At 39.8% G+C, this 144,179-nt stretch overlaps 3 protein-coding genes across 3 annotated transcripts; all 3 read left to right on the top strand.

The window, feature by feature from the left end:
* Window positions 1-62,197: 62,197 nt before the first annotated feature.
* Window positions 62,198-81,609, top strand: snw1 (SNW domain containing 1). The gene is made up of 14 exons (XM_084090611.1): window positions 62,198-62,447; window positions 63,163-63,316; window positions 69,542-69,703; window positions 69,790-69,885; window positions 75,034-75,140; window positions 76,584-76,688; window positions 76,780-76,849; window positions 77,007-77,072; window positions 77,155-77,271; window positions 77,629-77,770; window positions 78,513-78,615; window positions 79,013-79,130; window positions 80,385-80,548; window positions 81,205-81,609. The coding sequence occupies exons 1-14, from the start codon at window positions 62,434-62,436 to the stop codon at window positions 81,395-81,397; spliced, it is 1,611 nt and encodes a 536-aa protein (XP_083946737.1). The 5' UTR covers window positions 62,198-62,433; the 3' UTR covers window positions 81,398-81,609.
* Window positions 81,610-89,719: 8,110 nt separating this feature from the next.
* sptlc2b (serine palmitoyltransferase, long chain base subunit 2b) lies at window positions 89,720-129,966 on the top strand. The gene is made up of 12 exons (XM_084091109.1): window positions 89,720-89,961; window positions 97,528-97,722; window positions 98,279-98,433; window positions 99,772-99,920; window positions 100,802-100,926; window positions 102,467-102,560; window positions 102,886-102,991; window positions 105,814-106,033; window positions 106,127-106,253; window positions 125,212-125,347; window positions 125,828-125,957; window positions 127,645-129,966. Exons 1-12 carry the CDS (start codon window positions 89,815-89,817, stop codon window positions 127,759-127,761), a joined length of 1,701 nt encoding a protein of 566 aa, XP_083947235.1. The 5' UTR covers window positions 89,720-89,814; the 3' UTR covers window positions 127,762-129,966.
* A 2,633-nt stretch (window positions 129,967-132,599) lies between these two features.
* Window positions 132,600-142,738, top strand: ism2b (isthmin 2b). Its single transcript, XM_084090950.1, has 6 exons — window positions 132,600-133,199; window positions 136,754-136,996; window positions 137,519-137,819; window positions 140,062-140,199; window positions 140,294-140,362; window positions 140,773-142,738. Exons 1-6 carry the CDS (start codon window positions 133,080-133,082, stop codon window positions 141,288-141,290), a joined length of 1,389 nt encoding a protein of 462 aa, XP_083947076.1. The 5' UTR covers window positions 132,600-133,079; the 3' UTR covers window positions 141,291-142,738.
* The last annotated feature ends 1,441 nt before the right edge of the window (window positions 142,739-144,179 follow it).

Raw genomic sequence — 144,179 nt, 5'->3', positions numbered from 1 at the left:
CATTTAGTGCAAACATGAATGTCCAATGAGTATTTTGTGCATTAGCAGCAAACATGAGAAAACATGAGAAAGGGAAAAACAGAGGAAGGGTTAACTATTTATGTGTTGGGGGGGGGGGGGGGGGGGGGTGGCACAGGCTACAGCCCTGGGGAAAAAACTGTTCTTAAGTCTGTTTGTACGGGTTCTGATTATTCTATATCTTTTCCCTGATGGGAGGAGTACAAAAAGTCTATGTCCTGGATGAGTTGAATCCTTGATGATGTTGCTTGCACGCTTTCGTAGGCGGCTATCATAGATCATATCAAGGTTCGGGAGTTTAGTTCCTATGATCCTCTGAGCAGTTTTAACGGTCCGGGTCAAAGCTCGGCGGTTTTCTGCAGTGCAGCTGGAATACCACACTGTGATGCAGTAACAGAGGATGCTCTCTATTGTGCTCCTGTAAAAATTTACTAAGAGCTGAGTTGGCACTTTTGTTTTTTTGAGCTTTCTTAGGAAAAAAAGTCTCTGCTGCGCTTTCTTCACTAAGTGGGATGTGTTAATGGTCCATGTGAGATCTTTTGTTATGTGTAGACCTAGGAATTTGATGTCATTCACCCTCTCAACTTCCTCACCATTTATGTAGAGAGGGGATGGTGTTGTTTTCTTGACTCTCCTGTAGTCCACAACAATCTCCTTTGTTTTGGCAGTGTTCAGAACCAGGTCGTTGTTCACACACCATTTGATTAGATGTTGGACGTCCTCTCTGTAGTGAGACTCGTTGTTTTCTGATATCCTTCCCACTATAGTGGTGTCATCAGCAAACTTCACTATGGTGTTAGAAGAGGAGTGGATGGGTTTACAGTCATGAGTGAATAGGGTGAAAAGAGCTGGACTAAGAACGCATCCCTGCGGTGCTCCTGTGTTAATGGTGATAACAGATGATATATGATTGCCCACCCTGACATTCTGTGGTCTGTTAGTGAGGAAATCCAAAATCCACGAGCAGAGTGTGGTACTTAGTCCCAGGTCATTCAGCTTATTTACAAGTTTGTATGGCACAATGGTGTTAAACGCCGAGCTGAAATCTAAAAATAGCATCCTAACATATGTATTAGGATGCTCCAAATGAGTAAGACTGGTGTGAAGTGCGATTGAGATTGCATCCTCTGTAGATCTATTCCTACAGTAAGCAAACTGTAGGCTGTCCAGGTCAGCAGGGATGTTGGCTTTGATGTGTGAAAGAACCAGTCTCTCAAAGCACTTCATGATAATTGGTGTCAAAGCGACTGGGCGATAGTCATTCAGACATTTTACTGACCGTTTTTTGGGCACTGGAATAATAGTAGTTGATTTTAGGCATGTTGGGACTACAGCCTGCTGCAGAGACAGATTGAAGATGCTGGTGAACACCCCCGCCAGTTGGTCAGCACATGACTTCAGCGTGCGACCTGGAACTTTGTCTGGTCCTGCTGCTTTATTGACATTGATCCTCCTTAGCGTGGATCTCACTTGATGGCGTTCGAAGACAGGTACCGACTCCTCTATGAGTGACGGTGCTGTCTGGATTTCCAGGCTGTTGGAGTGACCGTCAAAGCGCGCAAAGAACTGGTTCAGGGTGTCAGGAAGCGTGGCATCATGGCAGAACAACGAGGGGCTGTTCTTATAGTCCGTTAAAGCTTTAATGCCTGTCCACATACTACGGGGGTTGTTATCTTTAAAATGACCCTCGATGCGTTGCCGATACCTGTGTTTTGCTGCTTTAATGCCCTTCTTGAGATCTCTCCGAGCATTACTGTAAGCCAGCCTGTCCCCTGACCTGTAAGCAGCATTCCTCACTTTCAATAATGAGTGTACATTACCATCAAGCCATGGTTTTTGATTTGGGTACACCTTGCTGGTCTTGGTCGTCAACACAGTGTCAGTGCAGAAGGCTATGTATGCTAAAACAGATGAGCTATACTCTTCCAGATCCGTGCTCGCAAACAAATCCCAGTCTGTATTTCCAAAACAGTCCTGCAGGCGTGCAGTAGATTCCTCATTCCAGACCTGGACTGTTTTGACAGTTGGTCTTGTTCTGCAGATCAAAGGTCTATAGGATGGCATCAGGTCTATAGAGATGTGGTCTGACAAGCCCAGGTGTGGAGATGGGGCTGCTTTATAAGCTCTTGGGATGTTGGTGTATACTTGATCCAATATATTATTATTTCTGGTCGGAAAGTGTATACTGGTGTATAGTTTGGGCATCACCGTTTTTAAATCCACATGATTGAAGTCCCCCGCTACAATTACAGCTCCCTCCGGGTATGCATCCAGCTGGCTGTTGATAGCTTCATGCAACTCTTCTAGCACTAGCTTAGCATTGGCCCGTGGTGGTATATAAACAGCTGTGATAACAATAGCAGTAAACTCTCTCGGGGTGTAAAAAGGTCTGCATTTTAATGACAAATATTCAATGTCCAAAGAGCAATGTGACCTAATAATGTCCACCGATGTACACCAGTCATTATTAATGTATATACACACTCCGCCGCCTTTGTTCTTACCAGAGTCTGCCGTTCTGTCTGCTCGGTATACAGAGCGGCCCGCTAGCTCGATAGCCGCGTCGGGAACAGCGTTATCCAGCCAAGTCTCTGTGATTACCATAACACAGGTGTTAAGGCGATGTGAAATAATCCTAAGTCTCATTTCATCCATCTTGTTCACAAGTGACCGAGCGTTTGTAAGAAAGAGACTCGGAAGCGCTGGTCTGTGTGGGTTAGCTTGTAGCCTAGCCCGTACTCCGGCTCTCTTTCCCCGCTTTTGCTTCCGGTCTCTTCGCCGTCTTCGACGCCTCACAGGCGGTATGATAAGTATTCCGCTAAGCTCCTCAGAGCATAGAATCTCTGGTGAAATGAAATTTAGGTTTCCAGGTGAGTAATCCTGATACTGATTCCCGATTTTAAGCAGTTCAGCTCGTCCATAATGTAATTGTTGAGTTAGTGCCTGATAAAATAAACTGAATATACTTAAAAAACAAAAAACAAAAACGCTGCTGTATGTCTGGGAGCTCCGAGCCGCTGCGTCTGCACGCGCCGCCATTGCATTGGGACAACAGGTTTACATGTATCAAAGGTCAAAAAACACTTTCATTTTCTCATAATAAACATTGCACATCACCACATTGTTCAATGATTCTCAAACGACTCAGTCTCTCTAAATACCTCCTTTCCGTGAGCTTACACTGCTGATTGGCCAGATGGCCCAGTCTGTTGTAATTGGTCTACCACTTACAGCGCGTGTCTGAAGCCATTATTTACAACTTAGCAAACTATATATTATTTTTGTGTATAATTGTACTTAGTTATATTTCAGTGATTCACCATAGATTAAAGTAACTGAACAATATGAAGCTAGTAACTATGTTTAATTAGTGCTGGTTTTACAGTTATAAATTTCTAAAATAGTGTAATAAAGACAATTTGACACCCTGTTCTTAAGTGAAAGTTGATTATGGCACTTATTGAGTGTCGGTAAAAGATCTATTTGAACTATTTTCAAGTGACACTAAAATATACACACATTCACTCTTTATCTTATGCCTTTATTTCAAGATGGCCACCTCAGTGAGGAGCTCCACAGTGGTTTTACTGTTTTTGTTAGTTTGTCCTGTCTGATTCCTCTACAATCAGTTTCACCAGGTATGAACCAGTTTTTGATTATTCTGACGTTTTGCTGGAAATTGTAGTTGGAGAGGCAGCGCCGCTGCTCAAGCACTCCAAGATGTGCAAATGTAAGAAGTGAGCTGGAAATCAGCGGGAAAATCGCGAGGCAAAGGGACATGTTTTCGGTAACACTTTATAATAACTGCACGCTATTAATCATTAGTTAAGCATTAGTAAAGAAATTTACTAATATAAATTTACTAAATGTACTTAGTAAAGTAAAGTATTAATAGACATTAATAAGCAGTTTATAAATACAGTTTTAAATGCTTTGTTCTTGATTCATAAGCATATCTATAATGTGTTTAATAATTGTATTTTCATACTTTATTAATGATCAATTTATCATTTCTAAATTAAGTATTGCATTATTTACAAACCGGTTATTTAGGTTTTGTCATAAGATCACTTAGAAAGTGTAAGTAAATGATTAATAAACTGTTTAAATACATATTATTATTCAGACAGTAATAGTTAGTGTGTTAATAAATGCTTTATTAACATGTATTTCTACCGTAATTCATGGTTAATTCAGGTAGTTATAAAGCATTTAGTAGTGGTCAGTTAACTATTTTTGTGAGCTCATCTAAAGTGAGGACTATTTATGCCTTGTAAAGCATTTACAAAGGAGATTTAAAGGCTGTTAAATATTTTTATGTTCTGTATCACTGTGTTGTGTTTGTTTCCTTTTTCTCTTTAGAAGATCAGTGAGCCTTTAAATCTCCTTTGTAAATGCTTTACAAAGCATAAATGGTCCTCACTTTAGATGAGCTCACAAAATAGTTAACTGAACACTACTAAATGCTTTATAACTACCTGAATTTACCACATTTACTTACACTTTCTAAGGGATCTTATTAATCAATGACAACACCTAGTTTGTAAGTAATGGTAAATAATGTAACTGGTCTGTAAATAATGCTATACTTAATTTAGAAATGATAAATTGATCATTAATAAAGTATGAAAATACAATTATTAAACACATTATAGATTATCAAGAATAAAGCATTTGTAGCTGTATTTATAAACTGCTTATTAATGTCTATTAATGCTTTATAAATGATGAATTAACTGTTTAGTAATGCTTAACTAATTAGCATGCAGTTATTATAAAGTGTTACCCATGTTTCTACATCGATGAAAGGTGGTGTACAGATGTAACAGCTTTGAAAAAGATGTGCTGTCCCGATCATAGGGGAACAGTCAGTGCCCTCTAAACTATGTAAAAATAATATAATATTTACAAACTTTTAAATAATAGATTAAAATGTTCTAATGTTATTTTAGGAATAATAGGTGTTGATGTCATCCTTTCACTGTTTTCCCTGCTGGAAAAATAAAAATAAAAAATCACCACAAACCAGCATGAATTCCATGTTGGTCAGGCTGGTTTATACTGGTTAGTGCTGGTATAGTACAAACCAGCATCCAGCATCTTATGCTGGTCCCAGCATGCAAAACATACCTTATGCATGCTTATGGCATACCTTCAGCAGTTTTGCACTTTTCTAACCTGTGTCTCAATCAGAGTTCTGAATCCAACTGTACTGTTTAAATTTGACCTGAATATGAACCTGACAATCACTGACCAAATATCTCATGCATAATGCTAATTAATTTGGAAGTCTTTTAATACAAAACTAGCTTGAGGGGTTTTGTGTGTGCGTGCGCTCATTTTGGCTGGCCAGCAACATCATCAACAACCTTCAAAGAAATGCACAATATTATGTATGAAATTGTACCCCAGTGTTTATTAGGAGGAAAACACATACAAATGAATACATCAGCGAGTAACGACACAATGTGTGGGGGAAGATGAGCGGCGAGAGAGCTGCGGTTAATTTCACGCCCCTGTATTTTCCTTTCACGCCTGGCTAATTTCTGTCATGTTCTGCCGACGTGTTGAAATACTCCGTCTGCGAGCCTCTGGTGGTGTTTCTCAGAGAGTCTGGTCTGACTAGCACATCAGCAGGGAAGCTTCAATTTAAAACAGCCGGCATTTAAACACACGGCCACGAGGAAGAGAGGCCAGCTGGCCCCAAACGATTGGGTTGCTGTTGACTGACACTTCAATGTGAGTTTGATAGCACAGCCAAGCGTAAATGCATATATAAATGTACCAATCTGCACTTTTCTTGAATTAATTAACACCTTACTGGGCTTTTTTTCCATTAACGGAATAAGAGATGAGGTTTGCTGCTTCTGTCAATACCTAGCACCCTGCCACGATCTGCATAACTAAAATGCATTCTGATTAGAAAATGCATATTTCATTAGTAAAATCAAAGACTTGATTGACTGGACCTTGTTTTTTTTTTGTTTTTTTTTACTACAAACAGCTGATCTCAAATAAATACATCCCTGAGAAATACCTTTAATTGTTTTCTGACCTTCACAGTTAGTAAATGACAGCCACCTGCATCAGAAACCGTATTTTCCAGGCTGGTCCAGCTCAGTGACTGACGACTGTCTAAATGCCGGGACACACCAAGCCCACAGTCGGCCATCAGCAAACATCTGTCTGATCATCTGTCGGGCTAGTTTTTGCGGTGTATTCTACACGCCGGCTCTCGTCGGGCTTACGTTGGGCTTACATCAGGCCAGTTTGCCCGATTCAGCATGTTGAATCGCAGTCGGGGCAGTCGTTGAGAGTGGGAACTCTCATTGGATGTTCAGTTTAGCAAACGAATCAGTGATGAAAGAGAGCAAGTCAAGACGACACAGACAGAAGGCTGATCTAATGTTATGCTACCCAAGCAATCAACAAGTTATCAACATAACTGATATTCAAAATAGTAAGCAAGCGCTGCTTTGTTTACGTTTCGTAGATCTGCGTATATCTCGTATATTTCGGTTTCTTCTTTTGAATGGCAAATATAGTATTGGTACCTGCTGATATAGACAGTTAATTCCTTACACTCAGGCGCAGACTAGTTAGACATGCTAGTTTGCATTTGGATCAAATGCAATGATTAGGTGAACATTTCATATTCCTATGCCTTCCACAGACAAAACATATAAATACATCTAGACCACTTAAAGGATAATTCCGGTATTTAGTACTTTGAGTCTCTTTTCTGGTTTGTTTTGGATTAACTAGAGTGGTGGACACAGAAATCTCTTCCTGCCTCGACGCTCTAGCTCTGCTGCACGCCGTCCGCGCGACCAGCCTGCGCAAAGTTCCACCCAGCGTCCAGCTCGACCTCCGTCATCGCAGCGACGACAGGGCGGCCGCCCTAGATCGCGCTCTTCCAGCCGAAACAGACCGCCTCCTCCCCGGGGACCCCGGCAGAGGATTACGGTGAAACCGGAGCCCGCTAAGACCTCCTAGCCCGAGGAAAGAAGCGACGGCTGTGTCCCGCTGCGGCCGGACCACCGTCAAAGCTTCATGTCCTGTCAGTCCCCGGTTACCACGGTTACTGCGGACACTCATTTCGCAGCCAACGAGCCGGTAATCTCACCCTCTCGCCTGCATACATCCGCCGTTTTCACGGCGACCCAGAGAAATCTCAAAGAGAGCATTATGTCTGGTTGCACGGCTCGCGCCGCATGTGTTTCAAATGCAGTGAATGTGCCCACGTTTCTGTGTTCACCCCTGCACACAAGCACTATAAATCCCGTGTCTCTCACAGAGCCCACTCTCATAAAGCGAGTAGAATCCGCTCGAGTAGGTCACGTGTCCACTTCACGGTGCCCCCGTCTACTCACTGCCCGCTCTGTCACACGGCCATTCACAACCGGTCATGTTCTAAATATAGATGCTGTGCCCGCTCCCCTGCGCTCACACATACTAACGAACATTTCGCCCCCGACGCCGCCCTCGCGCGTTGCGCGTCGCGCCTCACGCTGTGTGTTCCCCGTCCAAAGCCACCGGGACACCACGTGTAAAACGGCCAGTTATCGCTGCGTTCGATCCGCCGTGTCTAAGCACAGAGAGCGCGCGCGCTGCACCCGCCCCTCCGTTTCGAGCTCTCGAGCCCGCGATACGTGGCGATCAGAGCCCGGAGGCCATCCTGCCCCTGGCTGCACACGCAGAAGCGTGGGAGGCTATCCCAGGTGCATCAGAATGGGTGCTAAACACAATAAAACAGGGCTATACTCTGCAGTTCGCTCGCCGCCCCCCGCGCTTTCAGGCGCGTACCGAGACGTGAGTGAATGGGGAAGTAGCACATCTGCTTCGAGCAGAAATAGCGACACTTCTGTGCAAAGGGGCTATAGAACCGGTTCCCCCTTCTATGAGCGAGTCGGGCTTTTACAGCCGTTATTTCCTCGTTCCCAAGAAGGACGGAGCTCTCAGACCGATTTTGGATCTGAGATATTTGAACAAAGCTCTCATGCGAAGACCGTTCAAAATGCTCACAACCAGGCAGATCCTCGCGCAAATTCGCCCGAGGGACTGGTTTATCTCTCTCGATCTGAAAGATGCATACTTTCAGATCAAGATAATACCCCGTCACAGGCCATTCTTGAGATTCGCCTTCGACGGTCAGGTATATCAATACACCGTCCTACCATTCGGCCTGTCTCTAGCACCCCGTACATTCATGAAGTGCATGGACACGGCTCTCGCTCCCCTGAGAGGTCAGGGAATGCGGATTTTGAATTATTTGGACGATTGGCTGATTCTAGCACAGTCAGAGGCCGAGCTCATCGCTCACAGAACAGTGCTCCTCAGCCACCTGGAAAGCCTGGGGCTTACGGTCAACTGGACCAAGAGCTCATTGGTGCCCAGTCGTTCAACCTCCTTTCTGGGTTTGGAACTGGACTCTGTGGCAATGACGGCCCGTCTGTCGACACAGCGTGCGCGCTGCATTCGACGCCTGGCCGCTTCCTTTCGGTCGGGCAGCACCGCTCCTCTAAAGACATTTCAGAGGATGCTGGGTTGCATGGCCTCAGCTGCAGCAGTGCTTCAGCTGGGTCTACTGTGTATGCGCCCGCTTCAACGCTGGTTGAACGCCCGAGTGCCTCACAGAGCCTGGGCTTCTGGCGGCATTCGAATCAGAGTGACTCAGAGCTGCGTTTCAGCACTGAAGCCCTGGTTAGTGGCCGACTGGTACCAGCGGGGAGTGACAATGGGAGCCGTCTCGCACCGCAAAGTTATCTCGACGGACGCTTCCACCTCAGGCTGGGGCGCTCTTTTCGAGGGCAAACCGGCATTTGGCCTGTGGTCGGACCAGGAGAAATGCCTCCACATAAATTGTTTGGAGATGATAGCGGTCGAGAACGCTCTCAAGCGCTTCCTCCCATTCATACGGGATCACCATGTGTTAGTCCGCTCGGACAACATGTCAGTGGTATCCTATGTGAACCGACAGGGCGGTGTCAGATCCAAGAGCCTGTGCAAACTGACAGAACGCCTTCTCGTGTGGGCTCACCGCTCGTTGCGCTCGCTGAGAGCCGCGCACGTGCCGGGCCACTTGAATGTGGGACCAGACAGACTGTCCAGGGACATCATTCCCCCGGGAGATTGGTCCCTGCATCCTCAGACAGTCCAGCTCCTCTGGCGCCTATTCGGCAGGGCGGAGGTTGACCTTTTTGCGTCGAAAGACAACGCTCACTGCCTGATATTTTTCTCGAAAAGCGAGGACGCGCTGTCCCAGACTTGGCCCAGCCTCCCGCTGTACGCTTTTCCCCCGATCTCCCTGTTACCTCAGGTTTTAACAAGGATCAGGGAAACACAGCACCCAGTGCTCCTTATAGCCCCGCGCTGGGAGAACCAGATTTGGTACCCAGAGCTGGTGAGGCTGTCGCACTCACCCCCATGGCCGATCCCGGTGAGGAAGGATCTCCTCTCTCAAGCCGGCGGGTCAATCTGGCATCCCCACCCGGAGCGGTGGTCTCTGCATGCATGGGTAATCAACGGATATCCGTTGACCTGCCAGAAGGGGTTGTGAACACGATCACGCAGTCTAGAGCTCCCTCCACGAGGCGGCTCTATGCGTCTAAGTGGTCTGTGTTCTCTAAATGGTGCGCTGCTAAGAGCTTTGATCCACGCACATGTGGGGTTTCGCAAGTGCTCTCCTTCCTACAGGAGCTGTTGGAAAAGGGTAGGTCCCCTTCCACGCTCAAAGTGTATGTGGCGGCTATTGCAGCGTTCGCTGAGACGACGCGCAGCCGGGCAATCGGTAGGAATGAGCTTATTATCCGTTTCCTCAGAGGAGCCAGGCGGATGAATCCCCCGCGGCCCCCCTCGGTTCCTATTTGGGATCTGTCCTTGGTCCTGGAGGCCCTGAAGGCTTTTCCTTTTGAACCGCTTGAATCTTTGGATCTTAAGTACCTTTCGCTCAAAACCGTTTTTCTGATAGCTCTGTCTTCAGTAAAACGCGTGGGGGACCTGCACGCGCTATCTACTAGCCCTGCATGTCTCGAGTTCGGACCGAATGACTCTAAAGTCATTCTCAGACCGAGACACGGTTATGTTCCCAAAGCGATTGGTACCCCCTTTAGGGCACAAATCATCTCCCTCTCGGCTCTGCCATTATCCGATAACGGGGACAGTGATAACCTCCTATGCCCTGTTAGGGCGCTGAGAATTTACATCACGCGCTCCGCCGCTTTCAGGCGGTCCGAGCAGCTCTTTGTTTCTTTTGGCGGACACACCAAGGGTCTCGCCACCTCGAAACAGAGCCTGTCCAGGTGGATAGTGGACGCGATTGCAGCAGCTTACGCCTCCAAACACCTGCAGTGTCCTTTGGGTGTCAGAGCCCACTCCACTAGAGGCATGGCCTCTTCGTGGGCCTGGTCCAGCGGAATTTCGATTCACGATATTTGTATGGCGGCGGGCTGGGCCTCCCCATCTACATTCGTGAGGTTTTATAACCTGGAAGTTCCCGCCCTGCAGGCTACACTGTTATCAGTATAAGTGCAGACTATGTCCACTTACTGGTTAATTTTCTGGTTGGCACCAGGGGAAGGATTCTTTCCATAAATAGACCAGTGTTTCTGCTCTATTTTCTTTCCCTATACGTGTTTATGCACTGTGTGGGCCCGCGCTGCCGGCCACACCATTTACACTGATGTATACAGACCGGCTATGCTGCTCTGTCATTTATGTGAAGTGAAGTGCTTGGTACAGGCGTTGGCCACCGGCCACCTGTTTCAACGCTATGTTTTTCCCCGGTCTCCCTGGGATTCATGTGTTGGATGCTCGGCGCGCACGGCGTTGACAATGGGTTCCCGAAGCGTAAGCTACTTACGCAATACGAGAGAACCTCTCGTAAGAGAACGTACTCGGTTACCTAATGTAACCTCGGTTCTCTCTAGAAGAGGGAACGAGTATTGCGTAACCTGCCGTGACGCGCCACGAGCTTTTGCGCTTCAGACTATGAAAACCAGAGTTCAGCCTGTGAGCCCGCAATATATACACACTGGCCACACCCTTCTTGACGGTTAGAAGGGTGTGGAGGGCGCGAAGCGCCCTCATTGGGTGTGACGTCACACCGGGCTCACTGATAGGCTTAAGCAGTTGCCGCCTGGCAGTCAATGAGCACGCTTATACAGCTTGCTTTGGTCTGCCTGCTGCTGCACTGCGTTGACAATAAATGCAAAATTAAGGATAATTTTTTGGCTTCAGATCTCGAAGAAAGAGAACTTTCCCGAAGCGTAAGCTACTTACGCAATACTCGTTCCCTCTTCTAGAGAGAACCGAGGTTACATTAGGTAACCGAGTACGTTAGAGGACATGCTACAACAGATCTGTCAGGCTGTTGTCAAGAGTTTGGCCATGTTTCAGGTTTAGCAGCAAAAACTGTATTGCAAGTACAGGGCAGCCTTAGGGTAGCATGCTTAGGCACCATGAGTACCTGTTTGCATAAGGTTAAGGGCAAAGTCCATTGAAATTACATAAAATAGCAAAGACAGCAGTATGATGCGATGACAGACTAGTCAACATCAATTTTGACGTAAAAAGATAGAAAAAAAACAAACGTTATTTTGTATTTCCCTACTGAACAAACATGTATTGTGTGTAAAAACATAATTAGTAGTGTATTCTGTTGAAAACAGTCACCTGAGCTCCAATTAGAGCCCAAATACTGTTTAAAAACGTGTCAAATTCACTGGAGTAGGAAATGGGAGTTAATGGCATTTGCTTGAGAGATCCTGTTTTCCTCTAAAACATTTTGGTTAGTTTGAGAACTGAACAAATTATTTTTTTAGGATTTCACTGTGAGTGTAACAAAGTGTATCAAAATATTGTCAGTTAACTTTAACTATCCAATACATAACTATATTAAATATTAGTTTAAAATATTCAGTGAACACCAGTTTCTGGTGCTGTTACAGTGCTGTAACTATGGAAACAGGCTCTTGCTTGCTAATGACTACATCCATTGTAGTTATGATTTCTGTAATTGTACTAAACTAATTGTGCTTTGAATGATTATTCATGCTCAAACTGTAGCTTTTCAAAAGTTGTACAATGTATAGTTTCTTTGATCCGAAGCGCATGCTATTCCTTCATAAGTCCTTTTAAGCTACACTAGAATAACTTTGATGGAATTCCAGGGTAGTGGGCTTCCAGAAACACAATGGGTATCTACTGAAGGGGGAAACCTTACAGGAATTCTGCTAAATGAGGGTGGGGTGAAGGTTCCAGGCAATGCTTGATAAAGAGATAAAAGCGTGAGTCACTTTTTGAAGATGCAAGAAATGCTTAGTGCTTAGCTTTGCTAAGTTGAAGAAAAAAAAGTCCTCTAACAACCGCATTAACCTGCTAAAAATGTCCAGTAATTATGAGTATAATAGGGCTGTGAATCAATCAAAAACTAACAGCTCAACCAGGTCAATCCTCAACATACTGTTTTTTTTTTTTACTACAGTGTCCTCTAAAAAACATATTATTGTCTTGCACTGCAACTTTTATTTATTCGTAAACAGTATGTCATAATGATGCATCTCATTTTAACAAGTCATTTAGCTGGATTCCTTTTTTAAGGAGAGAAAACATGAAATGTATTTCTCCATTGTAATGAGACATCAGGGTCCAGGCACTCGGGAACTGCTGACTGCTTGCTTTGCCAACTGCTGCGTCTTTTCTAACCTATTCAACTCAATGCACTGAAAGAACATGAGCTGCAGATACTGTCATCTGGCATTCAGGTGGTTCACCACTCACAATATTTCGCTTTTTTCAAGATCCATTACTTGATCACATTTGCAGTGAGAGTGCTGTCTGCTTCCCTGGAGTATCGCATAGCAAGACATTTGACAAGCGTAGCTGAAGCTAGTTCTGGACAAGAACTATAAACTTTTAAAGAGGAAGAAACCATCTGACTCTCATGTAAACCACGCCATAGTTTATTTTTCACATTACATATAGGGGTGGGTGGGATCCACTATACACTATGCACTTATACTTATGCACTATGTACTCAATCGTGCAGGTAATTTTGTCATTCAACATCAGAGTCTGATAGCCCCTCCCCCTCCTCTATGTGATTAAAGGTGTGACAGTTTCGGTTAAATAAATGCATCATCAGATGTTTAAAGTGTACTTTTTTATTTGGAATTTTCAGTGAGAAAACATCTTAGGTTACGTATGTAACCATGGTTCCCTGAGAAGGGAACAAGATGCTGCATTGTATGACGACACTTTGGGGAATGCACGCCTTCAGCGTGACAGTGCCTGAAGTATGTGTACAAGTCTAATCCTGATTGGTGCTGCGTCGCTTCGTGACATGTGACATCATAACGTGGAAGCTACAAAGGGAGCTGGCAACACAGTTTTTTTGGCGAAAAAGTATTCTCGCCGCTTGATAAACTTAAGGTTGAGCCACTGTAGTCACTTGGACTATTTTAACAATGTCTTTACTAACTTTTCTGGGCCGGCAGATGAAATTACATAGCAGCCTATGAAGGAGTCAGCCAGCTCTCAGATTTCATCAAAAATATTTTAATTTGTGCTCCGAAGATGAATGAAAGTCTTACAGGGTTGGAACAACATGAGGGTGAGTAATTAATGACAGATTTTTCATTTTTGGGTGAACTAACCCTTTATGTGTGGATTCCAGCACTGAAGCCACTGGGCAGTTAACTGGGTCCAGCAGATGTCACCTGCACCATAAAGTAAAGACTCTCCACTTCAAGGCATAACGTTTCCCCGTGGACAACCTTCAAGACAACCTCAGCTGAGAGACCTGCATTTAGGAGCTGATCTCCCTCAGGGGCAAGACCCACAGCTTCCATATCTTCAGCCGGGGGTGATATATCGTGCATACAGCCTGTGTGAGCAGGTCCCTCCTGCCTGGGATCTCCCACGGGATATCGTCTAGGAGGCCTACCATGTCCGAAAACCATACTTGGGCTGGCCAGAATGGGGGTGCAAGTAGAAGATGGACCTCGTCCTGGCAAACTCTTTCTAGAGCTCCCGGGAGCAGAGACCGTGGGGCTCGATAGTGGAAAAGAGCATGGCTTTTTCCAGGATCTCCACACCTCCACTCCTCTGGTTCCATCTGTGATCCCCACGGGACCCGAGGCAGCCCAGTGGCTTCACAGATGGAGTGCAAACCTGACCGCTCGTATCAAACAAAGCCAGGCGGGAGTGGAGCGTCCTCAAAGGAGGCTGTTCACAGTGCGCACAGTCAGCCCTCTCGAAAGCACCGCTCCCAAGCAGCTTTCACAAAACTTATGTGTATCCCCGCCCGTGATGTAACGTGGACAGGGAGGAACACACTTTTTAAACTGCTGCTACTCACTTGCCATTTTTTGTTATTTTGTATGACCTATGGGACAAACAAACACCATAGGACTCACACACATAGAGTGCATGCTGAAATCAGAAAGCTGATGCTGTTGTCTCCCTTTGTAGCTTCCGTATTACACCGTCACACGGAGCGACGCAGCACCAATCAGGATTTGACCCTCAAAAGGGAACACTACCCGCGCTATTTATACTACAAAACAACATAGAGTAGTGCATAAGTATGCACATTGGGACTCACCTTAAGGTGTCCTCAAGGATGTCTAATTCAATTGCTAATAATTATCTTAAAAAAAAAAAACAGACTCCTCATTTATAAAATGCGCATGCAATTGGATTTGATCCTAAATTCCGAAAAATTAGGGTAAAATCTGGATTTTTAAAGGTAAAAATTTACATAAAAAATGTACTTATGTGTACGTCAACTGAAGAACGTACATACAAACTTTTTCTGCCCATACCAATTAAAATAATCCAACATTGTTTATTAAAATGTAAAGATAAATAGAGAATCATGTCCAGAATGAGATGATAATATTACATGTGCAAATGAGTAATACTTAGTAGCTTAGTAGCTTTGTGATAATTTATGTCACATTATGTTTATGAATTCCTGGAAAAAGTGTGCATGTGTGTGTGTGTGTGTGGTGTGTGTGGTAGTCTAGGTCATGTACACAGGCTGGCGATCCGTGGACTTTGCATTGGGGGGATTTCTAAAACAAGGGCCAAACAGTTGGCAAAGTACTGTTCAATCTCAGCAATTATAGGAAGCATGATTGTTTGGAAGAGGCGATGTTTCCTGTACCCTTAGAACAGGTTTAATCTATAACAATGTGCTGATCTGTTTTAATCTGTTGGATTATTTAAAAAATTTGATTCCTAATGAAATTTGACTTGTAATGTGGGATCAAATAAAGTATATAAAATGTGTGTGTGTGTGTGTGTGTGTGTGTGTGTGTGTGTGTGTGTGCATTTGTATTCAGGTATTCCCTACATTATCGGGACAAAATGTCCGTGTTTGTTTTATAAATCGTTTATAGGAACATTTCGGAAACTTCAACACACATCTTTATAAATGATGCCGCAGATTTTTTTTAAACATTTGATGCCATGAAATCCCCTTCTTGGAGCGCTCATTGTAGCAACTTGTAAACACAAGTTTGTTCAGCTGAAAACCTGTACTGCCTGAAAATTGCCAGACATTCAGATTATTTATTGCTGTTTTGAGATAGCAAAAGCCATTTTTGTGTGCAATATGCATCGGATGGTCTGTGGGCAGTTTGTGACCATGAGGCGGAGATTAGCTTTAGCGGGTGCTTCGAGCACATTAAATGAGGGTCATGCAAGAACCCCCAAGGTCAAGATGCCCTTCTCAGCTCACAGCTCAGTTCTAATTCAGAGACATGAACCAAATGGACTTTCATTGGCAGCAGCTGTACACTTGTTTATTTGAGTGTGATCTGCCTCCAAGTAATTGAAGGAAAAGCCTGTCGATGTTTGCTGAGAGCATTTTAATTAGCCGTCTCACTGCATCCAAATGAGCACTCGTGGAGTGATGAAGCAATTTTGAGTCAATTAGGAAATGAGTAATTTCTCCCTACAAGGGGTAAGCATTCGTCTCATTGGTAGCAGGTTCTTGGAGGGCTTGTTTTGTGAAGTGCTTGCTTTGTGTAGGAGTTTAGAGATTAGTGAAAAAAAGGAAATGGTCTCCGAGTAAAACACTTACAGCCCTCTGCATTATTTTTATTCCTCGATGTCTCTACCACTCTGGCGCTCCTCCATCCTGCTGCCTGTAATTCCATTTTTGTCTTTGATAAGATTGGGATTCTTGGGCTTCCTTCCTTTAAGAAATTGCTGTGTGATGTGATACCTGCAAAATGCCTCCCAGATGTTTACTGCTGACAGAGAGACAATGGGAGGGAATGGAAGCTGTCATTTGACCCAAGTAGGGCATCAGACTTCAGTCAGTGCTGCCATCTGCTGGTGTGTAAACATTGTCATAAGATTGATGAAAACATTTGCTAGTCTATATGCTAATCATTGTTGCAAATTAATTTCTCCATAGCATAATAGGTGACTGGCAAATAAAGATATTTATCATGTATTGTAAGCAGTTATTCATATGTTGAGCGCTTTAGTAAGTCAGGAATTGCTTCAAGCTTTTTAGTTGTTTTTACATTTTTTCAAGGTCATAGCACATATGAAACATCTGGTAACACTTTATTTCCATAGTCCACTTTAGACCTTCTACACTAACAATAAGTAGCTTTAAAACTACATGTCAACTAGCAGTCATTAGAGTATTAGTAGACTGTCTGCTTAATATCTGCTAACTCTTTATCGTGATGCTCCCAACAGACATTTTACTATAAGTAACTTTGCAAGTACATGTCAACTTATTCTAACCCTAACCCTACCAGTCTATAATACTCAACTAACACTCTAATGAGAGTTAGTAGACATGTATGTGCAACGTTTCTTATAGTCAACAGAATGTGTTAAAGGGACCATCTAAATAAAGTCTTTTACTTTTTTGTTTTACAAAACAGAAATTATTTTGCATTTGTTTTGAAGGTAAAAATAATTAATTGAATCTCATGATTTTATTTTTATATTGAACACTTTAACACATTCAGTTTCTTTCTAAGTGTGGCAGCACAGACGGAGGGACTTGGAGGTGATCAGCTAGCGACGACGCCACCCTGGAATCTTGCCAGGGACAATACAATGGAATTTCTGATTAAAGGCAACACAGGTTCATTCACAGTAAAGTGGCAGGAGACGTGGATACAAAAATATATAAATTTTATTAAAGATAAATACTTTATATAAAAAAAGCACAAAACACAATCAACAACAATTAATATAGACACAACAATGTCACTATTCAACAAGACACACCCAGAGCGACCTGAGAAGTCAGCAAAAAAGGAGCCAAAGCAGAGCAGGGGATAAAGGGCACATAAGGCCTCCACGGCAAGTCACCTTTCCCGTACACCTGTGCACACACTCTCACACACAAGTACACACGCCACTCATGACACAGCACTCGTGAGAAAGACCACCCCCAGCAATCCGCCCCTGCTTTACGCACTTAGCTCCTGTAACAACAGAATGAAGTTACACTCAGAATTGTCACAGTTGAAACACACTCAGAATTGTCACAGTTGAAACACACTCAGAATTGTCAGTTGAAACACACTCAGAATTGTCACAGTTGAAAAACACTCAGAATTGTCAGTTGAAACACACTCAGAATTGTCAGTTGAAACACACTCAGAATTGTCACAGTTGAAACACACTCAGAATTGTCACTTCACGGAGGCAACAAATGGAATCGAGGTGTTCGCACTTTTCAATTTAAACCTTACAAATTCTAAATCAAAATACAAAAATAACTAATACAAAAGAAAAAGATATAAACCACAAACACACACGCGCATACACACACACACACACACACGTAATACACAAACACGAAAGACAACGATGTCAGTCCAATTGTTAACAGCAAAGCAACAGCGCCTTCGGACAGTAGTTCCAAGCAGTCCAACCGCAAGAAAGCTAATCGGCCATGCAGACGCCACCAATCCGTACTTGATACATCTATAAAATTACAAGTTAACAATCAGACGAATTCATCATTTAACTACGAACAATTACTAAAATCTGTTTCTCTCAACAGAAGATCGCCACGCGACCCAGGTGATAATGACTTAAAAATCACATACCTTATGGGTGCGATCCCTGGGAACCAAAACAGTCAGGCAGATAAACGCATACATGCAGACTGAGGGCTCGTCCAGTCGATCGGGAGGACAGCGTGTGCCAGCGGAAACTAAGCACTTCCGTATTGAAGTGTAAACACTCATACTGGCCGTACTTCTCACTCAAACCTTTGACTGTACACAACAAGAATGTCGCTACAATACAAGTGGATACAAAGTGTAAAACCAATCACGACTTCACCTACCAGAGGAGGGACAACCTCAATCAACTGCCAGCCGCAGGAAACTCGCACGCCACTCTGAAAATAGGCTAACGTTAGCTACATTATACCATAGACAACCCAGCTAACATCACACAACATACCTGGATGGCGACCGACTCGTGACACCATAGCCAGCCCGTTTATATATGCTGCTACAGCCCACTGATAGGACGAAACTCAACGAGTGGACTAACCAACCACATGCAGGCAGGAAGAATTTCATTGGACCTGCCACAATCTACCCCTCACTTCTGTATCGTCGCCCCGACGATAAGCAAACCCTTGCCACTCAATTCCAGGGCCTACACAACGCCGAAACTGCCCTAGGTATCACTGCATATGACTGAGAAACACGAGAGACACTTGTTACAAGTGCTCTGCCATAATGGCTACACACCGAGAAACGAGTGATACACAAGTTCTCTGCCTAGACGGCTACACAACGAGAAACACGAATGAGACACTTGTTACAAGTTCTCTGCCATGATGGCTACACACCGAGAAACGAGTGATACACAAGTTCTCTGCCTTGATGGCTACACAACGAGAAACACGAATGAGATACTTGTTACAAGTTCTCTGCCATAACGGCTATACAACGAGAAAAGAGTGATACACAAGATCTCTACCTTGACGGCTACACAACGAGAAACACAAATGAGATACTTATTACAAGTTCTCTGCCATGACGGCTATACAACGAGAAACAAGTGATACACAAGTTCTCTGCCTTGACGGCTACACAATGAGAAACACTGGTTACAAGTGCTCTTGCCATGACGGTTATACAACGAGAAACAAGTGATACACAAGTTCTCTGCCTTGACGGCTACACAATGAGAAACACTGGTTACAAGTGCTCTTGCCATGACGGTTATACAACGAGAAACAAGTGATACACAAGTTCTCTGCCTTGACGACTACACAATGAGAAACACTGGTTACAAGTGCTCCTGCCATGATGGCTATACAACGAGAAACAAGTGATACACAAGTTCTCTGCCTTGACGGCTACACAATGAGAAACACTGGTTACAAGTGCTCTTGCCATGACAGCTATACAACAAGAAACAAGTGATACACAAGTTCTCTGCCTTGACGGCTACACAATGAGAAACACTGGTTACAAGTGCTCTTGCCATGACGGCTATACAACGAGAAACAATTGATAAACAAGTCCTCGAAGTTCCTGGAGTTGTTCCTCCATTCTAAATCAACACTTACCACCACAGACAGGAGATCCCAGATAAACGAGAGAGAGAAAAAGACAAACTACTCTTCCACAATCCCGACAGACGCTGCTGCTTTGCCTTGACACAAAAAAACAAACACACAAAAGAACACAAAACGCCAAATATAAACCAATATAACAACCCACGTCTCCGCCGGGCAACTGTGAAATCCTGCCGACTACGCCACAATGTGGTAGCACAGACTGAGGGACTTGGAGGTGATCAGCTAGCGCCTACGCCACCTCCAAGTCCCTCCGTCTGTGCATGCCACATAAGGAAATACATTTAAGATCATATAAGACAATTACGAAAAGGACATAAATAATACAGATGCATATATTACAAAAGAAATGCCAGTAAATTTACAAATCCAATCATTAATGTTTAGGGATAAAGATAACCGAAAGATAATTGCTAACTGTTAGCTCACTTCAAGCCAAAGCACTTTGGGCCATTTTAAGGACTACCTCCATCACAAAATCCTACCAGTGCACTGAAATGTTCACTCTCTAAAAAGTCCCACAATGCACCATGAAATGCACCATCATGTTCCCTACACATAATGACACTCAATATACAGTACAGGCCAAAAGTTTGGAAACATTACTATTTTTAATGTTTTTGAAAGAAGTTTCTTCTGCTCATCAAGCCTGCATTTATTTGATCAAAAATACAGAAAAAAAAAGTAATATTGTGATATATTATTACAATTTAAAATAATTGGTTTTCAATGTATTATACTTTAAATGATCATTTATGTCTGTGATGCAAAGCTGAATTTTCAGGATCATTACTCCAGTCTATCACATGATCCTTTAGAAATCATTCTAATATGATGATTCATTATCAAAGTTGGAAACAGTTCTGCTGCTTAATATTTTTTCATAACCTGTGATACTTTTTTAGGATACTTTGATGAATAAAAAGTAAAAAAATAAAAATAAAAAAAAGAAGCAAATGTTTTAAAAATAAAAATCTTTTGTAACAACAATATACACTACTGGTGTAACATCAGCGGGTTGAAGAAGAAGACGAAGGTCAAGCGAAGATACAAAATACTCAATATTTATTTCCATAGGCAAAATCCAAACAAACACGAAACAGTGTGCAAGTGCACAAACAATAACCGACAAAAGACAAGTGAAGACCAGGAACTTAAATACACACACAGATGAACACAAGACAGGTGATGCAGATGATGATAACAGGAACACAGGTGAAGGAGGTTAAGATAATGATGATGAACAGCAGGTGCAGGTGATGATGGAGGATTCTGGGAACTGTAGTGCAGACACAGACAAGGAAGAAGGCGGTGAATGTGACAACTGGTCAGTAATTTGGGGTCAGTAATTTTTTTCTTTCTTTTTTTGAAATAAATCAATACTTTTATTCAGCAAGGATGTGTTAAATTGATAAAAAGTGATAGTAAAGAAGATTTATATTATTAGAAAATATATATTTTTTTTTAATAAATACAGTTCTTTTTAACCTTTTATTCATCAAATATATTAGTGTCAGGAATCAATCAGGCTCATTCACATCCACAACACAAAGATCACACTCACCCGAATACTAATCACCTGCACCTGTCATCAATCCCAGCAATCACTGAACACTACAAAGGAACACACCTCACCTCCAGTCCCTGTCGAACCTTGAACTAGGAAAGACCCACTAACCTGCTCTCTGTGCATTCCAGACTTATGTTCCTGAACAGTTCCAGTCTGTTTCCACAGTGATACTTACCTACTTCCTCGTCTTGAGATCCCGCATTCTCCTCGGTGTGTTCCTCGGATTGTGTTTCATGCCATACTCAAGCCTGCCGCTATCTGCAAGAGAAAAGACGATCATTCATGTTATTCTCACAGTACCTGTTAATGCATCTACATTTACCTGCTGTCCAACGAGAGCTTCAATAAATGTTATACTGAATCCTTCTTGGTATCCGAGTATACATCCTGACAGAAGGTTCGACCACAAACCGCTATGGATTCAGCACAACCCGATCCAGGGATCAATCCAGCTGGAATTCCTCCACTCGAGCCTGCCGAGCGCGGAGCGGCAGCGATCCCCACTTCCGCATCTGTCGCTTCTTCCCCGCTGTGCATTTCCAGTCCGATGGTGAAACCAGTGCCCTTCTCTGGTCGGGAAGAAGATTGCAATGGATTTCTTCTTCAATGCTCACTTGCTCTAGAGGTACAACCTTACCATTTTCCTACTGAACGTTCAAAGATCTCCTTCATCATTTCACTTCTATCTGGCCGAGCACTTCAATGGGCAGAAACCATGTGGAATCAGACAGGACCGGTTACCGATTCTCTTCAGAATTTCATAGCGCACTTCAAAGAAGTTTTTGGTTGTCCAATAGGTGATTCATCAATTTGTGAACAGTTATATCACCTCCAACAAGGCCGAATGTCTATTACAGAATATGCGTTGAAGTTTAGAATCCTTGCCGCTGCGAGTGGGTGGAACGAGAGAGCACTCATCACTACTTACCGTCAAGGTTTGAACCCAGCCCTCAGATCGCAATTTATGATGACGTCATGGGCCTTGAAAAGTTTATTCAACAATCTATCCGAGTCTCCCGTCGAGTTCAAAATTATTCTGCTGATCATCACCAATCATCATATGCTTTCTCATCCAGACCTACTGAGAACCCAGATCCCCGTGGATTTGAGCCTGTGGTTGAGCCTATGCAAATTGACCATACCCGTCTCTCTCCATCAGAAAGAACCAGACGCATGACCAATAATCTCTGTCTGTATTGTGGAGACAATACCCATTACATCGGTGTCTGTCCTGTTCGTCCACCTCGTCTCTTGGTGAGTTCGATGGCAATCAGTCCCCTCAGTGTTGCTCCACTATCCACCACAGTATCATTGATTTCTGCTGATGTTATCATTTCCGTTAAAGCCCTCATCGATTCAGGATCAGCGGGCAATTTCATTTCGGGCGACCTCTGCCGGAAACTTCAACTCCCGAAGACTCTCTCCCCAACCCTGTTCACAGCCAAAACAGTGACCGGAAAAGTTTTGAATCCTGGGTATGTGAAACACAGAATCAGACCAATCACGTTAAGAGTAGGCTGTTTGCACGAAGAATCATTCACTCCTTTGGTGTTAGAAAATTCCACTTCTGCGATCATTCTTGGCAGACCCTGGCTCATCCAGCATAATCCCGAGGTTTCATGGAATAACAGAGATATTCTGCGCTGGGGTTCTACCTGTTTCTCTACTTGCTTCCCAAAACTTCCAAGACCTGTCCCTCCTTCGCCAAAGACCATCTCCATTGCAGTGACCTCTATCGAGAGCCCTCGAGAAAAACAGTCCACAGAAATTCCCCCCTGTTATGCTTCCTTTGCAGAAGTGTTTAATCCTGAGAAAGCCTCTCATCTTCCTCCACACAGACCTTGGGATTGCGCGATTGACTTGGAACCTGGAAAATCGGTGCCCCGCGGTCACATCTATTCGCCCTCCATTCCAGAACAACGAGCCATGGAAGAATATATTCAAGAAGCCTTAAATCAGGGGTACATCCGTCCATCAACTTCTCCAGCAGCATCTAGTTTCTTCTTCGTGGCAAAGAAAGACGAGGGTCTAAGACCTTGCATCGATTACCGAGCTCTTAACAAGATCACCACAAAGTTTCGGTACCCACTTCCTCTCGTACCCACATCACTCGAACAACTACGAGGTGCTAGTATCTTCACCAAACTAGACCTCAGGAGTGCGTATAATCTCATTCGGATACGAGAGGGGGATGAGTGGAAAACGGCATTCATCACCCCCTCAGGTCACTATGAGTACCTCGTTATGCCTTATGGACTGGTCAACGCCCCTTCTGTGTTTCAAGATTTCATGAACGAGGTACTCCGTGATTTCCTCAACAAATTTGTGATTGTGTATATAGATGACATTCTAATATTCTCCCAAGATGAATCTGCACATCAACGACATGTCTCCAGAGTTCTCCAACGATTACGAGATCATTCTCTCTTCCTGAAAGCAGAGAAGTGCACTTTCCATCAAGAATCAGTTACCTTCCTTTTGTATATCGTGAGTAAGCAAGGTGTACAGATGGACGATGGAAAGGTTGCCGCAGTCACTTCATGGCCCACTCCACAAACAGTAAAAGAACTCCAACGATTCCTTGGCTTCGCAAATTTCTATCGCAGATTTATTAACAACTACAGTACCATAACTTCTTCACTTACTTCTCTTCTGAAAGGGAAACCGAAGTCCTTGACCTGGAATCCTGAAGCAGATCACGCCTTCCAAACTTTGAAGAACAAATTCATCACCGCTCCTCTTCTACGTCACCCTAACCCAGATCTCGCCTTCATTGTTGATGTCGATGCCTCCACGACTGGAGTAGGTGCCATACTATCTCAGCACCAGGAGAATGTCCATAAACCTCTTCCCTGTGCCTTCTTTTCAAAGAAGTTGTCACCAGCTGAACAGAACTATGATGTGGGTAATCGGGAACTCCTCACCATTAAGCTGGCTCTGGAGGAGTGGAGACATTGGCTCGAAGGGGCACAACATCCATTCATGGTACTTACTGATCATAAGAATCTACAATATCTCAAAGAAGCCAAAACCCACGTCAAGCCCGTTGGGCCTTATTCTTCACTCGGTTCCATTTCCACATTTCCTATCGGCCAGGAACCAAGAACATTCGTGCAGATGCCTTGTCCAGACTCCATGCCTTTCCAGACACCATTGATGAACCTGAACCAGTCCTGCCCGCTACAGTTTTTGTTAACCCTATTATATGGGACATTGATGATCAGATCCAAGAAGCTACGGGACAAGAACCTATACCACCGGAATGCCCTGACACTCTCACGTACGTTCCAAACGAATATCGCCTACCTCTCATCGGATCTGCTCATTCGTCAGTTGGTACAGGTCATCCCGGAGCAACACAAACTTACACCCTTCTACAACAACGATATTGGTGGCCGGGCATGAGAGAGGATGTACAGCGTTTCATCCAGGGATGTCAAGTTTGCGCTGTATCGAAGACTCCCCGTCACTTACCTTCAGGAAAACTATTACCTCTACCCATTCCCCAACGGCCATGGTCACATCTTGGCATCGATTTTATTACTGACTTACCACCATCAGGAGGCAACACCTGCATTCTTATTATAGTCAGCAGATTCTCCAAAGCCTGTAAACTGATCCCCTTACCGGGTCTTCCTACAGCTCTTGAGCCTCTTCAACCAGGTTTTTCGTCACTTTGGCATTCCTGAGGACATTGTGTCGGATCGAGGACCCCAATTTATCTCACGGGTATGGAAAGCTTTCTTTTCTCTTCTCGGAGTAATGATAAGCTTGACATCGGGGTACCATCCTCAGGCCAATGGACAGACTGAAAGAAAGGTTCAAGAGATAAGTCGTTTCCTCCGCACGTTCTGTCAAAATCGTCAAGACACATGGCATCAATTCGCCTGGGCAGAATATGCCCAAAACTCATTGTATCAGACCACCACAGGATTAACTCCCTTCCAATGCTTCCTTGGTTTCCAGCCACCACTGTTTCCGTGGTCCGGTGAGCCTTCCGAGGTCCCTTCTGTTAATTACTGGTTTCGAGAAAGTGAAAGAGTGTGGAATGATGCCCACCATCATCTCCAGCAGGCCATACGCAGACAAAAAAGATTTGCGGATGCACGACGAAATGACACGCCCACGTTTGAACCTGGTCAGCTTGTCTGGCTCTCAACACGAGACATCTGTTTACGCCAGCCCTGCCGTAAATTAAGCCCACGATATATAGGACCCTTGAAAATTCTCCATCAAGTCAATCCAGTCACATACAGGCTCCACCTCCCTCCTCAATTCAAGATTCACCCAGTGTTCCATGTGTCACTCCTGAAACCTCACTACCCTTCTGTTCTTCCTCCCTCCACAGAGCCTGATCCTGACTACACACCTCCCATACCTACCATCGAAGAAGATCCCATCTACTCCGTCCAAGAAATCCTGGACTCCCGACGTCGGGGTGGTCGTTTAGAATACCTTGTCGATTGGGAAGGTTATGGGCCAGAAGAAAGATCTTGGGTTCCTCGAGACGATATCCTAGACCCGGCTCTTCTCACTGAATTCCACCAACAGCATCCACATCGACCAGCTCCACGACCTCGAGGCAGACCACCACAACGTCGAGGTCCTCGGTCCGCTGGCGCGGACCCTGGAGAGGGGGGTAATGTCAGGAATCAATCAGGCTCATTCACATCCACAACACAAAGATCACACTCACCCGAATACTAATCACCTGCACCTGTCATCAATCCCAGTGAACTGAACACTACAAAGGAACACACCTCACCTCCAGTCCCTGTCGAACCTTGAACTAGGAAAGACCCACTAACCTGCTCTCTGTGCATTCCAGACTTATGTTCCTGAACAGTTCCAGTCTGTTTCCACAGTGATACTTTACCTACTTCCTCGTCTTGAGATCCCGCGTTCTCCTCGGTGTGTTCCTCGGATTGTGTTTCGTGCCATACTCAAGCCTGCCGCTATCTGCAAGAGAAAAGACGATCATTCATGTTATTCTCACAGTACCTGTTAATGCATCTACATTTACCTGCTGTCCAACGAGAGCTTCAATAAATGTTATACTGAATCCTTCTTGGTATCCGAGTATACATCCTGACAATTAGGCAGCAGAACTGTTTCCAACACTCATAATAAATCAGAATATTAGAATGATTTCTAAAGGATCATGTGATAGACTGGATGTCACATGTGACACTGAAGACTGGAGTAATGATCCTGAAAATTCAGCTTTGCATCACAGAAATAAATGATAATTTAAAGTATAATAAATTGAAAACCAATTATTTTAAATTGTAATAATATATCACAATATTACATTTTTTTTCTGTATTTTTTTCAAATAAATGCAGGCTTGATGAGCAGAAGAAACTTCTTTCAAAAACATTAAAAATAGTAATGTTTCCAAACTTTTGGCCTGTACTGTATGTTTTCAAAAATTCAAACCATTATTTAATTATATTTCAGCATAAACATACATCGGCAGACAGGTAATGAACATAATCTAGCTCTTATTTTTATTTTATTTTTTTTATGGCTGAAATGTTGCACGTATATGTAACAAGCAAAGTACTTATCATAATGTACTTTAAATAACATTAAAAAATTATATAATAAAGATATCAGTTCTGTTGTTGTTCATAAATGCATTAAATATGTTGCACAATGAGGACATTTTCATGTCACCAGAAATAGAGTCATCATTGTCCCAATGTCTGAGCCCGGGTCCTCACTGTCCTTACCAGTGCCCGAATTAGTGTACGTGAAATAGGGTCTGATTCACATACTGATTCAAATACTGATTCACAACCTAGGAAGCTAAGGAGTTGATTGAGACGCACCCTTAAACTAGACAACCAAAAATGAAAACTAAAATCCTGAAACTTGTAACTGAGACTCTTAATACAAAAGAGACAAACAACAAGGACTGGCCAACACGGCCCTAATCATCTGTGTGTAACATTTTTTAGACCTATTCCTGCTGCGTTTCTCTGCATGGCTCTAAAGGCCAGCTCTGGCCAGTTTATATACCCTTGTAAGCTTACAAGTCTCTCCTGACCTTGCTTTCCTCTCTTACAAGCCTAGCAGTTATTTGGATAAGGTGGGTGTTCACAGGATTGACTGAATTGACCTCCTTCCTTTCATGGTGGAAAACACATGGGCAGATCTTTAGTTGATTTTATTTTATTATTTTTTTTTTTTTTTTTAGCCTGGAGGTCCCTTCAGAGCCAGGTACACTCTCACTGGCCAGGTTAGTCTCCTTGTTTACTCCATTTATCAGCATTCTCAGCAGCGACCATTTGAATAGTTTGAACTGATGCCAGATACAGTCTTAATCACAGAGCACAAATTAATGGTTTTCATTTAATTAGCTGAAATTTACATTTTAATGTCGAAACAGATTAATTAAGAGGGTTAAATACAAAACAAAATCAATAATATAAATGACACATTCAAAAATGCATTCAATCATTTGAACTGTTTCTCTGGGATGTAACAAGGAATTCAAAGTAGTAATAAGATTTAGCAAATATGCACATTTAAAATGCCTATCTAAGAAAACAGTTCTACCAGAAAGACTCGGAGGCAAAATGACGTATCATAGCATAAATTTATTAACAGCCCAGCAAGTACTGTGTTATAAAGTTCTTTGGCGTAGGCCCAGTCCGTAGCTCGCAATGCGAGGGTAACGGAATCTGCATTTCCTGCCTGAAGACGAAGGCAGGGGCGCAGCCGACCCCTGGGGATGTATGAGAAGGGACCATCCTGGTGGTGGGGAGGATGGAGGTGAATGTTGGTATCAGCATCTGCGAACTCAGACGTGTGTAAGTACCGATCTTTTATACTACGAGTATTAGAAAACGATTGGTTAGATGAGAAGGTAATAAATGACGTACCAATTGAGTCTTCCTGGCAGAACTTACGCTAAAGCTTTCATACCTAAAACACAGATGAATGATCTTGCACTCAGAGGTACATCCAAATTGCCAAATCCATTGATTGTGCATCCAAAAAAATAATGAATTCCAATCGAATCAATTCCAATCATAATAAGAGACATTGCAACAGTTTAACTTGATTAAAATGCACAAGCATGATTTTGAGGATTTTGAGCGCAACATGCTAACCAAAAAACATATACCCGCCTACTCACCTTCCTATGCCTACCTTTATCGTCCTCTTCCAGAGACTCGTTTCATCTGACCTGTTATCTTCATCGTGCTTGTCTTCAACCCTGCAAGTAGAAAGACTCGTCAGTTAAGTGTGACTGTCATTTGAACTGCTTATGCTATTTACTCACCTGTGTGAAGATCTTCCAGATCACCACCAAACCTTTAATAAAGATGTTTACCTCTGTGTATTCTCTACTGTTGCATGACAGAAGACCAGACCACTACAAAAAACAGCACTATGAGCCTTTTCCTCACCCTTAGCAATCCTGCGAATCAGTCCATTTTTCAGGATGGTCGTTCAATTGAGGATTACGTAAAAAATTATTTTTTGAGCTCTCTAGCCTGGTTCCATGGAATGATGGTACCATGAATATCAGGTTTTGGAGCTGATTAGACAACCATTTTTATCACCAGATACCAGCGTCAGCTACCACTTGTTCTCTTGAGAGTTATATTGATCATGTGCTGTGGCTAAGTGGTTCTTCCCTCACTGTTGGTGAGGTTGAAGAAGATGCCAGTTCCACTCAGTCACTTTCTCTCCAGTCCACTTCAACCATCCTGGCACCAGAGGTTTTTTCCCAATTGCGCCAATACACACCACAGAACTCTCCCAAGTCCTTAGCCATCTTCACTCCTCACGCGAACACGAGAGTCGAGAGTCCCTTCCTGCAATGAAGTCTGCACCAAAATGTCCTTTCCCAAGTCTAGGAAAGCTGTTTCAAACAGCACAGACCTGGCAACAAAGTTAGCGAACCCCTCCATCATTTCTGTTAGAGCAGCTCTTAGGAAGTTCTCCATTCCTCAGTCCTCACATCCAGAGTCCGCATCAGCCCCTGAGCACAGTCCAGAGTCTGTTCCTGTAAGATTTATCAAACACAGTCCAAACACATACAAGACTTTGCAAAGAGTGACTGGCAGGGACTGACAATGTAATGAGAAACAGTTGAGAACAATCAGGGATGATGTGACCAGGCAGTGAGTTCTGGGAAGTGTAGTCCATGAAGTGGTGGCAATGGACTTGGTAGGAGTGCCCTCTGGTGGAGATCAAGGGCACTCCAGCTGGTGGATGTGACATAACCAACGAATGAATGAATAATGAATGTATCTGCACGCAAAACAAATGACCAATACATTTGAAAGAAAATATTTAGGCTTTCTATGGCTATTCAACATAAACAGTTATAAATCAATTATTTATTCATAAAATAATTATTTCAGACAATAATTCATAACCGCCAATTTGACAGAAATAGTGTTTAAAGATTAACATATAAGTGCAAAACTATTGGCAATTCTCACCTAACACTTTTGACTAGAATACATCACATCCGGTCAGGTAGTCAGTAGTCTTAAGAGTTAATGCTGGTGTTTGTGTGCTGGTGCTTGTGCAAATATTTCAATGCACCCATATGGTCGGCACTCCATGCAGCTTGCATACTATTCTCTATTGGAAATAGAATAGTTTTGGTCTGTCGATTGTCAGAGATAATGAAGAGTGCCTTTAGTAATACCACCTGCAACCAACTAGTACATAGAAAACTATGATTTGCACCTCTGGCATAATTATTATTATTATTATTATTTTATCCCTTTAATATGTCCCACATCAACTTCTTGTTTCAACAGTCAAGCCATTTCATGGTGTCTTATATTTCATAGGCTAATCAGTTTTCTTGGATATTTCTAGTCTTTTTCATCAGCCTGAAGCTAAAACAATAGAGGCTGTTAGCTTTGACCCAGTACCTTCTCCTCCTTCAGAAAAAAAGTTTTTTTTCTCTTTTCTTATGGGACTTTACCTTAGCAGACCCACACCAAGCAGACATCTGACAGCTCTGATCCAGAATGAGAGCGAAACACCAAAGCTCCGCCCCTGGCTCAGGGAGAGAGTGTTTCTGCTGTATTACTGTGTGTATAGTTCTCCTCCTCATCTGTCCTTTAGATTTATGAAGTGCAAGGGCTGTGCTGTTAGCTCTCGGCAGACTCCCCGACGTGTGTTTAAACTAGATCATATCGGAGAAGCAGACACCACTAGAATACCAATGGATGTGGATGTAAAAGCAAAGACAAGGCATCAAAGGCACACTTGAATGTAGGCAGAGCTAAACATAAAACAGTACCAAAAAAAGAACACTTTTTAGTTTTGTGGACTATCATTCACTGATATCTAAAAAAAAACCGTCAGAATATGTGCAAGACTTCTGATTCATTAGCTGCTATGCAGGGCCGTCCCAAGAATGGTTTGCTATAAAGCAGCATAACAGCCTGTTTTTGTACAGTTAAAATAACTTGCACATTCGAGTTACAAATGGCTGTGGCCGCACTTACGTAAAATAAAAAGATACAGTACAGGTCAAAAGTTTGGAAACATTAAGATTTTTTTATATTTTTGAAAGAAGTCTCTAATGCTTATCAAGGCTGCGTTTATTTGATCAAAAATACAGGGAAAAAAACAGTAATATTATGAAATATTATTACAACTTAAAATAATAGTTTTCTATTTGAATATACTTAAAAATAAATATAAAAAACAATTTATTCCTGTGATACAAAGCTGAATTTTCAGCATCATTACTCCAGTCTTCAGTGTCACATGTGACATCCAGTCTATCACATGATCCTTTAGAAATCATTCTAATATTCTGATTTATTATGAGTGTTGGAAACAGTTCTGTTGCCTAATACTGTATATTTGATGAATAAAAGGTTAAAAAGAACTGCATTTATTCAAAAAAAAATAAAAAATATTTTCTAATAATATAAATCTTCTTTACTATCACTTTTTATCAATTTAACACATCCTTGCTGAATAAAAGTATTGATTTATTTCAAAAAAAGAAAGAAAAAAATTACTGACCCCAAATTACTTTTTTGGGGCAGCAGAACTGTTTCCAACTTTGATAATGAATCATCATATTAAAATGATTTCTAAAGGATCATGTGATAGACTGGAGTAATGATCCTGAAAATTCAGCTTTGCATCACAGAAATAAATGATAATTTAAAGTATAATAAATTGAAAACCAATTATTTTAAATTGTAATAATATATCACAATATATTATTATAACTTTTTTTCTGTATTTTTGATCAAATAAATGCAGGCTTGATGAGCAGAAGAAACTTCTTTCAAAAACATTAAAAATAGTAATGTTTCCAAACTTTTGACCTGTACTGTACATCAATATGAATGTTTACATATGTCAAGAAACCATGAGTAGTACTCGCAGCAATGGTGCTAGTGTGCTGTTGGTGGTTGTGAAGGCATTATAGGTTCTAAGGTGTTCCTGGGTGGTTGCTTACTTGTTAAAGTTAAACGACCCCATTTTTAGTCTTTATGATATTCTGGTCAGACCATATAGATTGGGTCCCTCCTTCAATGTAAGTATATATGATTTTTAGCCTGTTTTATCCTCTGCCAGTTGAAAATCATCAAGTCTAAGTTAAATTACTTATGCATAATAGCACATCTCTCCTTAACAAGCCACATTACTTGATGTACTGTATCACTCATGTCCCTAGTCGATGTACCCAAAGCCGAATACGGAACCTTATACGGAAAGGCACAAACGTTGACTTTCAAATAAATAAATAAATAATGAATAAATAAGAAGAAAATAAGAAAAAAATATTGATTAGACCATTAGACAAGCACAAGGATAAAATTATATTTTAGTCAATGATCAAATTTACAGAGCAATTGGACAATTTGACCAAACTTCATTAATTGATGGTGTGATCTGAAGTTCAAATCCCACGTTGTTTCATTTTCTTGTCCGCATCTTAGAAATCTTAAGAAGTGTTAGAATAGCATTAAACTAATATACTCAGGGAGGGACAGAGGAGAACAAGCGGATCAGGAGAATGAGGCGGAGCCAGAAAACTGGGTTGATCCAGGGAACTGGACAGAGTCAGTGGTGGAGGCAGAGTCAGGAAGCCGTGTGGAACTGGCGGAAGAGGTGGATTCAGGGAACTGGGTGGAACCAGTGGAGATGAAGGAGCTTGGAGGCTGGACAGAACCAGTGGAGGAAGAAGGGCAACAGGTGGAAGCCAGCGAGTCCAATAATACCGGTGGGAAGTCATGCCAGGATGGGAAAGACATGGTGACAGGCTTGGATTCTGGAATGAATATGGCTGCCGGTTCTAGCTCCAGGATGAACATCTCCACTGCCGACTCTGGCTCTTAGTCCGTGGTGGGCGAGTGGTAGTCAAAGTCCTTCTCCGCCTCACCCATGGTAAAAGAGGAACCACTCATAACGAGCACAAGCTCGACAAAATTAATAAATCTCCCACGAGGATCATCAGCTGAAAACAGAATCTGACTCATTAAATGTTCATTCAGTCCTGTATAAAAAAAATCAACTTTATTTCGATTGTCCACTTTAGACATTCTACTAACTATAAGTACCTTTACATGCCTACTACCAGTCAGAGTTAGTAGACTGTCTTCTTAATCTGCTTACACTTTATTTTGATTCTCCCCAACAGACATTCTATAAACTAATTCTGTAATTCTGCAACTACATGTCAACAAACTCATTCTACTAAACCAAACCTTAACACCTAACATTCTAGTACAGTCTACTAATACTCTTATGAGAGTTAGATGGCATGTACTGTAGTTGCAAAGTTAATTATAGTTAGTAGAATGTCTAAAGTGGACAATTGAAATAAAGTGTAACCAAAAATGTAATAATAATAATAATAATTTAACAAATAGTCTTGTGTCTGATGAGCGAGGTCCAAAAACTCACTGATGTGGTCCTCAAGGTGATCATCCTGGGTGAGGTAGAGACAGGCTGCTAGATCCATTTTTGGTCCAGTATGGCAGAGTCAGGCAAGGAAAAAGGAGATGCAGATCTAATTGCAGCTTAACTTTTGCTTACAAAAATAACAGTGATGGTAACAACAACAAAAAAAGGAACACAGGAGAAGGAGAATGCAACTGCTTTACACGCCAACATAAAGGCAATAGTGGAAACTAAACTGAGGGCAATAAATACACAAGATAATGAGGAACTAAACAAGACACAAGTGATAATGATGTGAAATCATGGTAACAAACTAGCAATGGGAACATAAGTAACAGGAAAACAAGAACATACAAACTAAGAGTCCAAGGAACAGAAACTGAAACCAAAACCAAATGTGAATTATACAACATCATAGATGTTTTGTTGTTTTTGCTGTTGTTTTTATAATATTTTTAGCGCAATTTTCCCCCGGAAATTGCGCTGGTTAACTCATGATTTCTGTTCTGTGCGTCTGTGCGCACCAATCTTGCACTTATATCTACTCCTCAACCAGACCACCTAGAGACTTCGGGTTTTCGGCATTATGTTAAGGAAGGTCTAATCTCGGGAACGCACAAAAAAAATCCAGGAAAAGATTTACTATCTCTTAGTGTTGTGATCCCATGAGGTGAGAAAATTGCGCTAAAACACTCACCGAGTTTTTATTACTTGTTTAAGAATTATGCAAGGCTTATCTGTTAAATTGAAACCTTGAAGGGGAAAAAATGCTTTTTAAATAGGCTTTTCATGTGGTTTTGAAATGAAGATGTTAGCTGTATAGGTTTATCATGTTGATAATGAGGCAACATTATTGGCTAAGGAGCCTTACCTGTCTCTTCAGTTTAAGTAGTCTTCCCATTGGGTGCAGCTTTGCTGGAAAACTCTGAGCACAGGACTGAGTAAAATTGTCCCTAGACAGCAGGTATGACCCACTTTTGTCCTAAGGCTCCGTTCTTTATTCATCTCTTTGCAATCTAAAGCCTGGGAGCATTTACCTGTGAATCAATGAGAAATTAATCAGAGCTGACATACAAGCAGCCTGTACAAAATGTGCTCACAAACTTTTAGACTAAAGGCAAAAAAAATAAAGAAAACCGGGAAGACACATGTGCACTGAAGTTGAGTTAAAGAACATCAGTAAAGATGTGAAAAGTTTTTTAAAATCAAAACTATAGCATAGTATTTTTTCCTTTACTCATAAAGTAATTTTTTCCTTTACTCTACTTTGATTGCTATAAATAAAACACATAATGTTTTTTCTGACATAGGAAACCAACAGGAAAGCAATGAGTAGCCAAAAAATGAAAATTATATTATTAACTTTAGGACTTTCTTAATTCTGTGTCAGTTACGGTTATAACAAAGATTTTTTTAAAAATCAAGATCGAATCGTAGAAGTTAGTTTTTATTAACAAGGAACTAAAAATAAAATGGCCTACTCAGACAGCTTATGATAGCCATATAATAGATATGTGATGAACAGACCAAAATTTGAAATTGTCATGAGCTGTGATTGGTCCGTCCTTCAGAAAGACATGGGGTATTTGTAAGTGGACGTTACTTTGCTTGTGTCGTTAGTATGAGTTAGTCACGTCCGGGTAACAGACGCACCCCGGAACTGATATAAGCAAGCTCAGTGGCTCCGCTCGTTAGAGATACATCCACATCGGAGCAGGAAGCGTTTGGCGCATGTAGTACGCTGTCTAAAGGAATAGCGCGGATTAAATGGATTTTCCCAACCCTCTGTTAGATGTTTTGTACCCTTGGTAAGCAGAGCGAGGTAGGTGTTTGATTTTATTGTTGTTGATGTCGTGGAAAAATTGATTGTGTAATGCTAATTTAATGGAAGATGTGTTTTGATGCGTGTATTGTAAGATTTATTGTGGCTTTGTTTGTTTTAGTTTCACGGTGCGTGAAGAACGAATAAAGATATTTGCACCGGTCGAACTCTACGCGGGTTTATTGATGCCAAGGGCTGCTACAGTGAAACTCGACGCTACGTAAGCCATCCGTCGCGTGTCACGGCGTTAAAGGTATACTGAAGTTCAGCACACACACGCGGGGATGCAGCTGTAGAAAGAGACTTTGGCTCGCAGGAGGGTGAAATCCGCCACAGTTATATGAACTGTCTAATAAGTTGATCTGGTGTGACGACCTAGAAGCTACCTGCTCATTTGGACAGTTGATTTAAAGGTTTTAATATTATTAAATGTGAAATGTGTGTCTGTAATAATGTGAGGTTTGAAAATAGTTTAAAGTTTTAAAGGTATTTAAGGTAATTGTAAACGGGTATTTTCAATTCTGACCTAGTAATGTCTGTTGGGAATTTATAATTATTTTTTGTTTATGAAATACTTTTAGTATTTGGTGGTTATTTGTACTGTATTGGTTACTAACTTTGATGTGCATTTTCTAAGTGTCCGATGTTTGATATGATTGGTGGCACAGTTTAATTGTTGCATTAAGGTTGAAACTTGGACATAACTCTTAAGGGTTTAGAGTAAAATAGGACGTCAATACAGTACAATGTTAAATGAAAATATGGATAGCCTCCCCAAGGTACAACAAGTAAGGTCTAACTCTCGCGAGCGAACCTTAACAGAAAAAGGCCAAGAGTTGCATAAGCTAGAAGCCAAGAAAAATGAAAAGGCCTTTTATAAAGCATATGAATCCTGGAAGGGGACAGCAAAGGAGACTAGAGCCAAGTTAAAGACTTTCTGTTCACCTGGGGATCTAGAGGAAACTGAAAAGGATGTTAAATTCAAACATGCCAAAGTGTGTCAACATTATGAGCCTATTCGCCGCAATCAAACCACCAATCCAGAGATTGTTAAGAAGATGGATGCCTGCAACACGTTAACCACCGAGGTTGGTGATCTTGTTCGTAAGAGGATAAAGGATATGGAGCAGCCTTTCAATGACCAACTTGAGAAGGAAAGACTGAGGATGGTGCTAAATAAGGATGATTATGGATCTGTCTTTGGAAATACAGAAACAGTAACCTTACAGTCGTCACAAGGACATGATGATCAGTCAAGCGCCATCTCCAGGTCCTCCAGCAAACGCGCTGACGCGGAAGCAGAGCTTGCAGCAAAGATGGAACAGGCCAAAGGTATTCAAAGTATACATGCTCAACAAGCAAGGCTTGACAGATTGGAGACCGAATGGAGACTTAAGGAAAGGCAAATGCTAGCAGACATCAAGCAAAGGGAGGCTGAAATGAAGGTAAAATTAGAGGAGGAAAAAATAAAGCTAGAACAGCTTCAAGTAGACAACGAGGTAAAGGTGGCTGCAGCTCGTGTAAAAGCCTATAATAATTTTGATGGTTCAGAAAGTCGCGTTGAAGAAACTGACCCTAAAATTCTTTCCGACAGCCCATACGCGGAGTACAAACCTCGTCTGAATCCACGAGCCGCACCCTTTGAGTCTTCTTATAACCCACCGGAAAGGCAAAAGACGCAAGAGGAAATCACTTTGACACAGGCAATTGCAAGCTCATTTACTTTAAGTCGCCTACCTGTCCCAGAGCCAACAATATTCACGGGGGACCCTTTAAAGTTTGTGGATTGGAAGGTATCCTTTATGGCCCTCATTGGCCAAAAAACACTCCCAGATGGGGAAAAAATGCTATACTTGAAAAACTACCTAGCAGGTGAGGCGCGTAAAGCTGTGGAGGGTTTTTTCTACCGCAACTCAGAGGATGCATACCAGGGTGTATGGACAGTCTTACAAGACCGATATGGCAGTCCATTCATTGTCCAAAGGGCTTTTAGAGAGCGACTCATGAAATGGCCTAAGATAGCAGCGAATGATCCCAAAGCTGTTAGAGAGTTTGCAGATTTTCTGCAAAGCTGTTTGGAAGCCATTCCTCATGTTAAGGGCTTGTCAATTCTCAACGATTGTGAGGAAAATCATAAGCTTCTCAAAAAACTGCCTGAATGGATGGTACGTAGATGGAGTCGTATTGTTGTGGAAGAACTCGATAGATCTGGTGATTATCCAAGTTTTACCCATTTTACAGGGTTTATGCAAAGAGAAGCTAGAATAGCTTGTAATCCTATTGCCTCCCCCCTTTTGATGAACTCGAAACCTTCGGAAGAGAGGTTTCCAAGGAGAGCTAAAGCATTGAACACAAGCACCCAAATGAAAACTTCTAGATCGGTGACTGAGGAATGCTTAAGGCCAAAGCCATCTTGCTTGGTTTGTAAAAGGGAAACACATGGTGTTGCTAAGTGTCCAACCTTTGCTACAAAGACGATGGAAGAGAAAAGGGCCATTATTTATGAAAATCGTCTGTGCTTTGGCTGCCTTGGGAAGGGACACGTTACCAAAGACTGTAAAAGGCGGCACACGTGTGGTGAATGTAACCGGCGGCATCCAACCTGTCTGCACATTGAAAGAAATTCGGAACCGGCAAGTAAAGATTCAGCTGAAGGAGAACATTCAAGTATGGGGATCCAAAAGGTTATGTCCCATGCATTGACCCAACGTGCTTCTGCGACCTCTAGTATTGTTCCAGTTCTCGTGTCTTCAACAACGGAACCCCAGAAAGAAATTCTTACTTATGCGCTCCTTGACACCCAGAGTGACTCCACCTTTGTCTTGGAAGATCTGGCCTTAGAATTGAATGTCAATACGCAGCCGGTACAGCTTAAGTTAAGCACGATGACAGCTGTTAACACCGTGATAGCAAGTAAAACTGCCAGTGGCCTTCAAGTCCGAGGCTTCAACCTTGAAACCCTTGTCCAGCTTAAGCAGGCATATACACGTGACTTTATTCCGGTTGATAAGTCTCACATACTTACCAAAGGTACAGCGCTTCAATGGCCTCATCTTAAACACCTGAGTAACAAGTTATCTTCCCTTCAAGATTGCGAGGTGGGATTGTTAATTGGCTATGACTGCCCCTCCGCATTGGCTCCCTTGGAGGTCATTATAGGTGCCGAAAATTAACCTTTCGCTCAAAAAACTGCGCTTGGTTGGAGTATTATAGGGCTAGCCAACCCTCACTTGGATAGACATGGAAATGGCAGTTATGTTCATCGAATCACAGTAAAGGAGTCACCAGCACCATCAGTTACAGATGTGTTGAAAGTACTGGAGGCAGACTTCAATGAGAAGAGCTACGAAGATAAATATGTTTCGCAGGATGATGTTCGTTTTATACATTTTCTTGGAGAAAATATAATGCAAAAGGAAGACGGACACTATCAAATGCCCCTCCCCTTTAAGAGTAGTAGTCTACCATCATTGGCCAACAATAAAAGGGTTGCCACTATTCGGTTGCAGCATCTGGAAAGAAAGTTAAAGGCAAATAAAAAATACCACAAAGAGTATACTGCTTTCATGGAAGAAACAATATCTAAAGGTGAAGCAGAACTAGCACCTCCAGCTGGGGAGGGTGAGACCATCTGGTACATCCCTCATCATGGGGTGTATCATCCCAAGAAGCCCGATAAACTTAGAGTTGTGTTTGATTGTTCTGCAAAATTTCATGGCATTTCGTTAAACGATAACCTATTGACTGGTCCTGATTTAATTAATTCGCTCGTAGGAGTTCTGTGTCGCTTTAGAAAGCAAGAGGTTGCGGTGACTTGCGACATCGAAAGGATGTTTCACCAATTCCACGTTTCCCCTGAAAGTCGCAATTATCTTAGATTCCTTTGGTGGGAGGGCGGAAAATTAACAACCGAACCAAAAGAGTACAGAATGACAGTCCATCTCTTTGGTGCTGCTTCCTCCCCTGGATGCGCTAACTTTGGGTTAAAGTATCTGGCACGGCAATATCAAGTGGATTATCCCGCAGCATCGGATTTTGTGGAAAACAATTTCTATGTGGACGATGGATTGATCAGTGTTTCAGCAGTTGAAGAGGCTAAGGAGCTGATTGTTGAGGCACAGGAACTTTGTCGACGTGCAGGTCTAAGGCTGCACAAGTTCAATTCGAATCACAAAGAAGTTCTTACCTGTGTGGCCCCCTCAGAAAGAGCGGTAAACATCGCCCCACTTGACCTTAATCCGGTATTAACATCAGAAGGACATGTACTTGGTATTCAATGGTCCATGGATACAGATACCTTCAGCTTCAATATCGATGTAAAAGACCACCCTCCAACACGACGAGGTCTTCTGTCAGTTGTGGCCTCTTTATATGACCCACTTGGGTTGATGGCTCCCTTTACTTTGAATGGAAAGCGTATTCTGCAGGAGTTATGCCACAAAGGGATTGGATGGGATGATCCACTGCCTGAAGGCTTGAATATACGGTGGGAGGAGTGGGAAACCGGCCTCCAAGTGTTGAAGAAAATTATCATACCCCGATGTTATCACCCTCGGAACTTTGGGGACGTTTTGAGAGTGGAATTGCATCACTTCTCGGACGCCAGTGTGTCCGGTTATGGTTCTTGCTCCTACCTTAGATATGAGAACGAGAGAAATGAGATCCACTGTTGTCTTGTTATGGCTAAAGCAAGAGTCTCACCTATAAAGGTCACAAGTATTCCAAGACTGGAACTTTCAGCAGCAGTAACAGCAGCTAGGATGAGTGTTTTGTTAAAGGCAGAACTTCAGATGGAAATTGACCAGGAATATTTCTGGACAGACTCTCAGGTCGTTTTGGCTTACATAAATAATGAAGCAAGAAGGTTCCACGTGTTTGTGGCAAACAGAGTTCAGTTGATAAGAGAAATCACCAATCCAAATAATTGGCACTATGTTGATACAGCACAGAACCCTGCTGACCATGCTTCCAGAGGCCTTCGTGCAGTGGACATTACATCAGCTAGTTGGTTACTGGGCCCAAAGTTTCTGTGGGAACGAGAAGTGCTTCCAACACTTAAATACTCTGTGGAGTTGTGTGTTGGAGATCCAGAGGTAAAATTGGCTCAAGTATGTGTAGTACAGGCCAGTGAGCAGATGAATGTCTTACATCGACTGGACCAGTTTTCCACCTGGACCATACTTCTTAAGGTGGTTGCTAGAATTAAGAGGTTGGGGTCGAAGGTAAAACCTAGCAATACCGTGACTGCTGAAGAACGCAGGAAAGCTGCGGCCGTGGTAATAAAGCTTGTTCAGCAGGACGCATTCTCCAAAGAGTTGAAAGCGCTTCAAAGTGGAGGGCAAGCAGACAGTTTTCCGAAGACTAGTCCTCTTTTTCATCTCAATCCCATGCTGGTTGATGGACTGCTTTGTGTCGGTGGGAGGCTTAAGGGGTCAACCCTTAGCCCAGAACAACGGCATCCAATTATTCTCCCTAAAGACAGCCATATTACTAACTTGATTTTGTTGTACTATCATGATCAGGTCTGCCATCAAGGCCGAAACCAAACCCTGATGGAAATTCGGGCTAATGGATTTTGGGTCATTGGTGGAAGCAAGTCAATTGCTAAGTTGATACATAGATGTGTGCAGTGCCGTAGACAGAGAAGACCAGCCGAGGAGCAACAAATGTCTGCATTACCTGAAGAACGGTGTGAAGTTTCAGACCCCTTTTCATTTTGTGGAATGGACTGTTTCGGCCCATTTCATGTTAAACAGGGTCGTAAAGAATGTAAGCGATATGGTCTTATCTTCACATGCCTGTCTTCTCGAGCAGTTCATATGGAAATGCTGGAAGAGTTATCCACCGATGCATTTATTAATGCTTTACGTTGCTTATCAGTCTTAGAGGCGCAGTTAGTCAACTTCGCTGTGATCAGGGAACAAATTTCATGGGAGCTGCCAATGCGTTTAAAGAAGCCCTCAAACAATGTGATATGAATGTACTTGAAGCCTTTCTAGCTGAGAAACAGTGTGAGTTCATTTTCAATGCCCCTTCAGCTAGTCATGCCGGGGGTATCTGGGAGCGGCAGATACACACCATTCGTAATGTTTTGAACGTTACTATCAATCAGTGTCATGGAAGACTTGACGATGCCTCTCTAAGAACTCTTCTTTATGAAGCAATGGCTATTGTGAATAGTCGTCCTTTAAACGTTGATGGCATTAATGATCCAAAATCATTGGATCCGTTGACTCCGAATCATCTCATCTTAATGAAGTCTAAGATTGCTCTACCACCTCCTGGAAAGTTTGTTAAAGCGGATATATATGCTGCAAAAAGGTGGCGTAGAGTGCAGTATTTAACGGAGCAGTTCTGGAGTCATTGGAAGAAGGAATATTTGTTGAACATTTCCTTAAGACAAAAGTGGCATGTTGCTCGTCGCAATTTCAAGGTGAATGACATTGTCATAATCAAGGAGGATACAGTTCCAAGAAACGAGTGGCATTTGGGACGAGTTGTGGAAACCACAGAAGGGTCTGATGGGTTAGTTCGTCGGGTCAAGGTTCAAGTAGGGGAGCGGAGGTCCACAATTAAAAGAGATGGTCCTTCTAAACCCTCAATTATTGAACGGCCTATTCAAAAATTAGTACTTTTGGTAGAAAGAGATTAAGAATTATTGTTGTGCTTTGGGAGAGAAAAGAAAAAACAGGAGAAGAAAATGGGGAAATGGAAAGTTTATTTAAATTAACTATACTCGCCTAACCGTTTACCAAGGAGTTTTAGAGGGTTGCAGTGTATTTATTGTAAACTACTATTGTAAACTCCAACATTGTTGGATACCCTGAAAAGTTTGTTAAATCATAAATATGATTTGGTGGGAGTGTAAGTGGATGTTACTTTGCTTGTGTCGTTAGTATGAGTTAGTCACGTCCGGGTAACAGACGCACCCCGGAACTGATATAAGCAAGCTCAGTGGCTCCGCTCGTTAGAGATACATCCACATCGGAGCAGGAAGCGTTTGGCGCATGTAGTACGCTGTCTAAAGGAATAGCGCGGATTAAATGGATTTTCCCAACCCTCTGTTAGATGTTTTGTACCCTTGGTAAGCGGAGCGAGGTAGGTGTTTGATTTTATTGTTGTTGATGTCGTGGAAAAATTGATTGTGTAATGCTAATTTAATGGAAGATGTGTTTTGATGCGTGTATTGTAAGATTTATTGTGGCTTTGTTTGTTTTAGTTTCACGGTGCGTGAAGAACGAATAAAGATATTTGCACCGGTCGAACTCTACGCGGGTTTATTGATGCCAAGGGCTGCTACAGTATTGGTGCTTCCAAAATCATGCCTGGAGACATTCCCATAGTGAGATACCTGTTCTTAGAGAACCGGGGTTACGCAAGTAACCTAACGTTTGTGTGTTATTTCTTCGTCTCAGCTACCTCCAGGTATTATCTCCTGTCTCCAGTTTCTCCAGTGGTAATCTCCAAAGACTTGTAAAGGAAAGTGTAAGACTGTCATTTAAACTATTCAACGACATTCATCTCAAAGTGTGTGTGTGTGGTGCAACTTACCTAGACTGTTTGCAATATCCTCCTCTGCTCTGTTGTCTGCAAAAGCCTTTAACCACCATATGCACGTTTGTTCATCAATAAACCACATTTGTGTTTACTGTATATATATATAAGTCTGTTTCCTGACAAATAGTAGGTAGGCTTATATGTATGTAAAGTGTTCCCTTTCAGTCGCTCACGTTCGACGTAACGTCGACGTGACGACGTAATTGGGATCACTTCAGGGAGCCCTATCAACTTCGAGTGTCTACAGAACGAGCCAATGAACGTTGGCGTGCGTGAACGTGTCACGCGCCCCCGCCCCGCCGCGCGGGTATAAACAGGAAGCGGGCGCACGCACACATTGTCTTTCACTTCGGAGCCGAGCTTCTGTGAGACTTCCGTCTATGAGAATTCAGCTCTTTGAAGACTGCAAATGAGATCTCTCTCTACTGGTAGTGTTGGTGTGACGGCGCGATCAGCGGTGGCCGCGAGCATTGCAGCTCACAACTGCTGTTTTCACAGCACTATTGTTTGTGTGTGTGTGTGTGTGTCGGTTCGGTGGGCGTTTTCCCTGTGTGTGTTCATTCACACTGCGGCTACCCCTGGGTGCCTCAGCACTAAGAGAGTATTTCTAAAACCTTTTTTTTTATTTTACTAAAAGAGCAACACAAGCGTGACCCTGCGTCTTTTTCAAGATGTCATTCCGCTTATGCGTTTCTGGATGCCGTCGTTCCCTGGCGCCAGCAGATGGCCACAGTAGTTGCCTCTCGTGTTTGGGCATTCAACACGCTGAGGCAGCTTTTGTGGATAGTTCATGTTCCCATTGCGGGAATATGACTATCGCAGCACTTAGATCGAGACTCGCTTACCTCAAGGGAGGTGCAGTCCCCTCGCCTATGCCCCGATCTAGTGTCTATTCTGCCCCGCAGAATAGACCTACTTCGGTGCATGACCAGGGTGATCTGAGGATTACCGTGAGGGCTTCCCCGTCGAGTCATCCTCCGCGGGCCCCTCACGCCTCACAAGCGCTGTCGCCATTGGGGCTCCTTAGTGAACGTCTTGGTCCTTCTCCGGAACGACCAACCGTTTCCTTTGGGGCTCCAGCTGACGATCAGATGTCGATCGCAGCATCGGAGGGGGAGCTTCAGTCCTCTGGAGATGAAGACTCGGCTGCGTTGCCCCCCTCGGGGCGTGTAGCGTTGTCCGAGACGGATCCAGAATGGGCGGCTATGCTTTCCCGGGCCGCCGAGAAGGTTGGGCTTGCGTGGAACCTTCCACCACGTCCCGAACCTTCTCGGTTGGACGATTGGTTTCTCGGGGCGGGCCGTGCTGGTTCTCAGTGCGCCGCCCCGGTACCTTTCTTTCCGGAGGTGCATGAGGAGCTTTCTAGGACGTGGAAGGCACCGTATAGTGCCCAAAGCCGTTCTAGTGGCTCCTCCCCCCTCGCCACCCTCGACGGCGGGGCAGCTAAGGGGTATGTGGATATCCCCCCAGTGGAGCGGGCCGTCGCGATGCAGCTGTGTCCGGCGTCCGCTTCCTCTTGGTGGGGTAATCTGCGCCTCCCGTCCAAGGCCTGTAAGTTTTCGTCCGGTCTAACGGCGAAGGCTTACAAGGCCTGTGGACAGGCTGCTTCCGCCCTCCATGCCATGGCGCTCTTGCAGGTCCACCAGGCCCAGGCGCTCATGGACATGAACAAGGGTGGTTCTGACCCAGAGCTCCTCCGGGAGCTCCGTGTGGCAACCGACCTCGCCCTCCGGGCGACGAATGAAACCGCACGTTCAGTCGGTCAGGCGATGTCCACCTTGGTGGTCCAGGAGCGCCACCTCTGGCTCAACCTGGCGGATATGAGGGACACCGATAAATATCGGTTCCTGGATGCCCCTCTTTCCCAGGTTGGGTTGTTCGGCAACGCGGTCGAGAGCTTTGCCCAACAGTTCTCGGCCGCACAGAAGCAGACGGAGGCCATCCGACACATCCTGCCCCGGCGGACCGCTGCTGCTCCCACCCGTCCGCCGGCCGCAGACCCTCCGTCTACCCACGGGTCAGTGGTACCCACATTTTCAAAAAAAGAGCAATTTCTGAAACCTCTGGGCCCCAAGAGGGCGCGCTTGGCAGTCTACGACGCCGCCATGCCTTGTCACTCCCGAGCCCCTCTTTCATCGCCAGCGAGCAGCAGTGGCTGTGTTCCGGACGCACTGACGCCTCCGCACACTCACTCTGCCCTTCAACATTCTAAGATGGCGCCGGTGTGTGTGGCAGGCCGTCTACTCTCTGTGTTACATGTCTTGTTTTTATCGTTTTTATTGTCTCCCTTGACATTTTATTGCCACTCTCTAATTGTCTATGAACGTCAACAATTGATTGACATTTACCAACACATGCCCAAGCCGTACATGACCCATGAGACTCTATCTGAACTTGATAGTTCTGGTTTCAACTTACCACCGGAGTCCTCTGGTCTCCCTGAATATCTGTGCTGGCAAATCTTCAACATCTCAGGCAGACGACGCAGAAGACGACGCGGCAAACGAGCAGGTATTGCCGCGAGGATTAAGTTGGCTCTGGCAGCGGGCTGTTCCACCCATACTGTGCTGGAGGGGGGTCTACGGGTGGTACAGCGATCCAGGGTTTCCACTGTGTATATCCAGCCCAACTCGATGGATTCAACTGCCTGCTCTCCACAACGCAACTCCCCTCGGGTTCGGCGAAGGAAGGCCGACCATTGCTATCTGCGCTCGTTTCGCAGATCGACTCAAGTTCAACGTGAATCTCCGCAGCTCAAGATGGCGCTAGTCAATGCTCGTTCCCTAGTAAATAAAACTTTTATCTGCAACGACTTCATCACTTCAAATGATTTGGAATTCTTTTTTGTGACTGAGTCATGGGTAAAATCAGGTGACCTAAGCCCTTTCTCTGATCTTGTGCCTCCTAACTTTGAATTTTTTAATACCCCTCGTCCTACAGGGCGAGGAGGAGGTCTTGTGACGGTTTTAAAAAATAACTTGCAATGCAGATTACTGACTACTGTCAGCCCCAATAGCTTTGAGGTTCAGTTGATTCTTCTGAATTCCTCTAATTCTGTACCGATTATTTTAATCTACCGACCACCGGCATCAAACAACAATAATTTTATTGAAGAATTTGCTGACTTTCTGGGGGAAATTCTTACTAAATACGACTGCATTCTACTTTTGGGCGATTTCAATATTCATGTCTGCTGTGCAGATAATGCCTTAGCAAAGGATTTTTTAAACCTTATATCTTCACTAAACTTTGTACAATGGGTTAATGGCCCCACTCACTGTCTTGGTCATACATTAGATTTGATACTGACTTATGGTTTATCTGTTGCTGATGTTGTCACTAGTGACATTTCCTTTTCCGATCATAAACAGTGCTGTTCTCTACTATTCTCCCTTTTTTACCCAGTACCAAACCAGCTCAAGCATGCTGGTCTCGTACTCTGACTGCACAATCCTGTAATGCATTTTCTAAAATGTATCTGGAAGAACATCAATCTCTCACCTCGGACTCTGTTCCGTCTCACTTGAGTGTTGATGATCAAGTGCAACGGTTCAATAATAGATGTCATAATATCTTAGATGTTATCGCACCTCAAAAGCTCATTAATCGGAAATGCAAATCCCAACCATGGATAAATAATGTAATTTGGGAACTCAGACAGCAATGTCGTCAGTGTGAACGAAAGTGGAAGAAAGATAGGCTACAGGTATCATATGAAATACTGAAGGCCTCGTTACACAATTTTCAAAAGGCTGCCAAAATTGCAAAAACGAAATATTTATCAGACATCATAGCCCAAAATTCATACTGTTCTAGAATTTTATTTTCAACGATAGATTCAGTCTTAAACCCCCCGATGCAGATATTTCCAGAGGTTTCATTTTCATTATGTGAAAACTTTCTTAAGTATTTCCTAGATAAAGTTAAAGACGCACGGGTTCAATTATCTACAATGCCAAATTCCATTCCAGACCCCATATTATTCACTACTCAATGGAGCAATTTTGAACTAGTCTCTTTACAGACATGCAAAGAAATCGCTCTAAAATTAAAAAACACCTTTTCTCCCCATGATGTTTTGCCCTCACGATTCGTAAAACAAATTTTTGACACCATTGGATCTGATCTAGTAATAATAATAAACAACTGTCTTTTGAATGGGACAGTTCCCGACTGCTTTAAATTAGCTTCAGTATCACCGATCCCTAAGAAGCCTTCGCCTGATCCTTCAGTTTACTCAAATTTTCGACCAATCTCCAACCTGCCATTTTTATCCAAAATTTTAGAAAAAATTGTATTTACGCAGCTACAAAACTACTTGAATAGCAACGGTATTTCAGATATCTTTCAGTCTGGTTTTAAAACCTTACATAGCACAGAGACTGCCCTTTTGAAAGTTTTTAATGACATCTTAATGTCCACTGATGCTGGTAACACCATGGCTCTAATAATGTTAGATCTCAGCTCTGCGTTTGATTTTGTTGATCATGGTATTCTCCTGTATCGCTTGGAGCATTACATCGGTTTAAGAGGCACTGTACTCGACTGGTTTCGGTCCTTCTTGTCTAACAGAAGATTCTCTGTTAATATAGGGAAGCATTCTTCAACTGTAGCACATGTTATATGTGGTGTCCCCCAGGGTTCAACCTTAGCACCGTTGCTGTTTTCATTGTACATGTTACCCATAGGTTCTATATTTAGAAGATTTGGAGTTTCTTATCATTGCTATGCTGATGACACGCAGCTTTACATACCATTTAAGCGCAATGACAGGTCTGCCATAAATCAATTGATGGAATGCCTTCAAGAACTGAAAGCATGGCTCAATAATAACTTTCTCCACTTGAATGACAACAAAACTCAAATAGTCCTGTTTGGGCCAACTAAGAACAATGATTTGAGCAATGTTGACTTGGGTTCTCTCACTCCATATCGTTCGTTTACTACAAAGAATCTGGGTTTTATATTGGATAGTGGACTAAAATTTAACAAACAAATTAATACAGTTGTCAGTTCCAGTTTTTACCACCTCAGGAGATTAGCGAAAGTTAAACCATTCCTAAGCAGGAACAGTTTTGAGATCGTAATTCATGCTTTTATTTCATCACGGATTGATTACTGTAATTCACTATATCAAGGGCTGCCAGCTTCATCTATCCACCGGCTTCAACTGGTCCAAAATGCAGCTGCCCGTCTGCTTACAGGCATTCGCAAACGGGATCACATCACGCCTACACTACGCTCTCTGCACTGGCTACCTGTTCAGTATCGTATTGAATTTAAAGTTTTGCTGTTTGTGTATAAATCATTAAACAATCTCGCTCCTCAGTACCTTACTGAGTTGGTTACGGAACACAAACCAGCCAGACTGCTCAGATCACAGACCAATTATCTGCTACGAGTACCCAGATCCAGATTGAAATGCAGGGGCGACAGAGCTTTTGCAATAGCTGGCCCCAGGTTATGGAACAATCCATTACACATCAAAACAGCGTCCACAGTGTTGGAGTTTAAAAGTCTTTTAAAAACCTATTTGTACTCTTGTGCGTTTAATGTCTTGTGAAAGTGATTGTGATTTCTTGTGATTTTAATTCTATGGGATGGACCTAGATATATCTTGTACAGCACTTTGGTCAACCAAGGTTGTTTTAAATGTGCTTTATAAATAAATTAAACTTGAAACTTGAAACTTCGACGGAAGCAGGTATGTGCTGCACCACACACTCAGACCCCACACTGTCGCCAAACTCTCAGCTTGTGGTCGGACCCTTCATTCCTGCGGGCAGGTGTTCCCCTGGAACAAGTGTCCAGGCACTCTGTGGTCTCCACGGATGCCTCTACCACCGGCTGGGGGGCCACGTACAACGGGCATGCAGCTTCAGGTCTGTGGACGGGGCCTCAACTGCATTGGCACATCAACTGCCTCGAGTTGTTAGCAGTACGTCTTGCACTGAGCCGTTTCAAAACGCTGCTACTGCACTGCGACCGTTGCGTACATCAACCGCCAAGGTGGTCTACGTTCCCACCGCATGTCACAACTCGCCCGCCATCTCCTCCTCTGGAGTCAGAAGCATCTGAGGTCGCTTCGTGCCGTTTACATTCCGGGCCTGCTCAACCGTGCAGCCGACGAGCTCTCACGACAGCAGGTGCTACCGGGAGAATGGCGACTCCATCCCCAGGTGGTCCAGCTGATATTCAGGCGCTTCGGGACCGCACAGGTAGATCTGTTTGCTGCCCCGGACACGTCTCACTGCCAGTTGTTCTATTCCCTGACCGAGGGGACCCTCGGCATGGATGCTCTGGCACACAGCTCACCCCGGGGCCTTCGCAAGTATGCGTTTCCCCCAGTGAGCCTTCTTGCACAAACCTTGTGCAAAGTCAGGGAGGACGAGGAGCAGGTCTTGTTAGTTGCGCCGTATTGGCCCAACCGGACCTGGTTCCTGGAACTAGTGCTCCTCGCGACAGCCCCTCCCTGGCCCATCCCTCTGAGAGAAGACCTGCTCTCTCAGAGACGGGGCACCTTATGGCACCCGCGTCCAGACCTCTGGAAACTCCATGTCTGGTCCCTGGACGGGACGCGGAGGTTCTAGGTGACCTACCCCCTGCGGTAGTTGACACCATCACTTCCGGTAGAGCCCCCTCTACGAGGCGCCTCTATGCGTTGAAGTGGAACCTGTTCGTTGACTGGTGCTCCTCTCACGAGGACCCCGTGCTTTCCTTTCTGCAAGAAGGGCTGGAGCGAAGGCTGTCTCCCTCCACCCTTAAAGTGTATGTTGCCGCTATTGCTGCACATCACGATGCTGTTGATGGTAAGTCTTTGGGAAAGCATGGCCTGATCGTCAGGTTCCTGAGGGGAGCGAGGAGACTGAATCCTCCTCACCCACTCTCTATACCCTCTTGGGATTTGTCTCTGGTCCTTTCGGCACTTCAGAGACCTCCCTTTGAGCCTCTGCAATCAGCTGAGTTAAAAATCCTGTCCTGTAAGACAGTACTCCTGGTTGCATTGGCCTCTATTAAGAGGGTAGGGGACCTGCATGCATTTTCGGTCGACGAATCGTGCCCGGATAATTCGGCCCGGATAATTCTCACGTCATCCTGAGACCCCGGCCCGGATACGTGCCCAAGGTTCCTACCACTCCCTTCCGGGACCAGGTAGTGAACCTGCAAGCGCTGCCTTCGGAGGAGGCAGACCCAGCCCTGGCTTTTCTCTGTCCCGTTCGCGCTCTGCGTCTGTACGTGGACAGAACGCAAAGCCTCAGGACCTCAGATCAGCTCTTCGTCTGTTACGGAGGCCAGCAGAAAGGGAAGGCTGTCTCCAAGCAGAGGATGGCCCACTGGATAGTGGATGCCATCGCCTTGGCTTACGAAGCCCAAGGCGTGCCCTGCCCGCCTGGGTTGAAAGCCCACTCCACTAGGAGTGTCGCTTCTTCCTGGGCGCTGGCACACGGCGCCTCGCTGACAGACATCTGTAGAGCTGCGGGCTGGGCGACACCTAACACGTTCGCTAGGTTTTATAGCTTACGTGTTGAGCCGGTTTCTTCCTGTGTGCTCGCTTCTACTAGCCGGTAACACCGAAGTTCCCGCTCTAGTGTCGGCTTGCTGCGCCACTCCCTTCCTAGGAATGGATATGTGCGCTTTTACTCCAGTCGAGTTCCCCACTTGGCGAACCCTGTGAGTTCCTCCGCACCCCTTCGGCAGTCGGACGTTGCGGAGCGTCCGACGCCAGGCCTAGTGCTTGTATGCTTGTGTAACTTGTGCTAGGCTAGGGTCCATATGGGCGATCCCTGCGGTGATCCCATATGTGTATTCTTCCACGACCAGCTCCCTGCGGTGAGCCTGTGTCTTCCCTTGGCAGAGTCTGCTCTGCCGTCACTGTCCGGTGTGTCTTCCCCTTCGGGTGGAGCCACCCCAGTGACATTCCATATGTCGCACTGCCCCTTCGGCCAGTCCATATGTGTATTCTCCACATGTTACCTCCCTTCGGGCAGGATGTGGCTCCGCAGCGTTCTTTCCCCTGGAAAGTACTCTTTCCCAGTGTTATCCAAGAGTTCCACTGTGTGGGGTATAATGGAACAGCAGTTGAACTCCCTCTACGCAGGTCTTCCGCCCCAGCAGTTGGGGGTCTGAGAGTCTTGCGTAGGGCGCTGGATGTGGCAGCAACCGTGGCGTTTTCCATGGGATCCCAATTACGTTGTCACGTCGACGTTACGTCGAACGTGAGCGACTGAAAGGGAACGTCTCGGTTCCTAATGTAACCCTCGTTCCCTGAAGGAGGGAACGGGAGACGTAACGTCCCGTCGACCACCGTTGCTGACCATCGCTGCATGGCCGTCACAAATCTCGGCTCCTCAGCAAAAAACAATGTGTGCGTGCGCCCGCTTCCTGTTTATACCCGCGCGGCGGGGCGGGGGCGCGTGACGCGTTCACGCACGCCAACGTTCATTGGCTCGTTCTGTAGACACTCGAAGTTGATAGGGCTCCCTGAAGTGATCCCAATTACGTCGTCACGTCGACGTTACGTCTCCCGTTCCCTCCTTCAGGGAACGAGGGTTACAGTAGTAACCGAGACGTTTTCTAGAACCACACTTTACATATAAATTAGGGCTGTCAATATAACGCATTAATTCAATTATTTATGGGTAAATAATGTTTTGGTTTCACTTTATTTTGATGGTCCCTTTAACACATTCTGTTGTCTAGAAGTAACATTGCACCTACATGTCTACTAACTCTCATTAGAGTATTAGTAGAATATTAGTAGACTGGTAGGGTTAGGGTTAAAATAAGTTGACATGTAGTTGCAAAGTTACTTATAGTCAGTAGAGTGTCTGTTGGAGGACCATCACAATAAAGAGTTATCAGATATTAAGCAGACAGTCTACTAATACTCTAATGAGAGTGAGTTGACATGTAGTTGCAATGTTACTTATAGTCAACAGAATGTTCAAAAGGGACCATCAAAATAAAGTGTTACCAATGTGTTAAAATGATTTAACGCACCCGCCCCTCCTCAGAATTACACAGGTCGTCTTACATTTCATAGTTCATTGGTGACGAACATAATGCAGGGCAACAGCTCACTGCGTGATAGAGCCTATAGAATGCAGTTAGAATGCCCTCATATCCTGAGTTAAAATTCAAGATATGAGGGCAAAAATGCACTTGTATGAGTTTGTCTCATATTTCAGGCTGAAACTAGCAAAAAACACTTGCGTCACGCCTGGTGCCGCATTGCGCCCTGGTGTATGATAGGGCCCAATGACTTACTCATTTAGACATTTACTGCCACCTACTGGCAGTTTTAGTTTCTTATTTAGAGTATCATTTCATTAAAAAAATAAAATAAAAATAGGTTGGAAAGGTCAGATTTAACCAAAACATTTTTAGTAAATGTTCCTTACTTTATGTTCCTTAAAATGTCCTCGTTGCAAACTTGAATCACCCACATTGCTACTGTGCAGCATGTTGTATTACATTTACTACCAGCCCAGGTTCATCTTTAAACTTTTGCATTTTGTTTTGATCATGACATTTCATACATTCCATAAAGATTCAATTACCTAAATCCAATAAGCACCAGGTAGTCTTGTAAACTCTGAAAGACCATTCCCATTGAGGAGAAACTCTGTGAGTGTGGCCTTGCTGCTGAGGATGTGGTCTGGAGATGATTGGGTCTATTAAAAGTGTGCTTATCCCTGCCGAGGCTGTGTGATTGATCTCAGCTGACACGTCCTTTTACCCACTGTCACATTAATAACTTGGTGTCTCTCATGAGAATGACAGACTGCTCAGTCCTGGGAGAACACGCTGCAGGATGCTCAAGGTTAGAGCACTCGCTCATCACAAATCAAGACCCCAAGTGTTGTTAAACACAGCAGAGCATGCAATTTTCCTTCCTCATTCAACAGAAACACTATGGTGGGTGATCTATTGAACGCTGAGCAGTAAGCATTCATATTTTATTCATGTTGTTGGCTAAACTGCACCAGATAACTTTAAATAGATGTGTTTTTACTCCTGTTGATTGGTTTAGGCTCATGTATAATGCTCCCTTAGGGTGGCGTTTTGCTGACTTGTCTGCTATAGGACACCCTGATAATTGATTTGTCTAGTTCTTGTCTTTGAGGACTGTTTCACGCCGCATACATAAGGAGAACAAAAATGGTGCATATTTATTTTGCACCCATTTTAACAGTTTTCAGTTTAACAGCATTCATACTGCATGCGTAAATGTGGTTTCACACAGCAGTAGCCTAGCACACACTGAAAATGTGCTATAAACTGATTTATCAACACAGTCTATTGCAATAGGCTTTAATACAGACACATAAAATAGTGAAGTGAGCTATTCACCCATTGTTTGAAAAGTGGGGCTTGATGCAAGTTCCACATGCAGTGACAGGCACAAAGACAGCATTATCTATAGGTCTGAGTGAATCTCAAGAATTAAGCAGTTGATGGGCACTGCATTCCATTTTCTAAATTAATCTACATTAATCTACATTTAAATGTAAATGTGGTCCCCTCCTTGTGTACATTCAATTTCTTGACAATCAGATTTGTAATAGTTTTCAATGGCCCACTCCCGGTAAATCAATCCATCCATTTTCCAAACCGTATGTCCTATGTAGGGACCCTGGGGGATGCTGGAGCCTATACCTGCGTATTGGTCCTAGACATGGAAACACCCTGGACAAATAGCCAATGCATCACAGGGATGCCATGGTAGCTTTTTCTTGCATTTCGTCCGTACGTCTTTCCTAAGCTGTCCTTTCTCGGTCAGGTCTGAAATAGAGCAGGCTATAGAGGGAAACTTATATATACAGTGTCTATAATATCTGGGAAACCCAAAACTTTTCAGTTTGGTTTATTTAAAGCTGCAGTCTGTAACTTTTGGCGCTCTAGCGGTTAATAAACAGAATGGCACGCATCTTGCGGAAGAACATTGCAGCCAGAGCAACTTCTCTCTGTTTATGTCTTTGACGAGTCATGCAGGTATTGGGCTACTCCACAGCAGTACGACCCGTACCAGGCTAAAATGATCAGAATTTAAAAACTTATTACACGTGTCTCGTGGTGATTCAGAATAAGACAAAAACACGGTTTGGAAAATGGATTCATGATGTACTCGCTTATATACATTTTGTTAATTATGAGCCTAAAAAAAACACAATAGTTGGCACTTAGTGTACACTACATCTACAGGATTGACTTAATCCTTCCTCAGGAAGGAAAATATGGATCCCACTTTTTTATCAGTGAGCTGCCCCTACCAGGAAGACAAAAACCCACAAGCCTACTTAGCAGAGTGAACATGGTGTTCTGGGCTTTTAGCAGGTTGATCTGTGTCTCATCCTGCCTTATCAATGATTAGAAGAGATTCCAGAGTGAATGCAAAGAGATCCCAGTGTTGCCTCCTACACAAATAAATGCCTCTGATCAGACAGAAAAACGGCAGCAGCTTTTACTTTCATCATGCCTGGTTGCCACAAGATTCCCATCTCTGATCTTGAAATATTGAGATGGGAGATGACCTGACTGACAGAACTTCCTATTTCTAATGCAGAATTGTCCCAAGCAGTTATGTAGCTTGTCCAAAACTGATACTTGTTAAAAAAAAGAAGAAAAAAAAGAAGATGTTTGATCATTGTCTCTGTGGCAAGAGGTCTTTCTTCTCACCTTGAGGAACTTTTTGATGCCACCTTCCTCCAGTCCACTTAGAAACAAAGTTATGTTTACAAAGCACTTTTGATGAGGAACTAATAACTGGATCTTGATGAAGTGTACCAGCTATTGACATCATATCTTTATAGTAGCAAAACTTTCTTTTTGCTGTAAATGAAAGCATCTTACATAAATGTTATGTGCTCCACAAACACCATTAAAGCAAAGAAAGGCAAAATGATCCACCTGAATTTTGGTATAAGAAGCCATTAAGGGCCGTTCACACCAAGGATGATAACTATAACAATAAAGATAAGGTTCTAAAAATCAGTCTAAAATTAAAAGAATAGCAGGGACCACACAATAACTGTCATTATGATGGCACAGAGAAAAAATAACCTATTGTTGGAATCACTTTCAGATATTTTCAGCTGATGAACAATAAAACAATGACAGCCAATCAGAATCCACCAGACTTTAAAGAGCTCAAGTATTTAAATAGGCAGACGACATAACTGCCATGTGCTTGTAATAAACAGAATATTATCGTCCGCTGGTTTGGGCGCTAATATAGTTATCGATTTATAGTTATCTTATGTTCTTGGTGTGAATGGGCCTTTATTCAGTCAGACAGAAATTTTTGTCTCAGTGGCTGGTTCTTTGGCCAGAATAAACTGCAAAGTGGACCAGACTCTATGTGGATAATCAAAAGCATACTGGACATGCACCATAACTCCTAACAGTGTTAGGACATGTGCCAGTATGCAGGTCCCTCAATATCTCTTACAATAGGTTTACATGCATTTCAAGGTTAAAAAAAAAAAAAACTTTTATTTTCTCATAATATACATTGCAACATCACCTCTTTTAATAAACAGTCTGAAACTGTTCGATCAAGGATTCAGTCTCTCTAAACCTGCTCTGCACTGATTGGTCAGATGACCCAGTCTGTTGTAATTGGTCTACAGCGTGTCCGAAACAAAATGGCCATTGCCATATCTGAACTTCAGCTCCGGATGCTTCCTCAGCACATGAAAAGTAACAACGGCATCCTCATAATTTGGAAGTGCATGAAAAGTTGATTTCCTTTGCGGTTCAGAAAACAGCGTCTTCTCAGCATGTTGACAACACAAACCAAACTCTTCCAGGCCTCAGCTACAACAATAGTGTTTGAGGGTCAAAGACATTGTTCGCTGGCAGCCAGTGAAGACCATAGGCTGGCATTATGCAAATTTGTTAACCTACTTAGGTTTGCGGAGGAAGTTAGACTGGAATTACTGATGACTCATTTCAGTTTAGTGGGTTCTGAAATAAGGGACAGGGTAAGAAGCATTAGCAATTAGTACATTAAAAAAAAAAGTATTTACTCTCTCTCAATGACCATACTTATCAGGTTCAGGCTAGTTTAATTTTGTCTGCCCACCTGTCAGGCTTTACTGTTGGATCTATGTATATCCATGGAACTGGGACAATGCTGAATGATGAACAGAGGGATTGAATTCTGTTAAGTACAGTTGCGGTCTGTTCCAATTGTTTGGTGTGCAATAAAGGCAACATTTTCAAATGAGGCAAATTGTTGGAAGAAGGAAGCTATCTATCTAACTGAAGAACAGGGCTTTGTACTGAGGGCAGAATATGTGGATAGTTTTAAATGGAAACTGACATTTGGCATGGCTGGAGGAATCCCTTGTGGCCATTTTGCTGAGATTATGGTAACTGTCTTTTTTGGTTAAACTGCCCCATTGCTCAATGCTAACGCAGGGTGTAGGAGTCCAACACATCAGTATGCTAAGGCTTCACACAGCTCGGCAGCCCTGTGAATTAACGCTCAATCTGTCATCTGCAACCAGTGGAATATCCAGGAAGACTAATGCAGATGGATGGGAAAGAGATATTAGCTGAGGAAGTGATGTATTACCACAACACTGCTTATGTCTCTAAACTGCTTTATATTCGTAGCTTTTCCTATAGGTGAAACAAAATACAACCTTTCATGAACCATAAATGCATTTAGCAATAACATGCTGCCATGTTGTCGCCAAGGCCAGATTTTAGTATAATGTAGGGTGGCGGTAGACAGCGTTTTAAGTGCTGGTCAGACACAGATAACCTGTTAGAGAGACATGGTAGGGACTTTTAACAAGACACTTTTAGCTTTTCACCCCATTTTCCTCAAATAGAGCTATCCTGCAATTAGCATACTATATGCTCCTTTGGATAAAACCTCTTCTAAACAAACCAGTTATCAGTAGGCCTACCCAGATTTTAAACTGAGAAAAACACAACAATGTGTTCAGTACATTATCAGTTATACATACAAGGCATATTTGTTAAATGAAAACTATGGAGGGAACAGAATTACATTTAAAACGGGCTTCTCGTGTAATTTGATAGACTTCTGGTTTACGCACTGTCCATTTCCAGTTTCATCCGAATACAGAAACAAATAATTTTGAGATTGCTACAGATACAAATATTGTCTCTGCTGCACAACCCTACTCTATGGTATTTTGAATCTATCCAATATTGGCGGTTACTAACATAAGCAGTTTGCATCAAATGCCTTCATCAAATACTATGAACAAAATCATGGAAGGTAAAAGACTTACACATGCAAGGCAGGTTCACATGCAAGGATAAACATGGATTAGAGTTTGATTCAATGCAGAAGTCCTATCAGGCCATGTGCCCCTCGTTTTTTTTTTTTTTTTGCAAGTATTTTTTCAATGCAACTTCTGGTATAATATAAATATCATGATCATTTCTGAACACTGTTATATCTAATTCGGTCCATTCTAGTCACATGGATCATTTTCTTCAAACTAAAAATCATTTACCCACCCTCACTTGAATGACTTTTACCTGTGTGGAATATAAGAGGGGTTATCAAAATGTCATGAATACACCTTTGACATCAGTTAAAAAAAATATGGGAGAGTTTTCTCCTTCCTTTTAAAATGGATAAATCAATATAAGCTATTCATATGGGAGAGTTTTCTCCTTCCTTTTAAAATGGATAAATCAATATATTTAGCTATTCATGATAACAGAGTTAAATTTTATTTTCACATGTACGTCGTAACCCACCAGCTGAGAACCATTACATTCAGTTAGTAGTAACAAATGAGAAATACATGCTGATGCTGTTTTAAATGGAAAGTAATCACTGCCCTGAGCTTAAGCAAATTGTTTAGACTGGATTGATCAATAGTCTTTAAATTCTTTGCCTGAATAATTGGATCACCTTGGTCTTCTTACTTGACTTTTTTTTTTTCATGAATTCTCAATGACAGTGTCCCCACCCTTAATAAGATATCACATTGATTTCACAGGCAGAAAGGGATGACTGACAGGAAGACGAACATGATGTGACAGATCTGATTGTTGAAGTTGATGGTGTGCTGATGTTATGAAAATCTGTTCTCTCAGTTGTATCTTACATCATACTCTTTGTTAGAAGATAACGTCATTTAGGAGAAACGTTGGGGTGGTGTAAAGGGCTACTGAACAAAGTTGTTTGGTATAATAAATGGCTATTATGTTCTTAATTTTGTCATTTCATCTTCATCAAACTGCTCAAGATGGCACTGCGGATGGCACAAATTTTTAGTTTGTCCGGATTTTAGTTTTTCTTCTACAATCAGTTTCACCAGGGATAAACTGCTGAACATTCATCAGTAAACGCCACCAAAATCTTCTACCGTTTTTTTTATTATTCTGACGTCTTGCTGGTCATTGTAGTTGGAAGACGTGCAAGCGTGGGAAGAGAGCCGGAATTTAGGCAGGGCAGATTCTGGGTCTCATCGCTAGTTTATGATAAAAAATGTTGTAAGATTTATATTTTAATCATTGATCACATGCAGACTGACACTTTTGGCAAAGGTCCTTGTGTTATTCAGCCTGAAGGTGGCGCTGTAATGTTGATTAGGCTGAAACTTGCTTTAAGTATACACGACACATGCATAGAAGTCTTTCTTAGCGTACACTTACACGACAACGATATGCTTAAAAAAGATACGTTTTTCCGCGTACAGACATTGTCATAACGATCCCCATTCACACGGATCTGCAAAAAACGACTAATTCTGCAGCCAGGCCATTAGATGGCGATGAAACACTAGACTGAACACGTAATACGCATGTGCATGAGGTCATCTTCTTCAGAGATTCACATTTTAGTTGTTTATACGGAGACCGGTTTCAAAAACTTGCACTTTGAAATCCGTTTTCAACGGATCAAGTTTTCAAGTTTGCATTTTCAGGCACCCAAAACGGTGTTGTAGTGTAAATGAACGGCCGAAACGCATAAAAAGTTTTATGTTTTACATTTAACAGCCCCTTAAGAATAGCCTTAAAGGCCAACTGAAGTGCCTTGAAACGTACAGCATTATTCAATGTGTTGACTTAATTTCCACTGAAACAGGAAGACAAGGCAGGACATATCGAACAGCTCCTCCCCTTTTTAAAACAGCCAATAGCGTTTTGTTTATATCACAGCTCAGTAAAGCTGCAGTTTCTCCTAATATCTAACCATTTCTCCTCCATATTGCTTTAAAATAGAATTCAAATGTGTAGAATTCACATACGTTTTCTGGTATGCGCCGACTCACACATATGATCCTCTCTGTGCTCTCGTGTCTCTGGACCGGAGCAGACTGTGTGGCTGTAGTGGTTCATGTGACACTAACGTGAAACCAGACTTCATTCGCCCTAATGTAAAGCATTTACAACTATCTGAATTGTTCCCTATCCCCTATATAGTGCGATAGCAATCAAATATAGTAAATGTGTGAACAATTTACCGGTTAGCAGCAGTTACAGCGTTCAGAGTGATGTCATCAAAATCATTGATCCATATTGACGGAAGTGAGAGACTGTAAGTTTTGAATGTTTATATCTTCTAAATGCGAATTTTGCCATTGTTTTGGAGCACACTAGCTTATAGATAACAGTAAGGCTAACATATTCATACTAAAAGCCAAAAAACTTCAAATTTTGATTTCATGGGGACTTTAATGTAGTACATGTATTTATTGCCTCCGAATGTTGTTTTAGAATGTTAGAAAGTTGTTGAGGAATTCCGGTGAGGAAAAGAAACTCATTTCTATTCTATACATTAGCACAGTCATTTAAACTAAATGATTTATACTTTCATTAATTTGATACGCTAAAAACATGCCAACTAGTTACTGACCTGATGCAGACACAAAACTGAAGCGGACTGATATCGTCTTGGTCTGGAATGAGGTTTACGTGAGGTAAAACTGTGAGTAAAACTGTGAGTAAAACCATGGGGCACTGTAGAGCTGGGGAGTAACATGCCTCCCGAAGCCATGCTTTAAATTTTATAATACCCTGCTCACTTTACGACTTAAAGTAGTCTAGAAAATATAAAAAATATTATTTGCAGAATGCTAAACACATTTACAATTTATTATTGAATCAGTTAATATAGTCTATATATATATATATGTTGTTTTTTTTTTTGATGGGGCCTTACAGGCGAACCATGGCCGGCTGTCCTATGCACTTCAACAACTGTCTGGTTTGACTCAGCTACAAATTCAAACATCAGAAGAATACAGAGGACGGTTTGGACTGCTGAGAGGATCACTGGTGCTTTCCTGCCCAACCTCCAGGAACTGTATCCATACAGAGAAGAATAAAAATCACCCTCACATCCAAGTTCACTTCTCTTTGAACTTTTGCTGTCTGGCCAGCGCTACAGAGCACAGAGCACCAGAAAAACCAGGCACAAGAAAAGTTTCTTCCCCCAGGCAATCTCCCTCTTGAACAGTTAAATGTTCTCCACTGTGCAAGGATAACTATGTGCAATATAACTTATATTTATTTAACAATACCATACCTCTTCCTATTCCATTCCCTGTTAATTCTATTCAATTCTATTTATATATAGCACACATGTACATACAAATTTGTCTATTTTTTATTTATATATACACAGGCCTATGTGTGCCTTATTCACATTTATATTTATTTTTTATTTGATTACATGTGTACTGTTGTTGTCTCTGTACTGGAAGCTTCTGTCACCAAAAATTCCTTGTGTGAGCAAACATACCTGGTAATAAAGCTCTTTCTGATTCTGATATCATATTTGTGAGATTTAGTCAGATTAAACCGTTTCGAGGTTAATTTATCTAATATTTATTGTAAATCATGGTATAAATATTCAATAATTCTATGAGTTCAACATCATTGCTATTAATTAAAAAGCTAATTTAATGAAATCATTCCATTTGAATTTATCGTGTTGCTATTACAATGTATCTTCAATTAAAATATGGGCAATTATTATTCACATAGGCCTACTTTTATATGAGTAAATATCTTTCAGATGAATCTCTTTTACTGGAAATTCGCTTTGACTGTCATCGTTATTCAATTATTAACTTATAAACTTATTATTTAGTATTTAGTATTTTATAGCCTAATAATGATACTTTAAATATATATAAATATTAACAATAATTATAGGTCTATCTATGATAACAGTCATTTATTATTCTGTAAATGTTTACCAGGGGGGCTTCTTGCCCTCTTAAGATGGCCTCCTAATACATATGTTATATCTTAATATGTTACAATGTCGTTAAGGAGCTATATATATTCCGTATATATAGGCCTACCCTTTAAATGCAGTTTTTCAATTAAGAAGCAGCCTACCCTTCTCCTTCGTCTCCAAACATCGCGAGACGTTATCTCAGTGGCGTGACGTCAGAACGTGAGCACTTCAAGTAGAGATGGGAGAAATGCCATTACAGATAAGAAGACAACAGTTAATAGTATCCTACTGGGCAAACTTAAGTGGTCAGAATGGAAATCACCCTACCAAAAAAGTGTTAAGACCTAGTTGGGAACATGAGAAGAGAGACTGTAATAGTTTTGGATGGAGAGTGAGAAAATTAGTAAGAGATATGAGACTGGAAGAGGTAGGATATGCTCCAGTAATTCCTTTATCTCCAGTGCCAATGTGGGTTATGCCCCAACCAAAAGTTGATCTTAGCTATTAGAAAGAAGACAAAAGGAAGGATCATACGAGACAGAGGTATATGACGTGAGAGAATATATGGGTTCACAGTATGGAGAATATATACACATTTATACAGATGCTTCAAAAGATCCCAAAACAGGTCATGTGGGCTCTGCTAGAGTTAAAGTTAAAAGTGAATAAGAGTAGTAGAATATCAGATTGTTTATCAGTGTTTACTGGAGAGATGTTTGCAATAATTATGGCAATAAGGTGGATTAGTGAAGTTAAAGTACCCAAGATAGTAATATGTTCAGATTCAAGTTCAGTTCTAATAAGTTTGAATGAAAAGAAGTCAAAAACAAGACAATATATGATAATAGAGATTATACAAGAATTATAGTCACTTAAGCAACTCAGTATAAAAGTTTGGTTTTTGTGGGTTCCGGCTCACATTGGGTTGAAAGGTAATGAAGAGGCAGATGGTTTAGCTAAAAAGGCCATAGAGCAAGAAACAGTTGATATTCAGATTCCTTTTAGTATATCAGAAATTAAATCAATTATCAAAAATAATATATGGAAATTGTGGCAGCAGTTATGGGACAAAGATACCAAAGGTAGGCATTTGTATCAAATTCAGTCATCAGTGAGTAAGGGAAGAGTGTCAGGATGGAGCAGAGGTGAAGAAAACATGATTACAAGGTTATGATTGGGGCATACGAGGTTGAACAATACAATGCATTTAATAGATAAACATCCAACAGGGTTATGTGAGGTATGTGAGGTTAATGAAACAGTCGAACATGTTATGATGTACTGCAGGAAGTATACAGCTGAAAGAAATGAGTTGAAAGAGGAACTAGAGAATAAGGGTGAACAGTTTGCAATTAAGAATTTATTAAATCCGGAAAGAAACATCAAATCATTATTGTTGCAATATCTAGGAACAACGGGTCTGAACAAGAGAGTGTAAATGTTGATATATTTTTTATAATGTTTTTTTTTTTTTTTTTTTTTACTTTCTCTTTTCTCCTTCTAATTCCGCTTGAGAGGATGAGGGTTGACGGAGGAGCTGAACACGCAGCGCCGAATGAAACTCTATGAAGACTCTGGGAGGGTGGAGGAGAGAGAAGAGAAAGGGAAGGTTGAAGGTGTTTTAAGTTGAGTTGTGAGGTTAATCAGGAGTTTGTAGGTAGAGTGTAAATGGTCCATTTCAAAGATAGGTGGCGGTAATGCACTTATAAGTCTGCGATCCGCCGTAAAGCAAGAAGAAGAAGAAGAACGTGAGCACAGGCACAGAAGCGGACAAGATGTCGCTGGCAAGGTAAGTAGCACTGGAGCTGTTTTTAAGGGTTTTTGTTTCCACTTTTTCATTAAAACTCAAGTTAAAGAGGTCTACGTGTTTTTTTTTAGGTGCCCACGTGTGATGTTTGTTCATAATTTGCGTTCTTTATTAACTGAATTATGTTATTTGATGCGCTGAGGCCTGCGGTGTTGTACTCTTTGTATCAGTGAGTGCTAAGAAGCTAATGCTACGACCACAGCAAAAGCAAAAAAATAACATTTCTAGCATAAATAAATAGCAAATTCGCCATTAATATGTGTTTTATATATATATATATATATATATATATATATATATATATATATATATATATATATATATATATATATATATATATATAAGGCTTTAAATGCATTCGTCACATCTCCATTTTTTAAAGTTATAATTACCTCTTGTACTTTGTGCTGTTGAACTTTAATTTGAATAATTGTAGTTTAATTTGACATACAATTTGTCTATGTTAAGGAAACATATGTTGTCGCCTTTTAAATCCAATTTATCTCTGTTTCACTTGGTGTTCACAGTTTCTACATCATACACCCACATACTATTACATCACCAGGTGATTCCTGTTAATAAGATGTAAACTTGCATCCATATACAGCTGTAATTGACATCCTATTAATAGGGATCACCTGGTGATTTTTAATAGTTTCTGTTAACCTCACTTGACATTTTTTTCTCCATCCTGTAGTTTTCTCCCTGCACCCACCCAACTGTCCCAGGACCAGCTGGAGGCGGAGGAGAGGTCTCGTATTCAGAGGTCACAATCCACTGCTTTGGTCTCCACTCGCAGAGAACCTCCTCCCTACGGATTCAGGAAATCATGGGTGCCCCGAGTACTAGAGGTACTGCAATAAAGATTATTTATGATTTGATTTTATATATATATATATATATATATATATATATATATATATATATATATATTAGGCATGGGCCGGTATAAGATTCTGACGGTATGATAACCTTGGATAAAAATTTCACGGTATTGTAATTACTGCTTTACAATGTTATATTTAAATGTCTGTGTAAAAAAGCAACTCTTTTTTTTTTTTCAACTGAACACAGTATATTTTATTTTAGGAAACATATAGAACATTTTGTAACATTGAACATCAGGCAAAATAATTAAAATAAATAATTGAATCTTCTTAATTAAATTAAATTGCAGTCACTTGTGTGAGCCTAATCCTGCAGCTCAACAATAATCAACATAAATAAACATAAATAAAATTTTCAAAAACCTCCTTCTAAATGGAAAAAATGCAATCACTAATTAAAACAAAAACATGACCATTTGTCGCAGATCCAAAAATAAATAAATATATAAATAAATGTAGTCATTTTAGCAGCTCAACAATTTTTGTAGACATGCTCACTTTTTACACATTCTTTATTCAGTTCAGTCCAAGTTAAGATGCAGGAATGTGAGCATGTTCACCTTTCCTGGATTAAGTTTGGACCGGTGAGCAGGGTTCCCACGGGTCCTTGAAATCCTTGAAAGTTTGTGAATCTGAAAAAATGTTTTCAAGGCCCTGGAAAGTTTTTGAAAATAAACATACACAGAGACAGGTGCTTGAAAGTGCTTGAATTTATTTTGTGCAAGAAGTTTTCTGGAAATAATACCATTTTCACTCCAGTCCCCTAATGTGTTATTTCGCCAACACTTCATGGCCTTTGCATACTAGCTTGCTTGATTTGCACTAGTTAAGCGCATTTACCCGTTACGTTACCAGGGTTTTTCCTGCATAGAGAATTATGAGGCGGCCGCTCTCGACAATAAAAAATAACTAGGGAATCACCGAAAACGTGAGGATGATTCTGTTTTATTTCATTTAAAGTAAGTGGTGATTGATAGCCTATGGTTGATAATAATATAGTCCTACCTAATGTACTGACGGTAACAATGTAGCGCTGTTGAGGCTCGCGCAGTTATTTATAACATATTATAGTTAAGAAACAATATGTAGCCTAGGCTACACGCGACCAGAGAGCTGTTTGAAACCGAGACTGATTTCATAACAGTTCAATAAACAAATAGTTAAAATTAAGTCACTTACATTTTAGACGCAATGACTGTTTTTGTTCTGTTTCAGCAGCGAAAATAGTTCCAAACAAAGATCACCGCAGAACCATCGCGCATGGCATGCAACAGTTGTTGCATTACTGAATGATTCAGCGTTTTGAAAGAATCGGTTGAGTCAAAGATTCAATTACCCATTCATAAACTGCCTCATTCTGAATAAATCAGCCTTTTGAACAAATCGTTTGAATGAATGACTCAATGACTCGCTCATTAGGACGGTCGCCTGCCGCCTCCTACTGGCGGTTTAGTTTCATAAAGTATCATTCTTTTCAACATTCCTTATTTGTATATTCAAAAATATTTAAAAGAATCTAATTTAATACAGTTATTATTTTTCAATGTAAATTATTTAATTGAATTGGTAACAGCCTAGTGTCTTATTATTTTAATTTAATATATTGATCAAATTTAAGAATTTGAAATGAAAGATGGAGCATACATTTAATAAAATTAGGGGAAAAATGCCCTTTATAAAAGGTACAAAAAAGTAGTGTATTCAAACAGTAATGTAATGAAAGATTGAAACAACAATGAAATTAAACAATTTAAGTTTGAAGGGAGTAAAGCCTCTGTTTAGGCTATTAAGGAATTATGTAATTTTGCCAAAAGAAGAACTTTTATTTTAAATAAATGTTCATTTTAAATCAGCCTAATTCAGTGTGATATGTTACCATACTATCATGCTTAACAGTGATAATCTGAATAATTGTAATGTGATGATCAGATGCAGATATCTAAATCAGAGAATATAGGCAGTTTGCGGGTGGATTATCTATTTTTAATAGTGGATTCGGGTGACTCAAAGTGCACCAGATTAATGAATTTATCTTTAAAATGTACAAAATTTTCTTACGGGGGGGCATGCCCCCGTACCCCCCTAGAGGTACCAAGCTCTACCCACAAAAACAATGTGGGAAACACAATAGGCTATGTGATGATCTACAAAAAATATTTTTTTTATTATCTTATTATTAAAATACATTAATAGGATTTTACCACCTCCGCCTCATTTTGAGCCAGGGAAAACCCTGAGTTATGTTAAGTGTTTCCCGCATGAGGTACTTGCCATGAAGTTCACGTGCGCATGAAACTACGATGGTACCTCATCGTTTGTTGTTGGACACAACAAATGTGTCCCCGCATTAAGTCCTTGAATTTGAGGGTATTGGACCTGGAAAGTCCTTGAAAGGTCCTTGAATTTGAAGTCAACCAAGGTGTGGGAACCCTGGGTGAGGTACGAGGATATGTCCGCTACAACTGAACACCCTTTCTGAGGGCACACTGGTGGCTGGGATGCAGAGAAATTTTCTTGCTACCTTGCCAAGTAGAGGTAACTCTTGAGCATGAATTTTCCACCATGCCAGTGGGTCAGTATCAGAGGATATGGGAGGCTGAGACATATACAATTTAACCTCCGCTATCACTCTTTCTTTTAATGGGACATCTCCTTCTTTGACCGTTTCTTGTTTTGCTGATGTAATTTTTTTGAGCAAGCAAGACAGAGATTTGTCTTTCTTCTTTGTTGCAGCAGAAGGGACAGTGGTTGTGGAAGTGCTGTTTCCTTGCTCTTGAGCATTAGTGAAGGCAGGTAATTCTTGAGGTGGCCGTGATGTAATTTCTTCCAGTTTCACAGCTTCCTCTACAGTGAACATGACAGTCTCATCCTTGTTCTGCAAAAAGTTGCCCTTGAAACGGGGATCAATGAAAGCAAGCAATGTCAATCAGCTTACTGACATCCTTAGAGGAGTAACGTTGTTGCAGATCATCCCTCATTACTTTTTTCATTTGTTTTGTTAGGGCATCATCTTCCTCTTTTTCTTCCAGTATGCCAGTGATGTGCTCCATAACAGGCTTCAATGATGACAGGGTGGTCTTTGTTTCAGAAGCCAGTAGATCTGTGAAGTCATTTAGAGGCCTCAGAAGTTGGCAGACCATCTCCAAAGTGCGCACATCACTGTCTTTTGGCATTAAATGCCATGAGCTTCTGTCTGCTGCAAGCACTGCACAACAAGCCTGCTGCTGTTCCAGAAATCTTTCAATCATTTTGAAGGTGGACCCCCATCTTGTCACTTCATCATGAATGAGTGATTTTTCAGGAATATTCAGGAGTCCCTGATTTTTCTTTAGTTCCCTCTTTCTTCTCCAGCTGCGAGAGAATCCTTGAACAAGATGCCTGCATGCTCGAACAGCGGATTCAACTCTTTGAAGTTTTAGCACTTTGACTATAGCCAAATTTAGGTTATGGCCAAAACAGCTGAGCCAAACACAGGGTAAGCCTTGGAATGCTTTTTTCATGTTTGACGCATTGTCTGTTGTGATGCTGGACAAATGGTCCCTTGTGATGCTCCACTCCTGCAGCATGTTTTCAAAAAATTCCAAGATGTTTTCAGCTGTGTGGTCCTCTGGAAAAAAAACAGCTTCGAGGCAGAAGGACTTCAATTCCCAATCTGGAGAGAGGAAATGAACTGTGAAGCTTATGTATGGTTCTCCACTACCACCACTGCTGGTCCAAACATCTGTAGTAACAGAAAACCACACCCCTTCTGCCACTTGTTTTTGCACATGACCCCTGACTTCTGTGTACATCTTGGGGATTTCATTCTTTGAAAAGAATTTTCTTGATGGCACTTTGTATAAAGGTGTTGCTGTTTTCATTAGTTTTAAAAAACCAGGTTTCTCCACAGTTTGAAAAGGCATCATGTCTTTTGCAATAAAGTATGCCACCGCACTGTTCAGGTCCTTTGCAGCCTTGGATGTGGGTGCATAAGCAAGCTGTTTCTCAAAAGTTTCTTGGATTGTTGGCTGACCTGCAGCTTTTGAGGAGGATGGTCCTTTGCTGCTGAAGCCACAGCTGCTCTACAAAGAAGAAAAACAAAGACTGACATGTTAAATTTAAGCTAAATCTGTAACTAGTCTTTTTTTTCACTTCATCTTTTAATCAGTATACTTTTAAAAATAGATGCGATGTGGTAATTTACTAGATTTAACAAAAACAACTAATTACATTATTTAATTTTTTGTGTGTAAAAACAAATAGTACTGCTAAAAATATCAAAATAATGCTCTAAAATACATTTTAATTTCAGTGTTGATGCATATTAACGCAGAGAGTGCGAGTGTACTGCACACATGCGCACACGCGCACACACACACACAGTCTCATCAGTTCACGAACACTCAAAGACACGTGAGCCAGCGAGGAGTTTTTTTTTTTTTTTTTTTAATGGCGTGATTTTGAAAAGATGTTAACGTGGCAGAAGGCTTAAAAGCAAAGACGTGATTTCACCTTAACTTAATTGTTGTACTAATGTTCAATCACAGAAACGTAACGTTAGTACATATAGTCTGCTATTCCCCACTTTGTAAAGTAACGTGCAAGAGGAAATTAGTTGATGTTAGCTAAATGAAGTTCCTAAACGTAAGTTAGGGAGGAGTGAGCCCATCTAATCTTTCAATCAACAGCCTGAGTATATAAGCAGCCGCTTACCTCTCTCTAGTATCAGCTGTTCCAGTATCCCTCCACCTCCCCAAACTCCACCTTCATCTCAGGTTCCTTGCCCTTCAATTATTATATCCTACATTTAGCCACTGGGGGGGTATATCAGAGCTCGAGTTGAAGCTGCTTCATCGAGCCCCTCTTCAGTGGACAGCAAGCCAAATAAGTTTAACCTAATATCTTAAAGATTTTATGGGCAAACAAACTCGTTAATGTTTATTAATTAGCCGTGTTATCTGACTCGGTAACTTAGATGTTTGCAAAAGTTCATTTCAAGACAGCTTTAAGTTAACAACTCACCTTGAATTTAGCGAAGAGTGCTGGATGGTGCTCCCGTAGATGAGAAATCATATTTGATGTATTGCCTCCTTTAGCAGCGACTCTTTTTAAACATGATTTGCATGTCGGTTGACCTTCCTCTTCCAAGCCGTGGCCGTCAGAATTTTTCCGGTACCCAAAAAAATCCCACACCGCTGACTTGGTCTTTTTTGATGGGGGGAAAAGTTGTGGGGGTTCACCTCCTTCGGCCATCCTGAACTTAAATTACTGCTGAGTCTCACTGACTGCGGATCACGTGCACAATCACATACACGCGCCTGCCAGCAGTAACCGGTGGGGGAGGGGCTGCATTGTTTTCGCTGCAGGTACGCACACACACAATCTAGTAGGGAGTCCTGCGCTTTCACTTTGACGACACAAAAAATGCACATATCGTAGGAACGGTATAACTTTTTTTGTTTGCGGTTTTGAAACCGTGACTTTTTCAAACCGCGGTAAACCTTGAAACGGTTATCATCCCATGCCATATATATATATATATATATATATATATATATATATATATATATATATATATATATATATATATATATATATATATATATATATATATATATTAATATATATATAAATATATATTAATATATATATATATATATATTAATATATATATAAATATATATTAATATATATATATATATATATTAATATATATATATATATATATATATATATATATATATATATATATATATATATATATATATATATATATATATATATATATGGGGGGGGGGTCTAAATTAAGTGGTAATTTTCATATCGGTGCATCCCTAGTTTTTACAGAGTTTTATTTACACATTTTGATTTCCAATACTTTGCACTTTAAAATAGACTTCTAAATGTCTGTTCAGTGGTCCCTATGCAACGCACTTCCTGTCACCTAGACACTCAAGTTAGCAAGACCATGAGTGTGGGTATTGGCATAGGCCCTATAATTATATAACACATTTTAAGTATTTGAACTTGCTGCTTTGCTATTACCAGAGAGATGCTGCACAGATGCACTTTATTCACTCTAACCTCACTATATTATGCTCGATCTAATGAGCCAAAATAACTGACTGTCTTTACTTCGGGTGTTAGTTTCCTACACTGATTAAATCATACTGTAAATTGCTTTGGTAATCTTACGATATTATTTTACAGGATTTTGGAGATGGAGGAGCTTTTCCAGAGGTCCACGTGGCCCAGTATCCTCTGGAAATGGGTAGGAAGAAAAGGACGTCCAATGCTCTGGCAGTGCAGGTGGATGCAGAGGGCAAGATCAAATATGACGCCATTGCTAGGCAAGGTCAAAACAAAGACAAGGTGCCTTGTGTTGTTGAATTGTTAATATATATTCAGTGAATCACATCTAGAGAGGACGTTTTCATAATTTTATTTGCTTGTTTCAGGTCGTGTTCAGCAAATACACAGACATGCTTCCTAAGGAAGTACTAAACGAAGATCATCCTGAGCTGCAGAAACCCGATGAAGAGGCTGTGAAAGAGGTGAGATATAACAGCCTCGTTTGACTGAGAACAGGTTTAAATGTAGATATTTACTATAGGCTGAAATAGGGCTGTCAAAATGGCTGAAAAACTACATTTGAATCTTTTACTTAAATATATTATCGAATTATATTAAAAATTTTAAAGGCATCATTTCAGTTAGGGGGAAAAGCTTTCAGCTTGTTTCCTGTGGCCACGAGGACTTAATGAGAAAAATTGTAATGCACCAAATTTAATTTTTCAAAGCAATCAAATAGCATGACTGTCTGAAAAATCAAATATAATTTCCAAAACTGCATAAGAAATTATGAACAAAGCAGCATTATGTATTTATGCATAGTTTAAATAGAAAGATCCGAAGTACTTTTGCTTTTAAATCATGAGATTCAGTGGAACGGGGGAAAAAAGGTTTTTAAAAGTTGAAGTGCAAGACACGAGTGCAGTTGTCAACATACCTGCAAACTTGTCGCTTTTCGGCGACGATCGCCGTTTTCTTGGTCAATTGGGTCATTTACGTGAATCGCGTAGAACCGGAGAGTTTTTTTTTTTTTTTTTTTGGGCTGAGCTCGCCATTTGAGGAGACGCCTGGCTACCGTGCGAGTCTAATGGAATTCACGCATGAATTTTCCTGCATTGAACTTGTTTTAGCGCCCGCCAAAGTGAATTTTTGTCCCGCCAAAGTCTTATTTGATCGGTGACTAATGTAGATGAACGGCTGCGTTTGTGACAGGGCGTATGTTTTAACTAAAAGAACGACCAGAGAGAGTGAGAGAGAGCCGGTCGCGCGCGCGCAATCTCTGTGTAAACGACTTCACCGTCTCCAAACTAGGCGCTGTGTTGCTCTCTCTCCCTCGCACATATTAATCAAAATAAATCGACACGGTGCTAAAAGGTCGGAAGACCAAAGTTTCGTGTGGAGCATTCGGAGATTTTTTTTTCCCTGAATTATACTGCTGGGTGTGAATTGTGCTAAATAAGTTGCCTTATCTTCTCTGAAAAGCGTTCCGGACATTCAGCTGACATAAAACAACACTTTAATTAAACAAAATAAAACAATATAACTATACTATATTGACACAAATCTTGGATGTCCATGTCCTAACTAGGGTTGGGAACCGAGAACCGGTTCTTATCCAGAACCGGTAGTGTTTTTGAAAAAATACCGGAACCGTGCGAAATTCCTAAGTTTCGGTTCCGAAAACGGTTCTGGTGCGCTGTTTTGGTGAAGTGCTGGGGAGCTTATCCTTTAACCTCATAAAAATAGTAATGAATAAAGCCCTCGCGCTCCTCAAATAGCCTACATTTTGCGTCAGATATCAACGGAGAGAGATTCAAACACCCACGCGATCTTATCCTAAATTACAAAAACCTCACCCCTGAACATTCAAATCTGTTTGCGCTGTCGTTGACCCAGAGAGAGCAGTTGTCAATATGAAACAGCTTTACAATCACACAGTATCGATATTTATGTTACAAATATTCAAATGATCACATAAGTACTGAGATAAAAGTTTATTAGAGTAGAAACATCAAATCTGATGCTTCAAAACATAAAAAAAAACCGCATGAATGTTTTTTTTGTGTGTTCAGAATTTACAAAATATGTAATATGTTATTTTTCAAACCGTGTTTTTGTCTTATCCTGAATTACTACGTTAAGCCTGCAATAAGTGTTTATACTCAGACTGGCGGATCGCAGCCGCTGCGGAGTAGCGCAGTGCCTGCGTGACTCTTCATAGACATAAATAGAGAGAAGTAGCTCCGGCAACAATGTTCTTCCGCAAGACGCGTGCAGTTCTGTTTATTAACTGCTAGAGCGCTGATTTATCCAGTAATGAAACAAGTAAAGTCTTTATGAATCAATCATTCAAAACGATTTTAAAAATAATCTGTTCTACACACATCTTACATGGGTATTCAAGCATATTCTATCCCTTCTGAGAGGGTATTCTCCACTGCTGGAGATACAATAAGCTATAGGAGAGGTCCCAAATTATTCTAGAGAATGCAGAAATTTTTATTTTCCTTCAGAAAAAATTATATTTTTTGCAAAAATTGCTTAATAATATGTTGAATTTGTTTTAAACTAATTTTCCCTTATACTACTATTTTTTTATTAGTTGTTTTAATATTTTTTAATGAATGGGAACCGGAACCGGAATCGTTTGGTGGAACCGGAATCGGAACCGGAACCGGAAAATTTCTTACGATTCCCAACCCTAGTCCTAACTGCTGGGATAATCACACAACGGCAACGCGCACGACACGTCCAATTCGCGAACTAATGACTCCTTTGAACCGATTCATTTTAATGAATGGTTAAAACAACTGATCTTTCCAACAGTGAACTCAGGAGACGTCTGAATCGGTGTATAACTAATCAGTAACACTTTACAATAAGGTTCTGTTTATTACATCAATTAAATAAAAAGTACAGTTTGCTAACTCAAGCTTAAACTTTAAAATAAATAAAACCACTTTTTTTAAAAAGCATTTAAAACATTTTTCCACACAGTGCTATCAAGAATCGATAAGAGAATCGTTAAAGAATTGGATCGATAATCAGAATCGTCAGTGGCATTATTATTGATAAAATTTTATCAAATCCCATCCCTATGTGAAGACAGTAAAATTATAATCAAACATTAAAGAACATACAGTACATGTTTTTTTAATTGTTTTTTTTAAGAGTTAAAAGATTAAAACATTTTGCTAACATGAGGTCTTATTGTGTCACTGTCAGTCTTGTTACATCAGTGCAAAACTAGGGTATGCAGATTAATTATTATTATTATTATTATTATTATACATCATTCATCAGCATGCTTTGATTAATCCCATGGCATGTATAAAAAAAAAGTTAGTCTGCACCCCCCCATCCCCCCCCCCGCGACACTGTCACCTTTTTTAGTCTGAGGAGTTTGCAGGTATGTGTCAAAAGTGTCTGTCTAGCGCTCAATGGAAAAGCAGCACAGAAAATGCGTTCTTGGTTGCGGTTTTGACATGCAGCAATTCTCTGCATTGAGCTGCTCTATTTCTGCATTGTTTAGAATGACAATTTTTGGATGACCAATGTGGATTTTTATTTAAATTTCGACGAATATTCAAAATCGGGTTTTGACAATAACAGCATTTCAGTAGTTAATACCAATACCAGTAGAATTTCATAATCGTTAATATCAGTTTCGCTATCCCAGCGAAAAATGGAATTCTAATGATTGCTGTATGCATTCCTTTGTTTAAATTATCAACATCATATTAATACTAATTAGGTTCTACATGTATTTTTTAAAATAAGGTAAGCTTTGTATAGTTTTTTTTTTAAGTAAACGGACGACAGAAGCAGGTTTATTAAGCTTCATTTACACAGCAATGTGTAATGCATAGATGCTGGTCCATAATCACTAACTTCGAGTGGGTTTTTGTTGGCTGGTGTTAAAATGACATGAACAATGTTGGTACTGTTCAGTGGTGCACGATATATCGGCCGATATGGTAATTTTTTACACGACGGTATCGTTCCGATGTCAAAATAGGGCCGATGTGAACAGGCCGATAATCATTCCTGTCTATTTGACGTGAAGTTGACGATGCTGACTCGCGATCTTCGCAGTAGTGAACGTGCCTGAGAGAAATGCACATTTCATACAGATGACATAAGCAGAGAACAGTCTGTTTTCTTTCGTTTTGAATTGTTCTGTTTAAAAGTAGACATTTCAAGCTTTCTATATATGTCTCAGGTTTGTGAGGCAAGTAGGCTACCTTATACGCTGAGTTTCGGTTCATTTATGAGACGAGCTCCAGTTCACGTGCCGGCGCCTCCGTGTCGTGATTAAATATTTTCTACTATATTAGTGCCGCTTTCAGAGCGCTCACGTCCGTAACGGAGAACTGTCCTGTCCTTAACATTGTTTTTTTTTTTGTGTGAAATAAATTTCTAAATAAATGCAACTTATAGTCCAGTGCGACTTATATATGTTTGTTTCTTCTTCATGACGCATTTTTTGACTGATCGTTTTTTGACTCGTAGATATTCGAATACATTGCTTGATATTTGATACCCGTTCAAATTTGATTTTTCTCAAAAGTGATAGCCCTAGTATCAGGCAGAATGTAGTTATATGGTCGTAATAGGAATTGCAAAGAACAGCAGTCGTCTTGCCAAACAGTCCAGTTTGGCTCAATCCATATATTTGGCGACATAGTAGAAATTAAGCTAACGTCCTTCGGGCTATGCACGTACACTTCCAGGCCGGGTCAGTAGCCTATACAGTATCGATCGGCTGCAGCTTGCTTTTACTCTAAAGTCTTGATGTATTGTCACCCTAGTAAAAAAATATCTTCCTTGAGTGATAAGAGTTTCGTTTCACCATTGAATGGATGAAAAGCACGCTGACAATTAAAATATCCACTGTAGCTGCAGCCCAACTTTATTCTAGCCTGCAAGTGTTCAGCGTGTGTTGACGTGAACCATGGACATAATTGAAAGTTTATGCACTGGGATTTTGTTGGGATTCACTTAATATATCAGAGATTGCTGAGGGGTGTTTATAAATATCTGGGGAATTTCTGGATGTTTCTTAATGTTTCTTAATGACAGAGGTTAGGTACAGAGCAGCCTACACAATCATTGAACTAGGCTGGAGGCGTAAATTCAACAGCACAGTTTTTCAGCACTTGTCAATCTCACCATTGAACCCAATGAGCATGTTATACAAAACTCTCAGACATTGTCATTGCCTATTCATTGCCTTTTCATCCTTATTCATGGTGTGAATTCAGGACACACTTGTATCCTTTATAAAAATGTATTTTTATATAAATATTTATTTTTTTCTTCTGAAAATCTGATGACATATTTTGCACACAGGTAAAGGTGCCCAATATCAGTCATTTCTGAAAATAAATTACAAAAGTAAAAAAAAATGTGTTTTGGAAAATAGCTCTTTATTTGATTATCATAAAAATTTGTTTTCTATACAGAGATATCGACATCGGTAAATATCGGTATCGGCCATAACAGCAATTTTCACATCGGTGCATTACTAGTACTGTTGTTGTTTTTAATCAAACAATAATCCTCATGACTTTGAACAATTATGAAGCCAAGCCAGCATGAATTAACGTTCCAGTTTCCTCCTCCTGTAGATTACAGAAAAGACCCGAGCAGCTCTGGATAAACAGGTCTCGCAGAAAATTGCAGCGGCCATGCCTGTACGTGCTGCAGACAAACAGGCCCCAGCACAGTATATTCGGTAAGACAAGTTCCACTGACAAATGCTCTTAAGGCGAGACACGGCAGGCAAAAACATTGGGGTTTTTTTACTGGTCAATTTTGAGATTTTTGGATATTTGTCTTCTTTCAGACTTGTGGTGAAAAAAAGTCAGAAATACACATTTAGGTCTTTATTTTATTACACTTTGTCTGTTTGCGTCTGTAGATTTCTCATAAATTCAACAAAAGTTGGCGTTCTTAATCAACATGCTGCTCCGCGATCGCTGCCGTCTCCCTGTCATCACATGCACCATTAGGAAGCTCTCTCTCTCCTGTACAATCTTGTCAGATCCAAATATGGTCATTTCCTTTTTATCAGCAACCAATCGTGAAAGTAAAAGGGCTGAATGCGCAATCTCATTGGCTGATGATAAATCTTTAAAGCCCGTTTTCTCAAAATGACTTTTCTCTCATACTCCAAGTCCGAAATCTCCACTTCAGTAGCACCTATATACACCAAACTTTCCAGTCTTGTACCTAGGAATATTATGAAGACATTTACTGAGGGATTTGTAAATATATTATTCCTAGCCTGATTTATATAACATTTTATTCCAAAAAACATGGCAAATCATTTTTTAAGGCTATTGACAGTATTTTCTGATTTACAGGATAACAAAAGTAGCCTAGATATCCATAAATCCCTCTGTATTTTTTTTCCCATCTAATATGTGAACACAATGAAAAAATAATTTTTAACCTGGCTTTATCCAATACTCAGATTTCGTTTTTTTAAATATATGCAAATTAGCGCATATTTAATTAGACATTGCCTAATTCGCATATTTAAACATTAAATTACAGAAAACTTGTAATACATTTTTTTTCTCATCTTAATGTAGGTAATCAACTGGGAAAGTTTCATGGTGATATCTGCTAGTTAAAAATGTTACCCTATTCACCTGTAGTGTCTCGCCTTAAACCTAGAGTTTAAATAAATGTTCTGGGTTCGCTACAAGTTGAGCTATATCGACAGTAGGATGTTGATGACCAGAAAATTATTTAAACTTGTGCCTTGGTTAAAATCAAGTAAAGCAAGCCAGTGTTGAAAGGTATAATGTGCAGCTTGAATTTTTGTTCTAGCACAAGCATGAATTATTCAGTAAAAACCTATATTGTTTAAGCATTATAGCTGTCTAAATCATGTTATGAGGTGGGAGTAGTTGCCCCTTTGTGCTTCCATTTTAACTGCATTACTGTAACGATTTTTGCTTTAAAAACACTTCTTTTGTAATCGACGTTATGCCACAGATACTCTCGACAGAGTTTGGATTGAACCTGAAAAAATCCTTTAACATCAGTCTGACTGTTTCTGAGTTTCTGTGCGATTGTGTTTGCACTGCAAGATGTTGACAGCATTCTGTAATTGAGTTTGTGTTCGAGTTCACAAAAGTTCCATAAATTGTTCATATATTTCTTAAAGGTACACACCCTCCCAGCAAGGACTCGCATTTAACTCTGGAGCGAAACAGAGGGTCATCCGTATGGTGGAAATGCAGAAAGATCCAATGGAACCACCGCGATTCAAGTATGTGACCTTAATCTGAGATTTAAGTGAAATTGAGTGTTGTGGTGTGTGGGAAAAGCACAAGAAACTCAATGTTTGTGTTTTCTTACAGAATCAATAAGAAAATTCCTCGTGGACCTCCATCCCCTCCTGCTCCAGTCATGCACTCTCCAAGCAGAAAGGTAGGAGTCTGGTTTCCGCCAACTATCGAGCCCAACATTGTTAGTCATCGGCTTTGTTTACACTCAGAATCCACCGAAACCTGTCTGGAGGAAACATTTCTGAGAACATCTCAACTAAACTCAAAGCAACTCTGTTTTTTCCTCTTTTTTTTTGTAGATGACTGTGAAAGAACAGCAGGAGTGGAAGATTCCACCCTGTATTTCCAACTGGAAGAACGCAAAGGTAATGCTGAGCTTCCATCAATTATTCAGCTGTTTATTGTTGTTTTAAAATATTGACTGGATACAACCGTGTTGCTTCTCAGGGTTACACCATTCCTCTGGACAAGCGTTTGGCTGCTGACGGACGAGGCCTGCAGACCGTCCACATCAATGAGAACTTTGCCAAGCTGGCTGAGGCTTTGTACATTGCAGACAGAAAGGTAGACTGCTTATTCCTGCATCCCTTAACACTCTGAATCCCACATTGCTAAGTTTTCTGACTTTTAAGAAGTAAAGAAACCTTCAGCACTATATCAACATTACAGGGCAGTTTCTCAGACCAAAATGATGTGGGAAGCACTATCTGGGAGTAACACTATCTGATGATGACATCTGAAAAAAAAACCTTGGCTCCTCTGATCAATTTGGAGAGTGTTTATAGATCTAGCTTTATTTTGGTTGGGAATGCTCACTTTTTACAATGCAAACAAATCCCTATAAAATTAAGTTCTTTCTAGGGCTGGTAAATATTTTGACTTATTTTTATGCTGATGTTGTTGGTTGTGTGATGTGTACAGGCCAGAGAGGCTGTGGAGATGAGAGCTCAAGTGGAAAAGAAGATGGCCCAGAAGGAAAAAGAAAAGAAAGAAGAGAAGCTGAGAGAGTTGGCTAAGATGGCCAGAGACAGGAGAGCTGGAATCAAAGCCCACGGTGACAAAGGTACAAAGAGACGGACACACACCATCATTAATATAGCGTTTTTAACAATATTGATTGTTTCAAAGCAGCTTTACAGTGAAACTAGGAAATTAAAGAAACCGAGATGGGTTTGGCTTTACAGCAGCTCTAGAATAAATTTATTGTCCAGCTAAAGTTAGTTTTGATTGATTCACTTCCGTTGCAAAGATCATTAGTTAGTGCACATGCATATTATGTGTTTAGTCTATAGCAGGGATGGGCAACTTCGGTCCTGGAGGGCCACTGTCCTACAGAGTTTAGCTCCAACCCTGAAAAAATCACCTGCCTGTAATTTTCTAGTAATCCTGAGGACCTTGATTAGCTTGTTCAGGTGTGTTTGATTAGGGTTGAAGCTAAACTCTGTAGGACAGTGGCCCTCCAGGACCGAAGTTGCCCATCCCTGGTCTATAGGTATGCGCATTTTAATATATATGTACGCAGGTGCGTAGTCTCTCTTTACAAATGTATTACACTTATATGTGTTGTCATACGCATATGCTGTATATGTGGTATTTTCCTAAAACATTTGATATTTGACTAACAATCACTGTTTGAAATTCTGCCTACACTTTTTTTTTTTTATGTTTAAAGTTAATATTTATTTTAAATGTTTTCCATTTCATGAATTGAAAAGGGAGACGATTTGGTCTCGGCCCTGGTTTCGGTCATTAGAGTGCTGTCGCTATTGGTGAGATCACCATCTATGTCTTTGGTTTTCTCTCAGGTGGTGAAGACACAGAAGTCAGGGAGCGTGAAGAGATCCGTCACGAGAGGAGGAAAGAAAGGCAGCACGACAGGAACATCTCCAGAGCCGCCCCTGATAAGAGGTACATGCATTTTTTACACACTTGCCCTGAATCATTCATGGGCCGGTAGAACTGATGCACACATCCCATTTTAATGTATGTGGTTTTGCGTTATTTTCTGTCCTCTGATCTCACACAAGTCCCACCGGTGTTCGTTTTTACATCAGACACCTTTTAGTGAAACAAACTTGACTCATCCCATATTCAGACTAATTTTGTTGTACTTGTTAAAATGGATTTAATCTGTAGTTGTAATAGCTTGAATTATTCATGCTTTTTCCTCAAAAGATGTTCGTGTGAGAATTCCCTGAACTCCCAGTTTGAGACGCGTGTAATGTAGCGTGATGACCCTGATGGCTCTTTGTATGAGGTGTTAATGTGGGTTTAGCTGATGTCAGTGTAATTTTGGTCTGTCCAGGTCGAAGCTACAAAGAGATCAGGACAGGGACATCAGTGAGCTCATTGCCCTGGGACAACCGAACCCCCGTACCTCCAGTGAGGCTCAGTATGACCAGAGACTCTTCAATCAGAGCAAGGTAATCAACCCTCAGGCTTTGCTGATCTCAAATTGGTCACCGTACTGATTTTAGTTCATCAGTGTGATGGTAAGGTGCGCAATTAAACACATGAAATCAAGCGTTTAAGACAAAGACAATCCATAATCCTTGAGCTCCTTTATCTGCCTCTGTGATTTTTCTGTTGATGAATCGTAGACCTTGTTTGGCAGGGAACATGTTAATATGTAAATATTATACATGTTAATAAGAAACGACTGAAGACCCATCGTTTTTGTCAACACTTGACCCATTAATACTAACAAGTATTCTATATATCTCTTTAAAAGAGAAAACCTTTCTACATGTACTGTGCTAGACTAACTGGGACTTTGACACAGCACTTGCTTATTGTTGGTTTGATTGCTTCTGTTATTCTTTTTTTATTATTATTAAGTGTCTGCTAAATAATTAAATCTAAATGTAATAGCAAAGCCTGTTTTACATCATCCAATCTAATATTGTCTCTACATCATTCCACACCAAGTATTATTTTTTATAGAAATACAGCTTCATGCAAACAAATGCTCTCAATGGTCAAAAAAGGGAATTCAATTCAATCAAATCGTGATCTTTCAGAACGTGGGAAATTACTGGCAATCTCTAGTGCATAAAATATATATATATATTTTTTTTTTTATTTATACCTCACAGCTACGAAAAGTGCATCTTACAGTCATTTGTATTGATCTTTTAAAAACATTTCATAGTCAAAATATATATATATATATATATATATATATATATATATATATATATATATATATATATATATATATATATATATATATATATAAAAAATATATATATATATATATATATATATATATATATATATATATATATATATATATATATATATATATATTTTTTATCTCTAGTGATATATATATATATATATATATATATATATATATATATATATATATATATATATATCTCTAGTGCATAATATATAAATATATATATTTATATATTATGCACTATATATATATATATATATATATATATATATATATATATATATATATATATATATATATATATATATATATATATATATATATATATATATATATATATATATATATAATTTTTTTTTATTTTTTTTTTATTTTTTTTTATATATATATATTTTGACTATAAAATGTTTTTAAAAGATCAATACAAATGACTGTAAGATGCACTTTTCGTAGCTGTGAGGTATAAATCTCACTGTTTGCTTGTGTTTTTCAGGGGATGGACAGTGGTTTTGCCGGTGGAGAAGATGAGATGTATAATGTGTATGATCAGCCCTTCAGAAGTGGCAGAGACATGGCACAGAATATCTACAGGCCCGGTAAGAATGCAGATAAGGACGTGTATGGAGACGACCTGGACACACTCATGCAGAACAGCAGGTATGGAGACACCTGGACTCAATATTTGCAGGCATTTTAACTACAGAAAAACACATCTGATTTGTTTTTTTTATAAACTAAATTAAAATACAAAGGTGATCATTACAACCTTATAATCAACTTGCTTTAGGCCCTGCTGAATATGGTTAGAATCACAACAGATGCGCATTGGTCTTTTTGACACGTTTGTTTATTGTATTATAGCCTCCTGGCTCACGCACTTTCATTTAATTTTTTTTTTTTTTTTACAGGGACAGTGCTCATTGATTAACAGTAAAATAACTGTAAATGAGCCAGAGTTAGCTCAACAGGCTAATTTTCATCTGTTGTCCCTGGCCAGTTATTATAAAGGCAACCTAAAATCAGCATATAAAAAACACAAAATGACTTTTTACAGTCCACAAGCAATAACAACATTGAAAAGTAATAATAAAACGGATACAATACACCACAATAAGTAACAAGCAACGTCAGCACACAATATAGGCTAAAACATAATGAGAAATTTCAAAGTCTGACACAAGACAATCTGCTAACAAGCAACAATTCTCAGTAGACAGTCAGTAGTCTAATGTGCACATATCTGATTATCAATTAGCCAGTTCTTAAGCTGACCAGTAAAAGAACGACTTGAACGATTCCCTTTCTTTCTCCAGGTTTGTTCCTGATCGGGAGTTCTCAGGTGCGGACCACGGCCCCCGCCGCGACGGGCCAGTGCAGTTTGAGGAGGATCCTTTCGGTCTGGATAAGTTCTTGGAGGAAGCCAAGCAGCACGGAGGCTCCAAGAGGGCGTCCACTAGTGGCCGCTCAAAGGACTATGACCACGAGAAGAAACGCAGGAAGGAGTGAGGCGCTTCCTCTGTCCACAGATGCAGGGTCAAATCCTCCTCTGCCTATTTTTATAGCTGTAAAGTGAATGATGAACTATTAGTAATATGGTGTTTCATCTTTTTTTTTTTTTATCATCTAGATGTTTTCGCCAGTCATGTTTCTTGAGCTCAAAAGTGTGAACTTAAAACTGTTGTACTGCAAAGCCATTCTAATAAATGTCTTGTAGAGGATTTCATTGAATGTGAAAGATTTTTTGTGAAATTTGTCTAAAGTAATCTCTGAACAGTGCTCCAACTACTTTTGGTGCCAGATGAAATTAATTTTAAATGACTCTCTCCATTAGTCTTATAGATCCAGTGTATCTGCTGAAACAAACATGAGCTCTCCTTGAGTTTAAGGGGGAAGACTAGTATTGTTTAGTTAGTTCGAGAGCTTTATAAAGAATGCATAGCTTACATTTTATGCAAAAATAATCTGTAAGTTGGTCCTCTATTAATAATGGGTAGAATAATTATTTAAATAATGGCATTTTCCCTAGGATTGTTTTAAATGGAGAAAATGCTTAATGTTTTAAAGGATCTAATGCTTTTCCTGATTTTAAGGAAAGAGTAAATGTGTCAGACTTGGACTTGATATTTAAAAATAATGTCAGTATCATTAGCATTTTACAGCAAATATTCATTGTTCCATTCTGTTACTTACCATCACACATAACATTTAGGAAAAAAAGAGCACATGGCCGAGTAATGACAGTGAATAAATGTCATGATGTTATAATTTTTAATAGATTTACATCATAATCATAGAGTAGCTTCATGTGATAGTGAGGTTAATCGACTCTTATAGTTAGAAATGCTTATCTTTTCTCCAAAAATGTCATTGCATTTTATATCAAAACTCACATGATGATTGATGATTTTTTTTTAATTCTAAGATATATTCATTTATAAATAATAATAAAGTAAATACACATGATTACATATTTTCAATTCAAAACTGCAACATTTCACAGCTTTGTTTTTTCTATACTAAAATGACATAAGACAAATAAAATTAGAAAATATAAAATACTTTTAATTCATAGCTCAGACTCCGCCTATACATGTGATAAGTGTTTTAACAGAGTTTGAAGTAGTAAAAAGAGCCCCTATTACATCTGAAACTGCATTATTTAGATTTATGACTGCATGATTTCCTTATAGGCTGTAATTATCTGCCATAAAGATGATAAAATGCCAGGGTTGAAGAGCTGATATAGCCAAGCTAACTCAAATATGTCTTTCTAAAAAAATCATCATTTCTCTGGCCATATTGCTGTCCAATGTATAGTTTCTAAAGTTATTTAGGTTTCCTAATTGAAACATTTTACGCTTGAGTAATTTGGAGTTGTATGATGTATTTTGTTCCTACATTTTATTTATTTCTTGAAAAATGCACCCAATTTGCATAATGATGATTAAATGTCCTCAATAATTTAAAGGGCCAATAAATAACAACAAAATCTCTGCTCCAAAAAATGGTTTAGGGATTTATGTGTTACTTAAAGCAATGTTAGTCCCATTTATCATCTTTGATTACTATTAATGTATCACTGGAAACTTAGCAGCCACCAGATCCACAGTTTAGCTAATTTACAGTTTTATTGCATATCATTTTGAATGTCTGTGGATGGAATGATCAGGCTTAAACATGTAAGAACACTTAAGCATGTGATGTATAAAGCATTATCAGTTATTGAGAGCTCAGTTTAAACCAATTTAGCATGAAATATTTTACTTTGCTTAATTTTCCTTGTGTGTTTTATTTCTGCTCTAATTCTTTTTATTGCTAATTAGGATCCAGTGAAAAACAGATGCATGCTTTATGCATCAGTGTAGTATCTATACGTCTTTTTTAATATCCTTTCTCATTTTGTTTCTCATTTCGATTTCAGCATTGTCCAAGTGTTCAGGTGTATTTAATTCTTCAGGACAGGCAGATAATGAGTCCTCTCTTTTCTGTTGTTTGCATCTCTAAATGCATGGAGCAAGAAAAATGAGTTTCTCATTGATGACAGCCTAAGGAAATTGGTTCTTTTGCTAGCTTTTGTATGGTTTGAAGAACAAACAACCAGCACATTGTTTTGTGTCATAATGGAAACTTTGGCAAGCGAACAAAAGCTAAGATTGATAGGTTCTTATCTGCTGTCCACGGAGGAACAACCAGCAATATTCCAGGCTGGTTGTTTCAGTCGATTGGGGAAAAAGCTTTTTGTTCTTTTGGAGCGGAGACAAAAACAACTTTTAAATAGCGTTCAGCTGCTCGTCTGAAGCTCCAGAGCGCTTCAGAAAAGAAACTAATGGTTGTGTCAGTCAAACAGATGCCTCTTTTATATTAACCAGTAAATAGCCATGTACTATATGTTTATTAATAAGACTTGACTGACTGTTTATTGGTGATTCTATGTGCACTTTTGGCCCTGGAAAAATATTAAAATCCATCCAATAATTGAACCGTTAAATGATGACCTTTCAAAATTTGAGAAATAATTTTACTGTAAAGCTACTTTGAAACAACGTCCATCCTGAAAAGCGCTTGAGCCCTTAAATCCCCAATCATTTTGTGGAAATACCTGCGGTGTAAATATCATTTGAGGCAAAATCTTACAATGGCTAATTTGAAACGTAGTATTTTATACAGTTAATGATAATCACACACTTTTTGCATAATTTGACAAAATTACAGCTTGATTTGAAATGACAATAAAAAATATTCTGGGGGCTGTGGTGGAAATTACGTCACAACTCAGGGACTTTGATGTAAAGATTGATATATAATTTTCATAAATATTAAATAAGAAAAAAAATCACTCTTTGTTTAGGTTATTATAATGTAATAATAATCATTTTATAACAGTTATTTTATGGTTTTAGCACAAAGGTAAAACAAATACATAAAAAGACATCTGAAAATTAGCAAAAAATAAATGATGAAGGCATGGTGAAAGTTTTAATGACCATTATATAAAGAAAACAAAATCTGTTTAATCACCTGATTGGAACATAAAAGTGCTCAACACCCTTGTATGCGAGCATTGTTTGTGACATTATATAGAATAAACAGCATAAATCTGCTAAAATGACATATTGATGGCTACCAGCAATATTGTGGCAAATTCAGAATGAAGGACAGTGTAACATTTGTCACAATATTGTTTTGGTGGTTTTATTCAGTACCCTATCCCTCTCTCTCAGATAAGATCAAAACAAAACATGGACACTTGTAGAAATTAATGTACCACAAAGAATCATTGCAGTATATTTTATTTCAATCTTAGCTGTAAATCAGAGCCTGTTCTCGTTTTGTCTTGCAAAAACACTGGGAAAGATGGAACCATTAATCTTTGCATTGATAAAGAAGGAAATCCAGTCTGCAAATGGACTGATATGAACAAGATCAGTTGGCAGACCTGCTTTTATTGTTCGCTTATTGCATCATTTTTCATGCTGTTGTCTATCTGTGTGTGGGGTTTTCAGCCATGATGAATGTAATGCTGTATGAAAACATGCCTTCACAGAAACTGATGTACACAGAGCTCTTTCCTCGAAAGTAGGATGTGGGTTGCCCAAATATTCTCATTAGGAACTCTTGCAAAAACAAGGAAACAATTACATATGCAACTTATTTAAAACCTCCTAACTAAGGGTGTTCCAATCGCTATCGGCCGATAATAGCTTTGCATAGTTTGATCGGTGGTCTCTTTAAATGCCGATCAGATGACGCAAATCTTGCGGGACAATTTTTCTATGCACAGGCAAAATTGCTTCATTACATTCACCAATCTGGCAGGTCTTCCAGGTGTCCGAAAAGGACAATAAATTTGCAACGTCTTTTCTCAAGTGAGCATAAACATTTGGGAAATAGTTGCATGTGTATCAATATATTGGATCCATGCAATCTGTCTTAAAGTGATAGCAGCCTAATATTCCGTCTGCCATTAATGTTAATCAAACAAGAAAAGACAGAGAAAACCACTCATTACTCTACATTGAAGACTATGCAGTGTTGTTTTGCATTTGATTACTTTCTGTTGATAAAGACTTCTGTTTTTTTGTTCTGTATTATAATTATTTCACAGGAATGCTATATCTGTTAAAATCTAAGCTGTTATCTCTAAGAGAGGAAATGGCATATGTTGCTTGTCAATAAATTAAAAGTTGTCAATTGATGATACTTTCTCATTGCTTAATTTGTTTAATACATTGTTGTTTAGAATAGTATTATTTATTGTGGTGATCGTATCGGCCAAAACTGCTTCCAGTGATCGTAATCAGGCCCAAAAATCCTGATCGGAGCACCCTTACTCCTAATTCAACACACAATATTTAGTCTATTATTTGTCAAAGTTTTTCTGGAAATTGATTTTTTGATGATTGGGGTGAAGTAGTAGTTCTGTCAGAGCAGTGCTGAAGGCAAATATATCTGTTAATCAAGACAAGAGGGATATTAAATAACAGACACACAAAGGGGGTGGATGTGCAGTCTGGTTGACTAAGATGATTTAATATATTTTTAATTCAGCAAAACAGGATGGGCGGGTATAGCAAACATAAAAAGAGGAAGATCTAGATAATAGGATGAAGCTAACTGAATTTTATATTGAGAGTGAAAGTAAAGAAATTACATCTCATCACAGTTAGAAGAAAATTTGTTTAAGAAGGTGTGTTCGTCACAAGGCAGGGAAGGGCATTTTTTTAATTTTATTTTTATGTCTCTATCAATTTTTGAGTTTGGATTATTAGCCAGGCTACACAGGAGTTTTAATTGGAATTATTGAAAGAAATTGGACACCATCACACAAAAGTTTTAGACAAAATTAGATAATTACATCCTTAATGTTGACTTATTATGCCTGTGAAAATGTACTAATAAAGACTATTAAAGTGAACCATACAATTTTTTTATGTTAAAATACTTCCTCATCCTAGCTTAATCTGCAGTAACAATGATCATAAGTCAGTAAGTCATTTAGGTTGATTTCTGTTAAATGTGTAAACAACAATGATTACATTACATAATAATAAAAATACTGTAAATGCTGAAGAACAGAAACTCAGAAGAACAGACAGAGCATGCTCAAGTTGCATGCAAAGTTGAGGTTTATTATAAGGATTAACTATTGTATATAGTACAAAAATTAAAGGCCTACGTAATGAGATTGAGGGAGACATTTTCACTCTACATGTTGAGTACTGCGGTACACACTATACTAAACCTACAGGCCATGACCCAGCACAATAGCAATGTCAAATTCTTCGTGATGAAAACCAACGCAGAGGATACTTATTTTCCTCGGCTCAAGTAAATATAGCATGATGTTCCTCAGAGCATTTCCTTCTCTTTTTTACCTAGCTTTTAAAATAGAACTTATTACGTTAAAGTGGTTCAAATGTTGAATTATATATCTTACTAAGATGTGATTTTATAGTTCATAATCTTTATTGCGTTTTAGTCTGGGACTATAGGCTTAAGCCTTGTCTGTGAAACTGCCTATAAACCAACATTTGGTGCCAAAAGCTAATCCGAGGAGATCTATAATACATGGAGAAAGCTGTTAGCTTTACCATTCATCTTCAATGGCAGTGTGTGGCGTAAGTATGTGATTTGAAATCTGGCACTGACGACAGAGATGTTTATAAGCCATGTTCTTATCTGAGGTGTAAATGTGATTATGACTCATCAGTCTAGAGCCACGGGAAATTGTGTCATAGCAATGATGATTGGTTGATGTCATCATGAGAATGTGCAAAGTCTCAAGTCCTTCACCTTCAACTGAGCTCTGTTACTTTGCTTGAAAAGAAAAAAAAAAAAAAAAAGAAAGAAAAAAACACACAGAGAGTGTAGTTATGGCCTCCACCAGTAGGGGCTAAAAGGGCAAATGCAAACCAAGAGCTACTGAGTTACAGCATGGCAATTTTTTATATACATTCTTGTTTATGTTGTGCTGGCTATTATTGGCAGTCATCTTGGATTTATACTGATACCTTGTGGATGCAGAATCATGCAATAGTTTTCTCTTCTGCATGCCATTGTAGAAATGGCAAATTTGCAGTGAGCCATGATTAATACATTCTTTGAGCGAAAGTAATAATGGGATACCAAAATGAAGAGAGTTATATTTAGCTGGACATGTGATCTTTACATTGCAGCCCCCATGAGGAAAACCTACTGCATGTCAAATAAAATGTCAAATATCATCTAATTGTATATTATATTAAGTACATAATGATGAGTGCACTCTTGAATCTGCAAGCCTTTGACCTGAGATTGATTGATTTTAAATTTGATTAATGTTTTTTTTTTTTTTTTCATATAATTATTATTTTATTATCTGTTTTGTTAAGGTTTGTTGAATATATAGCAAAGACAATCAGAATGCCTCAAATTGTGCTAAGGTTAAATAAAAGCACTCATTTTGAAAAAGAAAATAGACATTATCTTTTTTTTTCACTGTAAACCCTAATAAATTGGCAAAACTCAAATTAAGAGCAATCAGTTTCATCAAAATTTCCAAGATAAGAAAGTTTAAGTTAGCAGAAATGTTAGGTTTTTATTTTGTACTCATACACTTTAATTTCTCTTAACTTGAAATATTAGAGTAAACTATAAGCTAACTCACACATTTCATTCACAAAACTTAAATATTTTAAATAGTGAAATAAGTTAGCTTTAACTAAATAATTCTGTAAATGCTAACTTGCTAAATGATACCCAGAGGCGGACAGAGTACACAGCTTCATTACTTGAGTAAAAGTACAGATACCCCTTGCTAAATTTTACTCAAGTACAAGTAAAAGTACTACAGTCAGATGTCTACTTAAGTAAAAGTACTAAAGTACTTGTTTTTAAAAGTACTTGAGTATCAAGAGTACAAGAGTACATTTTCTAAATATTGCATTACTACTGCCACAGTGCTTACATTGGTAAACACAGCAAACACTTGAAGCGAAAACTATCATTAACTTGTTCAGAAAATTGAAATTGTCTGGCGAGGTGGGGCCACAGGTTGGCACATTCCCGGGATGGACCTGCTGCGTCTTCATCCATTGTTTCGTCCATGGTTTCGTCTCTAATCTAAATCTGACCATGGAGGTGACTTTGGCGGAAAGCTGAAGGTGATTGCTGATAGGCTGTCCCAATCAGTGGCGCCTGCACAATCCAATCACGTTTGAGAGGGAACCAACAAATTGAGGGTTTCCGAGATTTTTTTTTTTTAGAAGAAGTAACGGGTACTCACGGTTATGGATAGAAATGTAGTGGAGTAAAGAGTACAATATTTGCCTCTCAAATGTACTTGAGTAAAGTCATGAGTACTCCTCAAAAATGATACTCGAGTACAGTACAGATCCCTCAAAATTGTACTTAAGTACTGTACTCAAGTAAATGTACTCCGTTACTGTCCGGCTCTGATGATACCACAATGCTTTGATATCATTAGCATGCCATAGACATTTCTGAATGAGTTAACATATAGCTACCTGTTCTCAAACCAAGCATGCTCTTGTCACCATGCGGTGACACCCCCCAAAAACCCAACAGAACAGAAACTCTTCTATTAGCTAAACATTAAACACTACTTAACTGCCCACTTCACATTAATCTTGCAAAAAAAAGTGACATTTTAAAATGTTCTCTCCCTTTAGAGTGTTATGCTGGGAAATATAAATACCAGCCCAGTTTTACTTCAATTTAAGTATCATAAAATTCAAAACAATAAAACAATTCTGATTACTTAAAATGTGTTTTGTGAACTCAAAACGAAAAAGAAAGTTCTATATACTCATAAAAGTTAATTTGATTGAACTAATTTGTTTAATTTAAGTTTACCCTACTCAGATCAATTAATTATTTTGAGCATTACGGTTTACAGTGCATCTTTCAAAACGTATTTTGTACCTCATTTATGAAAAGTGCCTAGAGGTGCTGAAACTCTTAAAAGCTAACTCTTTTTTTTTTTTTTTAAGACATGAGCTTATTTTAATCATATACAAGAAATTTTAAGTTTCATGGTCTTTTTCACAAAACAGATCTCAATGATGCTTACACCCAGTTAGATATTTAACGTAACCTTAAGCCTATTATGTCAGAGTTTCCATTACTCTCTAGAGCTTATCTCGTATCCAATAAAAAACGCGTTATGTGTGACGTAAGACAGAAGGTTGGTTGGTTCACGCCCCCAATGACTTCAGTCGGATAATAAATATTCATTAACAAACCACCACGCCCACAAAATGTCCCTCAACCCTATTGGCTGTGAGTGTGTGTGGAGGGCGAGGTCTTTCCAGTAATCTAGAAGTGGGCGTGTTTTTGTCATTCGACGGTTTGGAGGATACGGGAACTCCAGTGAGAGATTAAACAAGTGAAGCAGGAGACCACGCACACATCCCCGGCCTGCCATGACGCAAAACTCCGCTAGTAAGCTTCTAAATGGAGATACCGTTCACCGGACGAAACAAGACAAGAAAGCGAGCGGAAATGGGTTCGTGAAGAGCCATTGCGTGTTCCAGCAGCAGCAGAAGAGATACCGCCGCCCGGCGGAGAAGGTGAGGCCGCCTCCTGCCATACACACACCCGGAAACACGCTCCAGTGTACACACACAGCAGCTGCCACTGCTGTTTACTATGGTTACAGTAGATAAATGCATTCTGTTTCATATAGAAATTATAGTGAGTTACGGGTTTTGTTATAGGAATGGAACGTTGATCGTGTTTATTTTCGTGTGGGTGCGGGTGTGGGTGTTTGGGTGTGTGATCTCATTAAAGTCTATCATGGTTTCAGGAGTTTTCTTCAGTTCAGTTAACCAGCCGAAATGAAAATAACTAGAATCTTCTTATATATAATATATATGAATATATATGTATGTATACGTGTGTGTGTGTGTGTGTGTGTGTGTGTGTGTGTGTGTGTGTGTATATCCAAACTAAAATTCTAAAATCATAATTTTATTCATATTTTTTATCATATTTTAGTAGCTGTTAAGTTAGTACTTTTTATTTTTGATAAATGCCTGGTTGGAAATTATTATTTTAATTATAATTATAATGCTTATAATTAACTGAGAGTAATAATAACATTTTAAAATACAGATTTCATGTGTGTATATGAATATATACACACATCTTCCACAATATATGGGTTTTAAATGCTATTTAATGGCATCAGATTTTTGTTTGTTTTTTACTCAACAGCTATTCAAATATGGGTAACACTTTACAATAAGGTCCATTAGTTAACCTTAGTTAACATGAACTAAGAATGAACAATACTTCTTCAGCATTTATTAATCTTAGTTAATATTAATTTCAACATTTACTAATACATTATTAAAATCAAAGGTTGTATTTGTTAACATTAGTTATTGCACTGTGAACTAACATGAACAAACAATGAACAGCTGTATTTTTATTAACTACCACTAACAAAGATTAATAAATACTGTAACAAATGTATTGTTCATTGTTAGTTCATGTTAGTTAATACATTAACTAATGTTAACTAGTGAACCTTGTTATAAAGTGTTACCAAAATATGATAATAAAAATGTGAATGATATGATGACATTGCAATTTCAGTTCAGAGATCATGATTCACAAAAATATCATAATTTAACATAGCTATGTCTTGTTTGCAATCACTTTTGACTCAAGAATTATAGTTATTATAACATACCCTGAACTTGTGACAACATGCCCAGGTCTCATAAAAAAAATGTAATGTTTGAAAAGTTGAGACTAAATTTTAGAGATACACCGATACAAATTTTCCCCCCAAATCCCCCAATTAATGCTATAAACTATACAGGGATCCTTCTCATGTGGTACAACTATAATATTAGAGGTTAAAATTAACAACAGAGCCCAAACTGTTACATTCTGCTATTCATTTTCTGATATAATTATTACACAAAAATAAAAAAATGTTAACTGTTTGCACACAACTCAGTTGCACATAAGGTAGTTTTCCTAAACGCTTGTCTTCATGACAAATTTATTCAAACATACACATACAGCTGTTTTATTGATGTCTTTCCGCAGTTGAAACACTGATCGTGCGATTACATGAGACATGACACATTTCAGTAAGTTGTACTGTATCTTTTAACATACCTTCTGATGTTCATTCATGCCATAACAACTTGTATTAAAGTAGAATAGATGTTACGTCACATTAAGAGCATCACAACACCCTTTATTGTTTGACTTTTGTGATAGAATGGACAGAATTTGAAAGCTGAGACGTTTCTTATCACAAGTAACAAAGCACAAATCTCCTTGTGATTATTGGATGGGATGCGCAGCACACTACAAATAATGTTTGGTGTAGGGAAAACCACAGATCTGGCAACCCTGGCTTGAACCACAAGTGAATCATAGGGTCAAATAGAGCCTGCTTTAACGTTGTTATTTATTAACTGTTAATGTGTTATTGTCACGTAGACAGCCCTAAATTCAATATGAGACATTTTCTTCACACACAGTATGAGTTGCAGTCTGACACATTTTCCACCTCCTTTTAATTGACAGGATATAATCATCCCTGATCATTGGCTGTTTTTAAACAATCAGCCAATGAGTGAAAATAATTGTTTTTATCGGCCAATACCCGATCGTGCATCCTTTTGAAATTTACTCAGTATAGCAATTTTTTTATATAACCTGCCTTATTGCTTTTTATTAACAGCTAGGATACTAAATCATAAAAAAATTAACATTTTTAAGCAAAATGTTTAAGTGCCATTCTTCTGCTAGAATAAACTGTCCTTTCCCTGACCTGTAAACTGAGATTAGTGGTGGTTCTCTATTGGTCTTGAACACATAATGTTAAACTGCTGTTTCTTGTCATAGCTGCTACTTTATTGTGAATTTTAACGCAGTCTAAGCTCCATAACCAGTCAGCATCCAGAACTGCCCGTTTTATAAAATAAATTGTTAGTTAATGTGCATTAAAGTAGTTGAACGTGTACTGAAACTTGGCTTTAATATATCTTCAAGTATTTCACATTTAAATGTACATGAACTAAACATTATATAAGGTAAGTTAATGACTTGGTTATTATGAAGTTATTATATACTGCCTACTTTTAATGCTCAACATGAAAAGCCCATTAATGTTATTTTAAAGCCCATTAAAGCAGCCCATTAAATTGTGATGAGTGGTTAAGAGATGGATAGATTGAGTTGTTTGGGGTTAGTGTTCACTAGCGTTTGCTTGTCTCTGTTTTGCATTGACACAAGCTTGGAAAATAACAATGTAGTGTTTTGTCATGTAACTGGAGAGAGCAGCGCTTTGTTCTTTGCAACCTGAGGATGTTTGCCCAGAGCACATGGGAGCAACAATTTTTCCATGAAAATGAGCATGTTGTCAAGCTAGTTTTTCTCTTGTTGGGTCATTGAAATGGACCTTTGGGTCAGGTGTGCTGTGAAGCATTGTTTTTTTATTTTTTTTTAAGCTAAACGCAAATGCACACGCACACATAAGTAGGTCTGGTCAGTATATTGATTATTAATATATATATATATATATATATATGTAATATTTAATAAATTGAATTGAAAAATTTCAGTTCCAAAAATTATGTTAATGTTAGATTCCTTTCTGTGAATCAGTTGCATAAACATAGCCATTATGTTAAGACTGTGTCTTAAGTACTAGTATGACCAACTAGCAGTTAGTCAAGGGGCAGTCAGACTTACTTTTTAGTATCAAATTATAGCCTACCAATCTAAGTTTTTATGTAACTGACTTGAAGGGATAGTTCACCCAAAAATGAAAATACTGTAATTTATTACTCACCCTCATGTTGTTCCAAACCTGTAGCCTAAGACTTTTATTCATCTTATGAACACAAATGAGGATCTTTTTGATCAAATCTGAGAGATTTCTGTCCCTCTATTGACAGCTTTTACTAATCCATATGAATTAAGTGGTTTAGTCCAAATTTTCTGAAGAGACTTGATCACTTTATATGATGAACAGATTGAATTTAGGCTTTTATTCACACATTGATCAGTGAACATAAACAGAAGCTCAACCGAACCTGCTTGACACGCGAAAACAAACCTTTTGCTGAAGCTCAAACGTGCTGCGTAACACAAGAATGAACATCATTGGTTCTTGCTGAAGCTCAAACGTGTTGCGTAACAGTGAGAATGAACCTCATTGGTTCTTGCAGAAGCTCAAATTTGCTGTGTAACACGAGAATGAACCTCATTGGTTCTCACACGTCAAGAGAACATGCTTGAGCTTCTGTTTACTTCAATTGATGTGTGCGTTGATGAATGATTTATGTGAATAAAAGCCTAAATTCAATCAGTTTATCATATAAAGCGATCGAGTCTCTTCAGAAATTTTGGACTAAACCACTCGATTCATATGGATTAGTTTTACAATCTCTTTATGAACTTTTTGAAGCGTCAAAGTGGTATTTTCTTAGCTGTCTATTGGAGGGACAGAAAAGATCAAAAAGATTTTAATTTGTGTTCTGAAGATGAACGAAAGTCTTATGGGTTTGGAACGACATGAGGGTGAGTAATTAATGACAGAATTTAAATGTGTGGGTGAATTATCCCTAAAACAATTTTGAACAGCCTTAAAGAAAAAAAATGTGAAGACTAACTTATAAGACTAGTCTTAGCAGTTTATGCAACCGGCTCTACGCCAAACTGTCCGTTACAGTGAACTGATTAAAAAATGATTCTGAACAATTTGTTTCAATGTTCAAAAATGTCATGACAGTCTCTATGTGGCATTTTTTTTTCCATGTATTAAAATGTTTTAGTAAAACATAATATACAGTATATAGGTACATATTGCTGTTAACTATCATATATTGTATTGGTGTAAAGAAATAAAAATTGTTAGCTAAATAATAATCTTTGTGTTCCATTTAGTAAAAATAGTGTTGTAAACATGCCTTTATTAATGATAATTTTTAATTCGATTTTAATTTTATTCTAATTTCATTAACGTTTAAACGGAAATTTAACAACTACTCAGGACACCCTATCTGTCTGTCAATCTGTCTGTTTTGTGTTGTCAAAATATGGATATTTCGATATTTATTGATAATGAAATATCTTAAACGGTCCAATACTCCTTTTCTGCAGTATTGATACACTGATACCAACTACATTTTCTCACTCCCTCTTCTCTCCGACAGCACATTGACACACACCCGCCTCCTCTCACTCACTCGTCTCATTCTCTCTAGTTGAATAGTGCTTGTATTGCACATTATTTAGTCATTCCCACAGGTTTCGCACTCACACCAAAAGCGCACACACCAGTGATCTATATACAACCCTCTACGCACACCTTGGCAATAGAATTGCCATTGGCTAGTCAATTTTTTTGTTTACTCGCCAGACTGATATATTATTGTACACACACACACACACACACACACACACACACACACACACACACACACACACACACACACACACACACACACACATATATATATATATATATATATATATATATATATATATATATATATATAAATATGAAGACTTTAGATGCAAAAGCCTCTTAAGTCTGTCTAGAGTTTTTGTTTAATATTAAAGGGGACCTATTATGCCCCTTTTCACAAGATGTAAAATAAGTCTCTGATGTCCCCAGAGTGTGTATCTGAAGTTTTAGCTCAAAATGCCCAACAGAATTTTATTTACAGCAGGGGGCGGAGCCTAAGCAGCCGCGATCAGAGCCAGAACAGGGAAGATGATAATAATAAAACAGACAGTCACAGTAATGGTGTTCATTTCGACCATAAAAATGCCTACAGAGTCAGAATATATGCTGTATGGAGTTGGAACAGGTATAGTTTAGTTTAATTACGATTATAACCTATTTGGCATTGCTTGTATACACTATTAATGCAAGCCTGTAGGACTCCGTCTGACGATCTGAATTGTCTGAATGATGACACAAAATATACTGATGAGTTTAATAAAGTTTACTGTATGTCACACAAAAGATGAAGCATCAGTTTTTCTTCAGAAAATCACTGTTAGAGCTGAGTAAACAGTATAAGAAGTGCATAAGTAACTTGCATAAATTTCTGTAGAGTTGAGGGAGCATTTTCTTTGAAAACAAAATGAATCCACCTCGTCTTCAGTGGCTGGCAGATTTCAAGAGTAAATAGAGAGAGCTATGTGAATGAATACATCCAGCTACAACACCTTCAACGCTTGGGAGATGCTTCGACGCTTCTCGTGAGTGCATTGCTGCAGCAATGGCTGATGTGTACAACTCGCAGTGAACTCGATCAGGGCGGGTCTAAGTTATAACGGCAGTGTCAGTCAACACTCGTGGGCGGGGCCTGTGGCTTTAGTGATGTCACTAAAGCCACATTCTGAAAACAGGTCATTTGGAGAGACTGCTTATGATTTATGGGGATTTAAAAAAAAGGAGTGAGTGGATTTTTATCACTGTAGGGTGGTTGTGTACACACACTGCCAACACACATTTATGTCCAAACGCCATACAAAAGTGAATTTTGCATAATAGGTCCCCTTTAACATTTATATCAGGCTCCTCCTATAGGTTTCTACCCAAGTACCGGCATTTCTGAATGGGCTGAGGCTGGGATTTAGTGAGTTTGAAGTGAAAGTATTTGATGAACGTATACTATGTGCAGAGAGGATTCACTCTCATTTTTGACAGAGGTGGCTTTTAGAGGCTTTTGCATCGGAGGTCTTCATATATATTAGGTGGCCGAGAGCTGTTGGACATTATATCGATGGAACTCTCGTATGCATGGATCCATTGTCAAGACTATGAATTTATGGCGTGCTGCTTTTGATATTGTGTAAACTTTTTTAACATCTCTGTAATTTTTTTTCTACAAAATGTCTACATTGTGTTTTACATTTTATTTTTATATTCTTGAAGTCTACCAGGGTAGGGATGGGTTCCAGATTTGTATAGTTGCTTTTTGTTTTGTATTTTTGTGTTTCTTGACTTTAAAAAAGAAAACTCAATAAACAGTTGTAAAAAAAAAAAAAAGATATATAAAAGAATATACGGATAAATGTAATAAATAAAATATATCATCCAGCCCTACTATAAGTAGTTTCAGTAGTTTGAGGTAACATTACTTACCCATATTTAAAGAATGGCTTTATCTGCCTTGTTTCAGGGAGGATAACTGACTTACAGTTTTGATAACTGACTGACTGGCTGGGTAAATATAAGACTTCCCCATATTTAGCAATGTAGGTTTTCCCCACAAAGCCTTTCATGCTCAGCGCTTCCACAAACTGTGTTAACCCTGTGACGTGCTTCAGCTTTACGCAAGAAGGCTGATTCAGGATCTGGAACAGTGGGATCAAGCCATTCCTTACTGGAAGGACAGGTTTTAGAGTAGGGTGGCCGTGACTTGATCACATGCTGTGAGCAGTTTCAGTCCAAACTGGATTTCACATTTTCCATAGAGAATGTGAGTGAGTGATTCAACTGTTATTTAGTTATGCAATGGACTTCTTGCAACCACTTCTGCGTTCTACTTATAGTTTCCGGTAACAGTGTTCAGCGCATCTACATACATGAGAACACAGATTACTACTACATTTATTTATGACTGTCAATTTATTAAAACAATTAATCATGTTCACTGCATTAACATGAATTATCTTGACTTGATCCTGCTGAAATGTTCCTATATATGTTTTTTTTTAACTGTGCATTCTGAATAATAAATAAATATATTTCCCCACTAAGCTGCAGCAGTCCATTGCTCGTCTTCTCATTAACAGTGTTTTTCTCTTACTGATAATATTTCATACCTGTTGAATTCACATTTTTAAATGAATTCGACTAATAAAAAGGAGTGCTTGTGTGCGCTGGTGCTCTTATTTCAATCTTTTAAAGTAGTTTAATGAATGCACAGTACGTGCCTTAAATAAATGTAAAGATGTTAATATTTAATTAATCTTAACGCATACAGCGCTACTGCGGACAAGATTACAGCGGACAAAATAATCTTATTTTCTATCAGGTTAGCTGTACATTAATTTTTTTTTTAATGCCGTTGATTGTGTGCTTTGGTTTTAATTATGTGACACTCTTTGTAATCAATCAGTTGTTGTATGTTTTCTCCCAACAGAACCATCATGCTTCATGCGCTTCACCGCTTTACAACAAGCCGTTTGCCGAGTCGTTTGAGGAGACGCCACTACTGGTGGCCGTCCTCACTTACGTGGGCTACGGCATCCTTACCATTTTTGGCTATCTGCGAGATTTCCTGAGGGACTGGAAGTTTGAGAAGTGTCATCTGGCCAGAGAGAGAGAACAGCAGAAGGTGGAGTTAAAAGATCATGATTTGTTTGTGGTGCTTTCCTTATTACCAAAAATTTTGTTTTGCGCTGAATAAGCCATTTCACATAACAGATGTTAAATAAAGTCAAGACAAAATAACAACTGAATTTACACAAAATTCCCTGTTCAAAAGTTTACATGATTTTTGTCACCTGGATGTTCAACGACTGTTTTTATGTTTTGTGATAGCTGTTCATGAGTCCCTTGTTTGTCCCGATCAGTTAAACTGTCCACTGTTCTTCAGAAAAATCCTCCAGGTCCTGCACATTTGTCTGTTTTTCAGCACCAATTTCCAGCAGTGATTGAATTATTATGAGATCAGTCTTTTCACACTGAGGACAATTGAGGGACTCTATTACAAAAGCTGTAAATATTGATGTTCAAGAAGGCATTTGTCTTTTGGGAAACATGCAGCTATCTTATGTAGCTTATGAAGAGCACTGCTAAACAAAAAATAAGAACATTTACCTCAATCACCATGTTCAAATGTTTACAACCCTGGCTCTTGTTATATTTTTCTTTTGATGTTATGTTCCCAGGATTTTGTTCCACTGTACCAGGACTTTGAGAACTTCTACACCAGGAATCTGTACATGAGGATCAGAGATAACTGGAACAGGCCCATATGCAGCGTCCCTGGAGCCAAGATGGACCTGGTGGAGCAGGTCACACCTGACTACAACTGGACCTTTGAGTGAGTGTTAAATTGTGCTTACGCCAGGACATGATCCAGTCTACCAGATCCCGTCAGAAGACATCTGTTTGTCTGAAATCTAAAACTTATCAACAGGGTTTTGTCTGATACCCTAAACCAGTTAAACACAAGTTTTTGATTTCCAAACTAGTCAGCACGAAGTGATGGTAAATATAAGCAGAGTTTATTGAAGGATCTTAGTTGCCTCTTTCTTCGTCTGACCACTATAAGTGTTATTTTAGCAAACCAAAGGCAATGGATAATGACTGCTTCACAACATCATGCTGTGACGTCAAAACCTTGACACGGCTCGACAATAAGGACTGCCCGATGGCCCGGGGCCAGCGTGAAAGACACACGGGCCAGTTGACGTAACTTGCCCGATTGGGCCAGTGCTGCATCTTCACAGAAGTTGATCATTTGCTCATTTTTAAGCTTTGCCCATTTAAATATTCAAGCGAACATAGACACGAAAGTACCCGCGTCTCTCAGTTTAGTACTCGTGGGCTTGTCATAAGTTTTGTGTACGCAGCAACGCGCATCCAGAGCGCGCAAATACTTTCACGTCTTTCTGAGCTTGCACGGACATATACACACAAAATTGTAAAATTGGCCGTCTTGTTGAGTATCATCATAAACATAGTCGGTTATGTCTTAGGTGAACTTAAACATGTGAGATAAGATGCATGTGTATCAACATATTGTATCCATGCAGCTCTTAAAGTGACAGCAGCCTAATATTCCTGCTGCTGACTGTTATTATATGTTAATCAAACAAAAGACAGAAAAAAAGCACTCACTGCTCTTGACTGAATAACTGTGATAAGGGTTTATCTTTATTTATGCAGTGATATTTTATAGTTGATTACTATTTCTGTACCTGAAAATCTAGTTTAGACCTACATTAAAAACCTGAAATCTCATTTGTATATGTTTGCTCTGTTGTATTTATTTGTGCTATTGCTCATAATGTTCTTATTTTATTACTGACTGTCTTTAACAATATTTAAAATTTATATTTATGTTAGTAGTTTTTGGTGTCCTAACCTTATTTATTAAGATTACATGGATCAAAAACAACTAAAACAATAACTAGGCCTACTTTATTTAATTTAATTATTTATTACTTTTTTTTGTGATGGGGCCAATAAGACATCCACATTTGGGGGCGGAGCAATGAAGGGAGGGGTGTGTTTGATTGGGATGGTTTCAAATATCAACAGTGTTTCTCAGAAATCGCTTACTGCACCTTTAAAGGTGACATCTGTCATTGTTATTAGTATTATAATTAATTAGTATTTTTCAGATGCTCAGATTATTCCATGTTCTTTCCTGCAGACACACAGGGAAGGTTCTGAAGGATGTTATTAATATGGGCTCGTATAACTACCTGGGCTTTGCTGAGAACTCCGGCACATGCGCTGACGCTGCCTCTGAGTGCACTGTGAAATATGGTGCGGGGGTGAGCAGCACCAGGCAGGAGATGGGTAATAAATCTCTCTCTATCTTTACAGCCATTACTTCTCTGGTTTAATAGGGGACAAATAATGGTCTGACACTTTTGGGGTAGGTTTTAAATGACCGTATACTTGGTCGTCTTATAATATTAATCAAGACTTTGTTCTAAATTTTACGTTGTCATGATAATTTTCTACCCTCTCACTGACCCTTAGAATACATATATTCAGTTTCTGTTAGACACATTTATCCCACGGAATGAGGATATGCTTTTATGGTGAAATGGTGGGTAAGAAATGTGCAGCACTATGAAAGACTCCTATTTCTTATCAGACCATATCATTGTGTCCTTGCAACATGTTTGGAGGTAGAGTGCTAAGAAGCTGATTTTCATTCCTTTTTTTTTTTAAACGTGTTGCTTAGTTGAGACTTAAAAAAACATTTAACAAATACTTAAAGGGATAGTTCACCCAAAAATGAAATCCGTTCATTTACGATCATTTACTCACCCTCAAGTTGTTCCAAACTTGTATGAGTTTCTTTCTTCTGCTGAACACAAAACAATATATTTTGAAGAATGACGGTAAACTAACAGTTGACGGAAGCCATTGACTTCCATAGTGTATTTTTCCCATACTATTGAAGTCCATGGAGCCCATAAACTGTTTGGTTCATTTTTGGGTGAACAACCTCTTTAACTACACAATTACTCGAAATGCTCATTCGTGGTCAAAACTGTGCTAATTCATGAACAAGTTTATGAAACATTTATGAAAAGTTTTACATTTATCATATATGGCCTGTGAACTGGGGAGTTTTGAGTTGTAAATATTGGAGTATGATGCCTGCACAATGGATCTATAGTAGTTTATTTGTGTTGCATCATTGAGATATTTGTTATATCTTGTAGGAAATCTTGACAAGCACGAGGAGCTGGAGAAGCTGGTGGCCAGGTTTTTAGGGGTGGAGTCATCCATGGTGTTTGGAATGGGCTTTGCTACAAACTCCATGAATATTCCTGCGCTGACGGGAAAAGTAAGGGTATTACTATAAGCTCAAACATTAAATCAAATGGAATGCTACGAGTTTCCTTTTCACTTCAAAACAAAGCAGGGTGGGAAGGAACAATGGGGTTTGGCCGTTCTGTTTTTGTTCTTTTATTGAAATACTCCCAAAGGCCATATCTGTTCCTTGACAGATTTCTTTGGCTCACACTGGTATTTTGTCACGTAACATGTTCTTGAAAGCCTTTATGCTTTAGAATGTATACACACATTCCTGGTTTCATTCACAAAAGATTTGATTAACATTCCAACTTGTCCTGCCAAATACAAAATTAAACAACATTTTTCCCCCACCTGGAAATCCTGTTAAATCAGGAAAAGAACTACTTCAGTGGGCTTCAAAAGTACTCATTGATTTTGAATGTAGGATACAAAATGTAGTATAAAGAAAAAAACAAAATCATTATGATGTTAAATAAATTCCCATTGGACTAAATGTAAGGCAATATAAACAAGAGCTTGATGAACTTGAAAACATTCTGTTATTTTCAGAACTCATAACTTCCATAAGGGACATTTATTGTAACTGAGTTGCAAAATTCTTTCTGAAAGTTTGCGATTTCTTGTTATAAACCTGAGTACATTGACACATGACTTTCCATGTCAATGACGCTTAATCTGTGTTCAGAAACTTGACTCATTTTGTCATTGTAAAGTAATGAGGAAGTACAGATACCATTATTCCTAAACACCAGAAGAACTAATACAATTAAAGGTACAACTTTTGGCCTTTAGCTGTTAAAAAACAAAACTGCATGCATTTTGCGTAAGAACATTGTTTTGGTTGTGCTTTGGCTTTGCGTGACTCTGCAGATGAATATGGTTCTTTCTCATAATTAAAAAAGAGAGAGATTATCCTACTGCTCATAAAACATTCACTACTAGGGTTAAGAGGTATAACCAGTTTGATGAAAAATATCTCAAGCTGACTTTACTGCAGCTATACCCATTTATAGACATAGTACTTCCTTGAAAATAAATTCCAGCACAGCTTTACAACAACAATAATGAAATGACACATCACACTAGATAATGCTTAAGAGAGTAACATATGACAATGTATCTGTTCAATAAAATACCTTGCTCACCTGTTGAGTAATAACATTCACAGGCGAGTGACACATGTACGCAGTTTCCCAAGAAATCCATCCCACCCAGTCTAAAATATAAACACTTTTAATAGGCATACCATAGTGAATCAGGGTAATTTAAAAATACATTTTGGAAGAAGGATTGATGATTATTGACTCGTTATTTAAATTTTTAACAAAAAAAGTTCCATAGTGCAAACCTTGCTGTTACTGGTTATGTGTAGCACCTGCAACTCTGCATATCCTTCTGAAGAATCCCAGTTCAATGATCATTTGAGTAAAAAAAGGGTGAAACATTTTTATTTATCTCCTCAACTCAGCACTGGAGACTTCAGCCAACCATTTTAGTGTTAAAAATGTGCATTCTTGCTTTTCATTCAAATTAATGTGTTGGGGTGTGTGTGTGTGTGTGTGTGTTAGGGCTGTCTGGTCTTAAGTGATGAGCTCAATCATACGTCTCTGGTTCTGGGTGCCCGACTCTCTGGCTCTACCATCCGTGTATTCAAACACAACAGTAAGTTCGTGCAAATTTTTTGCCCACACTGAAAGTAAAAGCAAAACAATCAGAGCCAAATTGAATTATTTTTGATGTTATACAGGATTGTGGACCAATGCGAGTTCACAGTCGGCTGTGCTACTCCCTCATTACTGAACACTTGTTTGCAGAATAAATTAATCATAGGTGATAAATGTATAGGTGAATAGGCATTTTGCCAGTGTTAATGAAAATAATGCAATAAAATTATGCCTTGCTTTGTTTTGTAAGCTGCTCGCTAAGAACAGCATCTGCAAGTTGAGAAGCCTGGTCATAAATTAAAAAATGTAACCATTATTTTCAGATATGCAAAGTCTGGAGAAGTTGCTTCGGGATGCTATCGTGCACGGCCAACCTCGAACCCACCGGCCCTGGAAGAAGATCCTCATCCTCGTTGAGGGAATTTACAGGTACAGTAGATGTCTTTTCCACCCGTCTTTTCAGACTTGAGCAGTAACCTGATGTGATTTGTGCAAAAGCATATGCAAAGGAAGGCTGGTTTGCATACTACTTCTGGTTTAGAGGAAGGCCATTTCATTATTTTTGTCTAGGAATTGCTTAAGGCAAGCAATAATAATAATGATATCATATTTACCACATGTACATTCATTGTAATGCCAGAGGAGGATAGGATGGAACAATGTTAAAATAAAGCTGAAATGTAAATTTAAGTTACTGTTTTATATAATCTTGTTTTTGAAAAATATTGTTTACTTCCTGGCTATCAAACAGTTCAAAAGCACAACATCATAAAGACTCTATTTTCACATTTATTTTTTATTTTATTTACCCTTTATTTTACCAGGTGATGTCCCATTGAGATATTCAAATCTCTTTTACAAGGGAGCCCTGGGGCAACAATTACACAAGTTACACAGAATCACAGTAACGGACACAACAAACAAAACAGATTTACAGTACATATAAAAAAAAATAAAAAAAAGACATAAAGGGGTCATTGAAACCATGTGCATTGTTCAAATTTGGAGCATTTAAGTAATTGTTTAAAATGTTCAAGTGGGATAAAAACAGAAAGCTTCAAAACTTTTTGGAGCAAATTCCAACACCAAGGAGCAGAATAACTAAAAGCAGTCTTACCAAATTCAGTTGTTATACGTGGGATATTTAGAGTCAGAATGGTAACAGAGCGGAGATTGTAAATGGAATGATTCCAGGTCAACAGACTGTTAAGATAGCTGGGTAAATTACTGTTAATAACTTTGTAAATAAAAATATGCCAGTGGAACCATCTACGCAGGCCTAAAGAGCTAAAACCAGTCGCCTCATAAAGACGACAGTGATGAGTGCGTGACTTGGCATTAGTAATGAACCGTAATGCACCATGGTAAACTGTGTCAAGTGTGTGCAGCGTGGTAGAGGCAGCATGCATATAAATAACATCCCCATAGTCCAAGACTGGTAAAAAAGTGGCACTGATCAATTTCCTCCTAGCTTGGAGAGTAAAACAGGATTTATTTCTAAAATAAAAGCCAAGCTTTACTCTCAGCTTTCTCACTAATTTATCAATGTGAACTTTGAAGGTTAGCTTTTCATCAATCCACAGACCAAGATATTTATAAGATGAAACATTTTCAACACACTTCCCATCCAGTGTGGAAATGGCTAAGGCGGTTGATGAGGGTACTCTGCGAGACTGTGTGAACTGCATCACCTTAGTTTTACCAGCGTTTAATACCAGTCTAAGTTCAATGAAGGTGGCCTGTAATAAATTAAAAGACTGCTGTAATGATTGATAAGCTTGAGCTAGGGTGGGGGCGGAACAATATAGTACTGTGTCGTCTGCATAGAGGTGTATTTTGCCATTATCTGCTACAGAAGCAATGGTGTTTATGTAAATGGTAAATAGGACCGGACCAAGGATAGACCCTTGAGGGACACCTCGCCGGACCCCCAGTGGGGCAGAACTATGCCCATCGACAACTACAGTTTGAGTTCTGTTGGCAAGATAGTTTCTGAACCAATCAACTGCCTTAGTGCCCAAGCCAATGTCCCGGAGCCTCTTAAGCAGGATACAGTGATCAACTGTGTCAAAGGCCTTTGACAAGTCGATGAACAGGGCAGCACAGCTCATCTTATTGTCAAGGTCACAGATGATGTCATCAAGCACCTTGACAGCTGCAGTAATGGTGCTATGCTTGGCCCTAAAGCCTGATTGTGCCGGGCTAAGAATGTTATGATTTTGCAGGAAGCCCTTAAGTTGGGTGTTTACTAAAGACTCTAGGACCTTTGCAAGTACAGACAATTTAGAGATTGGGCGGTAATTATCGAGAATGGAGGGGTCCCCCCCTTTTAACAGGGGCAGCACGTGTGCTGATTTCCAAACATCTGGTAAGTCATTTGAAGACAGGGACAAATTAAAAATGTATGTAATAGGTTCCACTATAATATGTGCAGATAGTTTCAGTAAAGCAGGGTCTAGGCCATCAGGACCGGCTGATTTCCTAGTGTCAATTTCCTTAAGAGCCTTAAGCACTGCAGATGAGGGAATGAGTTTAAAGTCGAATCCCTCACTGACAAGAGAAACAGGTGAATTGTGTTGGAGGGGTGAGGAGACATATCTGTGTGAGACTTCTTCAGGATATAATTGTTCAAATATGTCCCCTGCCTTAATGAAATGGTCATTGAAAGCATTTACAATATCATTCTTGTTTGAGATCTGTTGGGTGTCTTTAACTATATGCTTAGGGAGAGCAGAGTCACTGGGGGGGTAGTTCAAGGGATTTTATTGTCTTCCAAAATTTAGATGGATTATTTAGGTTTGAGGACATTGATTTGAGGTAGAAGTCAGATTTGCACTTTCTTATAAGGTAAGTGCACTTGTTCCTAAGATATCTATAGTTAGTCCAGTCAGATTGGAGGTTTGTGGTCTTTACTAAGACCCAGGCTGCATTTCTCTCATGGATCAGCGAAGACAGTTCATTGGAAAACCAGGGGTTATCACGCCCTTTAATTCTATAGCATGCTCATTACAGATATTTTTCAGGCAGTTGGAATTAGCAGAGAGCCAGTCCCAGTTCAGATCTCCCGTAAGCACAATTTCCCGATCCCGTAATTCGACTAATACATTAGCCAGAGAATTTAAGGCCTCCTTAGCAGCAGAAGGAGGCTTATAGCAGGCAATAACAGTAAGGAGTGATGTGGAATACATATTGCAATATCTAGTCCTCTATGGGTATGCATTAATGTTACACCTGCGTTCCTCTTTTGTTAGCATGGAGGGCTCAATAGTACGACTTCCTGAGGTCATTGCCCTAAAGAAAAAGTATAAAGCTTACCTGTACCTGGATGAGGCGCACAGTATCGGGGCACTAGGACCAAGAGGCAGAGGTGTGGTGGACTACTTTGGCCTGGATCCATCTGACGTTGACATCATGATGGGCACTTTCACCAAGAGCTTTGGTGCTGCTGGAGGATACATCGGAGGAAAGAAGGTTTGTCGACAGTTTAGCTGTCAATCCAAATTCCAGAGTTTATAAATGGCGTAGTGAATAATTCTCTCTCTCTCTCTTTTTATTTGTTTGTAGGAGCTGATCGATTACCTCCGGTTACACTCTCACAGTGCAGTTTATGCTACCTCAATGTCCCCACCAGTCACCCAGCAGATTATCACTTCTATGAAGTGCATTATGGGAGAGGATGGCGCCACATTAGGTGAGTTTAGAATTTTATTCAAGATCAGTTCTAATAAATATTACTTGGGTGGAATAATCTTTGTGTGGGTTTTATTATTACAAAATAATATTTGTAAGGTAATACCTAATATAGTAGTAATAGTGTAATTGTACATTTAAAGTCTGTAATGTCAAAAAGAGCCAGTAGATGGCAGCATTAACTCAGAATACTGTTGAAAAATTCAATCCAATTATGTAACCAAGGCCCAGTTCAAAAAGTTTCATTTGGATCAGAATAATCTAGATGTGGAAATCCCATGTTTTGCAATCCAGGATCAGGTCAAATCCATCTTACTTTTGTGCTGTTTTTTCAAAGCAAAATAGGACTAGATCACCACTTTTTCAGATTACTAAATCTGGATTTACCCGTGCTCTAAATATGGTTACATTACACAATGTAGGCTGCTAGCTATGTAAAGAACTATAAGTGTTTTATTTGAAGAGAAAGAAAACAACAGAACCTCTCCCTCCTTTTCCTCTATAAACAGTCAGACCCCTACAGAGGCACTAAATGGACATGGTGATGGAAAAAAAAAATATATATATATATATATCTTTTTTGGCAAAAAGTTTTGCATTCTTCCAAGAAACTTTGCACTCATTGGCAAATAACAAACGTATTGAGAGTGAATGCAACATTTCTTGAGAGAGTGCAAAAGCTTTAAAATGAATTTTTCCTCTCATCTTATATTTTTTTCTCCCATTACCATGTCCCTTTAGCCCCTCATGTGACCCACAATTAAAAACAAAGATATACCTACTATCTTTATTGTCCATTGTTTAGGATCACAGAAGATGGTTTGTTTTGTAATATACACAAAAACACACAAGAAAGTACAGAGGTGAACAGCATGTGAGCCAAAGTACATCATGCAACGATGTTTGTTATAATAATAATAACTTTATTTTAGGGCTGTCAAACGATTAATTGTGATTAATCGCATCCAAAATAAAAGTTTGTTTTTACATAATATATGTGTGTGTACGGTATATAATTATTTTCTATATATAAATACACACACATGCATGTATATATTTAAGAAATATTTGCATGTATATACTGTGTATATATATTTATATTATATATAATTTATATTATATATAAATATTTTATATACTGTGAGGAAAATAAGTATTTGAACATCCTGCTATTTTGCAAGTTCTCCCACTTGGAAATCATGGAGGGGTCTGAAATTGTCATCGTAGGTGCATGTCCACTGTGAGAGACATAATCTAATAAAAAAAATCCAGAAATCACAATGTATGATTTTTTAACTATTTATTTGATACAGCTGCAAATAAGTATTTGAACACCTGTCTATCAGCTAGAATTCTGACCCTCAAAGACCTGTTAGTCTGCCTTTAAAATGTCCACCTCCACTCCATTTATTATCCTAAATTAGATGCACCTGTTTGAGGTCGTTAGCTGCATAAAGACACCTGTCCACCCCATACAATCAGTAAGAATCCAACTACTAACATGGCCAAGACCAAAGAGCTGTCCAAAGACACTAGAGACAAAATTGTACACCTCCACAAGGCTGGAAAGGGCTACGGGGAAATTGCCAAGCAGCTTGGTGAAAAAAGGTCCACTGTTGGAGCAATCATTAGAAAATGGAAGAAGCTAAACATGACTGTCAATCTCCCTCGGACTGGGGCTCCGTGCAAGATCTCACCTCGTGGGGTCTCAATGATCCTAAGAAAGGTGAGAAATCAGCCCAGAACTACACAGGAGGAGCTGGTCAATGACCTGAAAAGAGCTGGGACCACCGTTTCCAAGGTTACTGTTGGTAATACACTAAGACGTCATGGTTTGAAATCATGCATGGCACGCAAGGTTCCCCTGCTTAAACCAGCACATGTCAAGGCCTGTCTTAAGTTTGCCAATGACCATTTGGATGATCCAGAGGAGTCATGGGAGAAAGTCATGTGGTCAGATGAGACCAAAATATAACTTTTTGGTCATAATTCCACTAAACGTGTTTGGAGGAAGAAGAATGATGAGTACCATCCCAAGAACACCATCCCTACTGTGAAGCATGGGGGTGGTAGCATCATGCTTTGGGGGTGTTTTTCTGCACATGGGACAGGGCAACTGCACTGTATTAAGGAGAGGATGACCGGGGCCATGTATTGCAAGATTTTGGGGAACAACCTCCTTCCCTCAGTTAGAGCATTGAAGATGGGTCGAGGCTGGGTCTTCCAACATGACAATGACCCGAAGCACACAGCCAGGATAACCAAGGAGTGGCTCTGTAAGAAGCATATCAAGGTTCTGGCGTGGCCTAGCCAGTCTCCAGACCTAAACCCAATAGAGAATCTTTGGAGGGAGCTCAAACTCCGTGTTTCTCAGCGACAGCCCAGAAACCTGACTGATCTAGAGAAGATCTGTGTGGAGGAGTGGGCCAAAATCCCTCCTGCAGTGTGTGCAAACCTGGTGAAAAACTACAGGAAACGTTTGACCTCTGTAATTGCAAACAAAGGCTACTGTACCAAATATTAACATTGATTTTCTCAGGTGTTCAAATACTTATTTGCAGCTGTATCATACAAATAAATAGTTAAAAAATCATACATTGTGATTTCTGGATTTTTTTTTTTAGATTATGTCTCTCACAGTGGACATGCACCTACGATGACAATTTCAGACCCTCCATGATTTCTAAGTGGGAGAACTTGCAAAATAGCAGGGTGTTCAAATACTTATTTTCCTCACTGTATAAATAACACATTTTTCTTAAATATATATATGGATGTGTGTGTATTTATATATAGAAAATAATTATATACCGTACACACACATATATTATGTAAACACAAACTTTTATTTTGGATGCGATAAATCGCGATTAATCGTTTGACAGCCCTACTTTATTTATATAGCACTTGTATGGCAAAAAGACAGGAAGAGCATAACAAAATATAAAACCAAGAACAACATAATTAATACATAAAAATAAAATAAAAAACCCACAAGAATCTAAATACTTAGTAGTAAAAGCACATTTATACAAATAAGTTTTTTAATGCGAGACACTACAGGTGAATAGGGTAAAAATTTTAACTAGCAGGTATCACCATGAAACTTTCCCAGTTGATTACCTACATTAAGATGAGAAAAAAATGTATTACAAGTTTTCTGTAATTTAATGTTTAAATATGCAAATTAGGCAATATCTAATTAAATATGCGCTAATTTGTATATATTTTAAAAAACGAAATCTGAGTATTGGATAAAGCCAGATTAAAAATTATTTTTTCATTGTGTTCACATATTAGATGGGGAAAAAATTACAGAGGGATTTATGGATATCTACTTTTGTTATCCTGTAAATCAGAATATACTGTCAATAGCCTTAAAAAAATTATTTTTGCCATGTTTTTTGTAATAAAATGTTATATAAATCAAGCTAGGAATAATATATTTACAAATCCCTCTGTAAATGTCTTCATAATATAACTAGGTACAAGACTGGAAAGTTTGGTGTATATAGGTGCTACTGAAGTGGAGATGTCGTACTTGGAGTATGAGAGAAAAGTCATTTTGAGAAAACGGGCTTTAAAGATTTATCATCAGCCAATGAGATTGCGCATTCAGCCCTTTTTCTTTCGCGATTGGTTGCTGATAAAAAGGAAATGACCATATTTGGATCCGACAGCATTGTACAGTGAAGAGAGAGCTTTCCAGCCGTGCCTGTGATGACAGAGAGCAGACAGAGATTGCGGATCGGCGGGATGATTTACAACGACAACTTTTGTTGAATTTACGCGAAATCTACAGACGCAAACAGACAAAGTGTAATAAAATAAAGACCTAAATGTGTATTTCGGGCTTTTTTTCACCACAGTCTGAAAGAAGACATGTTATTGAAGACAAATATCCAAAAATCTCAAAATTGACCAGTAAAAAAAACACAATGGGTTTGCCTGCCGTGTCTCGCCTTAAAAGAGACTTAAAAACAGACAAAGACCCCGTAGATCTAATCTCCATTGGCAAGCTATTCCATAACATTGGCACCCTGGAAATCCAGAGTTCTCGCGAGAGCACAAGTTGAATTTGCTCAGCGAGTTTACTCTGGCGTCGAGTAATGATGCTCATTAAATATGCCCTTGTATCCGAGCTGCACCAATCACATCGGGTTATCTGATATAGGCGGGCCAGAGGCGAGCTAAACAGATGACGACAGCGCTGTGACGTCGAAGTCATTAGTAAACATTGCAAGATGGCTATGCATGAACACCAGTTGTTTGAAACGGCTTTGGCCACTAAAATGAACGAGTTAGACTTGGCTTTTTATCTAAAAGAGGAACAGAAGACGGCGCTCGAATCGTTCCTTTGCAAGAAGGGCGTTTTTGATGTTTTGCCGACCGGATATGGCAAGAGTCTAATCTACCAGTTAGCTCCGCTGGTAGCGAAGCGTATGGGGCTTGTTGTGATTGGTCGTAGTGTTATCCAATTGCGTGCAGTGAGATTTTCAAATGCATGCTTGGTGCCGCCCCTCGAGCTGGCCGATTTTCATTAGGCGATGCAAGACCATTAATCTTTCAGATTAAGGTCTGGATTTCCAGGCTATAACATTGGTGCCTTCACCGCAAAAGCTCTATCACCTTTTGTTTTATATAGGTCTTGGAATAGCCAACAATCCATAATGTGAAGATCTGAGACACCTGACTGTTTCATGAGGTCTAAAAAGTTCTGCTAAATACTTAGGTGCCAAACCATGAAGCGCTTTATATGTCAATAATATTATCTTTAAAACGATCCTAAAATGAATTGGTAGCCAATGTAGTGAAGCTAAAACTGGACTGATATGATTAAAAGATCTAGTTCGAGTCAGTAATCTGGCAGCAGCATTTTGTCCCATTTGAAGCTGTGATAAAATACTTTGATTTAAAGAAGAAAACAGGGCGTTACAATAATCCAGGCGAGATTAAATAAAAGCATGACTAAGCATTTCTGTGTCTTTAAATTTTAAAATCTGTCTCAACTTGTAAATATTTCTTAACTAATAAAAACAAGATTGAACAATCGTATATGATATTCAAAATTTAAAATAGAGTCAGTGGCATCTGAAATCAAGCTTGCTTAGCTATTAGCAGGAATTTGCGTCAATTTACTTGAATTCCTAGAACTTCATGAAAATTTCCAGTGTTAATTATCTGCAGTCACTCAATCTTTTTGAGTTTGTTTAGGAAAAGTAAACTCGATGACTCAGCGATTGGTTACACATGCTAACTTCATCTCTGCTGACAGTTTGAGGCAGCAAACTCAGTTTCACCCCTGATTGATTCAGCAGGGCGTTCGTTTGGAATACCACATCTATACCCCAAACACACCCACACACACACACCGTGTCTGGAAACTCTTCAAGCCCTTTTGAGGCTTCAACGTGAGAGAAAGAGGGGCGAGCTTTCCTCTTCGTGGGATAATGGATGCTGATGGACCTTGAAGACTTAGTGAGTTCCTTCAGCGCTAGGGCAGTATAGTTCTTGAATGTGTTGGAGAGGACTTATGGTATATGTATGTGAAGAGAAGGATTTCTGAGGTTCTCAGCAAAGAACCTTGAAGAAACCTCTCGTCTGATTTCTGCACTAGGAACACCAAAGTCATGGGTTATATTACACATACTGATAAAATGTACAGTTTGACAAATCACTACTACTATTAAGAGTAGTGAGTATTGAACTCACACACACTACAAACCGTGGACACACACACTCACACCCAGATCAGTGGGCAGCCATTTCGCTGTGGCGCCCAGTGAGTGATTGGGGGTTTGGTGCCTCGTTCAAGGGCACCTCAGTAATTTCCTGGCTGTATTGAGAATCGAACCCAGTTACCAGTCTGATTCTCTAACCATTAGGCTAGTAGGCCTCCTTCGGTCGTTTGTCGACCATGGATATTGCGCCCTAATGCTGCGTTCACACCAAACGCGAATATGCGTCTAAATTCGCGCCTGCCGCGTCTAGTTATACGCGTGACCACTTTGTGTGCATTCGCGCGTCAAGAGCGAAATTGACGCGCATAAAATCAAAAGTTTGAAGCGAAATTTACGCGCGTCAGAGGCGAAATCCGGAGCCGAAAGTTTCGAAACCTGTTGGCGGCCATCTTTTTTAGATGTTTATCGAGCATTAGCATTAGCATTAGTCGAGAGAGTCACCGCTCGTATATGCTCTGGAGAGCAGAAACAGCTGCGTAGGGGACATCGTCGCTGTACTCGGGTCCACCAAACCCTCCGGAGGGTTTCAGGAGTTTCACAATTTGCTCCAGGAGGTAGGTTTGGTGGACCTAACGGTGAGGACGCTGACGAGGACAATGTAGGCCGTATAAGGCCTCGGCCTCGAGTGGTCGCTGCATGACGAGCCCGCGCTGTACAGCCCGGCACGAGGTTCACCCGCGCCCGCACTAATCTGTCATTTATTTTTGTTTTGATAATAAATGGAGGCAGCCTCCAAAAGTGAAACCTGTCCTGTGATTTTTTTTTTTTTAAGTTTTTATACACTAAATTGTGTTTGTTGTCTTTACATTAGATTAATAAAGTTTCATATAATCTAGAATAGAATAAATAGCATTCAATACAAAATGAGTATCTCTCATATTGAAATCGAGTTTTTATGTGAAAGATTTGCTTTGTTGTGCATTTTAGTCATATTACAAAATAATGTATTGAGGCCAAACATAAAATAACATTATAAACTGTCAGTTCACCACGTGACAGCAGCAAGCAGGCTTCTGATTGGTTAACGCGGCGCGAATTGACACAGAAGTTCAGATTTTTCAACTCGGGCGGCAGACGCGAATTCGCGTCAAACGCATGAATGCACAAAAAGAACAATTCGCGCGTAACGTGCCAGACGCTCAATTCGCGTCATTCGCGCGAACTAGCGTCTACCGCGCCGCGCTAAATGCCTAATTCGCGCCGCAAGACATCCAGACGCGCGTAACGCGTCTTACCATTGACTTAACATTGAAATCACTCGCGCCAGACGCATATTCGCGTTTGGTGTGAACGCAGCATAAGAGTTTGCAGTGTTGCGACTAAGACAGCATCGTCGGTGGCTGGTGAGACCAATGCGGGAATGACAGTCTCTGCTGCACAAAGTGCAGATGTAGTTGGTCGTGGGTGGATGTTCGTGTGCGCGTGTCTTCCGACTGGTTCTCCTCTCCTCTGCTAGCTTCAAGATCTTCTCCTCGCCTGTATTTAGCTGTTTCTTGAGCAGACAGCACCAGCTGCTGCGGTTAGCTGCAATGTCCTCCCAGATCTCTGTATTGATGTCCAGTGCTTTCATGTCGCGCTTGCAGACATCTTTATATCTCAACTGGGGGCGACCTTGGGGTCTTTTGCTGTATACGAGTTCACCATAGAGAATGTCCTTGGGGATCTGCCCGTCTTCCATACGGCGCACGTGGCCAAGCCAGCGCAGTCTACGTTGTCTGAGCAGCGTGTACATGGTGGGGAGGCCGGCACAGGCAAGAACCTGGGTGTTGGGCACTTTGTCGTTCCAGCTGATGCCAAGGATGTGGCGGAGACATCGCATGTGGTAACTGTTCAGCTTCTGCTCTTGCTTGGCATATGTTGTCCAGGATTCACTCCCGTACAGGAGGGTGCTGACTATGCAGGCTTTGTACACTGCCATCTTGGTTTGGGTGGTCAGCTTGGGGTTCTCCCAGACGCGAGTGGTCAGTCGTCCTAGGGTTGTTGTAGCCTTGCCAATGCGTTTGTTGATTTCGGCATCTAAGGACAGGTTGTCGCTGATGGTGGAACCCAGGTAGGTGAACTGGTGGACCACTTCAAGTTCGTAATTGTCGATGGTGATGACAGGTGATGTGTCCACATCTTGGCCCAGCACGTTGGTCTTCTTCAGGTTGATGGTTAGACCGAGATGGTTGATGGTTTGCAGGCCTGGGAGAATCTGTCCATCAGACGCTGTAGATCTTGTTCAGTGTGAGAGCTGACTGCTGCGTCATCGGCAAAGAGCATGTCTCTAATGATGATCTCACGCACCTTGGTTTTTGCTCTGAGTCTTGCGATGTTGTAGAGTCTGCCGTCTGATCTTGTATGCATGTACACCCCTTCGGTTGAATTCCCAAAAGCATGTTTTAGAAGAAGGGAGAAGAGGATTCCGAAGAGGGTTGGAGCAAGGACACAACCTTGCTTCACGCCGCTTTTAATGTCAAATGGTTCGGACATGCTGCCATCGTACTGGATGGTTGCCTTCATACCGTCATGAAAAGATCTGATCATACTATGAAGCTTCGGGGGGCATCCGATCTTCAGGAGGATGTTGAAGAGCCCATCCCGGCTTACTAGGTCGAAGGCCTTGGTTAGGTCTATGAAGGCGACGTAAAGGGGCTTCTGCTGTTCCCTACACTTCTCCTGTAGTTGGCAGGGGAGAAGATCATGTCCACTGTAGAACGCTCTGCTCGAAAGCCACTCTGGGACTCGGGGTATACACGTTCTGCCAGCTGTTGAAGACGCACTAACAGCACTCTTGCATACAGTTTGCCCACGATGCACAAGAGGGAGATGCCTCTGTAGTTGTTGCAGTCACTCCTGTCGCCTTTGTTTTTGTACAGGGTGACGATTTTGGCATCTCTCATGTCTTGTGGAACACCACCTTCACTCCAACACTGACAAAAGATGTTAAATAGAGGCTGCAAAAGAGTGGTCTTGCAGTGCCTGATCAGGTCTGGGGGGATGCCATCATTCCCAGGGGCTTTGCCGCAGGCTAAGCTGTTGATGGCCTTGCTGAGTTCTGCCAGTGTTGGTTCAGCGTCTAACTCCTCCATGATGGGCAGAGGATCGATGACGTCCAGTGCTGAGCTGACAACAATGTTCTCTCTGGAGTAGAGCTCTGAATAGTGTTCCACCCAACTCTGCATCTGCTTGGTTTTGTCGGTGATCACCTTTCCGCAGCTGGTTTTCAAGGGTGCAGTTTTGCTCTGAGTTGGTCCGAGAGCTTTCTTGATGCCCTCGTACATGCCCCTGATATTGCCTGTTGCTGCTGCATTCTGAATGTTGTGACTGAGCTCCTGCCAGTACTCGTTGGCACATCTTCTTGCTGTCTGCTGTACTTTGCTCCTGGCTGATCTAAGTGCTTGAAGGTTTTTCCCACCTGGTAAGCGCTTATATTCAGCAAAGGCAGCACGCTTTGCTTCAATAACAGGGGTCAACTCTGCAGACTTGGCATCAAACCAGTCGTAGTTCTTGAAGGTCTTTCTCCCATAGGTAGCAAGAGCTGATTTCTGAATTGCCTCACGCAGGTGGTTCCATGATGCGGATGCGGTGTTGCACGGGTAGCCTGCAGACAGAGCATCCTCTAGAGACTTTGTGAATTCCTCAAGCTTCTCTGGATGTTGCATCTTAGTCGTGTCAATCTGTGGCTTCCCATTTTGTTTGGAATGGTGGAGTTTCTTTGGTAGCAGCTTGATCTTGCAGCATACCAGTGAGTGATCAGAGTCGCAGTCAGCACTATGGTATGAGAGGGCAAGAAGCACATGGTTGAGGCTTGTACGTCTGACGATGACCATGTCGAGCTGGTGCCAATGCTTGGATCGAGGGTGGCACCATGACACTCTGTGTTGTGGCTTCGTCTTGAAATAGGAGTTGGTCACGCAGAGGCCATGATAAGAGCAAAGCTCCAACAGGCGCTGCCCGTTCTCGTTAATCTTGCCAACTCCAAAAGAACCCAAGCAAGAAGGCCAAGAATTATGGTCTGCACCTACTCTGGCGTTGAAGTCGCCAAGGAGGACAAGGTGTTCGCTGCTGTGGATGTTCTTGATGGCGTCATTCAGGTTGGTGTAGAACTCGTCTTTTGCCTCAGGTGTGGAGGTCAAGGTTGGGGCATAGGCGCTGATGAGTGTAACTGGTCCCTCAGATGTATGGAGGCGGAGAGTCAGCAGGCGTTCTGACCCCTTGTCACTTGGTTCGACCATCTCCAGCAAGGTGTTCCTCACTGCAAACCCTACTCCGTGCTCTCTGCGTTCCTCAGCGCTCTTACCTTGCCAGAAGAAGGTGTAATCCTTCTCCTTCAAAGATCCTGTTTCCGCCAGGCGTGTTTCTTGCAGAGCGGCTATATCTACCTTCAGCCTACCTAGTCTCAGTAGCTCGTTGTTGATGATCGCTGTCTTTCTTACGTCACTGATGTTCAGGAGGTCGTCAAATCCAGTTGTCATGGTGCGGACGTTCCAGCATCCCAGTTTAAGAGCTGGTCTCTTCTTGTTGCTTTTTCTTTTGTTATTGCTTGGTGCAGAAATTGCGGTCTGCTTGTTGGATTTCCTTATCCCCATGCACCCAATGAGGAAGGCAGACCGTGGCGGGACAGCACCTTACTGGCTGGGGACTGCCCAGCTTGAGGCGGGCGGTAGCTGTCCAATGAGATACAAAGATCTCTCCCACCGTCGGAAGCAACCCCTGGCGCCACACTCTACGCCAATCAAGCATTGTAGCTTATAACCGGTAGACTGCTGCTTCCCGTGTTGTTTCGACACTGTAAAGCGAAGCTGGAGTGTCCTCTCCAGGGCGCAAGCCAGGGCAAGGTAATATGGAAGACCGGCTGTTGCCCAAGTAGCGGGTCCCCCCTTCTCCACGGCACTGGTTGGTCCAATGGAGCGGCAGAGCCGATACAGTTTGGGACCAGCACCGTCGCAGGAGTTGCCAGAGTGAGATTGCATGCAACCACACACTGCCTATGGGACTCCAGCTCCAGATTTTTCCTCAAGGTTTACTCCTGAAGTCTTTTCCCAAAAAGAGATGTGGCCGCAAGACAGCAGAGGTTTTTGACAGAGTTTACCTTCTCTGCATGAGGCAGGTGGCACTGTGTAACAGACACAGGGTTCCCACGGGTCATGGAATTTCTGGAATGTCATGGAATTTTAAAAGGTCTATTCCAGACATTGAAAGTCAGGTAATTTTATATATTTTTTGTCCAAGTCATGGAGTATCAGGGAATTTAGTTTGTTACTTTATATTTTAGTTTCCATTTATCAAAATGTATTTTTCTATACCGATTTTTTATCGCGCTGTTTCACGCATCTTTCTACGGAGCCCCTGAGGGGACCTTTGCAAAAAAATAATAATACAGACTTTCACGTGCGCACGAGAAAGTTTTGCGTGCGCACGCGTTACAATTTCCAGTTCGGTTATAGTGTCATTACTACAAATGTGGGAAAAGGGATGAGATGAGAGTGTGCTTGGAGCATGCCTCCAGAGATTTGTCTTATTATAGGGAGGTTGTTTGTGGACTGTGCTTTACTGTAAGAAAAAAAGCATGAATATCACATAAATGAATATCAGGTCCCACATCATAATTACATAATCAGAGAGTAGCCTATTTCTTTTCGTTTTGAATTGTTTCGTTTAAAGACATTCCAAGCTATCTTCAGATGTATTTCTCATGTATGTGAGGCATACACCGAGTTTCGGTTCATTTATGATGAGATGTGCTCCAGTTCATGTGCAATTCAAGTGACCGCGGCGCGCCTCCATGTTTATATTGTCTGCTATATAATTGCTTCTCATTTATTAAATACAGGCAATTGGTTGATGAAAAATGTATTAAAATTAAGATACAATTTATACAAAACGAAATTCACTTTAAAGAAAGGCTTTCTACAAAACAAAACAGCTCGGTGCTCCGCAAAACAGCAGCCTGTTTTGCCGTTCATTATAGGTCATGGAAATTCATCTTTTTAGTCAGTGAAAGTCAGGGAAAAGTCAGGGAATTTGACATTTGGTTTAGAGTGGGAACCCTGCAGACACCTGTCAGTTACTTAGACCGCAATTACACTCCTCACCACTAGGGGTATTAGTGAGACAACTGTGTTTAGATAAAGAGACAGGTGAGCAGTAGAATAAATTATCATGGCTGACCTCCTTGGTCAAACAAGGTCCTGTTGGGAAACAGTTTGTTTCATGCTCAACTGTAAGTAAAAACGTTCATGTTAATGTTTAAGTTTTATTTACTGGTGAAATGTTATCTTTGTGCTTATTGAATATAGGGGATTTGATGCAGATAAATAACTGGAGGCATTTTGTGTTTTGTAGAAGGACTTTTTTGTATCTGCTGAATGAATTTGTGCCAGTTTTGTGGTCCTGGTTGGGATTATGCCACATTGAGTACTTGTTTGATGTCTGTCGTCTGCAATTGTTGGTTTCGTTTGCCATCAAGCCTCCACATCACTGGACTCCTTAAAGACAATCGGGACTTGCATCAACCCGCCTCCAGAACTCTATGTATATCTTTGTGTGCAGTGTGTTTCTGCAGTGCTGTTTGGATGTTGTTTCTTTGTTTTGAGTCTATTTTGGTGATTATATAAAATTCACAAAAGGTGCTTACATTGCTGTTTTTATTTATTCATTGGTTTAAAACATATGTTGGTGTTTGTGACCCTCCCTACAAACAGATTCTTAATTAGCATTTACTCAGAGTAGCACGTGTTGGTTATAACTGGGTTACATGGTTACCAGTGGCAGGTATAACCTAACCTGACCTGACCTGACCTGAACCATTAGGCTACGACTGCCTAATACATTGATCACTCATAAAAAGTGAGCAAAGAGCGCAAACTTTATATCACTGAAGCTGTCAGTCATTTCAGTTCAGCGTGAGCACTCATGTGAAAACTCCTGTTATTAATGAAGTTTATGAAACTGCATAAATAATTTCTTATTTACAACATTTCTACACTTTGTTGATTATACTGAGAGGTGTCGAGAGAAAGTGTAGAACTCGCGCTGAACAAATCTATGCCGTTTTAAGCAGATTTCTTCTGCGCAGTGACTCATTTAAGCACTTCTGGTTGACCATTGCGTTTATGCGCTCAACAGGCATGTCTGTGATTGGCTACAATTCTCAATACTTCAAAAATGCATTGTAAGTTATGTCCTTTGATGCAGCGGGGGTAAAATTAATATTATGCTGTGATCAACACTTTTCATGCTTAGGTAATCGAGATTTGAGATTGGGAATTTTTCCGATTAATTGTGCAGTCCTAGTTCCTGTTATGCTAAAATACAAAATATAACTATCAGACATGGCAAACCTGTTCATCATATCACCGTGCATCCATTGAGGACATCTTTTAAAGTCTGCATGTACAGTATGTCAGAGTAAAACCTTCTTGAACGAGATTAAATGTAGGACTTAATTTTTTCTATCAGGAATTGATTGGGTTGTCACTTTCTATTTGCTGTGATCGTTTCATGTGAGTGACAGGTTGCTGTTTGGATTGAAACTGTAAACTGGTCTGGTTATTGGACAACCATAGTGTTGAGTGGTGCAGGGATGACATCAGAGACCGCAAGTCTAGTCAAGTCAAGTCATCTTCATTTATATAGCGCTTTTAACAATGTAGATTGTTTCAAAGCAGCTTTACAGAGATAAACTTATAATTTATGGTAACAGAGATCATTTTGGCTTTATAGCAGTTCTTTTAATAAAGTTCTTTTCCAGCTAAAGTTAGTTTTGATTGATTCGCTTCCGTCGCAACGATCATTATTAAATTAGGGGCCGCTAAGACGACACCATTCTCTCTACATAGACTTTAAACGCGAAAATGTGAGAAACGCTGATGGCGTTAACATGCGCATTAAGAACTGGTTCTATAGTTATGTGCGTTTGAATATATGTGCGCAGGTTTGCAATTCCCTACAAACCAAGCCTAAACAAAGTACCTTATAAAATTTTGATACAGAATTTTATTTTATTTTGTTACTTCGGGGTAGGTACGTGAAACGAATTTCCCGACAACGCTTTATCTAAAGTGGTAAAGGGATCCTCCATAGGGAGAGACTAGTTGGCACTTCAGCACTGCGTTGTCATCGGGTCCAGGCAAAGGTCCTTCGTCAGATCTGGATACGGCCTGGATCCGGCAGGCTGCGGGAAAACCTTGGGATAAACAAAGACACTAAAATTAGCGTAGATGCCATTCTTCTTATGATGTAACGAGTACATCAGGATTTATGGGAAGTGTTCCCGGTTCCGGCTGATCTAATCTATGCAGCCTAACATTGAATTAAAGAAGTCTATAATGTATTATGTGTATGCAAGGTCAAAGAGATGTGTCTTTAATCTAGCTTTGAACTGACAGAGTGTGTCTGCTTCCCGGACAATGTTAGGAAGACTGTTCCAAAGTTGTGGTGCTAAATATAAAAATGATCTACCGCCAGCAGTCGATTTTGATATTCTAGGAATTATTAACTGGCCGGAATTTTGAGATCGCAATAGACGTGAAGGACTATAATGCGTTAAGAGCTCGCTCAAGTACTGCGGAGCTAAACCATTTAGTGCTTTGTAAGTAATCAGCAATATTTAAAAATGTATGCAATGTTTAATAGGGAGCCAATGCAGTGTTGACAGAACCGGGCTAATATGGTCATACTTCCTGGTTCTGGTAAGAACTCGAGCTGCTGCGTTTTGAACTAGCTGTAATTTGTTTATTAAGCGTGCAGGGCAACCACCCAGTAGAGCATTACAATAATCTAGCCTTGAGGTCATGAACGCATGGACTAATTGTTCCGCATTTGTCAATGAGAGCATATGGCGTAATTTAGATATATTTTTAAGATGAAAAAATGTGGTTTTACAGATACTAGACACGTGACTTTCAAATGAAAGATTGGTATCAAAGAGCACACCCAGGTTCCTAACCGACGACGAAGACTTAACAGAGCAGCCATCAAGTGTTAGACAGTATTCTAGGTTATTACGTGAGGAAGTTTTTTGTCCAATAATTAGAATCTCTGTTTTTTCAGAGTTAAGTAGTAGGAAATTACTAGTCATCTAATTTTTTATATCAGCTATGCATTCTGTTAATTTAGTGAATTTGTAAGTTTCGTTAGGTTTTGAAGAAATATAGAGCTGAGTATCATCAGCATAACAGTGAAAACTAATGCCATGCTTCCTAATGATATCTCCTAAGGGTAGCATGTACAGAGTGAACAGCAACGGTCCTAGTACTGAGCCTTGTGGTACTCCATACTGAACTTGTGATCGATAAGACATCTCTTCATTTACTGCTGATAACTGATAACGGTCAGATAAGTATGATTTAAACCATGCTAATGCAATTCCACTAATGCTAACATAATTTTCGAGTCTATTTAAAAGAATATTGTGGTCAATAGTATCAAATGCAGCACTACGATCAAGTAACACTAATAGCGAGATACAACCACAATCGGATGATAAGAGCAAATCATTTGTAACTCTAACGAGAGCTGTCTCGGTACTATGGTACAGTCTAAATCCTGACTGGAAATCCTCACAGATATCATTTCTTTCTAAAAAAGGAACATAGTTGTGAGGATACTGCCTTTTCAAGTATCTTTGACAGAAAAGTTAGATTCGAGATCGGCCTATAATTGACTAATTCTGTAGGATCAAGTTGCGTTTTTTTAACAAGTGGTTTAATCATAGCCATCTTAAAAGTTTTCGGTACATATCCTAGTGCCAAAGATGAATTAATGATATTAAGAAGATAATCTGTGACCTCTGGAAGCATCTCTTTCAGTAGCTTAGTCGGTATAGGGTCTAACATACAAGTTGTTGATTTAGATGATTTAATGAGTTTAGCGAATTCTTCCTCTTCTATAGCAATGAATGAATCAAATTTTTCCTCAGGGACACTACAATGCACTGCCTGATGCGATACTGTAGTAGACGGTTGCATAGTTATAATTTTCTCCCTGATATTATCAATCTTGTTAGTAAAGAAGTTCATAAAGTCATTACTGCTGTGTTGCTTGAAAACTTCTGGGGTTGAAGATTTATTTTTCATTAGTTTAGCCACCGTTTCAAATAAATACCTAGGGTTTTGTTTATTTTCTTCTAATAGGTTTGAAAAATAAGCAGATCTAGCAGATTTTAAGGCCTCTCTGTATGCAATCGAACTCTCTTTCCATGAAATGCGAAATACCTCTAGTTTTGTTTTCTTCCAGTTGCGCTCCATTTTTCTGGCTGCTCTCTTAAGGGCCCGATTGTGCTCGTTGTACCACGGCGTTGGACTATTTTCTTTAATCTTCTTTAAGCGCAAAGGAGCAACTGTGTCTATAGTGCTGGAAAAGAGAGAGTTAAAAGTTTCTGTCGCAATATCTAGTTCTTCAAAGCTATCTGGGATGCTGAGATGATGAAACTGATCAGGAAGATTATTAATAAAGCAATCTTTAGTGGCAGAAATGATAGGTCTAACATATTTGTAACACGGAGTCGGCTTTGCAGCCTTGGCTAAATTAAGTTTACACGAGACTAGATAATGATCTGAGATGTCATCGCTCTGCTGCAGAATTTCAACGGCATCAACATTTATTCCATGTGATAATATTAGATCTAGAGTATGATTACGAGAATGAGTAGGTCCTGACACGTGTTGTCTAACTCCAATAGAGTTAAGAATGTCTTTAAATGCCAGTCCCAATGCATCTTTTTCGTTATCTACATGTATATTAAAATCACCAACAATTAGTACTTTATCTGCAGCCAGTACTAACTCAGCAAATTCTTTGATAGTCTTTATGGTGCCCTGGTGGCCTGTATACCGTAGCCAGCACAAATGTTAAATATGATTTATCATTTACACTAGATAGTGTTACATTTAGCAACAACACTTCAAAAGAATTATATTTAAAACAGGATTTCTCAGTAATTCTGAGGATATTACTATAAATTACAGCAACACCTCCCCCTTTGCCTTTCAGACGAGGTTCATGTTTATAACCGTAATCTTGTGGGGTGGACTCATTTAAAGTAATATAATTGTCTGGTTTTAGCCAGGTTTCTGTCAAACACAGCACATCACATCTAGGTTATTATCTGTTATCATATCATTAACAATGAGTGCTTTTGAAGTAAGGGATCGAATATTCAGCAACCCGAGCTTTATCATTTGTTCATCTGTATTATATCTGTTTTTTATTTGTTGAACATCAATTAAATTTTTACCCTTGAATGGGTTTAGGAGTTTTTTGTATGTCCTAATTCGGGGAATAGACACAGTCTCTATATGATGATATCTATGTGAAAGAGGCTCTATGTGATGGGATTTATCTGACCTTGGTGACGTGAGACAGCTAGCAGACGGTCGGTTTAGCCAGTCTGTCTGCTTCCTGACCTGAGCCCCAGATTGTCATGTTTGAGCTCTAAGACTATGTGCCATATTACTAGAGAGAAGAGCAGCACCATCCCAGGAGGGATGAATACCATCTCTTTTCAACAAATCTAAAGTCTAACAAGTCTAAATCGCATCTGATTCCTTCAAGGTTTTCCTATGGGATTTTATAATGGGGTTTTTCAATTTATGAGTAAAATAAAACCTGTGTTAAACATAACTTGACGATACTTTGGCGTTTTGTTCTACAACGTACACTGCACACACTCACACCTCAACCTATCTTGTCTAGTTACTTATTAAAAACATAAGTTTTCAAAAATGAACAACTGTTTCAAAATTAGTGTTTCGCTATGGGTGTGTGTAATTTACATTGTAGAACAAAACGTCAAAATATCGTCAAGTTATGTTTACCACAGGCTTTATTTTACACATGAATCAAAAAACCCCATAATAAAATCCCATAGGAAAATCTCGAAGGAACCAGTGGCGAATTAGTCTTTCGGGTTCTGACATTATTCCTGCCGCTCTCTATTACCCAGCACTCGTGCCAAGAAGAGATGTTACCAGCATTTCCATCTAGCATTTTGAGCGCTGTTGAATGGATTTTTAAAAACCTCTGATTGGCCATTGCTCAACATATGTCTATGATTGGCCATTGCTGGTATTGTCACATTTTTAAATTTCAGTATTGATTTGGAACCGAAGTTTGTACATTTTGATCTTCTACTGGAAGAATGGCACTTAATTAATTTACTAATAAAATACCTGTTGAATACAACAGATGTTCCATTGCGGTTTTAGAGCAAGACTAAGTATTTATTTCTAAAATTTACGAGCAACAGTAAAACCCTGGATCAGCATATTTTGTTGATCCTGGAACAACATTCCTGTCTGAAGTTCTAACCTTATCGCTAACCCTAAACCTAACTCTACCCGTAACTTATCCCTAAAATCAGAGTGAAATGATAGGTGAACAACACTGATGTAGAAGCACCTAACCCTGGTTGTAAGACATAAATTGTAAACTTGTCCCTCAAATCTGATTGGTTGATTGGAATGTTGTTCCAGGATCAACAAAGATGTTGATCCAGAAACATGTTGCACTTGGTGAAATCATCATGTTCATTCATTTCCTCGTAGTTGCTGTGGGTTGACTTTTTCAATTTTCTCTTCAAGCCTCTACCAATATTCTCAGTCCTGAATATTGTGAGAGAGCTTTCCTTTCTCAGGAGCCCCTCACTATGAATGGAATGTCAAACAAGTGAAAACTAATACAGGAGAGTATATCTCTACCTCTCCCCAGAGGATCATTCTGCGGTGCTCAAAGTGGATTTGAATTCCTTTGGCTTCAGATAAAACTTCCTCCCCATTTTCATTTGCCATGTGCTGGTATGGAACTTGGGGGGAGGTAGCATGTTTGCAATTTAGCTTTTCGTCATTCCTGTTGTTGGATATGAATAATGTATGAATGACGCAATAAAAATTACAAAAACCCTGCTTTGATAATTCTTTTTCACCACGTGAAAGTTGTAAGTCTGAGCACTTACAAATGTAACCACACACCTCTCTCTCTCCCTTAACAACCCGCACAATTTGAGCTATAATTCATGTTAAAAAATCCTACTCATCCTCATCCTACAAAAAGTGTGGGATGAGTTACACGCTGAAATTTACTTTTACTACTTATGATATGAATTATGAGCAATAGTTAGCACTAAACCAAGCAAGCACCATTAATTACAATAAAAAGCAAGAACACAATGTCTTGGAAAGGGTCAGAAGCTGGTTTTCAGTGATGATAATGAATTGTATTTTCTCTTTTATGCAGGTCAGGAAAGACTCTGTCAGCTGTCAGAAAACACAACCTACTTTCGCAGGAGATTACATGAGATGGGTTTTATCATCTATGGGAACAATGACTCCCCTGTTGTACCCTTGATGCTTTACATGCCAGCTAAAATCGGGTCAGTGTCACTTTTTGTTCAACTGAATCATGGCTATTGTATTTGATAAGATGCTAGCTAGAGGATTAAACAGATTATTTTTAATGATTTTTAAAGAATAATTTCTACTTGATTCCATCTTTGCAGGAAGCAATTGTATGTTTTGTGTGGATGTGTGTGTGTACCTGGTATTCCCTATGTTTTGAGGACCAAATATCCCCACAAGGATAGTAATAACAGTTATTTTTGACCTTGTGGGGACTTTTTTTTTTTGGTTTTACACATTTATAAATCATACAATTTTTTGTTTTTTTGGGAAAATGTAAAAATGCAGAAAGTTTTGTGATGGGTAGGTTTAGGGTTAGTGTTAGTTTTGGGTGAAAGGATATAGTTCTTACAGTATAAAAACCATTATGTCTATGGAAAGTCCCCATTAAAAAATACATGGAAACGTGTGTGTGTGTGTGTGTAATGAATACATTTTGTGTGTTTGCTGTTTAGAGCATTTGGGCGGGAGATGCTGAAGAGGAACATTGGAACAGTGGTGGTTGGGTTTCCCGCCACACCCATCATTGAATCCCGTGCACGTTTCTGTGTTTCTGCCGCCCACACGAGAGAAATGCTTGACACAGTGAGTATCACATTGAACACTAATGAAATAATAATTGCAAAAGTAATGACAAAAAAAGTCTTTTTGTTTTTCCATTTTGATTTCTCGATGGTGTCCCTAGATTTTCTTGATAAATTTTATTAGATTCATGCATCAATCTGTTTATGTATTAGGCATATGGAGAGAAGAAAACATGCAAATGATGAATAAAAATACCTGTCTTGTTGGCTTTCTTTTTAACTTACAAACTAGTTCTTAACTGTACCTACTGGCTCTCATAAACTGTTCATTTTGATAGCAAATTTTGATTCAGTTTAGTTTGACTAAAATGCCATTTAGTTTGTCAAATTTTAGTCATCTAAATTGTTTTGGTTTTAGTCAGAAAGACTAAAAATCAAAAGATTTTGTTGACTAAAATCTAAGTCAGTAAAAGAGAAACAAAAATAAGAACAAATAAATACAATAGAACAAAGATACAAATGAAATAAACAGTGCTTTAAGTTTGTCAGGTAAGTCTGTCAGTAGTATTCAGGTAAGAAATAACACCTACGGAAATTGAATAAAGTGATCAAATGTAAAATAACAGAGCATAGTCTTCATTGTATTTATCCTTATTAAAGCTACTAAAGTTACTCAGTCAAGATCAGTGAGTGATTTTCTCTTTTTTCTTTGTTTGTTTGTCATAACATCAAGGGCTCATAAAGCAACAGGTTTATTAGGCTACTGTCACTTTAAAGGGATAGTTCATCCAAAAATTAAAATCAGCCCATGAGTTATTCAGCCTGAAGTCATCCTAAGTGTATATGACATTCTTCTTTCAGATGAATACAATCAGAGTTAAATAAGTAAGCTCTTCCTGGCTCTTCCAAGTTTCATAATGGCAGTGAAAGGCTGTATGTCTTTGGAAGTCCATCAAAGCACATCTATTCATGATTAAAGTAATCCACGCAGCTCTGGGGGGTTAATAAAGGTCATCTGAAGTGAAGCGATGCGTTCGTGTAAGAAAAATAACCATATTTAAAACTTTATAGACTAAAATAACTAGCGATTTACGCCAAAAGAGTAACCCTTGACCTTGACGCACAACGTAATGATGGCAATTGATGCCTCTCGCGGTTCAAACAAACAGGGCTGGGCAACCGCATTCGTCATAACATTGTGCGTCAAGTTCAAGGCACGCACTGAAAACCATCTCGAATTGAGTTCTTTCACGTCTTCTTGCGCTTGAGTAGTTTACAATTGCTTTTTGCATCTAACCTCCCTACCACACAAAGAGATTCATTGTGATTGAATCTCTTCCCAAATTCTGTTTTGTTCCTATTCTTTGACGAAAAGGTCAATAGATTTTCATTTTTTTGTCATCAAAAACTGGTTTTTATTTAGTTATCGTCTCGGGAAAAATCATCAGGGAAAAAATTACATTGACAAAAACTATGATGGAAATCATCCGTAAACGAAATCAACACCTTTTATGTTAGATCTGTCCTTACTCAACCCCACTGCTAATGTTTTCAAAGCACACGAAGCGGCAGAGACCGCAAATCATTCATCTATGAAACTCTGACTCACCTCACAGTCCACCAGAGTACATAAACATTAAAGGAATAATTCACCCCAGAAATAAACATTGTCACCATTTAGCAAACCCACCCTACCAAACATTTATTCAAGTGTTAATAACTCCAGTGTCTCTTCTTTACTCTTTCAGGCTTTAAATGCCATCAATGAAGTTGGGGATCTTCTCCAGCTGAAATACTCAAGAAAAAACAGGCCCGGGAGTGAAGGATCTGACTGTTTTTCGTATCTGGAGAGCCACCAGGGCTAGCACTTTCTCACGATGGTCTTTCTTCCACCCCAGAGCCACATTTTTCCTGTTTGTCTGTTTCGTGTCTTAACTTATTTGGCATTTTCATGTTGATTCATTTCAGTGGATACTCATTGAAGCCCACTACTTGACCAAATTTCTAGTCTTACCTCTGGGTTCAGTAATCAATATTCATTTCAACGTTCAATATCAACTTAATAGAGACTTCACGTCTCTGTTCAGCATAAGAAATAACCCAGGATAAAAGGGAATGTGCATTAGCATGTTGTTCAACCTTCTACATTGTATAAAAAGAGTACACAAAATCATTTTCTGATATTTTATAGTTTATTTATATTTTATTTTATAGTTTTTGTCTTGTTTTCCATTTAAAATATCTAAAACAAGATGAATTTACTCAGATTTTTTTTTTTTTTTTTTTTTTTTGCAAATAATGCTTTGTTAATAAATATTAAGTAAAAATCTTTTACTTAATATTTATTAAGAAAATAAACAAAATTGTGCTTTAAACAAGGAAAAAACAATATGCCAATGGGGAACAATTTGATAAATGTTCATTTAAATTGGTCTTTAAGGAAAGGGAAATTTAACTATAATGAGATTTTGATTTAGCTAAAAAACAAGACAGAAATCCTGATTATGAAAATGATTTTTGCAGTGTACAGAAAAACAATGACTCACACACTCCCACAGAAATCTTTTAATGATAATTAAGCTTGATATATACACTTCTGAAGGAGAGAATTTATTATAGCTAAACTTATAGCTTAAGTAAATAAGAATATGACTTCATATCCATATAAATATATTAACACATTTATTAATACATTGCAGTGTATCTGCATTTAACATACTAGCTTTGGTCTTTTAGGTCTCCAAATCTTAATCTTTTTCAAAATGCACATTTTATTGCATTAAGTTAGCGATGTCTTAATGAACTTATACAGAGGAATACTAACATTCTCTGTTTAGTTTAATCAAAGATTTCTGTTATGGAAAACTATGTTTTATCTTAATTTGAATTGTGGTACTTTCTACAAATAAGATACAGTTTGGTGTCCCTCATCTGTATCCTCCTCCTTATTTGCTCTCTAGTTTTGATTTAACCAAAACAGGGGAACAAAATATTACAACATGGACACGATTTTGTGAAACGAGGGAACAAATTATTATATTGTGCACACGATTTAGTAAAACCAGACAACATATATATATATATATTGCTAGAAAATAACAATCACACAAATTGGGATATTAAACCGTATTTAGACATGTTCCACATTTTGGTAATAGGCTTAAAAACTGCAAACTGCCTTTCACTCACCATCTGTAAAAAGTTTTTTTCCTTTGCTCATTTTTATGTATTGTTTTTAGAGTTTCAGGCCACTATTTGTACTCTATTTGTGGAAAGTGCCTTTATGTCTGTCTTGAAGATCTGTTACGGTTTGCATTTCTCGCGATTATCGCTTTGATATCTTAGCCAGGGCATTTCAAAAAAGAAATCTTTGAGCCAACAGAATTAGGCTGACATTGTTCATTCAACATTTCATTATGTCTGCTGTTAACAGACAGCAGTGAAAAGATGTTCATGTTGCTATTTTAACATTGAGAGTTAAGATAATCTATTTTATATAATCTATTATTTAAACCTGTCTTGTGTTCTTACAAAAGTTCTAAATACGGGTCACTGATATATGAAGAGCACTGTCAAGTCTGTAATGTATGTATGATGATTTGGCTTATGAACGCCTGTCGGATGTACTTTTTTTTTTTTTTCTCCTTTTTTTTTACACATTGTTTTTTTCCTATTCCTTTTTGTGTTCTGAAGTTTTGTTCTTAATCGGAAAGGCAGCTCTAAATATGTCTGACTGCAGATGTATGTAAGTGGGACTCTATGACCTCAGAGCTACTGATGACTGTTAAGAGATGCAGATATGACGTTGGCATATGCGCTATAAGCAGCCTCTATAAATGAAAGTAATGCCACTGAATTGCATTTGACTGTGAAATCAAAGGGCATTCCACAGTTTTTTCCCTGTTTGTTTGTTTCTTATCCATTCTGAGTTGGAATTTTTCCAATATTTATCAAATATACATGCTATCATTGTCAGACTCGTCCGTGTAAAAAAAAAACTGGCATTTGTTGAAAGTGACTGTCTATTTGTTTCTGAAGATAATTAAAAAACATATGTATGTATATATATATATAGTGTATGTATATAGTGTGTTTTTTTGTTTGTTTTTTCAAAATCCAGAGTAATTATCAGATCTCAGAATTAGCAGTTAATTAACAGTGACCATTAACTTCTTTAATGGTCAGAAGTTACTGGCTACTGCTCACCAAATCTGGAGTATCTCATGTTGAAATGCAGAGCGTTTTATCTACCGCTGGAGTTCTCTGTTGTTGTCATTGTAGCTGTTTACATTCCACCACAAGCCAATGCTAAGCAGGTGCTAGCACTGCTATATTCAGTCATTAGTAAGTGTCAGGATGAACACCCGAACAGAGCCTTCATAATAGCAGGAGATTTTAATCATACTGATAGAATTTGTGGAACACTTTCCTTAGATCAGCCTGTGCAGTGTCCCACCAGAGACTCCAATATTTTAGACCATATGTACACCAACATTAAAGACTCACACAGAGCTTTCCCTAATAGACCCTCTCGGACAGTCTGATCACATCACACGAGATCCACCATGAAACTGTTAAGACCTGGCCAGAAGATGCCACGGCACAACGACAGGACTGTTTTGATCGCATAAACTGTGAGCTGTTTGGAGAAGCAGCAACCCAAGGAACAGAGCCAGACCTGGAGGAACACACAGCCACATTAACAGATGTGTAGGAAATGTAACAGTGGAGAAGACGATAAAGAGGTATGCTAATCAGAAACAGTGGATGAACAAAGGTTAAAAAAAACCTCTAAGAGTACGCAATGATGCGTTTAAATTGGGTGACCCTATAGAAGGGCATTAAAAAGCAAAAGCCAGCTATAGACAACATGTCGAGGCCCACTTCAATAGTTCTGTGTGGCAAAGAATCAGCTCTTGCAGATTACAAGAGTGCACCTGCTCCCCTCCACAAGACAATCGCCTCTCTGAACGACTATCGACCAGTGGCACTCACTCCAGTAGTGATGAAGTGTTTTGAGAGACTTGTACTCTCGCACATCAAAGACACATACCTGCCTCAGTTGACTCAGATCAGTTTGCATTTAAAGCGAACAGGTCCACAGAGGATGCTATATCCCTGGCTCTCCACACGGCTCTGAATCATCCAGAGAGACACAACACGTATGTAAGGATGCTGTTTGCAGGCTATAGTTCGGCGTTTAATATTGTCAATCCCTGCAAACTAGGCCTGAGCCCACTGTTCTGCATTAAGATTCAAGATTTCCTGACAGAGCGCTCACAGGTAGTGAGACTGGGGCCCTATTAATCCTCCACTAGCACTGGCACACCACAGGGGTACGTGCTGAGTCCCATCCTGTACTCCCTCGACACCAATACCATAGTGAAGTTTGCAGATAATACAACTGTAGTGGGGCTGATCACGGATAATGACGAAACAGCTTAGAGAGGAGGCACAGTATTTGGCAGATTGGTGTTTGAAGAACAATCTCCGAACATTGGAAAGACCAAGGAGCTCATTACTGACTTTCGGAGATCCCAGGACGGGAATTAGCATCCGTTTCCTGGGTGTTTACATTACAGAGGACCTTACCTGGACCACAAATGCCACTGCACAAGTAGGCACAGCAGCGGTGGCTGCTGTAAATCAATCTGAGAAGAACATACAATGTAACTAATCACCCGCATTTTCTGCTAATGTTTACATACAGATTATGGCACATGACAGTGAACATTATTTACAATTTATGAACATACCTATGTGCAATACTGTATTGCTAAGGTACTGCCTCTTGCAATATATCACTTTATAAAAATATACTGCTGCTGCATCAATGTTTATACTGTTTACCGTCATAATATACTGTTTATACTGTTTTACTCTGAACATTGTTAAACAATTACGCACATACATGTCAAACTGATGTTGTTTTAAAGTACTCTTGCACTACCTCACTCTATAACACTATACTGTGTGGCTGCACTACTGTTTATTGGTATTCTACTTGTTATTTATTATTATTATTTACTGTTTTAGTAATCTTTTAGAGCTGCTAACCCCATTGTTGTGTACTACTGTGCATACAGTGACAATAAAGGTTTTTATTCTTCTTAAAGTGGACCTTTTTTTTTTTTTTTTTTTTTACATTTCTTTAAATTTAATTTCATTCAAATTCTACTTTCTTAGATTAAAAGCCAATGGCTACGAGTTACGCATTCTACATCCTGTTTACCGCCTCGATTTAAATTGAGTTCAAACTTAGGAAATTAATTGGAATTTAAAAGGCATTCTTAAAGGTTTAGTTCACCCGAAAATGAAAATTCTGTCATCATTTACTCACCCTCAAGACGTTCCAAACCTGTATGAGTTTCTTTGTTCTGCTGCAGCTGAACACAAAAGAAGATATTTCTTTAAGAATATGGGTAACCAAACAGTTGATGGACCCCATTGACTTCCATGGTATTTTTGGAGGGCCCATGAACTGTTTGAACATTCTTCAAAATATATTTTGTGTTCAGCAGAAGAAATAAATTCATAGCTGAATTTTTGCGTGAACTATCCTGAAGGGAAATCAATCTTCATACTCGCACACACCTTGCAGATACATGAGCATCACTGGTTCTGTCACATGCGAGGAAACAATTCTCCTCCCATGCTGAGATTGCTGACCCCTCTGGAGATCATCGGACCGTCCTGCGACTGTGCCACTGCTGCGTGCGCACTCAGCTTTACAGCTCAACTCAATACCCTTCTCTTTTGGCACTTGATACCATTTACCGTAGTAATGTGTCAGCAATGACTCTGACATCTTGTAGAATAAGAGAAGACAAAGTTGTGTAATAGATGAATAAGGATGCACTGGTGCGGACTGAAGAGAGGGAGACCTGCAGTAGCTACTTAAACTGAGAGACGATCAGTCTATATGGGCAGACAACAGTGCAACAAGACGTTTCGAGTCACATTAATGTATTTTTGAAGGAATGAACAGGCGAGGGTTATCTGTCTGAATATATAAAATGTGCATACCTGTGCGAGTTTTAATGAAGTTTGGATGAAGATGACGAACAGCGCATTGAAGAAGATCTTTGCCAGAAGGGAAACGCGTAGAGCTTCCTAAGCAACGACTGCACGTTTAAGACTTTATTTTAACGGTATTTAGTGGACAGATACGCAACTGTGCAAAATGCTAAGAGTGCGTAAAAGTTTCTGTGTGCTTTTAAGTGTGCTTCTGGCTGTCTGGATAGAAGGAGCGAGCAGCTTCCCTGTGAGACACCAGAGATCCAGACACGGCGGCTCCGGAGAGGTGAGTACAAGTGGAGCTAAAAGCACTCATCTCGTTTTAGGATTCTTCTTCAATGTCACAGGGGTTGATTTTAACAACAACAACAACAACAACAACAACAACAAAAATCGTGCCTTTATCATTTATCTTTGCCATTTTAAAATTTATATGTACATTTTATTGTTTTACCGTGTGTAAGACTTCGATTTCAGTCTTACAAAATCTCCAGATTAAATCCATTAGGAAATATGTTTAAAATAATCTAAACAAAGAAACGTGCCCTTGGTTATCAGAGAGACAATAATTTTAGTAAAGAGCAGGCTAGCCTACTTGAAATGAAAAATTAGACGTGATTTGTGACGAAAAAGAAAAATCTATCACTTGTTAATATAATATGGTTTTTGTGCATCATTTCCAAACAAGCTGTACTTTCAGAATGTGTGAAAATTGTATTTTTATGTGTTTGTATTTGATAAGCATATAGCTATTGCAAAAAGGTCTCATTTGTTAACATTAGTTAACGTATAACTAACATGAACTAACAATGAGCAATATATTTGTTGCAGTATTTATTAATATTTGTTAATGCTAGTTTGTTAATGCCAGCTGTTCATGATAGTTCACAGTGCATTAACTAATGTTCACAAATACAACATTTGATTTTAATAATGTAGGCTATTGGTAAAAATTGTAACTAACATTAACTAAGATTAATAAATGCTGTAGAAGTAAGCCTATTGTTAATTCTTAGTTCATGTTAACTAACTAATGTTAACGAATTAAACCTTATTGTAAAGTGTTACCAAATTAACCATAGCATGACAAATAATTCTAGCCATTTTATTCCAACTACTCATTTACAAACTTCTCATTTACTAACATTTGCTGATTCAGAAAAAAAAAGAAAAAAAAAGAAAAAAAGAATTGTCCTATGATCCATGTACATCCACAGTTGGACATTGTTAGCAGATAAATGATCTAATGATTGTGAAAAGTGTGTTTTAAGAGAGTTACACAGAGACAAAACTGCCTATAGTTGAAGAAACTATGCACCATGAAACATAAAGTCATTTTTAAACCCAAACAGTGCAAGTTATATTAATTTCAAGTCACCAAATGTTCAATTCTGTTTTTTGTTTAGTTGAATATTGTGATATTTATTATATAAATGTAATAAATCATTGTTTATTAAAATTCCTGTGCCCTCATAATAATCTTTAATCAAAATAACTTCCCCTCCCTCTTGCAATTGCATCTCTTCTCTGATGACGGGACATGTCACTCATATAAGATGTAGCCTACCAACAGCAAACGACGATCCAACTATCCAATCATTGCAATGGACAAAATCAAGTCCCGCCCTACATATTTTCCAGTTCGAGAAGCTGTTTCACTCAGATATATATATATTTTACATGAGGGAAGAAAAGACTACGGCAACTTCCGTTACATGGCGACTTCAAGCATTAATAATGCATAATAGTGCACTGTGTTCATCTTCAGATAAATTACAACAGTATTACAGTTAATACTGCTAATAGTAGTGATAGTGGCACTTAAAAAAAAAAAGAATTTCATGCTGATATCTCTACATGCACCAGTTTTCAGTGCACATTTTTTTACTCTACCACAACATGGTAAAATGGTTGTCCATTTAAAATGATCACCATGTGCCCTTTTTAATAATCTGTTTATATTATTGAGTGATCATTTGCCATTGGTCATTGTGTAAATGTGGCAGATATCTTGAATATCTTGGTTGGAGGAATTGTCTTGACTCTTAACCACCCCACAGGTGAGAGTTGCATCTTGTCCCACTAATACAAATCTTAAGTGACTATATCTTGAGGTCTGGCAAAAAAAAAATTAAGTTTCTTACTCATCAAGAGCAGTGCAACATGTTTTTTTTTTTTTTCTGCTTATAGACCAATATATTCAACACCACCCTTTTTTTTTATTATTATTATGTCACCATGCAAAGGGGGCCAGAATAGAGAGAGGTCCCATACAGTAGAGCAGTACAATAGTGAGGCCTTACATAATACCGTTTAAAAAACAAGTTTCATTCTCACACAGGGTCATAGTTCAGCTCCTAAATTGTTTTTTTTAGCCCCTCTTCTGTGTTAATGTGGAATTTCCTGCATTCTGGTCTCCTTGATCTTGTGTGTGCGCACATGTCTAACCTCTCCAAGAAAGGTCCTGCTACTCAGTTTTGTATTACTAAATGTCTCTTTTGTTTTTACATGTGGGGCAAGGGTCGTCAAAGGGAGAGGGAATGGGGGGTCTTAGTTTATTGTTTTTCTTCACTGGTTTGGAAATGGCGTGGTCCTGGGACTTTGATATTGGAGGTCACATAAATCTATGCTGCACTGCCGACTGCTTTCCCAATGCCCCAACATAAAGTGTGTGAGCTGATCGTGTCCATGTGTCTCACCATAGAGCTCAATAGAGGCTGTGTGTGTATTGCATGGTCTTTTGCTAACGCATAAGGCTTTGTTTCGGGGTCTGGAATTCATGCCATATGTTCGTGATGGTGAGAAAGCCCACTGGCAGCACAGGCCACATTCCACCGTCGACTTTACAATGAATTAACAATACAGAGAAAGACAAGAGATGGCCCCAGGCAGACTAAGGATGTAAGGAGAGATTTGGTTTCCATTCTGAACACTTAGGAAATTAAACACTGAGTAACAGCGACTACTCTTTCACCTGGCCCCTCTTGTTGAGACTTCCAGGAAGAAAAGACCAGATAACATTGAGAATAAGTCTTACATAGAAGATCAAATACCACTGAGTATCCAAAAATTAGACTTTAGACACCTCTGATTCACTATTACATTCATGTTCAGAACCGATATGTTACCAGTTGGTTAAAACGCTCAACCACTTAAAAAACATGGCAGCATTTAGCATAGCATGGAATAGGCCTAAATGTTATTGTAAATTAAATTATTTCAAATAGCGCGAGATACACCACAAAGGCCAAAGACGCAATCACACAGTGATCGTAACAGCTTCATACAGGCGTCCAAAACCCCCAATATCGCACATTGCTCACTGATAATGAACCTTTAAAACCAAATCAGCACCTCTCTAACTCCCATCCATGAGCAAAGCATGAGTTTGATGGCACTTCATAACAGACAGTTAGTTAAGGGACACCTGGTTCTTGTAATAAAGTAAAAGGAAGTGAAAGGTATATATCAGCAGTTACTTCATTGTTAAGCTCTCTAATCAGTAGACACTGGTTCTGAGAAAGGTTTACAGTTCCCCAAAGAGAACCGGCCAAGAGCATCAGCACCATCACAATGATAAGTGTGTACAAGTTGACTCATTATAAGCTTTTTATTAGGGAACGTGATCCTTTTTGCTTGAGAGTTATACCTCTAATGGAAAGTTGCAATGTCTAATGCAAAGTCATTGTCAACTCACCACATGCAAGACTTCTCTGAGGAAATATCTTAATAGTGACTAAAATGTATTTTTCAAGTGAAGGTCACTTAAGATGTTCCGAAATGCTGAAATGCAGGTGCAGTTAGCACTTATTGTTGCATGTTATGTTTGTTTTTCATCAGACACATCCACAGACATCTTTGAGAGACATTAGCAACGACCATAATCTCCTGCACCAGCAGAACCAGGTCCAGAGTGATTTGGCAGACTCACATCCCCACCAACACAGGTGGCTCCAGCATCGCTCTACAGGTGTCCTGCCACAGCCTGAGCCTGAGGAAGAATCAAAACCCTTTGTTCTAGACCTCAAAAACTTTCCAGACCTGGCAAATGCTGACATTGGCTCCCAAAACCCCAACATTCAGGTGAGAGCATGCAAGAGAACACATCTCAAGTTAGTAGTCATCTCTGTGAAATGCTTTATGTTAGTGAGTCCCTCTTCCAAAACTTTTGGTGACTGAGCAGGGCAAGTCAAAAATGCAGGGACGGATATAATAATCCATTACAGGGTTTCTCCTCTCTGAGGATAATGTCTAATCCTGTCTAATCCAAAGTGGATTCATCAGCATCCATAGTGAGTCATCCCTCCTCATAGGATGTAATTAAGTGTAATAAGTAATCTCATCTTGAGATGAGGAGGAAGTAATTCTGCTTGATTTGATATTGAGCCTGAGCTCAAATCAAGAGACTCGATCGGTGAGTCACTGCTGAAACTAACTGCCACTGACTGTTCTCCAGACTAGAAGCAAGGCATTCCTTATGCAGAATGATTTGTCTTTGTTGCCTTTATTAGCTGTGTGTTTAAGTTCTTAAAATAACATCCAGTTTTCAATCAAATTTTGATTCATTGCTTTGAATCCCTGCATACTTTGCATCTTTGGTTGTAGGTGACCATTGAGGTGTTGGATGACCCCCCTATGGAAGTGGAGAGGGATCTGGTTAAAGAATGGAGCAATGACTGGCCCACATCTTCTCCCTCCTCTACTGTAGAATGGCTTGGTGGAAAGAAGCTTTTCTGGCCTTTATTTTGGGGCTACACGGATGCAGATTCAGGGGACGATGGTACTGGCCAAGCAGTGGAGGAAGAGGACGACTACGCACTGGAGTATGACAGCGGGGAACCCCTCCCTAGTGGTCTGGGCAAGACAGATGGCAATTGGGAAAGCCCATGGACTCAAAGCCATTATGGTGAGTGCTCTCTTGTATATTAGCTGTTTCTACACACAGTTCTCAAGCCTTTAGAAGTAAGACTGTTTGAACTAAGTGAAGTTCCTAAATGTAATTTCGGGAGGAGTGAACAAATCTTTCAATTACACAATCAGAACTTTAAGCAGATAAAGATGGAGGAACGGGAGAATTTAAGAAAGCTGGATTGCCAGCAGTCAGATAAAAGGTGATTTGAAGAGTAGTTGAAGGGAAAGAGAGATGTAGAGATTGGGGAGGGAGGGTAGAGCAAGCTGGTAAGGAGTGTTTCACAGCATTAATTCGGACTAAACTTTCAGCCAGTGACGGGGTATTTGTGAGTGTCGGACCTTTGAAGTAGACACTGGTCCCACTCTGTGGAGAAGACCGCTGTTTGAAGACGAGCCCGATCCGCTCACTAATGGCAGCGTGAGTGCGTTCTCTTGGACAAATAAGTCCATGCTTTTGTTCAATTAGAGCGCAGATCGGGAACACAGAGTGAGAGGGGTCATCTGTTTACTTTTTATGTCCCGCGGGTTGGGCCCCAGACCCTGCACCCCCTCCACCCCCGTCCAGTCCAGAGCGGCTGGGTCTTTTAAGCCTGTTCAAGAATCCTAGGCTTTTCAAGGCCATGCATAACATCACGCCTCTGTTGCTTTTTTGTTTTTCTCTCTAGGACATGTCTGTTTCGTGGTGGGAATTGTGCACTGTGCGCTGTAGCTGTGCAGTCTTGTTTCATTGGAGACAAGGATGAAATGGGACATGGATTTAATTTGAGGGGTCAAGGAAAGACATTATGATTGAGATTAAGGATGGCCTCAATCTAGACCAGATTCTCATAAAACATTCAGATCAGTGTGATGGGGCAGAAATGATATTCACGGATAAGAAAGAACATTTCTAGTCTAATATAACAGGAGAAAGCTATCTGTTAGAAGTTGCTTAGCTGCTACAACTGAGCTAGAAGAACATGGAAAAACATGGACAAAATGTATTTGTCTACTCAAGAACTGAATAATGGACCCTTTAAAAGTTCTTTCTGCCAAAGGAATCACTTTGGGGTCCTAAACAGACTCAGATATACAGATATAATAGCCTGTTCAAAATGTTCTTGACTCCAGCAAGGGGTAAGTGCTAATGCTAACCATCCTAATCTTGACCCTCTGGATGTAGTGGCTGTTTCTGCTTTGATTAACCTCTGATATAAGACTAACCCTGTGGCTGTTGTGGGTTTCGCAGTTTGGCACTTCTACAAAGCCAGCTAGAATAGTCGCTGAGCCTACGCCTCCTTTTCATCATTCCCTAGTCTGTCTGTAATCAGGGTGCCATCACTGTGTGTGCAATATCATTGGCACCCCACCCAAATTCAAGTTAAATATTTAAACAAGCTAGTCTCTAATCTATACTCTTTATTACAGAAGAAGAAAGAATACATCTGTTGTCCTTGTTTAATTCATTATCTGCAGTCTGCTTTTGGTAAAGAGAGTTTTGAGATCTCCCCCAAAGCTAATCAACTATTTGAGGCCTGTTTTCCTTTTTTTGGAGGCTATATTAGGCTTACTTACTCAGCTTAACCGGTGTTTGTCCGTGGAAAAGTTGCCATCATGGTGTTCGAGTTTTGTTGTTGGTGTTTTCCAGGGTGCTCCTGTGCTAAGGTGTTCTTGGGGTGGTATCTTTAAGCTCAAAGGTGGTTCTTTGAGTGGTTGTTTTGTATTATCGTAGAACTGGACATTTCTGACATATAGACTTACTTGGACACAGTCACGTCTGATATTAATTTACTCTAAATTGTAATGTAGACACATTAATTTTCTGTAAAGCTGCTTTGAAATTATATGTATTGTAAAAAGCACAATACAGTGCTGAATTTAATTAGTGTGTTGCTATGCATTTGCTGGGATTATTGATAAGACATTGCTGGAGTGATTGCTAGGCCACTTCTAACTGCTAAGTGATCTATTTGACTATATTTACACATTGCATTAGCATCAGTTTTTTGTTGATCGGATCACTGAAGCCCCATATGGAGGTTGTCAGAAACTAAATAAGCAGGGTTGTCTTGACAACACAAGTGGTCACAGGCATTGCATGTTAATGCCAGGTGGAAATGGTAATGGTAATTGTTGTGAATTGGTCACTGAACAGTACTTAAGGTTAGGGGTTTTGTTCAGAACCTTTATAAGCAATAGGGATGCTTGTCTTAGTATCCACACATAAATGTTTAAACTCATTAGTCTTTTCCTCTTAGAAGAAGCAGAGGAAGAGTGGAGCGCATGGAGTCCCTGTAGTGTCACTTGTGGCCATGGCAATCAGACCCGCTCACGCTCATGTGGAGATTTCTGCACATCCACTGAGTCCCGGAGCTGTGACTTTGTCCCATGCCCAGGTTACTTCAGCACTCAAAAATGTGTCTGTTTTTTTATTTTTTTATTCAAACCCATTTTTATGTGATTTAATGTTAATGCTGATTTGTTTTTCAGATGATTGGAACAGTGTGGCTCATGTCTTTCCATTCGAGATGGAGAATGGTACAGAACCCTTTGGCACTGGTAAATGCTTTAAGTTTATACCTTCATCAGGCATATACAACATACTGTTCAAGCTCAATCACATTTAAAATTATATAATCATGATGACCAATCACTGCGAAGATCCCTTAATTACCAATCACACTCAATGACTGAATACATCATTAACTCCACATCATCATATACAAAAGTTACATCATATAACATTGTACATTGTTATTATATTATAACGTTGTACATTATATAACATCAAAAATTGTACATTATATAACCGAGAATAAAAATAAAAAAAAACTATTGCATCACATTAAATAATACTTTATCATTCATGCCCATAGCTGAAAAGGGCATGAACTACTGTTAGACAAATGGCACTATGCTATAGATTATTTGACTGATGTGTAATCTTTTTGGGTTTGGCTGTTTTGCAGATGTTGACAGCTGTGAGAAGTGGTTAAATTGCAAGAGTGAGTTTCTTCAGCGTTACCTGCAGCAAGTATTGACTGAATTACCCAGCTGCCCGTGCACCTATCCTTCAGAAGCCTCCAACAATATAGTCAGTCTGCTGGATGCAGAGCACGACCGAACCTTCCAATGGAGGGATGCTAGCGGCCCACAAGAACGATTGGACATCTACAAGCCCTCGGCACAGTCCTGCCTGCGTTCCAGCCTATCTAAAGATGGCACCACTCTGGCTGCCCAGCATTGTTGCTATGATGATAACAAGCATCTAATTACAAGAGGCAAGGGGGCAGGAACCCCCAACCTAATAAGCACAGAGTTCTCTCCAGAGCTGTATTTCAAGGTGGATGTAATGCCTTGGATACTGTGCAAAGGAGACTGGAGCAGGTTTCATGCAGTCCGCCCACCCAATAATGGCCTGCATTGCACGGAGAACCCCCAACAGGACATTTTCATGAATGAATTGGAGGAGGCCAGAGAATATTAAATCACCAAATTGCTATCCGTCCTCTGACTCACCATCCTGCTGTGGTGCTTAACCCTATTAAAATAAATAAATTAATAAAAAACCCGGCCAGCCGCATAAGTGTGCAGTATAGAGCCAGTCTTGTGTTGTGAAACGCATTGCCGTAACTGTGTTCGCAAAGCCTCTAGCTTTTCTTATGTTTGGAATATTGTGGAAAATGAATGGAATGATTAATACAGCATTTTTTTGTTGTACAACAGTTGCTGCTGCTGCTGCAATCACATACAGTGGGGTACAAACGTCTGACAATGCTAGTGAAAAATATTTGTTTTTGTGGTGTTTTTTTATAATTTAATACAGCTTTATTACAAATTATATTATCAGAACAATACCATGAATTTCAGAATTTATTAGTATTTTTGTGTCCCTTTTGTTTGAACGACAGCAGAACTCAAGCTGACATGAGATCCACATTTGTGCAAAACCTGGTGATCATGTGATCCGGCATGATATGAGAACGTTCCAAAGAGCATCTTATGTGCTTCAGTCTGACCCTTTGTACAAAAGAGTTGCTCATGTGGTCAATGTCATTTGGTTATTTGGTTACCCTAGAAATAGTATAGAATCCAATTATTCATCCTAATTCATATGACTAGCTTGTTTCATATTGTTATTTGTTTTAACATGAACATATAATCCTAATAGATTTTGAATCCCATATATTCAGTGTGGCCTCAGATCTTTGGACCCCACTGTTTTTACGTCAATATAAGTGCCATCCAATGTCAAATCTGGGTCCTGAAGCAAAATGAGTTAAGAACCTCTGCTCTAGACTTATGGGTGAATGGGCACAATTTCACTGCCAACTCAGGGGAAATCTTTCCATAACAATCAGTGTTCATTTAGTTCTTTAATAGTGTCAGAATTTCAGAAAAGGGAATGAGCCGGCAAATGTAAAGAGAATATTATAATGTGATACTTTTAATATGATGCTTATGTAACGTGTTGCTGTTGTTTTTGGAAACTATTGCAGGGGAACTACTTAATACTTCCTGAAATATTATTATTAAGAGTATGCAGACTGAATATGCACATGCTACGGCTGGCACTTTATTTAACATTTATTGAAATGTATATTTGCGTGATGTTATCCGTGTTTCTGGTGTTGCTATTGTGAAGAGATTGCTTCCTGGTCTTTGTTACATTAATGGCAAGAATAGTAGCCTATTTCTGTGTTGGCATGTGTTGTACAGTATTTATTGTATTTTTATCGCATATTTGCTGACGCTTTGAACTGATCATTCATTCAGGTGGTACACTAGCCAGAATCCTCCAAGACAAACTGACCTAAAAAGGGAAATCATGTTCTCAAACACCTCTTTAAAGACAATCAAAACAAGTCGATGTTCGCTGTTCATTATCATGTGTACTTGCAAGTTGCAAATTCTATTAAAAAAATACAAAGATGAGTTTGAAAAAATTCTTGCTTGTTTCTTTGAATAAAATGCATGCGTCGATGTTAATTTAGGTTTGGATTATGAATGAATCTTCACATCTGGACTAACTTATGCTAAGCACTAACACTCTGTGGAGAACTTTTTGGCACTACCAAACAAATACCTGTCATCCATTTATCTGAAGAACCATCAACAATAGATCAGTTAGAGACTCAGGGCTCATGTTTTTGATTACTCTATTTTTCCATTTGCTTTTAACTAGACACATCCAGCAAATGGAAACTCATCTCCCCGGGGGTATCTACTAGTACTAGCCTGCTGTTCAAAAGTTTGGGGTCTGTAAGATTTTTAATTCTCTTCTGCATTTATTTGATCAAAAATACAGTAAAAACTGTAATATTACAATTTAACAGGCTATCTGTTTTCTATGCCATAGTAAACTGTAATTTATTCATGTGATCAAAGCTGAATTTTCGGCATCATTACTCCAGTCATGATGATAATTCATTTTAATATGCTGATTTGCTGCTCAGGACACTAAGAGATAGTAAATCTTTTCCTGGATTTTTTTTTTTGTGCGTTCCCGAGATTAGACCTTCCTTAACATAATGCCGAAAACCCGAAGTCTCTAGGTGGTCTGGTTGAGGAGTAGCCTAGATAGAAGTGCAAGATTGGTGCGCACAGCGCAATTTCCGGGGGAAAATTGCGCTAAAAATACTGGTAAAAAAACACACATTTGGATCGATATTTTTATGTGAGGATCGATCTTATGCGATACCACGTCAGTATCGAAGTATCGATACTTCAGGATCGATCCGCCCATCACTACCTGAAATCTGTTTTCAGTTAGAAGATCCAAGTTGTTATTTGAGTGATGAGTGGGGTTGTGTTAGCCTGACTACGTCAGACTTCCTACTTCCGCTCAATTTCATTTCGCTTCTGTAGTCAGTCTGAGATAGCAGCGTATCTTTCAGCCCCGACAAAACGTTGCACAACGTTTTTTAAACAGAAACGGTGATGCGTTGAACACACTGTTCTGATGACGCAAGAGTTGCAACTATGGCAGCTGAGAAGGCCATTCTTTGTGTTCTTTGTGAAGAATTTTCGGAGCCTGATGAAGTCGGTATAAATATGTGTTTAATACAAAATATGCCCTATGTTACAGTAACTGCACTTGCCGCCCAGAACAAAAGAGAACATCCCAATCGAGTGAAGGGATGGCTGAAACTGAAATGGAAGCACACACCTAATTCAGACTAAAACACATCTATTTAGCCTCACTGACTTTATTTGTAGTTCATACTGTTTTAATACCCTGTATTTTCTTTCTCATTTTTAGGAAAAACACTTAATTACCATTGTTTATTTCTATACTTGCAATGAAGCTAAAAATATAAACAACTACATCATTATGTTGATATCCTATATTTTTTACAATAAAACTTTCAACAAA

This window comes from Abramis brama, assembly GCF_963993115.1.
Source record: "Abramis brama genome assembly, chromosome: 18".
In the NCBI taxonomy this organism is placed as follows: Eukaryota; Metazoa; Chordata; class Actinopteri; order Cypriniformes; family Leuciscidae; genus Abramis; species Abramis brama.
The sequence above is the reverse complement of the archived record's forward strand: the minus strand, read 5'-3'. Positions and strand labels throughout refer to the sequence as shown.

Excerpts from the sequence above, each read along its gene's own strand:
- ism2b (XM_084090950.1), top strand. The coding sequence starts at position 133,080 with ATGCTAAGAGTGCGTAAAAGTTTCTGTGTGCTTTTAAGTGTGCTTCTG. Across the intron at positions 133,200-136,753 it reads GACACGGCGGCTCCGGAGAG|ACACATCCACAGACATCTTT; the intron begins GTGAGTACAAGT and ends GTTTTTCATCAG. Across the intron at positions 140,200-140,293 it reads TGACTTTGTCCCATGCCCAG|ATGATTGGAACAGTGTGGCT; the intron begins GTTACTTCAGCA and ends TTTGTTTTTCAG.
- sptlc2b (XM_084091109.1), top strand. The coding sequence starts at position 89,815 with ATGACGCAAAACTCCGCTAGTAAGCTTCTAAATGGAGATACCGTTCAC. Across the intron at positions 98,434-99,771 it reads GACTACAACTGGACCTTTGA|ACACACAGGGAAGGTTCTGA; the intron begins GTGAGTGTTAAA and ends TCTTTCCTGCAG. Across the intron at positions 125,348-125,827 it reads TACATGCCAGCTAAAATCGG|AGCATTTGGGCGGGAGATGC; the intron begins GTCAGTGTCACT and ends TTTGCTGTTTAG.
- snw1 (XM_084090611.1), top strand. Across the intron at positions 69,704-69,789 it reads AAGGTCAAAACAAAGACAAG|GTCGTGTTCAGCAAATACAC; the intron begins GTGCCTTGTGTT and ends TGCTTGTTTCAG. Across the intron at positions 69,886-75,033 it reads ATGAAGAGGCTGTGAAAGAG|ATTACAGAAAAGACCCGAGC; the intron begins GTGAGATATAAC and ends CTCCTCCTGTAG.